Source organism: Bombina bombina, chromosome 6 (assembly GCF_027579735.1).
Source record: "Bombina bombina isolate aBomBom1 chromosome 6, aBomBom1.pri, whole genome shotgun sequence".
In the NCBI taxonomy this organism is placed as follows: domain Eukaryota; kingdom Metazoa; phylum Chordata; class Amphibia; order Anura; family Bombinatoridae; genus Bombina; species Bombina bombina.
Genome location: NC_069504.1, coordinates 862,964,220 through 863,108,398, shown reverse-complemented (window position 1 = coordinate 863,108,398; position 144,179 = coordinate 862,964,220). Strand labels below are relative to the sequence as shown.

The window sequence follows — 144,179 nt, the reverse complement described above, 5'->3', positions numbered from 1 at the left end:
TGTACTGAAAGGGCTTTACAATGTAAAAGGCATATTTTAGATAAAGTAAGTGTGCCTAGGGATGATTCTCAGTCTGAAGAGAATCAGGATATGCCATCCAATTCTCCCCAAGTGTCACAACCTTTTATGCCCACACAAGCGATGCCTAGTACTTCTAGTGCGTCTAATTCCTTTACTCTGCAGGAGATGGCTGCAGTTATGTCAACTACCCTTACAGAGGTATTGTCTAAATTACCAGTGTTGCAGGGTAAACGCAGTAGGTTAAGTATTAATGTAAATACTGAATCCTCTGATGCTTTATTAGCTATTTCCGATGTTCCCTCACAGTGCTCTGAGTTGGGGATCAGGGAATTACTGTCTGAGAAAGAAATTTCTGATTCAGGGAATGTTTTGCCTCAGACAGATTCGGATGCTATGTCATTTAAAATTTAAGCTTGAACACCTCCGCCTGTTGCTTAGGGAGGTTTTAGCGATTGTGATCCTATTGTAATTCCTCCAGAGAAATTGTGTAAAATGGATAAATATTTGGAAGTTCCTACTTACACTGATGTTTTTCCGGTTCCTAAGAGAATTTCGGAAATTATTAGTAAGGAATGGGATAGACCAGGTATACCGTTTTCTCCCTCTCCTAATTTTAAGAAAATGTTTCCTATATCAGATACCATTCGGGACTCATGGCAAATGGTCCCTAAGGTAGAGGGAGCTATATCTTCCCTAGCTAAGCGTACTACTATACCCATTGAAGATAGTTGTGCTTTCAAGGATCCTATGGATAAGAAATTAGAGGGTCTACTTAAGAAATTATTTGTTAATCAGGGATTTCTTTTACAACCTACGGCTTGCATTGTTCCAGTAACTACTGCAGCAGCTTTTTGGTTTGAGGCTCTAGAAGAGTCTCTTAAGGTTGAGACTCCATTAGATTACATTCTAGATAGAATTAAGGCTCTTAAGCTAGCTAGTTCTTTTATTACTGATGCCGCTTTTCAAATTGTTAAATTAGCGGCAAAAAATGCAGGATTTGCTATTTTAGCACATAGAGCATTCTGGCTCAAATCTTGGTCTGCTGATGTGTCATCAAAACATAAGCTTTTAGCTATTCCCTTTAAAGGTAAGACCCTTTTTGGACCAGAATTGAAGGAGATCATTTCTGATATTACAGGAGTTAAGGGCCATGCCCTACCTCAGGATAGGTCTGTTAAAATGAGGGGTAAACAGAATAATTTTCATTTCTTTCGGAACTTTAAAGGAGGACCCCCGCTTCTTCTTCTTCCACAAAGCAGCATGAAGGGGTGGCCCCCGATCCGGGACCGGATCTAGTAGGGGGCAGACTTTCTTTCTTTGCTCAGGCTTGGGCAAGAGATGTTCAGGATTCCTGGGCACTAGAAATAGTGACCCACGGTTATCAATTGGAGTTCATGGATTTTCTCCCAAGAGGGAGATTTCATCTTTCAAAATTATCTGCAAACCAGATAAAGAGAGAGGCGTTCTTACGCTGTGTAAAAGACCTTTTTACTATGGAAGTAATCTGTCCTGTTCCAAAATTGCAACAGGGACAGGGGTTTTACTCAAACCTATTTGTGGTCCCCAAAAAAGAGGGAACGTTTAGACCCATTTTTGACCTCAAGTGTCTAAACAAATTTCTAAGAGTTCCATCATTCAAGATGGAGACAATTCAAACAATTTTGACAATGATCCAGGAGGGTCAATATATGACTACCGTGGAGTTGAAGGATGCTTACCTTCATATTCCAATCCACGAAGATCATCATCGGTTTCTAAGGTTTGCCTTCTTGGACAAACATTATCAGTTCGTGGCTCTTCCTTTCGGGTTGGCCACAGCACCCAGAATCTTCACAAAGGTTCTAGGGTCTCTTTTGGCGGTTCTCAGACCGCAAGGGATAGCGGTGGCGCCTTATCTGGATGATATTCTGATTCAGGCGTCAACATATCATCTGACAAAATCTCACACGGACACAGTGTTGTCTTTTCTGAGAACTCACGACTGGAAGGTGAACATAGAGAAGAGTTCACTTTTTCCACAGACAAGGGTTCCTTTCTTGGGAACTCTGATAGACTCGGTAGCCATGAAAGTATTTCTGATGGAGGTCAGAAAATCAAAGATTTTGAATGCTTGCTGAGCACTTCTGTCCATTCCTCGGCCATCAGTGGCTCAGTGTATGGAGGTAATTGGATTAATGGTAGCGGCAATGGACATTGTACCGTTTGCCTGCATTCATCTCAGACCACTGCAACTGTGCATGCTCGGTCAGTGGAATGGGGATTATGCAGATTTATCTCCAAAGATAATTCTGGATCAAGAGACCAGAAACTCTCTTCTTTGGTGGCTGTCGCCAGATAATCTGTCCCAGGGGACTTGTTTCCGCAAACCCTTGTGGGTGATAGTGACAACCAGGCTCATGGTGTTTGGACTCAGGTGGAGTCTCTACTTCCAATCAATATTCTGGAAATGAGAGCAATATTCAATGCGCTTCAGGCGTAATTTGTCCAGTTCCAAGATTGGAACAGGGACCGGGGTTCTACTCAAATCTATTTGTGGTTCCCAAAAAAGAGGGAACTTTCAGACCCATCTTAGACCTCAAGTGTCTAAACAAGTTTCTCAGAGTTCCATCATTCAAGATGGAGACTATACGAACAATTTTACCAATGATCCAGGAGGGTCAATATATGACTACCGTGGACTTGAAGGATGCTTACCTTCACATTCCTATCCACAAAGATCATCATCAGTTTCTAAGGTTTGCCTTCTTGGACAAACATTATCAGTTTGTGGCTCTTCCCTTTGGATTAGCCACAGCACCCAGAATCTTCACAAAGGTTTTAGGGTCTCTTTTTGGCAGTTCTCAGACCATGAGGCATAGCCGTGGTGCCTTATCTGGATGATATTCTGATCCAGGCATCAACATATCATCTGACAAAATCTCACACGGACACAGTGTTGTCTTTTCTGAGAACTCACGGTTGGAAGGTGAACATAGAGAAAAGTTCACTTGTTCCACAGACAAGGGTTCTTTTCTTGGGAACTATGATAGACTCAGTAGCCATGAAAATATTTCTGATGGACGTCAGAAAATCAAAGATTTTAAATACTTGCCGAGCACTTCAGTCCATTCCTCGGCCATCAGTGGCTCAGTGTATGGAGGTCATTGGATTAATGGTAGCGGCAATGTACATCATTCCGTTTGCTCGCTGTCATCTCAGACCGCTGCAGCTGTGCATGCTCGGACAGTGGAATGGGGATTATGCGGATTTATCTCCTCAGATAAATCTAGATCAAGAAACCAGAGACTCTCTTCTTTGGTGGTTGTTGCTGGATCATCTGTCCCAGGGGACTTGTTTCCGCAGACCCTCGTGGGTAATAGTGACAACGAACGCCAGCCTTCTGGGCTGGGGTGCAGTCTGGAATTCCCTTAAGGCTCAGGGTGTTTGGACTCAGGTGGAGTCTCTACTTCCAATCAATATTCTGGAACTGAGAGCAATATTCACTGCGCTTCAGGCTTGGCCTCAGTTGGCTTCGGCCAAATTCATCAGACTCCAGTCGGACAACATCATGACTGTGGCCTATATCAATAATCAGGGGGGTACAAGGAGTTCCTTAGCGATGAGAGAGGTATCCAAGATAATCCATTGGGTGGAGGACCTCTCTTGTCATCTGTCAGCAATCTATATCCCAGGAGTAGAGAACTGGGAAGCGGATTTTCTAAGCCGATAGACCTTTCATCCGGTGGAGTGGGAACTCCACCAGGAGGTATTTGCCTCATTGATTCTCCAATGGGGCAAACCGGAATTGGATCTGATGGCATCTCGACAGAATGCCAAGCTTCCAAGATACGGATCCAGGTCGAGGGATCCCCAGGCCGAACTGATAGATGCCTTGGCAGTGCCTTGGTCGTTCAGCCTAGCTTATGTGTTTCCACCGTTTCCTCTCCTCCCACGCGTGATTGCTCGAATCAAACAGGAGAGAGCTTCAGTGATCCTGATAGCGCCTGCGTGGCCATACAGGACTTGGTATGCGGATCTAGTGGACATGTCCTCTCTACCACCGTGGAAACTTCCTTTGAGACAGGACCTTCTCATTCAAGGTCCTTTCCAACATCCAAATTTCTCTGCAGCTGACTGTGTGGAGATTGAACGCTTGATTTTATCGAAGCGAGGATTTTCTGATTCGGTTATCAGTACTTTGATACAGGCTAGAAAGCCTGTCACTAGAAAGATCTATCAAAAGATATGGCGTAAATATATTTATTGGTGTGAATCCAAGGGCTACTCAAGGAGTAAAGTTAGGATTCCTAGGATTCTGTCCTTTCTCCAAGAAGGACAAATTTTTGCGTTGTCAATTTTGTTTCACAAACGTTTGGCAGATGTACCAGATGTTCAGTCTTTTTGTCAGGCTCTAACCAGAATTAAGCCTGTATTTAGACCAATTATTCCTCCCTGGAGTTTGAATTTAGTTCTTCCAGTTCTTCAAGGGGTTCCGTTTGAACCTATGCATTCCATAGATATTAAATTCTGTTTTTGGTTGCTATTTCTTCTGCTCGAATAGTTTCTGAGCTTTCAGAGTTACAGTGTGATTCGCCTTATCTCATATTTCATTCTGATAAGGTGGTTTTACGTACCAAACCTGGTTTTCTTCCTAAGGTTGTTTCGAATAAGAATATTAATCAGGAAATTATTGTTCCTTCATTGTGTCCTAATCCTTCTAAGAAGGAGTGTCTGTTACATAACCTGGACGTGGTCCGTGCCTTAAAGTTTTACTTACAGGCAACTAAGGATTTCCGTCAATCATCTTTATTGTTCATTTTTTATTCTGGAAAGCGTAGGGGTCAGAAAGCTACAGCTACCTCTCTTTCTTTTTGGCTGAGAAGTATCATCTGCCTGGCATATGAGACTGCTGGACAGCAGCCTCCTGAAAGAATTACGTCTCATTCTACTAGGGCTGTGGCTTCCACATGGGCATTTAAAAAACGATGCATCTGGGGGGGCGGAGCTAGCCACGCAGGATGATGGCTGCCTTTTGAAAGAGCTCTCATCTCCAACTCCAGCTTAAAGCTCTCTAACAGCATGCAAACCCCCTCACACCCCTTCTAAACCCTATAGGGAACATCATGAAAGATCCTTTTTTATACCCAGCATAGTTTCAAGGAGGCACAGGACCTACAATCTAACTCCCTCAGCCCTGCAACTCGCAAACGCATCTCTTATAAATATACTGTGGAGGCCTCATCCCTGGTCCCCCACAGCACTTGCCTGCCCACCAGCGGACCCAAAGCCCAGCCTGCATCCGACACCGGTCATCTACTGAGAGAGGTGCGTACCGGACTCACCCGCTATCGCTCACACTGCCGCTCCTCTGCTCGCCATCTTCCCACCACGTGGCCTACTGCATTTCTCCTACGGAGGCCTGGGACAGTTTGTCTACAACACTACAGCAGCGGCGGCGGCCTCAAGGACTCCTCTCGCAGTGAGTAGCGGTCTGTACACACTCCTGACACGCACCCTCTCCTAGAATCCGCACACAGGAGGCAAAATAAGGCTCTCATCGGAGTGCAGTGCTGACAGGGGCACTTCTCCTCAGAGGTTCATAGGCACGAACTGGGGTACTTATATAATAGTATTAGATTAGCGCCCTCCACAGACTTTTACTGCAGGGAATAAAAACTGACTGTTTTCTCCTCCTTACAACCTGCTTGGCCTACCACTGAAATATCTCTCTGCGGCACAGGCTCTGATCCCTGCAGCAGACAGGGCTGGTTGACATCTGGTTGGTTCATCCTTATTTACTGTTTATTTTAGTTTAACCACATACAGCTACATCATTGGCCATTTATGTAATGCCTTGCAAAAGTCAGGCCAAGTCTGAAAAAATGAATTCCACTAAAACCCTCAGCCATTACCTTAAACCCTCAGGGGCCTCAACACCCATTTGCTCAGAGGATGATTTAACCTCTTCAACACCTACTTCAGGCACCCCCCTACCTGCAGAAACACCTTCTAGCATGTTTGTCACTAAAACTGACATTCTACATCTTTCTTCTAAGGAAGATATTAAAGAAATCCTGCAGGAAATGAGAAATCTTTTTGGCGACTTGCGTAAAGACATGGGGGAGCTCGACCAGAGAGTGATAACCCTAGAGGAGAGACAAGAGTCCATAGAAAGTACATTCCAACAGACTTCAATTCATATTTCAGAACAGGACCGCAAGATTAATGCCATGGCCGACAAACTTGAAGACCTTGAAAATAGGTGTCGACGCAATAATCTGAGAATCCGGGGTGTATCAGAGACAGTCATAGAGGGATATTTACAAGCTCTTTTCAAAGTTATAAGAGACAATCCAACTGCAGAGAATATGCCTATTGAAAGAGCACACAGGGCAGTAAGACCCAAACCTCCTTCCAAAGCCCCACCCAGGGACATTATAGTTAAATTTTCAAGGTATAAAGATAAAGAAGAGCTCCTCCGGTGCGCAAGATCAAAGCACCCTATTTTTCATACTGGCGAGGAAATCTCTCTGTTTTCTGACCTATCTCAGGCAACCCTCCAGAAACGGCGAGAACTCGCACCTATTACAGCGGCCCTGAGAGATCGCAAAATACAGTACAGATGGGGGTTTCCAGTATCCTTGATAGTTTTAAATAACAACAAAACACTGATTTACAGACCTGGAGACGACATTCAATCTTTCTACAATGAACTCTCCATACCACACATCGAGACAGCAGCCGCTGGCGCCATTCATCTCCCCTCGGGATCTTCATCGGCTTTGAGGCCTCCTACTGCAAGTGATGACCCTCACTAAAGCGGCCTTTCATCTACTCCTACACGAATCCTGACCCCTGGATCTATTCATACAGGAGCGACATTGCCTTGAAAAAACCCCAGACAGGGGGATAACCCTACAGAAATAAGGGACTCATTGACTCCCTCCACAATGGGGGCTGTATCCTTTTGAAAATGTTTGTAACTGTTGGTTTATTATGTTGCATGAGTACTGTTTGCCAATGTTTTAGAACATATAAGCATAAATGTGTTAATGTTCAGGCTTGTTCACTTTGCCTGTTGTTCGATTTTGTTTCTTTCCTAGGTTCAGAATACCGAACAATATCTTGTTTTACTATTGTGTATGTTCCAATGTATAAATATGCAACAGGATTGAGTAAAGGTTGTTGATATTCTTTAAACCCCACTAACCACTATGATTCACTTTCCTATTTGAAATTAAAAAATTTAGGAACAAACCAATTTCCCTAGCACCACCAATATAGTACGCACCTCCCAACATGGGAGATGTACCTAGCTCTTACGGCTTCACATACAACCAGATTCCACTAAACTCCTCTAGGAACAAAGTTCTGGAACACGTTTGAAAGAGATATTACAGAATACTTCTCACTAAACAGTAACTCCACTACATCTCTCCAATGCGAGTGGGAGGCACATAAAACTGTAATGCGGGGTATGTTTATTAAACAAAAAGCCAAGATCCTCAGACAGTCCAGAGAGAACCACTCACAACTCCTAGATAGAATCAGCACACTAGAAAGGGCACACAAGCAGGACATAACCAATGATGGTCTCAAGCACGACCTCCTTCAAGCTAGATCAGACCTCAAAACCCACCTGACAACTATATACCAGCATAACGCCCTCTGCTTGAGACAACACTTTTATGGCGGCGACAAACCAGGTAAACTCCTGGCTAGGTGCTTACGAAGGAGGCAACTGGCCTCCTACATTCATACTTTACAATCCCCAGATGGTTCTACAATCAAATGCAACAAACAGATCGCATCCACTTTCAGACAATATTACAATTCGTTATACAATATTCCAAACATAGATATCTCTCAGCCAGCAGATAAGCCCCATATAGCATTCAGGGAACATCTTGACACTTATTTCCAAGGCCTAGGTTTACCTACATTAGATGAGGCAGGCAGGGACCACCTTACCCTGCCCATTACACTAGAAGAAATCCACCAACCTATCAAGGACTCCCCAGCGGGAAAGAGTCCTGGGCCGGATGGCTACTCGATGGGGTACTATAAGAAATTCTCGGAAGTATTAGCCCCTCATCTCCTAACACTATTTAATGACCTGCGAAATGACCCCACTCTATCTAGAGGCCTCCTAGAGACACACATAACTGTGATCCCTAAACAAGGTAAACCCCCTACATCCCCTGCAAACTTTAGACCCATCTCTTTAATAAACACAGGCATGAAAATCCTTGCTAAAGTGCTTGCTAACAGGTTAAATAAATATCTCCCCAGCCTGATATCCTGCGACCAAGCCGGGTTTATACCCGGCCGAGAAGCTCGTGATAATGTTATCAAAACTATTCAACTAATAAACTATGCCAAGGCGTCAAACAAGCCCCTGGTCCTCCTCTCAACCGACGCGGAGAAGGCCTTCGACCGTGTTCGTTGGCCTTTCCTGCGGAGGTCTATGAGTTAAATGGGAATCCCTGAATCCTTTCTGAATATGACCTTTGCCTTATATTCCAATCCTAACGCTAAGATCAGGGTGAATAATACCTTATCAGAGTCCTTTTCCATCAATAATGGTACCAGACAGGGCTGCCCGCTGTCCCCTCTTCTCTTTGCCATCTCTATCGAAGTCTTAGCACAAAAGGTCAGAAATAACACCATTAAAGGACTCAAGATAGGTCAACTTGAACATAAACAGGCGCTCTACGCCGACGATATCCTTTTTTCCCTAACAGAAGCAGAAAATTCTATCCCAGAACTGTTGTCAGAGTTGGACGCATATGGCAAGGTTTCTAACTTTAAACTGAATATATCGAAGTCCGAAATCCTAAACATCAACGCCCCCCCTCAAATACTACATCACATTTGAGATACATATGGAGTTCCCCTGGCCCGACACAAATTAAAATACCTTGGGATACAATTGACTACACTAACTCATGATCTAATCAAATATAACTATAGCTCTTTAAAAGCTGACATTGCGTGAGACTTATCCTCTTGGCGCAATAAACCCATCTCCTGGCTGGGTAGGATTAGAGTGGTGAAAATGAATGTTCTCCCTCTGATCCTCTACCTGATGCAAGCCCTTCCTATTCCTCTCCATGATAGCTACATTACACAACTACAAAGGGTTATGGAACAATTTATATGGGCAGGCACGAAACCAAGAGTCCAAAAGAAAACACAATATTTACCAAGAGATAGTGGTGGGCTGGGGATTCCTAACCTCATGGCCTACAAATACGCAATTGCACTTAGACATGTGGTGGAATGGGCACACAACACTGACAATAAGATGTGGATCTGACTTGACAGAGACTCCTCTCGCAGTGAGTAGCGGTCTGTACACACTCCTGACACGCACCCTCTCCTAGAATCCGCACACAGGAGGCAAAATAAGGCTCTCATCGGAGTGCAGTGCTGACAGGGGCACTTCTCCTCAGAGGTTCATAGGCACGAACTGGGGTACTTATATAATAGTATTAGATTAGCGCCCTCCACAGACTTTTACTGCAGGGAATAAAAACGGACTGTTTTCTCCTCCTTACAACCTGCTTGGCCTACCACTGAAATATCTCTCTGCGGCACAGGCTCTGATCCCTGCAGCAGACAGGGCTGGTTGACATCTGGTTGGTTCATCCTTATTTACTGTTTATTTTAGTTTAACCACATACAGCTACATCATTGGCCATTTATGTAATGCCTTGCAAAAGTCAGGCCAAGTCTGAAAAAATGAATTCCACTAAAACCCTCAGCCATTACCTTAAACCCTCAGGGGCCTCAACACCCATTTGCTCAGAGGATGATTTAACCTCTTCAACACCTACTTCAGGCACCCCCCTACCTGCAGAAACACCTTCTAGCATGTTTGTCACTAAAACTGACATTCTACATCTTTCTTCTAAGGAAGATATTAAAGAAATCCTGCAGGAAATGAGAAATCTTTTTGGCGACTTGCGTAAAGACATGGGGGAGCTCGACCAGAGAGTGATAACCCTAGAGGAGAGACAAGAGTCCATAGAAAGTACATTCCAACAGACTTCAATTCATATTTCAGAACAGGACCGCAAGATTAATGCCATGGCCGACAAACTTGAAGACCTTGAAAATAGGTGTCGACGCAATAATCTGAGAATCCGGGGTGTATCAGAGACAGTCATAGAGGGATATTTACAAGCTCTTTTCAAAGTTATAAGAGACAATCCAACTGCAGAGAATATGCCTATTGAAAGAGCACACAGGGCAGTAAGACCCAAACCTCCTTCCAAAGCCCCACCCAGGGACATTATAGTTAAATTTTCAAGGTATAAAGATAAAGAAGAGCTCCTCCGGTGCGCAAGATCAAAGCACCCTATTTTTCATACTGGCGAGGAAATCTCTCTGTTTTCTGACCTATCTCAGGCAACCCTCCAGAAACGGCGAGAACTCGCACCTATTACAGCGGCCCTGAGAGATCGCAAAATACAGTACAGATGGGGGTTTCCAGTATCCTTGATAGTTTTAAATAACAACAAAACACTGATTTACAGACCTGGAGACGACATTCAATCTTTCTACAATGAACTCTCCATACCACACATCGAGACAGCAGCCGCTGGCGCCATTCATCTCCCCTCGGGATCTTCATCGGCTTTGAGGCCTCCTACTGCAAGTGATGACCCTCACTAAAGCGGCCTTTCATCTACTCCTACACGAATCCTGACCCCTGGATCTATTCATACAGGAGCGACATTGCCTTGAAAAAACCCCAGACAGGGGGATAACCCTACAGAAATAAGGGACTCATTGACTCCCTCCACAATGGGGGCTGTATCCTTTTGAAAATGTTTGTAACTGTTGGTTTATTATGTTGCATGAGTACTGTTTGCCAATGTTTTAGAACATATAAGCATAAATGTGTTAATGTTCAGGCTTGTTCACTTTGCCTGTTGTTCGATTTTGTTTCTTTCCTAGGTTCAGAATACCGAACAATATCTTGTTTTACTATTGTGTATGTTCCAATGTATAAATATGCAACAGGATTGAGTAAAGGTTGTTGATATTCTTTAAACCCCACTAACCACTATGATTCACTTTCCTATTTGAAATTAAAAAATTTAGGAACAAACCAATTTCCCTAGCACCACCAATATAGTACGCACCTCCCAACATGGGAGATGTACCTAGCTCTTACGGCTTCACATACAACCAGATTCCACTAAACTCCTCTAGGAACAAAGTTCTGGAACACGTTTGAAAGAGATATTACAGAATACTTCTCACTAAACAGTAACTCCACTACATCTCTCCAATGCGAGTGGGAGGCACATAAAACTGTAATGCGGGGTATGTTTATTAAACAAAAAGCCAAGATCCTCAGACAGTCCAGAGAGAACCACTCACAACTCCTAGATAGAATCAGCACACTAGAAAGGGCACACAAGCAGGACATAACCAATGATGGTCTCAAGCACGACCTCCTTCAAGCTAGATCAGACCTCAAAACCCACCTGACAACTATATACCAGCATAACGCCCTCTGCTTGAGACAACACTTTTATGGCGGCGACAAACCAGGTAAACTCCTGGCTAGGTGCTTACGAAGGAGGCAACTGGCCTCCTACATTCATACTTTACAATCCCCAGATGGTTCTACAATCAAATGCAACAAACAGATCGCATCCACTTTCAGACAATATTACAATTCGTTATACAATATTCCAAACATAGATATCTCTCAGCCAGCAGATAAGCCCCATATAGCATTCAGGGAACATCTTGACACTTATTTCCAAGGCCTAGGTTTACCTACATTAGATGAGGCAGGCAGGGACCACCTTACCCTGCCCATTACACTAGAAGAAATCCACCAACCTATCAAGGACTCCCCAGCGGGAAAGAGTCCTGGGCCGGATGGCTACTCGATGGGGTACTATAAGAAATTCTCGGAAGTATTAGCCCCTCATCTCCTAACACTATTTAATGACCTGCGAAATGACCTAACTCTATCTAGAGGCCTCCTAGAGACACACATAACTGTGATCCCTAAACAAGGTAAACCCCCTACATCCCCTGCAAACTTTAGACCCATCTCTTTAATAAACACAGGCATGAAAATCCTTGCTAAAGTGCTTGCTAACAGGTTAAATAAATATCTCCCCAGCCTGATATCCTGCGACCAAGCTGGGTTTATACCCGGCCGAGAAGCTCGTGATAATGTTATCAAAACTATTCAACTAATAAACTATGCCAAGGCGTCAAACAAGCCCCTGGTCCTCCTCTCAACCGACGCGGAGAAGGCCTTCGACCGTGTTCGTTGGCCTTTCCTGCGGAGGTCTATGAGTGAAATGGGAATCCCTGAATCCTTTCTGAATATGACCTTTGCCTTATATTCCAATCCTAACGCTAAGATCAGGGTGAATAATACCTTATCAGAGTCCTTTTCCATCAATAATGGTACCAGACAGGGCTGCCCGCTGTCCGCTCTTCTCTTTGCCATCTCTATCGAAGTCTTAGCACAAAAGGTCAGAAATAACACCATTAAAGGACTCAAGATAGGTCAACTTGAACATAAACAGGCGCTCTACGCCGACGATATCCTTTTTTCCCTAACAGAAGCAGAAAATTCTATCCCAGAACTGTTGTCAGAGTTGGACGCATATGGCAAGGTTTCTAACTTTAAACTGAATATATCGAAGTCCGAAATCCTAAACATCAACGCCCCCCCTCAAATACTACATCACATTTGAGATACATATGGAGTTCCCCTGGCCCGACACAAATTAAAATACCTTGGGATACAATTGACTACACTAACTCATGATCTAATCAAATATAACTATAGCTCTTTAAAAGCTGACATTGCGTGAGACTTATCCTCTTGGCGCAATAAACCCATCTCCTGGCTGGGTAGGATTAGAGTGGTGAAAATGAATGTTCTCCCTCTGATCCTCTACCTGATGCAAGCCCTTCCTATTCCTCTCCATGATAGCTACATTACACAACTACAAAGGGTTATGGAACAATTTATATGGGCAGGCACGAAACCAAGAGTCCCAAAGAAAACACAATATTTACCAAGAGATAGTGGTGGGCTGGGGATTCCTAACCTCATGGCCTACAAATACGCAATTGCACTTAGACATGTGGTGGAATGGGCACACAACACTGACAATAAGATGTGGATCTGACTTGACAGAGATATCTTTAAACTGAGAAATATATCAACACTCGCCTGGACACCTCAACCACAGAGGCCTAGAAACATACAACATTATCTCATCACAGCAAACATATTATCTGAATGGGACAGACTTCTGGCCACCAGTACTCATATATCCTCTAGATTAGCCCCACTTTCCCCGCTCCTAGAGAATGTGGATATTCCCTACCACACGCTCAGAAATAGAATTCCTCTCCCTTACCCTCTTAGAACAGGCTCTATCCATTTTGTCTCAGACGGAGGTAGGTTGAAATCTCAGACAACCCTAGCGGAATCCCATGGGGAGATCTTCTCATGGCTCCATAATAACCAACTGTTGCACTTTATCTCTCACCATAAACACAGACAAGACTTGGGCCGAGAACTTACATACTTTGAAAACCTGTGTATACAACCTAATTACCCTGAACATTTGATCTCTAAGCTATACAAAATAACGGTTAAGAATTCCAATACCTCACTTCCTTCTTATACGATCGCTTGGCAGAGGGAATTAGACCGAGAAATTGATGCAGAGGCATGGTTGAAAACATTCCAGTTAATCAAACACTCTTCGGTCTCCGCAAAAATACAGGAAATCCAATTAAAGTTCATTAGCCGCTGGTACCTTACACCAGCACGGCTTTGTAAAATGTATCCCAGACTGACGAACACCTGTTGAAGAGGTTGTGGAGGAGAGGGCACCCTCCTCCACATTTGGTGGGGATGCCCGCACTTATCGGATTTCTGGACAGCAGTATTTCAGGCAATGAAAGAAATCTTAGGCACGTCAATCCCCTTTGTCCCAGAGGTACTATTGTTTTGCTCCCTGCCCAGACTTGTGGGTCGAGGCAAACAAGCACTTCTGCTGTTAATGCTGACAGCGGCCAAAAAACTAATTCCAAAATACTGGAAAACCCAAATAGTCCCTTCTGTTCAGGAATGGAGAGGTCATGTTTGGGATCTATTGCTGTTAGAAAGATACCACTACCTAAAAACCCACAAACTAGACCTACACGAGCTGATAGTGGCATACTGGAAAGGCACAATATAACGAGTCTACTCTCAGCCTGCCCTCCGCTAGCGGCTATGGCCAACTCTGACCCGCTCACTTTACTTTGCCCCTACCCCCCCCCCCCCCCTTAGGGTTTTTTTTTTTTTCTTCTTCTTTCTCTCCCTCTTTCTCCCTCTCTTCTCCTCCCCTCTCTTTCCAGCTACTTTCTGTTCTTTCTCTCTATAGTATTCTTCCTCCAGATTCCTCTGGAGCAAAAACTTTGTCTTCTCATGTATATAGTAAAATGGTTATTTCTGAGTTTAAAATTTAAAAAAAAGAAGAAGCTTCGGCAGACGTCTGAGGATATGATGTGATTTTTATTTTGATATTGGACTTATGACAACACAGACTGCAGATTGATACCTTGTTGTTCACATTGTTTTGCACATATGTTATCTGCTACTGTATAACTCTGGACTTTCCGGCCTGTTAGGCTAATATTGTTCATGAGCACCTCATTCTTGTATAATGTTTATCTTGTCGTATCCTCTTGGAAATATATCTCAATAAAATATTGTTAAAAAAAAAATGCACTCACAAGATCAGAGCTCTTAAAAGGGATATGAGGCCCAAATTGTTTCTTTCATGATTCTACATTTAGCCACCAATCAGCAAGTGCTACCCAGGTGCTGAACCTAAATTGGGCCAGCTTACATTCCTGCTTTACAAATAAAGATACCAAGAGAGCGAGAAAAATGTGATAAGAGGAGTAAATTATAAAGTTCCTTAAAATTGCATGCTTTATCTGAATAATGAGGGAAAGAAGATTAGTTTCATGTCCCTTTAATAGGGCTTATCAGGCAGTCTGGGAGAATCTGCAACTTACAAGCTCACTGTTGCTTTAAGATAAACTCTCCAAATTCCAGATTCAGAAGTAAAAAAGGAAATATTTAAGTGAGTTGTATAAAAAGTACCCACAAGGTTTTTCATTATTAAAGCACAATAATAATAATGCAGCAACGCGTTTCTCCTCTACTAGAGATGTTTCTTCAGTCTGTCGGTATTTAGTTAATAGTTATGTTATTTGCTTAATACTGAACACTGGTATTTTTTTATTCATTATTTATTAGCGTGTTTTACACAAAGTTTTCTGTTTACTGTTATTTTCTATACGTATTTTTACCTAAGCTCAGACTGTCTAATGTGCTGTGAAATTTTCAGTTTCAATAATATGTAACATTTGACATTAAAAGATAAATTAAAAAAAAAAAAAAAAAGATGCATCTGTTGAACATATTTGTAAGACTGCGACTTGGTCGTCCATTCATACTTTTTCTGAGGCTGTTTTTGGGAGAAAAGTTCTTCAAGCAGTGGTGCCTTCCGTTTAGGTCTCTGTCTTGTCCCTCCCTTTCATCCAAGTCCTGATGCTTTGGTATTGTATCCCACAAGTAAGGATGAAATCCGTGGACTCGTCGTATCTTGTAGAAGAAAAGGAAATTTATGCTTACCTGATAAATTGATTTCTTCTACGATACGACGAGTCCACGGACCTCCCTGTCAATTTAAGACAGATTATATTTTTATTATTTATAACTTCAGTCACCTTTAGCTTTTCCTTTCTCTTCCTATAACCTTCGGTCGAATGACTGGAGGTGGAGGGGAAGGGAGGAGCTATATATACAGCTCTGCTGTGGTGCTCTTTGCCACTTCCTGTTAGCAGGAGGATAATATCCCACAAGTAAGGATGAAATCCGTGGACTCGTCGTATCGTAGAAGAAATCAATTTATCAGGTAAGCATAAATATCCTTTCTTCAGCAAAGGATACCAAGAAAATAAAGCAAATTAGATTATAGAAGTAACCTGGAAAGTTGTTTAAAATTGTATTCTCTATCTGAATCATGGAAGAAACTGTCATGAGATGCAGGACATATGCAGGACACAGCAATGATGGTACAACTCTATTTTATTACAGAGCATAGCAATACACATCCAGACAGGTTGATTGTACTAAACTAACTGCGACACAGACACCGGACCTAAGCCCCGCCCACATGCTAGTGACATCACATCCTGCTATCATCACATCTTCCCCTTTTTCAAAGGCAAAGCATACATTCGCATATATTAAATAACAAGGTACACCAACAGGGTATACAACAACATTTTGTTTTAGAACATTATAAAAACAGATAAATTAGAAAACATGAACAAATAAATTACATCCTGACTTGGACATCGGGGTAGACTACCCTAGTCCACAGTGACCATGGGATTATTCTGCCCATACTTCCGGTCACTGTTCTAGCTAAAGTCAGTCCCTGTATCGGGCCGGAAGCCTCACCACTCTTCCGCTTGATGTAACTTTGCATGAACTGTCCTCTGATACAGAAGATGGTGAACAAGAGTCTGCTGGAGGCAAAGATATATCCCCGCTATGATCTTGCTGAGGGGAAGGCACCTCCCTTAGAACAGGGGATCCCACCGGCGGTGGTACTGAGGTATCCGGTTCCAGACTCTCAGGTACAGGCTGAAGATGTCTTCGGTTACGGCGTGTAACCGTCCCTCCCTCTGTAAGGACTGTGTAAGACCTTGGTTCTGGAGAGCGGCCCACTACCGTAGCAGGCGTCTTCCATTTCTTCTCATCATCCAGTTTAATTCTGACACTTTGGCCCGCTTTCAGTTCCTGTAAAGGCCTGACAGAATGTCTCCTGTCGTAGAAGAAACGATAACCCTTTTTGGCCTCTTCATCCCTCCTAAGGACTTCGTCCCGAGGAACAGGGCCAGGCGGCTTGAAGACACCCACTGAGGGTAAAGTGGTGCGAATCTGGCGTCCTAGCATCAGCTGTGCCGGGCTAAACCCGGTGGCTTGAATGGGCGTCGCCCTGTATGACAAGAGGGCTAGGTACGGTTCAGATTGCTTTAGAATGAATTTTGTTGTTTGAACTGCCCTTTCAGCCATTCCGTTGGCCTGCGGATAATGTGGACTTGACGTGGAATGTACAAAATCATATTCCCTGCTGAAAGCACTGAACTCTGTAGAAGCGAACTGCATGCCATTATCACTCACCAGCTCCATTGGAATGCCCCAGCGGGCGAACAAGCTCTTCAGGCGAATGATAACGGCCTGACTTGTGATATCATTCAGGGGTGCTATTTCCAAATACCTGGAATAGTAGTCGATAACAACAAGAAACTTTTTCCCGTGCAGTTCGCACAAATCAGCAGCTATTTTCTGCCACGGCCCCGCAGGCAGCGGAGTAGACATTAAGGGCTCCCTTCTCTGAGTAGGCCGGCGTTCTCGGCAAAAGGCACATTTAGACACGTGATTTGCAATGTCGGAGCTGATCCCAGGCCACCACACAGCTGTAGCTGCCCTTTCTCTGCACTTTGTGATGCCTAAGTGCCCATCGTGTATCCTGTTCAACATCTCCTTCCTCATGCTGACAGGAATTACAATACGGTCTTGGAACAGCACCAACCCCTCCAGCTCCGTGAGCTGCGACCTCTCTGGCTGGTAAGCATTTAAAGACATCCAGGCTGCCCGGCTCTCGGGCCAGCCATCTCTTATGTACCTTATAACTTCTTGCAGATCTGTGTCCAAATATGTCTCTTTCTTTATCTCTTCCAGTTTCCTTGAAGAAATGGACTTAGAGGCCAGAACTGAATCAACATACACATTTACATCCGACTCTGTGGAGGATTCTTCAGCAGCAGCCAGCGGGAGCCTGGACAGTGTATCCGCCACAACCAGCTGCTTCCCCGGCACATGCACTGCCTGAACATTGAACCTGAGCAGTCTCATTAAAAGTCTCTGGCATCTCAAGGGTGTTTTGTCGATGTCATAAGAATTGATAAGAGGGACTAGCGGTTTGTGGTCAGTTTCCAGACTAAATTTCTCCAAACCCACTAGATAACGCTGAAAGCGCTCACAGGCCCAAACTGCAGCCAGGCACTCTTTCTCAATTTGAGCGTATTTTGACTCCGCAGCCGTCAGTGTGCGGGAACAGTAGGCGATGGGCTGTAGTTTGTTGTCATTCAGCTGCAGGAGTGCAGCCCCCAACCCATAACTGCTTGCATCAGCACTAACCACAGTCTTTTTTGAAGGGTCGTAGAACCCCAGCACTGGGGCAGACCCCAGCAGGGACTTAGCATGCAGGAACGCTTTTTCTTGTGAGGGTCCCCAGACCCAGGCAACATCTTTCTTAAGCAACTCTGTGATAGGGTGCAAAACTGTAGATAAATCTGGAAGAAACTTGCCCACGTAATTTACAAGGCCCAATATCTGTCTCAGCTCATGTACATCAGAAGGGCTTTTCATCTGTTCGATAGCCTGAATTTTCTCGGGGTCCGGCTTGATGCCATCCCCGTTGATGACATGCCCAAAGTAGCATAATTCAGTTTTCCTAAAATGACATTTTTCTTTATTCAGCTTCAGCCCAGACTCTTTGATAGCCTGCAGCACACAACTCAAACGCTGATCATGCTCCTCCACTGTAGACCCATACACTAGAATGTCGTCCATGACGACTGCTGTGCCCACGTGGCAACTCAGGAGAGAACTCATTTCCCTTTGAAAGATCTCAGGAGCGGAGGATATCCCAAAGGGAAGTCTGCAGAAGCAGAACCGACCTACCGGAGTGATAAAGGTAGTCAGTTTGCGGCACTTTGGATCCAGGGGGATCTGCCAAAAGCCGCTAGAAGCGTCTAATGTGGAAAAGAACTTCGCCCCAGCCAACTTCGGGGCTATATCTTCCAATGTCGGCAGCACAAATCTCTCCCTCTTCACTGCCTCATTCAACCTTTTCAGGTCCACACAGATGCGCACCTTTCCGTTTTTCTTTGCAACTGGAACAATGGGGGCACACCAATCAGTTGCTTCAACAACCTCTTCAATAACCCCCATAGACTTCATGCGCATGAGCTCTTTCTCCACTTGAGGCATGAGCGGGAACGGAATTCTACGAGGAGTAGAAATACTGTACGGGACTGCGTCACTTTTAAGTGCTATACGGACAGGTTTGCAGCTCAGTAGGCCCAACTCGCCAAACATATCTTCAGAGATCTCATTCACTCTGGCCACGAGGCCCAAGTCACAGGCTGCTTTTCTGCTCAATAAACTGTTAACACACTGACCTCGGATCACATGCACCCACATGGTGAACTTCCTTTGTTTGTACTCACAGCTGGCAAGAAATTTCCCCACACAATCAATGCGGCCACCAGGACTATGAACATTTGTAGTAACCTTCGCCAGCTGGGGCTGTCGAGGCAGTTTCATAAATTCAGCAAAAGACATTACAGTGATATCTGCTCCTGTGTCAATCTTAAAATCAACTTTGGCTCCCATTACAGTAAAAGTAACTTTCCAATCTTCCTCTGAGCTTGTCCGTTCCACAACAGACCCCACAAAAGACACTTCCTGACCCTCCTGGTCACTGTCCACCTGCATCTCCTTAATGTATTCAGTTTTACACACCACTTCAAAATGGCCTATTCTGTTACATTTTCTGCATCTTTTATCTCTGGCCGGGCATATTGCACTCTGATCATGAGCCCGGTAGCACCGTGTGCATCGGCCATGTTGCGCCCATCCACTTCTAGGCCTTTCCAGTACTTTAGATCTACCGCTCACACCGTGCCTTTCACTAGTAATTTTCCTAGACTGTTGCACTTCATCCACAATACTCTCAGACCTCAGATCAGCACTTTGCTTTTTCACCAGTTCACTCTGGCGGGCCATCCTAATAGCCCCGTCTAACGTTAAATCAGGCTCTAACTGCAGCTTCAGGGAGACTTCAGCATCTGCAATTCCAATAACTATTCTGTCTCTGATTTGCTCTTCTTTAGCAACACCAAACTCACAGAATTCAGCTAATTCATACAGGCTGCGCACAAATGACTCCACAGATTCTCCCACACGCTGATTACGTTTGTGAAAACAAGCTCTCTCATGAATCACATTTCTTTTGGGCACAAAGTGGGCACTGAGTTTATCCATAACTATATCAAAGTTAACTTCGTCCCCTTCTTGGAAAGTAAAAGCATTGAACACTGGCTCTACATCTTTCCCCATAGAATATAAAAGAGAATTAACTTGTACTTCACCACTCTCCTTGTTCAGTTTGGATGCAATCCTGAAGCGCTGAAACCGCTGACGCCATGTGGGCCAAGCTGCAGGCTGAGAAAAGTCAAAAGGCTCAGGTGGGGTAAACTTTGACATCGTCATCATCAGAAACAGAAGCGTAGTCCAGAACTTCTGACACCATGTCATGAGATGCAGGACATATGCAGGACACAGCAATGATGGTACAACTCTATTTTATTACAGAGCATAGCAATACACATCCAGACAGGTTGATTGTACTAAACTAACTGCGACACAGACACCGGACCTAAGCCCCGCCCACATGCTAGTGACATCACATCCTGCTATCATCACAGAAACATTTTGAGTTTTATGTCCCTTTAAGCTGCATTCACAACTCTTAAGACTTTGTGGAGCAGCAACCGCAAACTAAGGAAGCAGAAACTGCTTCTTTTGATTGTCCGCCACCTTAGAAGTGGCGAGATCAATCACCTCGATAATCACCTGTTCTCGGTGATTAACATGCCCTGTACTTGTGCAATTCGATGCACTCGCATGATTGGAATTGCACAAGATGGCACTTGGGCAATGCTAAATATCACCACATGTTACAGCATCATAAGTGGTGAGGGCTGTCTGCAATTATGAAAAGTTTTCCCCAGCGTTCTATAGGGAGTAGTGGAAAAATTACATTTTCTAAATCAATCTTTCTTTCTTTCTCTCTCTCTCTCTCGCTCTCTCTTTCTCTTTCTCTCTCTCTTTCTTTCTCTTTCTCTCTTTCTTTCTCTCTTTCTCTCTCTTTCTTTCTCTTTCTCTCTCTCTTTCTCGCTTTCTCTCTCTCTTTCTCGCTTTCTCTCTCTCTTTCTCTCTTTCTCGCTTTCTCTCTCTCTTTCTCTCTTTCTCTCTCTTTCTCTCTCGTATAAAGATCACCAATATACAGACTTTGCAATGTGTCTGTAGTTTTTAAGCCTCTTATGTCTACTTGTGCATGTACATGTGATCTAAACTCAGTTTTGTGAAGACACCTTGCAGGTATGTATTGTTACACTGCTGCAAATTGGGGGCTTTAGCTTACTTTAATGAGACTCTGTCATAGGGTATGTACTGCACGTCAAGTCTACTGAAGTGGGCGGTCTAGTAAAGTGCTCCTGTTGTTTTCTATACCGCCATCTGAATATCTGATTCCAGGGTACATTTGGAAGCCTGTATTTTAGTATGAACTAACTGCCAGGTTTTGCTGATTGAACAAGTTATTTCTGTGAAATCAGTATTCATTTAAAAATGTTTAGCAAATTATTCATAGTATTATTGTGCTTAAAATAATGCAACCTACAGGTACATTTTAAAGGAACACAGTATTCTAAAACTTTCATGATTAAGATAGAGCGTTCAATTTAAAAAAAAAAAAAGCTCCTTTCCACAACAGCATACTGAGGTAGGCTCAAGAGGGTGCATGTGTCTTTAATAAAAGTAGGGTAGAAGTTGCATAAAAGTGTTTTTGTGCAATGTTAAATACAGTAGAAATTGCATAATCATCTAATCCATAATAAATATACAATGTAAATGCACTTACTTTTAAAATGAGCAGATTTCTTTCTGAGAAATTTCCATCCATTTCCCTGCCCCCTGCATCATGTGACAGCCAACAGCAAATCACAGACACACACTGTGAACTCTTACACATGCTTATAGGAGTTGGCGCCGCAGAAAGTACCCATTGAAAAACAGGGCACAATTTGATAATTGAAGTAAATTGGATCTGAATCATGAAATTGGATATGAATCATGGCACTGAGTGTGTGCTGACAGGTTCCCTGCCTGGGAACGTTCCTCAGTCTATCTAGATATGCTCCCAGGGAAAGGAGCTGAGCTTATACCAAGAAAAATAGGCACATTTGACAAAACAAGTCAATTGTAAAGTGTTTTTTTTTAAATTGTTTACTCTACCTGAATCTTAAAAATTAAATTTTTATGTCTACATACACCCCTTTAATTCCAACAAGTAGGCTATATTATGAGATCAGAATTATAAAGCTCAGATCTCTCTAATTTGAGACTTGTATATTGTGCCGAAATAGAGGTTACAAAATAATGAGAAGATCAAACATGAATGTACATGTGTCTCAAAGATTTCCCAAGGATTTTCAATATTCTAAATATATACCGTACAGATTCAATTACACTAAAAGCTATTAGAATAAGAGCACACCTACACATAGCAGATATTACTCAAGCATAAAAATGAGAAATTATATCTCTGCCCACAGATAAATGTTCAGGTTCAGAGTAACAACATTTAAGGCGCATAATTACTAAAAGGATATTATATTAATGCCTGTTTAACCCTTCCACTTGAAGCCAAGCTGTAGGTAACCCAAAGGATCAAAAGAGGAACGAGGCAATAGTGAAACAGAGAGATTTATTAAGTTGTACTTTTTTGTTATGTCTGTACATGGAATAATTAATTACTGATGGTAGAAAATAAAGTATAAATCACAATGATGGGTGCATCAATATAAATATAATGCTGTTACTTATATTGATCAGTTTTTTAATATATATATTTTTTCATAATGTATTTTTTATTGAGTGTGTGCATAGTGTTTAGTGAATGTTTGAAGTGGTCACACGGGTTTGTGTAGTCTGGTTTAAATATAAATATATATTATATAAATATACTGTATATATGCTACAGGGAACTGCTCTAACTGCTGTGTAAGTTGTAGCAAACTAACTATCTGGGACTACAACTTCCACACACCTCTGCTGCCAAATCACTATTGAGTATGTCTTAAGGGCTTAGCTCCTACTTTGCATTTCAACCTAACATAACTATAATTAATTAATTAATTAATTAAACCTAGAAATAAACACTGACACACAGAGAGCTGGGTTAAAGGCCAAGCCTGGCCGCATTTATTTATTATTATAATTAAATGAATAACTTGTCAACAAGTAACATAGGTGGCGGCATACAAGGCTAACTAAACCCCATATGACCAGAGGTCATGACCCAGGTTTTTGAGCGTGGGCATATCCTGCGGAATATCGCCCCTATCAGGTGGTACCAGGCGCCCTAGAGGATCTCCTGCCAGCAGGCCCGCAGGGCGGGTACTCCCAGGACACGGCCTGGGGCATCACCCCGCCCATTAGCCCGACTGTCACCCCTGCGGACCCCGTACTGAAATTTGGGCCATGACCTCTCGCCATGACGAGATATGCGTTGTTCCAGACTACTCCAACCAATAAGGCGCCTGTGTACAAAGCCATACAGCAATATATCTCCAGGGGAGAGTCCAAATATTAGCTAAGTGGGAAGGACTTACCTAAGATTAGGTCAACTAACCCCCAAATCAGCCTCCTAACCCCCAAATCAGCAACCTCAAGGAAGCCATCACCCTCGATTATGCCACCACCTCTTAACCTAATGTTCAGCAGTGTGAACTCACTGATAACTTTTTTACCATCCATTCTTTCCCGTCTTTTTTTTTTTTTTTAAAGGGGGACGGGAGGGAGGGACAAGATTAACCAAGGTCTCCAGGAAGAAGAAAGAGGCCGGACTGTATCTTCCTCTCCCTTAAGTAAGGTAAGATTGACTCCTCCCCTCACCTGCAACATAGTTGCAAAAACCCTACTCCTCCTAGGCTTACATGGCTGCAGAGGAGCATGCCCTTAAAGGGACATTATACACTCATTTTTTCTTTGCATAAATGTTTTGTAGATAATCTATTTATATAGCCCATAAAGTTTTTTTTTTTTAAATTAATGTATAGTTTTGCTTATTTTTAAATAACATTGCTCTGATTTTCAGACTCCTAACCAAGCCCCAAAGTTTTATGTGAATACGCTCGACTACCTACTCCAGCTTGCTCCTGTTTGTGTAAAGGGTCTTTTCATATGCAAAAGAAGGGGAAGTGGGGGAGTGTCTTATTTGTCACTTGCAGTGGGCTTTCCAGCTACCTTTTCAACAGAGCCAAACTGACAGCTTCTAAGTAAGTTTTAAAACAGTTTTATACTGGATTTTTATATCAGTATCTGTGCATATTATTCTTTATAGTAGTGTCTATTACATGCAGTTATATGAAAATGAGTGTATACTGTCCCTTTAAATCCGTTACTGGATACAGGCTCTCTGCACTCCCATTACTTATTTTTCCAACTGTTTGCTACTGAAAATGCAATGAGGTACTTTAAACCTTTATGTCTCAGCAACCAATAATTGTTCTGCAAAAAGCAAACTACTAGATAATAAAATCTGTATGCCAAATTTTAATTAGTAGTTTCATATAATAATTTTCAATAAAGTAAAGAGACAGAGATAAAAAGATAGGGAAAAGTATGTATATATATATAAATAAATACCTACATACATAATTATACAAAGACAGAGATTTATAAAGAAATTTTAGCATTTGTTCATGAACATTGCATGTTCTATTATAAATAAAGATATATATGTGGGCTTGTATATTTAGAATTATATGTATTTGTTTCAATGAGAAAATTCCTTCTGTTGCCTATGACGTCTCTGTATATAAAATATGTTGTAATAGTGCTATTAAGAGAGGTTATTTAGTCTATCACTTTTCCTTTCTTGTCCTGTTCACGCTTGTTATCCCCCTCCCTTTCATACTCATGCCTGCCCAGCCTCCCTTCAGTTGCTCAGATACACTCTGTAAACAGTGATTCATTTTGTAGCTCTTTTTCCTCTGTGCGTGCTGCTGACTGTGGCTGCAAAGAATATTCTCACCTCCACTTTTCCTTCAGGAAATGTCTTACGCACTCTCCCCCACTTCGCGCTCATCCCCTCAAAGTTTACATACAGAGAAGTTGTCTTCGAAACCCTCACATTTCTCTGAGTTCAAAGAGCAGGGTAATGATTTGTACCGTGTGCTATTCCCTTTTTATGTTTTGTATATTTTTATTAATGTATAGCTGCAATAGTAACGGCCTTCACAGTATAGTTGTTGTTTGCAAGTTTACCTTTTTAAGAAAAGCTTTAAAAGGGCATTGTACAATGTATTATATTGGGTTTTTTGTGCTAAAAAAAGTATTCAAAATCATTTTAAAGCGACATGAAAGTCAGAATTAAAGGGACATAAAACCCAATTTGTATTTCATGATTCACATAGAGAATACAATTTTAAACAACTTTCCAATTTACTTCTAATATCTCATTTGCATCATTCTCTTGGTATTCTTTGTTGAACCCGTTGTGTGTGCGCTAGTCTGGAGAACTAGATGGCAACAGTAAATTTGATAATAGAGCATACCATTTTTTAAATTTTACTTCTATCTGAAATGATGAAAGAAAAAATTGTAGTTTTGTATCCCTTTATCCCCTTGATACTAAATACGACCTTAAAAAAAAAAAGGGTAGACTTTTCTGCAAAATGTAGGTTTCTCACTGAAATTATTTGCACACAACTACTGCAGTCATATGATCAATGGTTGTAAAAGCTTATCTGGGATCCTTTTTGTTCAGGAATAGCAGACATGCATGGTTTTGTCATTGTTTTTTGGCCATTAGAATTGCAGTTAGCTTGCAAGGTTAAAGGGACACTGAACCCAAATTTTTTCTTTCATGATTCAGATAGAACATGCAATTTTAAGCAACTTTCTAATTTACTCCTATTATCAATTTTTATTCGTTCTCTTGCTATCTTTATTTGAAAAAGAAGGCATCTAAGCTATTTGTTTGGATCGGGACCCTGGAAAGCACTTGTTCATTGGTGGATGAATTTATCCACCAATCAGCAAGAACAACCCAGGTTGTTCACCAAAAATGGGCTGGCATCTAAACTTACATTATTGAATTTCAAATAAGGATACCAAGAGAATAAAAAAAATGATAATAGGAGTAAATTAGAAACTTGCTTAAAATTGCATGCTCTTTTTAAAATCAAAAATCAAAAAATTGGGTTCAGTGTCCCTTTAATATTTGCTTTAGTGTAGAGATTACCCTCTCTTCCCTTTCCCCCCAGGATACTTAGGTACTGGCAGACAGTCAACCAGTATGCAGTATAGGGATTTTATTTATTTATTTAGTAATGATTTTAATTTAATTTCTGTAGAGTAGGGAACCCTCCTCACCTACCCACTTCCCTGATCCCCCTAAACAGCTCTCTAACCCTTTCCCACTACTCCTCACCGTCTTTGTTACTGGCAGCTAGTCTGCTATTAACAAATTATACTTATTTTTATTTTATATTTATTAATTTTTCTGTAGTGTAGGGAACCCCCTCACCCTCCAAGATCACTTTTTATTTCTGCAGTGTCGGGTCCCCCCTCCATCCGTTCTTTCTCTGTAGAGTGGGGCTCCATCTCTCCCTCCCACCGCTCCCACTCAGCACCAATGTTGATCGTTACATAGAGTGACAGTGTCTCTCTTTGTCACAATCAGCAATCTACCTTCATATAGTAAGGGAGCATGATCAGTGTATGACGTAGTACCTACGTCCATATGGAGAAAGGGGTTAAACATCTCTTGCTTTTGTGTAAAATGTGTGTTTATCCCAGCAAAATCAAATAGCAGGTTTAGGCAATTTGCAGCATTTTGAAAACCTAGGTAATAGATTTTGCTTTTTGACCTCTCTAGGGAGTGTGGGACAAAGCACAATTTTTACACAAAAGCAAGAGGTGTGTACTAGCCCATTGAAAACAGAAACTTTCCAGCTCTTTGTGTTTAAGTGAGAATTTTAAATTTTGCATACACGAACATTCTAAAAATTTGTGTTTGTGTGTGTGGACCTATGTGCACATGTACGTGTGTCTAAGAGCTACCAGTTACCTGCTTTTTTCTTCCTTCTACTTCTTACACACTATTTATGTCCTTATTTCCCTAAAAGAAATTGGGGATGCCCAAATCCACCCAGGAACCCTAGAGTGCTCAGTCATGACCAGACTCCATCCTCTTGATATCCCATTCCTGTTCTCTGATCACAAGAGCCATCTTCTGAACTTCAAGACTCCAAGCCCAAGCCTTGGACCAGTACCTCAGAACTTTTTAGTGTTGTGTCCCATGGGCCTCTGTTGTCTTCAGATATGTGTTCAGCTGTCCCTTCTTTCTTTCTGTCTCTTTTTTTTTAGCTATGCTGGGCAGCACTGTTGAGCGGCCACAGCCCATGGGGAGCTGTGGAAGGTGTTCCAGACTGAAGGAAACTATCTGCCATTTGGAGCAAGAAAAAGAGGAAGCTCTGAAGGATTTGAGAGAAGTACATAGGGTTCTTTTTGTTTTGTTTTTGATGTGTCAGATTGTCTTCCCATTACCAGACTCTGCCATATTCTGTATTGGAAGCATGGGACTGAATGGTCTTAGTGCCAGCAAACCTTTTTTGTTATAAGATTTGGAGGTTTGCCTTGAATGCACAGTAAACCCCCAAAATATTATTGTTTAAAAAGATAGATAATCCCTTTATTTACCATCCCCCAGTTTTGCATAACCAACACTGTTATATGAATATACTTTTTGCCTCTGTAATTACATTGTATCTAAGCTTCTGCTGACTGCCTCCTTATCTCAGATCTTTTGACAGACTTGCATTTCAGGCAAATAGTGTAGACTCTTAAATAACTCCACGGGTGTGAGCACAATGCTATCTATATGGCATACATGAACTAACACCCTCTAGCTGTTCGAAACTGTCAAATGCATTCCAATAAGAGTCGGCCAAGTTGTTTAAAATTACATTCCTTATCTGAATCACGAAAGTTAAGCAATTCCAACACTAGTGATGCCAGATTGTGTTTTCTAGTCTTTTCAAAGGCAGTTGGCTGAAACTGCTCTGAACAGGAGACACCTGGAGGAGGAACGCATGGCACAATTACGCAGGACATTGGAGCGTCAGACAGAGCAGGAATTACAAAGGCTGCATCAGACCTGGGAGGCAAAATCTCTGGCTGCAGTTGGGGCAGCTTGTCAGGAGACTAGGAAGGAGATAGAAAGAGACAGAGAGCAGGAAATGCAGAAGATGAAGGAAGCAGCACAGGTAAAAATGACACCCATGGGAATCTGTTGATGGGGAAAGAGGGAGCAATTACCCCCAAATAAGTTTGCTCTTTAAATCCAAGCATAAAAACCTACTTGGCTTACTTTTTTATTCCAGTGAAGCACCATTGTTTAGGGCAGGGGTTGACAAATCGTTTTAAAATTAAGGAGCCAATAAGAATATTTAGGAGTCAGATATACATTTAGGAGCCAGATAGTGGTATTTGCACACAGATATATGGAGAATAATCCAAAGAGTTAGGAGCCAGGGGTAAAATTCTATGAGCCAGTGGCGGCTCCCTGGCTCCTGGGTTTGTCGAGCCCTAGTTTAGGGAAATTCATTTTTTTGCCCTCTCCTCCCAGAAAAGTGTGTGCGAATGTGCCCATAATCACACTGGACTGTTCCACGTCTGCACACCATACTTTCACAGCTGCTCACACGCAAGTCAACAAAATATTTTCAAATTAAACTAGACATTTTACAGATTAAATAGAATCATAACAAAAAAATCATACTACTTCAATTAGACACTCTGCTCTAGGATTGCCAGGTGTCCGGTATTTAACTGGACAGCCCAGTATTTTAGTAGCCTGTCCAGTAAAATATTCACAAAAATACTGGACACTGAAATGTCCAGTTTTTAAAGCCATCTGAGTGTCAGCTAAATATAAAAGGCCTCCTATGCCTAAATGCATTACACATATAGAGCAGAACTGTTACTGGCAGCCAAAGACGTAAAATGATTGACTTGTTTTACCAAGATAATTGGAATACAATTACATGGTGGAATCAAGCATGGGTGCTAAGGTAGAGCTTTTAGGAGAGCATTGTGTGACCCCCCCCTACAATCCGAGAGCCTTTAGGGATCAGCTCACAGATTATGTAATGCTCAATGTTCAGATCTTGTTTTTCATTGTATTCCATGTTGACTGCTTCTGTAACATTGCTTAAAAAGTTGTATACTTTAACAAGAAGCTGATAAGAGTTTGTTGCATTCAAAGCAGATGCAGGAACACCCTTTCAAATGGGCTATTTCCTGCCGTCACTGTCAGGTTTATTTCTACTACTGCTTCTTGTTAAATAGCTTTCTATAGCCAATACTGCAGCACTGAAAGTTTCAGTATAGGTGGGATTTTCAACAAATTAATATACTCCAGTAGGCATTTTAATGCATCTGGACAGGTGAGAATGAATGAAGATGGTGGAACAAACAACTCAGAGAATGGAGGCTGAAATAAATGTCCTGCAAAAAACTATATAGAATGAATACATGAATTATTATCTAATTATTTTCATTCCATACCCAGGCTGTTACCAACCGGTATCAGTTATAGAGCAGTTATAGAATATCTATGAGGCACAGGCACTGTAAAAGATTATAGGGATGTCATAAAACCCTGACTCAAAAATACATTTTAAAAAAAATATAGTGAATAGACCCTAATGTATAGCTTAGCTCCCCCTACAAAAAAAGGATTATCCCAAGCCTTTTTAAACAGAAAGTGCAAACAAAAGAGAGGGTGCGCCTGCAAGAGTCTGCTATACCTATCACACAACAATGCTCATACAATGTGTCTTATTGCACAAGAACTGCTTGTGCAATGTTAAATGCTTCAGCGGATCATGTCCGCCAGACATTGATAAATCGGCCCCAGCAAGGGGTTTACTAACTCTTTAGTTTACAGTAAAGTAAGCACAAAATAATAAAATATATTACCATTGTTTTACTACATATGATTACAATTTCAGTAAATGTTATTATAAAGGGATATGAAAACCAAAAAATGTTCTTTTGTGATTCAGACAGAGCATAGCATTTGTAAAAAAGTTACCAATTCACAACTATTATTAAATTTGCTTTGATCTCATGGTATTCTTTGTTAAAGAGATACCTAGGTAGGCATCTGGAGCACTACATGGTAGGAATGTTCTCCGAATCTGATTTTGTGTGTTTATATATGGGGGTTAGGAGAGTGTCTGTTCTGCATTATATGTGTGTATAGAGAGCCAAGTGTGTATATTATATATTGTGTGTGAGCATGAAAACCTGAACTGGATCTGCTCTGGAATGTGTGCTTGTAATAAAAAGATCAGTAGTGTGCTTGATCTGCATTATATGTGTGTATAGAAAGGTAAGTATGATTTATATATATTGTGTGTGAGCATGAAAACCTGAACTGGATCTGCTCTGGAATGTGTGCTTGTAATAAAAAGATCAGTAGTGTGCTTGATCTGCATTATATGTGTGTATAGAAAGGTAAGTATGATTTATATATATTGTGTGTGAGCATGAAAACCTGAACTGGATCTGCCCTGGAATGTGTGCTTGTATTAAAAAGATCAGAAGCGTGCTTGATCTGCATTATATGTGTGTATAGAAAGGTAAGTATGATTTATATATATTGTGTGTGAGCATGAAAACCTGAACTGGATCTGCCCTGGAATGTGTGCTTGTATTAAAAAGACCAGGAGCGTGCTTGTTATGCATTATATGTGTGTATAGGGAGCCAAGTGTGTATATTCTATATTGTGTGTGAGCATGAAAACCTGAACTGGATCTGCCCTGGAATGTGTGCTTGTATTAAAAAGACCAGGAGCGTGCTTGTTATGCATTATATGTGTGTATAGGGAGCCAAGTGTGTATATTCTATATTGTGTGTGAGCATGAAAACCTGAACTGGATCTGCCCTGGAATGTGTGCTTGTATTAAAAAGAGCAGGAGGCGTGCTTGTTATGCATTATATGTGTGTATAGGGAGCCAAGTGTGTATATTATGTATTGTGTGTGAGCATGAAAACCTGAACTGGATCTGCCCTGGAATGTGTGCTTGTATTAAAAAGACCAGAAGCATGCTTGTTCTGCATTATATATGTGTGTATAGAAAGGCAAGTGTGATTTATATATATTGTGTGTGAGCATGAAAACCTGAACTGGATCTGCTCTGGAATGTGTGCTTGTATTAAAAAGACCAGAAGCCTGCTTGATCTGCATTATATATGTGTGTATAGAAAGGGTAGTGTGATTTATATATATTGTGTGTGAGCATGAAAACCTGAACTGGATCTGCTCTGGAATGTGTGCTTGTATTGAAAATACCAGAAGCCTGCTTGTTCTGCATTATATGTGTGTATAGAAAGGTAAGTGTGATTTATATATATTGTGTGTGAGCAGAAAAACCCAAACTGGATCTGCTCTGGAATGTGTGCTTGTATTAAAAAGACCAGAAGCCTGCTTGTTCTGCATTATATGTGTGTATAGAAAGGCAAGTGTGATTTATATATATTGTGTGTGAGAATGAAAACCTGAACTGGATCTGCTCTGGAATGTGTGCTTGTATTGAAAATACCAGAAGCCTGCTTGTTCTGCATTATATGTGTGTATAGAAAGGTAAGTGTGATTTATATATATTGTGTGTGAGCAGAAAAACCCAAACTGGATCTGCTCTGGAATGTTTGCTTGTTTTGAAATTGAAAAGACCATGAGCGTGTTTGTTCAGCATTATATATGTGTGTCTAAAGAGACAAGTTCATATATTATATATATTGTCTGGAAGGCAGGAAAACCAGACCTGGATCCACTCTGGAATGTGTGGTTTTTATTAAAAAGACCAGGAATGTGCTAGTTCTGCAATATATATCAGATAACGAGAGATCAGGATTGTGTCTGTTCTATTGTATATCTTTCTGTAGAGCCCAGAAGTTTTTATTAAAAGACACTTCACATATATATTTCACAGTTTCTTTAGTGAACGTTCCTGCTCGAAACATCCATAGTTGCTGGAGGTGCCCAAACACAAACCACTAGCAGCGCTTAAAGACAAAAATAATTCAGAAAGACACTTGGAAAAAAAGTTTATGCAAATGTTTTTTATTGTAATATATTTGCATGTTTGTATAATTATGGTAAAGTAGTCTTGCTGGATAGAATAAAGGTGTCTTGGGGATCTTGCAGATGCCAACGAGAGGATGACCATAGACATTGCACAATTTTCTAGAATCTTAGTCAGGATTTTTCACCTAAACTACAGCCCAGCATGCAGAATTCATATAGTATCTTGTTTCGCGGTCGTGTCTCGCTATTTCAAAGATGACAAGGTTGAATCGTTTTTATTTTGCCTTTTTATTAGTTTATTCTGTAATGTTTGAAGGCATTATTGTGATATCAATATTATTCACAATGGAAACCATTCTATGGCCCAGATAGGTAAACAGCTATAGGATAAATGGTGATCCATTGGTTACAATGAAGAGTGACTCACGACTTGTAGACAAAGGGTGGGCACAATTTTTTTTTAATTCTGAATTTTTGAGTGCAATGCTGTGGTCATTTATTTTTATTGAAATATTAGTTTCATGGATGGGTTTTATTGTATCAAGGACCATGCATCTACAGCGATCATTGCGTTTATAGAGAGAGCAATAGAGCCGGCATTTATCATTGCACAAGCATTTCTGGTGAAATGCTTGTGCAGTGCCGACCCCTGCTCAATGGCGGACAATCGGCCGCTAGCAGGGGCCGTCAATCATCCCAATCGGATTGGGATGATTTCAGTTCGCCACCTAAAAGGTGGTGCAGAAGTTAAGGAGCAGTCATCTTACGACCGCTGCTTCTTAACTTCTGTTTCAGACGGACCTGAAACAATGGGGCATCGATGCAGTATCTGCTGGTTAATAAATTTACCCCTATGTGTATATTGCCCTCATTCCAGTGCAACAGAAGAATCGTGGGGGATCTCTTTACATAGCTTTTGATGGCTTTTCAAATTCATATCCATTTCAGTCCATTTGACAATTTGGTTCTCATGCAGTTTTCAAGTGTATTTGCACTTTTTCAATACAAGGGAACAATTTGACAGCAGTATTTTAATCTATCCTAATGTTAAGCAGGTACTTGCAGGTGAATAGGGATGCATATTACTACTTTGACCACTTGAAGACATTTTGGTATCTTGACTCTTTGACCTGATCTTTTTTTCAATGTTAAAGTTTTTGTATATGCTCTGTTAAAAACTCAGTATTGGCTGTTCATTCTTTTTTTTCATTCTGATGTAATGTTATGCATGCACTGTTCTGTTGCAATTTACTTTGCAGCCATTTATTGTTCTTAAGATGACATATTATAAAGGTTTAAACAAACACTTTATGTTTCATAACTAAACAATAAAACAATTAGAAATAAATACTGTTAACATATCCAAAATGCTTAGATTAGGGTGAAACTTCCAGGCAACATCTGTGTTTAGTGGCAATAAATTATAATGTGAGCTGCTTCATAATTTAGATACATCTGTGTAAAATTCTGAGATTTTATGTGATATCTATTATTAAGACCCATGTATACAGTGTCAGTGTCAGTTTTTGCACAGTTTGAACTATCCATTGTCTCTGCTGGCGACTTCAGTATTATAGAGCATCTGTTCATGAGGCTGCAGCCTCCAACACCACCCTCCGGTAAGGTACCTCTGGGTCAATGCAGTATAATAGTACCTACGGCATATTGTCCCATTACTCTAACCCACGGGTCCCATAATAGGCTAGAGGAGTACTTGAGGACTAGAGTTAAGAAACACTGCTCTAAGCTGCTAACTACAGGTTCCAGCTACTTGTTACTATCTTAGTGGATTGACCCTAATTAATATTAAGACCTATTGTTTCCCTGTAGCTCTAAAGAAATTATTAGGAAGTGAGCAGAGGAACAATTCCTTAATGACCTGAAAGCACTGTTATATAATTACCTTACTGACCTGGATGAGAATTACTTGGCTATTAATAGTGATGCTTGGACAGAAGAAACTCAAAATTCCAGTTCTACTAGTCCTCTGGGGGGATCATCCATTGTGACGGACACTGCTTCTGGTGCACAGATATCCCTGAGGATAGTGGTGAGTGTTGTGAAGAGTAAGCAGTGCAACAGGCTGCTTTTCAAGTCCTGGTGCAGAGTGGTCTTGCTGGTGGTTTAGAGCGTGGAGATGTCCTTTTGGAGCTGACTCCCCTCTGCTGCTTTCTTGCCTCAATAGTTTTTGGTACTGGCCTTGGTGAACTTCTCTTTGTAGAGCAAAGGTTGGCCTCAATTCTGAGTGGTGACATCCTGGTGGGTCTGTGGAAAAGGCCTGGAAGGTATCCTTGTCTATGCCAGAGATGGGACTGAAACTGCTTTATTTTATCAACCTTTAGCCATTGGTGTTCTTCTCATTTGCAGTGATCAATGTTTGCAGCAGGACTCCAATGGTCATTGGTGAGGTTTCGCAGACAGAATCTTAGATTCCATTAAACCGGACTGGAATAGGTTAAAAACTGTTTCTATGTTTCAGGGTCTCACTGGATTATGATTACTATGGTTTGATGTTTCCTATTCGCTGAAGTTGCAACATGTTACTCCCAATTTGTACTCTTCCAATACTGAGATAATAAATCACTGTTCATTTTATGTGCATAGGTTTTCTGGTACAGTGCTGTTACTAGATCTTCTTCTACTGCCTGTATGAATAAGAATGCCTATTTACCTTTATCTGACCCCTTCCTAACAAGCCAATATTGCTCATAGGAGATACATCTATCAAAGATAGAAGAATTAGTGAATCAGATGTTTTCTTCCCTCCCAATTTCTCATTCTCATTTTTTTTGCTATGTTACTTAGAAAAACACTGCTAGTGGCCCTGGTCATAGCAGCTTCATATCTTCTCTACAATTTTGCTGAACTGTGACAAAAATGTGCTTGCTACTGCTTGTTAGCACATTAAAGGAACAGTAAAGTCAAAATTAAACGTTCATGAATTAGATAGAGCATGTAATTTTAAAGGGATACTAAACCCAATTTTTTTCTTTCATGATTTGGATAGAGCATGTCATTTTAAGCAACTTTCCAATTTACTCCTATTATCAATTTTTCTTTGTTCTCTTGGTATCTTTATTTGAAAAGCAGGAATGAAAGCTTAGGATCCGGCCCATTTAATGTTCAGCACCTGGGGAGTGCTTGCTGATTGGTGGCTAAATATAGCCACCAATCAGCAAGCGCTATCCAGGGTGCTAAACCAAAAATGGTCCGGCTTCTAAGCTTTGATTCCTGCTTTTTAAAATAAAGATACCAAGAGAATGAAGGAAAATTGATAATAGGAGTAAATTAGAAAGTTGCTTAAAATTGCATGCTCTATCTGAAACATAAAAGATAAAATGTGGGTTTAGTATCTCTTTAATTTTCATTGTACTGTCCCTTTATATACTGAGATTGGCCATATTGTTGTTTTTATACATATTAGTTTATGTCTGAAGTAAGAACTCTGTATACTCACTATAGAAGTTCTAGTTTATTCTCATTAGGAGAAAATGTATCTTTAACCCCTTAAGGAACATTGTTGGTCATTTGTGTATTTAGGAATGTAATAGTGCAAGTCTTGCTGTCAGCGATGCTTATGAATCCCTTCCCCAGGAGGTCAGAGAGTTTCCGAGCATAATATGAGTAACAATAGATTGCCATTCAGAGAAAAACAGTTTATTTGCAAATGATTTAACTTTGTTGTTAAAGGGATATTACACAGTCAGTTTCATTGTTGTATTGAAAAAAGCACTAAGCAGCTGGTTATACTTAAAGGGACTTAAAACCCAACATTTTTTTAATGATTCGTATAGAGAATACAATTTTAAATAACATTCCAATTTACTTCTATTATCTAATTTGCCTCATTCTTTACATATCCTATGTTGAAGAAATAACAATGCACATGAATGAGCCAATCACATGAGTCATCTATGTGCAGCCACCAATCAGCAGCTACTGAGCCTATTTAGATATGCTTTTCCCCAAAGTATGTCACGAGAATTAAAGGGACATGAAACCCAAATTTATTCTTTCATCATTTAAATAGAGCATGCAATTTTAAACAACTTTCTAATTTACTTCTATTATCTAATTGCTTTATTCTTTGATATCCTGGCTGGTTATTTATCATGCGCCCCTAAACTCACAAAAAGATTACTTCTTGCTGTGTAAGCACCACTGTTTCTTACTTATTGTAATGAGAAGTTCTCTACTCCAATCCCTAGTGTAAGAGGGAGGCATAGGGACTAATGCTTTGGGTAATTTCATTTAGAGTATATTTTTGATAAAACATCTTTTGACAGTTTAGGGTTAGTGCGAAGTTGCTCAAACCCTGTAAGATATCTAAACAAACTTTTTTTAAATTTATGCATAAAGATGAAATAGTGTATTTGGTGGTATCTAAACCATTTATTGTTTATAAATTCCTGACCTGGGTCTGGCATCTAATTAAAATGTTTAGGTCTACCTGGGTGAATCATAAGATAAATGGAAGTAGATTATTAAAGGAAGTAATATTGGTAAAGAACAATGTAATCCCTTATAGAAATTTTGGTTGTGAATGATAAAATTAGTGGATAGGCCCTAGAGGATATTTCCCTGAACTAGATTGTGATAATTTCAGCCAAATGTTGAAAGTTTCAGCTACTATAGGTAATATGCGAGAGATTGGTAGTTTCGTAGCTTCAGGTAGCCATTATTCCCCCCAATTTGGGATGATTGAACACATCATGTTCTATAATCATCCAGCTTTTTTGATTTGTAGGACCCAAGTGACACCAGTCCACCAACCGCGGTAGAAATATTGCGTTTCTATATAGTAACAAATTGGGCAAACCCAAACCTCCCATCTTAATTGGTGTGGTTAACATACTTTTATTTCACTTGGGAGGCTTACGTTTCCAGACATAAGCATTAAATATGTTCTGAATTCGTACAATATGGGGTTAGGAATAGGCGTAGACTGCATGGTGTATAGTACTTTTGGGAGAAGCATCATTTTTATGGTGTTTATTATGCCAATCCATGAGCCAGGTTGAGGTTAATTGAGATATTTCGGAAACCAATTTCCCATAAGAGATTTTTAGTGTCTTTGGTTAAGTGAGCACCAACATATTTTAAGCTATTATACTGAATTTTAAAAGGGCAATGTTTCTGTATATGTATATGATCTGATTGTTGTAGAATAATAGGAGCGATTTGAAATTGTGATGTTCACAAGAAATTTGGAGACTTTGCCATTGTAGAAAGTTCCTCTAGTACTGCAGAGAGAGCCTTGGGAGTTTTATACTTTTTTTTTATGAAAGAAATATTATGCAGCAACTTATTATGGATAATCCCTCATTTTAGGAATCTTCTCCTATTTATCTTTAATAACGCTATTTAAACAAGCAATGTACTCAACTTGTCCTTTATATTAGACATTATTAATTATAGAAACTTTGCACCTCTCTAAAAATAATGAGAATTAGCAATAGACAGAATGACAAAGTGTTAACTAAGTTATTTATACTCCTACATCTCTAAGTATGGATGTAAAATAACAGATGAGATTGATTCATAAAGCTTTTTTTATCAGCCTACTTATTATGTAAATAGGATGTAACTATATAAAATAAATGCATGAAATGTAGTTACTGTAATCCAGATATTTATAAATTCTTTTGGTTATTTCCTAAAATTATACTGACTATAAAATTGGGGGCGTGTCTAGGCAGTGGCCATGTTAGGTCGCAATATCTGTGGCCCTCCGGTTACCGAGCCCATCCTGCTAGCTACTTAAAAATAACCTTCAGACTTACTAGCTCAAGGAGTGCTGAGTTGAATTATATAAAACTTGCAGGATTTATGAATACCGGACCCAGATCTGGACCATTGAGATCTCAGGCGGCGACCTCGCCACGAGGATCCAACACCACCACCCTGTTACATGGGGTACAGAAGTCGTGTTTAGACTGCCCTTTCTTAACCCTAAGGAGGAACCTTCAATCATAATAAGGTGCTAACTCAAAAGGCAAACTTATTGCAGTAACTACACCCAATTCATAGAGAGCAAATGGAGGTGGTTATTAGATGGAAAGCACAGTTGCAGCGGCTCATACGGGATCACTTACAAAGATTGGAGAGAGACCTATGTGGCGTAACGGGCGGCCTCAGATCGAGTTACACCAGACACCACCTGAATACACTGGCTCGGTCGGGAGGGCATGTTGGGGGGTTGCCCCCATGGCAATAGCAAAGACCCCAGTAAAAACGGATTGTGGACAGACTTTGTCTAGCTGCGTTCCTGCATTGGTAGGTCCTGAGATCCCTAGAGACCTAATCTACAACACAGAGCTGCTTAAGTCTCTAGCTCAGGTTAAGCCTGCTCCGAGAAAGTATGAGGAAGTCACTACAAACAAAACAGAGGTATGTGCTCCCATATGCGGCGATGGGGCGACAGATAGATCCATTGAAGGGAAGCAGGACCAGACATTGTTCATCATATCCAATGACTTTGCCCTAAGATCTTTTGACCCGTATTACGTTATAAATGGCCGACACCACTGATCCCTGCTTCCTAATTATAACATGTACAAGGCAATGGCATGTGAAGCATACAGGCCAACTTACACTCCGCAGGCTAAGCTGGACTCCCAGCGGCCTGCGGTCTCCAGGCCACGGACAGAGCAATTTCCTTCCACAGAATTCAGTGGGATAAGAGCCGATCGAAATGGTGTGGGTTAATTATGATAAGAGTAGTTTAAAAATCCTATAAGCCAAACTTCTTTGTAAATTTATATACATATTGCATTTGTTGGTTATTAAGTTAACTCCACTTAGGGCTAGAATCTTATTATCCAGCAGGTTACATTATACTTATGTTAGTTTAGAATATAGTTAGTTTATACCTACTACTGATATGTTGATATAATATATCTAAGTTACTAACCACATGCTTAATGTTTTCACCTAGGGCTCTTGTTACCCCGCTATTTAATATCTCCATCTGAGTTACCTATTTCCCAGAAGGCTTCATAATGCCTAAGATAGCTTGAAATATAACCTATACTGACGACTGCTATGGGGACATAATATTCTCAAGTTATTATCCACATGCTTCAAATTTGTAAATGTACTGATATTACACGTAGATAGTGTCTTACTTAGGTTTCTAGAAGCGGTAGGTCTTAATGAGTATCAGAATTGCTAACATATATAAACTGTTAGGCCAAAGAGTAGACACAAAATAAACATGCTATCAACCTACCAATATATTAATACAAATGGTAAGCCTACATCATGTTAGCGGAGAATACAGCCAGCTCCCAGAAGTGGTAGATAGTTGTCGGCCACAGTGGTAGCCCACAAGAGCTGAAATATACTCAAGGTCCTAACTACACATAGAAGCAAAGCTCAGTGTACCAGCTATGGACTCATGTGCACAATATTTCCAATTTAAGAGAGTTGCATCAGTCAACAATAATCTATATTTATAAGTATTACTTATTGCTGATGTGCTACTTGTGGCAGAGGTGGCACGTCCTTAGTCTTTATATCCAGAGAAAACCTGTACTACGGACTATAAGTAGTTACCTATAGACTGACATATGCACAGAGTTCTTTATTGTTACAATCACCTAGAGCTTGAATGTACAGATTCAGAGTTATAGCAGTCACATGTCTTACTATACATATCTAAATACCTGATTATTTGGTAGATATTTTTACATGCCCTTTACGGTACATTACTCCTTCTTTAAGAGTCACTTTTACATTATATAGCACCCAATGCGACTAGGTTGATTACCAAGGTTCCCCTTAGCAATGTATATACTAGCAATAACCAGATGTTATATTGTACTCTAGTGGAAGGCTCCTTCTTTGTTGTTTTCCCTATGTTTATATTTAAATAATGCTTATATTACAGTATAGACAGAAAATGAGGTTATTCAGTTGAGATCCAAAAATGGTCTCCTTAGTTGGTACTTACCTCCAATAACCTGTTCACCTAGATTGTAGGTCCAAAAGTGGCCTTGTTTAACATGTTGGAGGTATATAGCATATTTGGTATACTATCTACATATTGTGCCCTTTTCTTTTTACCTCTTTCTGGAATGCATATCACTAACCTACCATATTATGTCTTATATTGTCTGTATTCCAATATTCTTATTGTGTTGCTTTATTATATATTCCATGTATGCCTTATTTTAAACCTCAAATAAAAATTATTAAAACAAAAACAAAAATACTGACTATAAAATTATACTGACACTGACTAAATTAAATCGATTGGAACTATTCCTATCTATTTTCTATCATCTATCTATCTATCTATCATCTATCTATCTCTCTATCTATTTCTATCTTATTTAAAAATACCTTCTCCTGTAGTGCAAAAGAAAATTCTATATTTTCTATGATGGTCAAGTATATGCAAGAGATGAAAACTAGAGGGGACTGGATATATATTTGGGGGTAAAATAATTGTATTAGTATGGAATAGAAAAATGTTTATTATTTTATTTTTATTTTAGGGAATTAACAAATGTACTGGATTCAGGAATAAAATACAGGAGCATAGGCTAATCAAATATATTGGAATGGCTTAGAAAATTTTGCCAAAGTACTCACCAAAGTTGCATATAATCTTTTTTTTTAAATGGGTTAGAATTGAAGCCTATTTAAGCTGATGTCATCATGCCAGATTTGTGTCAGTTCTGTAGTATTTCCTTCTCAAGGTGGTCCATGAGAAATTACTCTTGGGAATTCATCTCCTGGCCATCAGGAGGAGGCAAAGACACCCTACACCAGCGCTTGAAGTATCTCTCCTACTTCCCTTTCACCCCAGTAGTTCTTTGCCTCTTCAAGGAGAAGGCAAGGATAGAGGTGCTCAGGATTTATTGAAGATTTATCCCAGATTTTCCCTCAATGTATAGTCCCTGGAAGAGAGGGATTTGGGAGAGTACTGGCTGTGCAATGTAAATCTCCTTGCAGGAGTTATGGTAGCAACCTGGCCATGGGTTCGCTGAGACAGTTCCTTTAGCCTCCTCCTGCTGAGCCATGTATTTCCTCAGTATATCCGCTACTGTTAGTAACAGTAAAGGATGGGTTCTCCACTTTATCATAAGGATTAACAGTTGGGTAAGATCAGTGGAAGGGACATTATATTGGTAAGAGTTGCTTGTCTCACATAGCCCACAAGCTTAAAGAAGCTACATACAGTAATGAACTTTAGAGCCAGTTTACATCAGTATTTCTTAGATGGTTTCCTACAGACATAACCAAACCAACTTAGTACTTTGGAAGATATGCATAGGTGGAGGTTTGAGTACACATATATGGAGGTTTGTGCACACTTGCCCACTTGGTTAAACTTTGTGGGGACAATACAAGTCTTGATCAATTATGGGGACAATACATATAATGGCAGGAATATGGGAAACCGTTTTTTTATAATTATTTTTATTTCTGTATGTGTACCTTATAAAGTTGCTTCTCCTCTAAATGCACACCACTCAGCACCAGCATGGTTAGCGCTCCTCTATCTGGTAAGGGACTGTACTCCGGAAGCATAGCAAGGTGCATTGGAGCAATTGAAGGAGTTACTGCTTTCCCTGCCAAGCGCAGCATTGTGGCATGCTACCCACCTCTTCCTGTCCTTTCTTATAGTGGCCATAGTGTGCAGCAGGAACTCTCCTTCCATATTACTTCAGGTACCAGAGGGCATCCTATACCATGAGATGGTAAGTTGGCATTGTGATGCTGCTGCTGTGCATGGCCCCTTGATGGCAGATCTAATAGTTACGGTCTGTCCACCAGTGCAACTCTGCAGCACTTGCCTAAGTTCTGTTCTACAATCTCAATTAGTTAATCCCAATGCGACCACTGCAGTTTGCCCGCCATCTGTGTATATTACTCAAAGTGGCATTATTGATTTTTCTCCAGATTTTAAGTAATTTAAAGTCAGCTACTTCTGAGGTTATGGTCATTATGCCACCTCCAAGTAAGCACAAGTGTAAGACTATTTCTGCAGGCTCTTCTACAGGTGGTGATATACTTACTGGTTCTTCAATTTTTAAAAAAGCTCAGTTTTCAGATTCTGATGAATCATCATTTCCAGGGAATGGGAAAAGCCTGGAGTTTTGTTTATTCCTTTCCCTACTTTCCAAAAGGTGTTTCCTATCCCATCTGGAACTTTGGCAGACCATTCTGAAGGTGGAGGGTGCTCTATCTGCTTTAGCCAGAAGAACTACAATTACTCTGGAGGACAGCACTTCTTTCAAAGAGCATATGGACAGGAAACTAGAGGGTTTTCTTTGGAAGGCTTTCTTCCAGGCGGGAACTGGCAGTGGGTATAGCTGCTGTTGCAGGAGCTGCATCTCTCAGGTTGACCTACTTTCACAGAAATCACCCATAGAGGATATTTAGGAGCGCATCAATTGCTTAAAACTGGTGAATTCCTTAATTTGTGACACCATTATTCATATAATTCGCATTAATGTAAGAAATATGGGTTTAGCTGTTCTCACCAGGTGGGTTCTTTGGTTGAAGTCGTCAAGACTTTTAACTTTGGCCTTCAAGGGGAAAAACTTGTTCGGCCCTTGCTTGGATTCTATTATTTCCACAGTGACGGGTGGCAAAGGAGCCTTTTTGCCCCAGGATAAAGTTCCATTCGCCAGTCAAGGACCCAGAAAAAAAAAATCTTTCTCTCAGATGACTGATTCTCTCAAGTCCACCTGAAAACCAATTCCAGTCTGGAATAATTCCAAACACAAAAAGAAACTTTCTTCCAATAACAAGTCTACATGAAGGTGCGACCTCCAATCCGAACTCTTCACCAGTAGGGGGCAGATTAAGCCTTTTTCAGAAGGTCTAGTCTCCATCTGTTCAGGATCTTTGGGTTATGGATATTGTATCCCAGGGATACAGAATAGGTTTTCAGTTGTGGCCTCCCCAGGAGAGCTTTATTCTGTCTCACATCTCAAAGAGATCAGAAAAAAAGCAGCCTTCTTTCATTGTGTGAAGGATTTGTAGGACATGAGAGTTATTGTCCAAGTTCCAGCAGCAGATCAGGGGAAGGTTTTCTATTCCAATTTGGTCATTGTACCAAAGAAGGAGGGCACGTTTAGGCCCATTCTAGATCTAACAAGTTTTTGAGAGTCACTTCATTCAAGATGGAAACCATCAGATCTATTCTGCGCTAGTCCTTCAAGGTCATTTCATAACAACCGTGGATTTCAAGGATGCTTATCTGCATTTACCAAAAAAGGAAGATCACTGATTTTTTAGTTTTGCCTTCCTAGACACACTATCAATTTGTAGCTCTTCCCTTTGGTCTTGCCACAGCTCCCAGGTTATTTATAAAGTTTCTGGGGCTCTTCTCTCAGTTGTCAGGGTTCGGGGGATAGCTGTAGCTCCATACCTGGCAATATTTTGGTTCAAGCTCCATCTTTCCCTTTAGCGACTGCTCACACAAAGAAACTACTATGGTTTCTTTGCAGTCATGGCTGGTCGGTCTAAATGGCCAAGATTGTCTTTTCTGGAAGTTATCATAGACTCAGCCACCATGAGGCTATTTTTTTACAGACCAACGCAAGCTCAAGCTACAGTCGACCTGCCTGAATCTACAGTCTCTATGTTTCTCGTATCCTAAATTGGGCAGAGGTTCACCAGTGTACCAGCTCAGCCATTCACATCCCAGGGGTCGACCATTGGGAAGTGGATTATCTGAGTTGTCAGGCTTTACACTCAGGGGAATGGTCTCTCAACCAGAAGATTTTTAATCAGTTGGTATGTTGTTGGGGTCTTCCAGACATAGACCTAATGGCATCTCGTCTGAAACACAAACTTCCCAGATATGGGTTGAGATTGAGGGATCCTCAGGCGGAATTGATAGACGCCTTAGCTGTGCCTTGGTCTTATCATCTATTTTCCCCTTTTCCTCCAATTGTCCTACTACGAAAAGTGTTTGTCTGAATCAAACAGGAACCCATTTCTGCAATATTAATAGCCTTGCAGGACATAGTATGCAGAGCTAGTTTGGATGTCTAGTTCTCCTCCGTGTTGTCTGCCACAACGTATGGATCTTCTTTCTCAAGGGCCATTCTTTTATCAAAAACTCCAGTCACTAAGTTTAACTGCTTAGAGATTGAACTCTTAGTTCTTTTCTCAAAGAGGTTTTTCTGACTCTGTGATAGAGACCTTGATTCAGGCTCGTAAGCCTGTCACTAGAAGAATTTACCACAAAGTGTGGAAAGCATATCTTTCTTGGTGTTCAGATTGCAGATATACATGGCATTCTGTTAAAATTCCTTGTATCTTACAATTCCTTCAGGATGGCCTAGAAAATGGTTTATCGGCGAGTACTCTTAAGGGTCATATTTCTACTCTTTCTGTTTTGTTGCAAAGGAAACTAGGTTGTCTTCCTAATATTCATACATTTGTTCAGGCCTTGGTTAGAATCAGACAGTTTATTAAACCTATTTCTCCTCCATGGAGTCTAAACTTGGTGCTTAGAGTTTTGCAATCTCCTCCCTTTGAACCTAAGCATTCCTTGGATATTCAGTTGTTGTCTTGGAAAGTTTGTCTTTGCTAGCTATTCCCTCAGCTAGAAGGGTTTCCAAACTATCAGATCTTTCTTGTGACCCTCCATATTTGGTCTTTCATCTGGACCAAGCAGTGTTACGTTCCTGGTATATCTTTTTGCCTAAAATGGTTTCTTCTGAGAATATTAACCAAGAGATTGTTATTCTTTTATTATACCCTAATCAAAAATCCTCAAGGGAGAGACTATTGCATAACGTGGATGTGTTCAGGGCATTGAAGTTTTATTTACAGACTACTAAGGACTTACGTCAGTCCTCCAGTTTTGTTTGTTCTGTTTTCAGGTAAAAATAAGGACCAAAATGCTACTTCTGTTTCTTTAGCTTCATGGTTAAAGAGTTTAATTCACAGAGCCAACATGGAGGTGGGACAGCAGCCGCCCTTAAAAGTTTTAGCTCATTCTGTTTATACTTCTTGGGTTTCAAGAATGAGGCTTTCGTAGAACAAATTTGCAAGGCTGCAACCTGGTCTTCTTTACATACTTTCACCAAATTTTTATCATTTTGATGTTTTTGCCTTGGCAGAGGAATTTTTTGGAAGGAAGGTCCTTCAGGCGGTAGTTCTTGGTAAAAAGGTGCGTTCCTTTGCTTTTTGTCCCACCCATTTTTTCTGTGGACTCCACAGATTGGTTATTGGGTCCCAAGAGTAAGGTCTCGTGGACTCTCGCCACCATAAGAAAGGTAAATAATTTATTCTTACCTGATAAATTCCTTTCTTTCTTGGTGGTGCGAGTCCACAAACCCGCCCAAATTTTCTGAAGGCAACAGTTCTAGTTTGCACCTCTTTACCCTACTATCTTTCTTCCTCCTATCCTTCCTCGTACTACTGGGAGGGGATGGGAAGTAGAAGGGATACTTAAAGCTCTGGTGTAGGGTGTCTTTGCCTCCTCCTGGTGGCCAGGAGATGACTTCCCAAGAGTAAGGTCTTGCGGGCTCTCACCACCAAGAAATAAAGGAAGTTATCAGGAATGAATAAATGATGAGGGTTTTTTTTGTACAGAGCAAGCAGAAGTGTGGTCGGATGAATTTGGAGAAGTGAGTAAAATGTATAATAGTCATGTTTATAAAGTTGCAGATGGTTTAGTAAATAGTGGTACAAGCAGCAAAGAAATGATGTGCACATACCACTGCACGTAACCACCGTTCAGCATTACATTTACATGTGTTAGTACTGAAGCCTATATAAGGTGATGACAGAATTGTGTCAGCTCTGTAGTATTTTTATGCACAAAGCAGGCAGAAGTATGTTCTGATGAATCTAGAAAACTGAGCAAGAATTATGATATTTATGTTGATAAAGTTGTAGTTGGTTTAGTGAATATTGGCGCAAGCATCAAAGAAATGGCAGAAGGCACACAGTTACCATAGCACTATATGTAAGCACTGGCTATTGGTTTTTCATACAACCTCACACACCTGGCATGTTGACACAGCATTGCTGCTGCACAGCTCCTCACACTCGCGCACTGTTTTGCAGGAAGAATTTAAACAGCAGCTACAGGATGCTCTGTCAAAGCTTATGCTGGAGGAAAAAAGACACATGGAAGAACAGAAAGAAGTGATTGAGCAAAAACATACTGAAGAACTGCAGCTTTTACAAAAAAAGTAAGAATTGTTACTCTGATCTGTCATCTTACACATAGAACCAATCATGCAAAATACACACAATGAATAAGGAGCTATTCCCATCCAAAATAGCCTCAGGATCCGTGCTAGTGATGGTCATACATATCTCTCTACTTGTGCACATAGCGCCAGATTGGCACAGAGCCATGTGGTAATGGTGAGATCATGTTCACTGAGCGTCTCTTCTCCTAACTTTATATATAGTTTGTGGGCGTTTCTGCCATTAATATCTATTGTTGTGTTAAAGGGACAGTAAACACATTGAGATGTCTATATAACATATTTAGTTTTGTATAATGAAAAAACTTTGCAATATACTTTCATTATTTATTATGCCTCCTCTTTGTGTAATTTAGCTCTGAAAATGTAGGATTGTCTAATTTTTAAATCTTAAATGGACTCTGCTGACCTCTCAAGGCCAAACCTGCTACATATATTTTCCTAATTGACTTTATCAGATAACAACTGCTTTTTATACTAACATTATGACAGTGCCTTGCCTTGTTGTCTGCAGAATAAAGCCCTGATTGGCTCCTCCAAATAAGGAAAATGGTAGGTGGAGTTTGGCTATTGATAAACAACTGCAGTAGATATGTTATTCTATAGTAACGCAACAAAAACGTCTTGTAATTAGTAGGTGTTTACTATCCCTTTAAGTTCTCTCTACTCGAAATAAGAATATATTGCTCAGCGGTTAGAAAAAATTGCAATCACAACAGCTTTAGTAACATGCTTAAAATAGGGTAAATATAAATGTCTGTAAGAATAGAATATCTTCTTGTCTGTTATCAAACTATAGTCTCACTGGATAGAATAAAAGACAGCTCAGAGGCCTTGCAAACAGAACAAGGGCCTGACCGTGAGCTTGATCAGGATTTTTCACCAAAATTTTGCCCAAAAATTCAGAATTTTTTGGGGGGGTCTTTTTACTTTTTCAAAGTTTTTTTTGTGTGCATAGGCTTAAGGGTGCCGTTTGTAGAGGGTATATTTTTTCCCCACATGTTTTTTCCCATTGTAATTAGTTTGTTTTGTAACATATTGAAGTTTTTTTTGATGCCAGCATCCTTGACAGTGGCACATGTTCTATGCAGTGAGAAGTGAAGAATTTTTTAAAAAAATACGCTCCATTGATTATAATAAAACTGAACTTGCAACTTGTGGCTTTAATGAGGGGCAAGTTTTTTTTCCACAAGATATTCATTTTAAAATGAAAACTATAAATTTGAAAACTAAGCTATGTGTACACACATGCCGTGTACCAAATTCAAATATATACATGCACCTTATCCTCTCCCAATACCTCCTGTGAAAAAACAAGCTATGCACATACTGAGCTTCCTATGCTAAATCCAACATTGTGCAGACATACGTATGAAAAACCTGAAGAGCTATATTTTATACTGGCTCACTTTATGCTACTGTATCACAAATAAGCCAGAGGTTTATAGTGACAGCTTGGTAGATATACTGATGATAAGAATAACGTCTGCCTCTGATAACCCTAAAAAGGGACTGGAAGGAGCTGCTATTAATAACAGCAAATTTGGTTGGTAGTTTTACCACAACAACATATAGTCAATTACTGTAATTCAAGAGCCTTTGAAATTCATTGGAAAAATAAATTAAAAATTAAAGGTTTTTTTTTTCTATTTACAATAATTTCAGATAGTGCATGCTATTTTAAACAACGTTACAATTTACTTTTATCATCAAATTTGCTTTGTTCTCTTGGTATTCTTTGTTGATAGCTAAACCTAGGTAAACTCATATTGCTAATTTCTAAGCCCTTGAAGACAACCTCTTATCTCAGTGCATTTTGACAGTTTTTCACAGTTAGACAGTGCTAATTCATGTGTGCCATATAGATAACATTTTACTCAGTCCCATGGAGTTATTTACGAGTCAGCGCTGATTGGCTTAAATGCAAGTGTGTCAAAAGAACTGTCACACAGTAACTGGCAACTGATTTTGCTATGCTGCTAACACAATGAAGAAAGTTTTAAACAAACAACTTGCATTGTACCTCAGGCCAATAAGATAAATAGCGTACTATACTATAGTATACTTTATTTAAGTCCAATAAGTAAACTTTTTTTAAAAACATTAACAGTTTAACTATTTACCTGCTAAAATGAATATAACCACAAACCACAACAATGCTCTAGAGAACTAGATGAATATATGTTAGGCTTTTACAGTACATTTCTGGAAAAACTTGAGGAACACATTCCCTACAGTGATTTCTTCCAAACCCAAGAGATTTATCTCCCAAAGATGGTTAAGTACAGTACATAAACCCTTTTACTATCCCCCTTGTTGACATTATACAAATAAGTGCTAGGTTGTCTGGTTAGTATTGCCGTTTTTAACACTTAGGGTTTGTTGATTTTTTTTTTTTATTCTCTTGCTAAATTAACCTCCACTTAGACTGGAAAATAGTTCAATTTATTGCCATTGTTCTATATCTACCGTTTGCCAACGTTTTCATTTTCTTATGCATATGCCACTTACTCTGAGTGTAGTCACCCTAAAAAGAATGAGAAACAGGCATCTCCTCCTTGGTCACATGCCTAGTGGGATGCAAATGAGTCTTGTTGAAGTCTGTTTTCTGTTGCTTAGAGCAGATCTGCCTGGTGTTTTGGTCCTGGACTGTCCTGGGAACTATTCCATTGACCAAGTACAGATTTTTGCAATATTCAATTAATAACCTTTTGTTTTGTTCTTCTTAAAAAAATATACTTTAATTTAGGGCTTTTTAAAACTTAAGTATTTTAGAAATTGTTGTACCATATTACGTTTTCCTTCTCAAGACCTTTAATTACAAGATTTTATAACAGTCTTGTAATATTCTTACATAGTGGGTGAGTTTGAAAATATTTTGAATGCTTTATTACCTTGTTTGCTGTAATTGTTTTTCAAAGGCCAAACTCAACCCACCACCTGCCTTATTTTCTAGTCTGGACTAGTTATTGAAGTATATAAGGCTAGCCATGGTCTATACAGCTGTTAATAGTTCCTTATCGGATAAACTCCACTTATGTCATTTAGGGATAGATATGTGTGAGGCTTAGGCTTGTGAAATCTGCCTTATGGTCTTCCATTATTATTATTTTTCTTTTAAACTTTTTCCTTCTGGTTTCATTCTTACATTGATCAGGAATATTAATTTTTAATATAATCAACAATGTTAATAGTTAGCAGTGTACTCTCTACCAAACAGCCACTAGCTTGACCCATGTAATTGTGCTTTTCACAGAGGAAAACTTTCTTGAAGTATTTCAGTCTGATCTTGCCTAGCAAGGTCAGTCCAGTCCTGAAGTAACAGGCAATTCTCCTCTGAACAAGGGAAATGGCAACCCTAGACGATCGCTTGGCCTCCTTTGGGCCTCATCAGTGAGGTGCTTCTCTTTCTGTTTGTATTTGTATTATGACCCTGGGGAAAGTCTCCCTATGGGTGATGGGGAAACCAGAAATCGACTATTTTCCCAATGTGCTATATTTGTATTATGACCCTGGGAAAAGTCTCCCTAAAGGTGATGGGGGGGAAAAAGACGTCAACTCCTTGCCCAATGTGCTTAGATGGATATGGCTGCACCTCACTGATGAGGCTCAAATGATCCTCTGGGGTTGCCATTTCTCTTGTTCAGATGAGAATTGCCTGGTATTTCAGGGCTGGACTGACCTTGTTATGCGGTATCAGACTGATATACTTCAGGAATGTTTTCCTCTGTGAAAAGCGCAATTGGGCTAAAAGAAGCTACTCCCAGGTGGTAACCAGGCCATACAAGCAACTGAGCTGTTGTTCATTCCTGGCAGACTGTTTCTCTTTCTGTTTGTCCAAAGAGACTAGACACATAATATGTAAAAAAAAAAAAACATGTTATAAACTTAATATCAATTTAGGTGGATGCTACTACAGATTCTCACATATCAGATCGATCACCATATATTCCTTGTATCTTACTTTCCCCATTGCTATGAGGAGATGCAGCAATAGTTCACAATATAGTTTGGAGAGATGTACATGGAAACCTGACTGATCATTGCATATCTGTTACATAAATATGGATTTTTCTCTTTAATTTGATATATAATGTATATGTATTTATACGTAATGCGGAACAATAAGCAAAGTACCGCATGACGTATATATAGGTCCTTTTGGCTTAAAGGGTTAAAAGACAGGGACAGGAAGCCAAAAAACATGACTGTCCTGAGAAAAACGTGACAGTTGGTAACTATGCAAACCTTTAATTTATGGCTCGAGACCAGTATCCACTGAGCCGATCAGCAGAGACAGTCACAAGGCTGGGTTGTGCAACTACTGCTGCTGATTTGCTCACCGGCTGTATCCTCTCAGGACCAGCAGTACTCTGAGGCTCCTGAAAGGTACTTCAACTATGTGTTAAAGCTGTATCTGTGCAGTGGTTAAACTCATAACTTTGCAGAATTGCTAGTAGGCCTGTGTATTCAGAACATTCGTTATGATCCTATTGTGGAAGAAAGCGGAAACTTAGATCTGGATTTGCACAGATCTTAGTGTGTTTCACTTTCACAAGAATAAATGCAGCTCTGAAAAAAGCTGAATGCTGCCCGTAGTCACCTTCGGATCATTATGTGCAGATCTAGTTGCTAGTGCTAAAACTAACAAATTAGAGCAAGTCCTTGTTGCACCATAATGTCCATTTAACTATATTTTTAAGGATTTTTAAACATATTTTTCCTACTATAAATTCACCTACATCTAGATTACGAGTTTTGCGTTCATGTTTTAACGCTGAAAAAATGGCCATTTCAGTGTTAAAACAGTAACGCAGTCATGTTGGTATAGCTGTCCTGCAAGCCTTTTAGCCTGTAACGCAACATCAGTCCCGCACTCAAAAAAATGACGTGTTTTCATGGGATTCCCATAGCGCTGCCATTACAAGTTGTGAGGTTAAAAAACTTGCGTTACAGCCTATACCGACACGATCGATACCGCCATCTGAGAGCAGTTTAAATGAGTTTTACGCAACAAAACTGTTACATATAACTCATAACTAAAGTGTTACAAAGTACACTAAACACCCATAAACTACTTATTAACCCCTAAACGGAGGCCCTCCCGCATCGAAAACACTATTTTAAAGTTATTAACCCCTAATCTGCCGCTCCCGACATCGCCACCACTAATAAATTTATTAACTCCTATTCCGCCGCTCCCCGACATTGCCGCCACTAAATAAAGTTATTAACCCCTAAACCTCTGGCCTCTCACATCACTACCACTAAATAAACATATTAACCCCTAAACCAACAGCCCCCCACATCACCAAAAACTAAATTAAACTATTAACCCCTAAACCTAACAAGTTTAAATTAAAATTACAAGATCCCTATCTTAAAATAAATAAAAACTTACCTTTGAAATTAAAAAAACCTGTTTAAACTATAAATTAAACTAACATTACTATTAGACTAAAATTAAAATAACTATCAATTAAATAAATTAAATTACTCATTAAAAAAACCTAACCCTACTAAAAAAAAATAATCTACAAAAAAAACCAAAAAAACAAATTACAAAAAAAATACTAAATTACAAAAAATAACAAAAATACTAAATTACAAAAAATAACAAATGAAATTATCCAAAAAAAACAAAAACAATTACACCTAATCTAACAGCCCTATCAAAATAAAAAGCCCCCCCCCAAAATGAAAAAAACCCTAGCCTACAATAGACTACCAATAGCCTTTAAAATGGCCTTTTGTAGGGCATTGCCCTAAAGAAATCAGATCTTTTCCCTGTAAAAAAAATACAAAGACCTCCCAACTGTAAAACCCACCACCCAACCAACCCCCCAAAATAAAAAACCTAACTCTAAAAAAAAACAAATCTACCCATTGCCCTGAAAAGGGCATTTGTATGGGCATTTCCCCTAAAAGGGCATTCAGCTCTGTTTCTTGCCTTTAAAAGGGCATTTAGCTCTTTTAGAATTGCCCAAACAATAATCTAAAAAAAACACGCAAAAAAACACGCAAAAAAAAACACAAAACCCTCTTTAAGTACTCACAGTTGCTATAGCAATAAAATCTTTCATTGCTGCAGAAATGCCCTCTGCATTAGACTGGGAATTATTAACAGTCATAAAATACCTATTAACCCCTAAACCGAGGCCCGTCCGCATTGCAAACACTATTTTAAAGTTATTAACCCCTAATCTGATTTGAATCAGCCAATAGGAATGAGAGCTGCTTAAATCCTATTGACTGATTTGAACAGCCAATAGGATTTTAGCAGCCCTAATTCCTATTGGCTAATTTAAATGTTTCAGCCAATAGGAATGCAATGGTACCCCCAGTATAAAAGGGGTACCTTGCTTTTGAATCCTCAGTGTGCGGCAGATGATCGCATAAAGAGAACCTCCACGTCAGATCGATGGACCTCTGCCTTTGACCTCCGCCTGGACCTCTGCCTTTGACCTCCGCCTGGACCTCCACCTCCGCGCATCGACCCTCGATGGATGAAGATGGAGCCGCTGGGATGAAGATCAAAGCCGGACTACTGTGAGTACCTAAAGAGGGGTTAGTGTTAGGTTATTTTAAGTTTTTTTGGGTAGGGTTTTTTTTAGATTAGGGTTTGGGCTTTCTTAAAAGTGCAAGAAAAAGAGCTAAATGCCCTTTTAAGGGCAATGCCCATACAAATGCCCTTTTCAGGGCAATGGGTAGATTATTTTTTTTTAGTTAGGTTTTTTATTTTGTGGGTTTGGGGGGTGGGGTTTGTAATGTTAGGGGGTGTTTGTTTTTATTTTGTAGAAAAAGAGCTGATTTATTTAGGGCAATGTTTATTATAGATTAGGGTTCTTTTATTTTGGGGAGTTTTTTTTAAACAGGGTATTAGAATAGGGATAATTTTTATTATTTTGTAATAATTTGTTTGTTATTTTGTGTAATGATTTTTTTTTTTTTTTTTTTTTTTTTTTAGAATAGCCCTTTTATTTTTAATGGGCAGCAAAAGAGCTGAATGCCCATACAAATGCTCTTTTCAGGGCAATGGGTAGATTAGGTTTTTTTATTTTAGTGTTTTTTATTTTTTGTAATGTTAGTTGTTTTTTTTTGTAATATTAGGTTTTAGTGTTAGGTTTTATTTCACAGGTAACATTGTATTTATTTTAGCTAGGTAGCTAGTAATTAGTTAATAACTATTTACTAACTAGTCTACCTAGTTAAAAAAATACAAACTTACCTGTTAAATAAAAATAAAACCTAAGCTAGCTACAATATAACTATTAGTTATATTGTAGCTAGCTTAGGTTTTATTTTTATTTCACAGGTAAGTTTGTATTTAGTTTTAAAAAGGTATTATTTAGTTAATAATTGTAACTTTAATTTAGGTCTATTTTAATTATGTTAAAGTTAGGGGGTGTTAGGTTTAGGATTAGGGTTACAGTTAGGGTTAGGTTTTGGGTTAGGTTTAGGGGTTAATATAGTTTAATTTAGGTTGCTGTGATGTGGGGGGCTGGTGGTTTAGGGGTTAAAAGGTTTATTTAGCGGTAGTGATGTGGGAGGCCAGAGGTTTAGGGGTTAATAACTTTATTTAGTGGCGGCGATGTCTGGGAGCGGCGGAATAGGGGTTAATATCTTTATTATAGTGTGGGCAATGTTGGGGTGCGGAGGAATAGGGGTAATAACTTTATTTAGGTGGCGGCGATGTCGGGGGCGGCAGATTAGGGGTGTTTATATGTGGGGTGTTAGGTTTAAACGTAACCTTTTTTTCCCCATAGACATCAATGGGTTGCGTTACGGAGCTTTTCATTCCGCGATCACAGGTGTTGGTTTCTCCCCATTGATGTCTATGGGGAAAGCGTGCACGAGCACGTCAAAGCAGCGGTTGTATGTTGTGCGGTATGGAGCTCAACGCAACCATATCGCAAGCACAAGGAGGCTTTTTAAAAACTTGTAATGGCAGCGCTATGGAGGGTGAAATAACGGAACTTTTGTTGCATTCGTTTTGCACCCTCTATAGCGCAAAACTTGTAATCTAGGTGAATGTCTTTTATTCTTTGTTGGAACTCCCATCTTAAAAAAATATGCCTTTTCACAGTTTCTACAGACAGTAAAATAGTCTCTGCGCAATCATTGGTATTTACGGTTTCAGTTATTTTTATGCTTTTTTTTCTCATAAAGATCAACACCCTCCCTTTTTCCTATTCTGTTTTCTTGCAAATAGACTATAATGGTGTATAACTATATTCCAGTGATATTATTCATTGTAGCAAGACTCATTTATAGCCTTGAAATTCAAATTATCCTTAGTCATTATAGAAATTAGTTCAGGTAGCTTTTGTACAATACCAGCATTTGTAGAAATATCTTGGGTATTCTCCTTACTCCAGGTCAATTAATTCTACATTAGCTTTACAGATATCATTTAGGTTTCAGAATTCAAATGATATGAGTGATTTATTAATAGTTTCACAAAGACCTGCTGTATAAGTGGAAAGGCCATAAAAATGCCAGTAAAAGCATAATTAAGTAGCTTGTCCGATTATAAAAAAAAATACATTTCATTCTGCGTAGGAAGAAATATTCAGAATTAGGATTTTTTTTTATAGCAACCAAAAAGCGAAACCTAACTCTAAAACTTACTAACGTCTGTTTTATATTATATAAAGGGCATTTCTGTGGTGAATTCTCTTAACAACACGTCAATAAAATTGATAAGGAATACGTTCTCAGAGAACTAATAAAAACCCTTACACTTTATAGGACTAATCGTATCACTAATATAACCTTGAATTTACCATAAAACCCAAACATTATCTTTCAAGATTCAGATATAGCGTGTGATTTTAAACAACTTTTCTATTTATTTGTGTTATCTAATTTGCTTTGTTTTCTTGGTAGCCTTTGTTGAAAAGTATACCTAGGTAGGCTCAGGAGCAGCAATGCATTACTGGGAGCTAGCTGCTGATTGGTGACTGCACAATAAGCCTCTTGTGATTGGTTCACCTGGCGTGTTCAGGTAGGTCACCAGATAAGTTCAGATAGCTACCTATAATGCATTGCTGCTAAACCTTTGCAGGGGTTAAACACAGTTATATTTAAGCAATAGTGCAATAATAAAATGCTCCAAAAATTATATTTTTCCAGGGAGGTATTCGATCGGGTTGAATTTCCGGTGATTCCTGTCCGCCTGCTCAGAGCAGGCAGATTGATAAATGGGCCCCATATTATCAAATTGGCTTTGTTTTCTTGATATTATTTGTTGAAGAGTAAAGTTAAGTAGGCTGATAGTTGTCAGGCATTTAATGGGCCCGTCCCCAGGTCCTGTGCTTTTTTGGGGGCCCTGCTCACAGATGCTGTGCGTTCAGGTTCAGGGTAGATTAAAAAGTAGATCAGCACCACCCCATTGGACAGCAGCACAGCAATAATAAGCAGAACAAGCAGGAAGCAACCTAGGTTTCCCAAAAGCTCCATTGCTGGAGCCTTCTGAGTTAAATGGACACTAAACCCAATGTTTTTCTTTCATGATTTAGATAGAGCAAGCGATTTTAAGCAACTTTCTAATTTACTCCTAGTATCAATTTGTCTTCGTTTTTTGCTATCTTTATTTGAAAAGCAAGACTGTAAGCTTAGGAGCCTGTCCATTTTTGGTTCAGAACCTGAGTTGCGCTTGCTGATTGGTGGCTAAATGTTCCCACCAATCAGCAAGTGCTATCCAGGGTGCTGAACCAAAAATGGTCCGGCTCCTTCTCTTAGATTCCAGATTTTTCAAATAAAGAACAAAGAACAATTGATAATAGGAGTAAATTAGAAAGTTGCTTAAAATGACATGCTCTATCTGAATCACGGAAGACAAATATTGGGTTTAGTGTCCCTTTAAGCTGCATTCTCCGAACCAAGACTTGATGCCCTGTAGCCTCCCACTAGCCAGCATCCATTGCCTGGGTATATTCTTCATGTCCCTGTCACCCCTGTCAAAAAGCCTGGCAGCCAGGGCCGCCATCAGGGGGTGACAGGGGTGACTCCTGTCAGGGGCCCAATGAGCCAGGGGGGCCCCATGAGGCAAGAACTAAAAAAAAAAAATTTTTTTTTTTTTTTTTTTTTTTTAAATTTTGGCAGCCACCAGTGGGTACTACAGCAGAGTGCTAATTGATCATGGGAAATGTTATTACAAGTAGTAAAGTATTAGCATTTGAGAGGATTTCTTAGTTTGCACTAAACCACTATGCTCAGTGTGAGACAGACTTGGCACTTTGTACAGTGTGTGCCTGAGTCAGACGGCAGATCACTTTCATTTGAAGAGGAGGTAGGACTTACTTAGCAAATGTTTTTTATTTCTTTGTGTAATTTTGGATTGTAACTTCAGTGTGGTAGTAGTTGTATGGTGGGGCCAGGGGTCCATAAAAACATTTATTTTTTTTAACAGCAGTGTATTTATGATTATTTGACAATGCTGTAGAAATTCTATATTTAAAACCATGCAGAAATGTTTCCTCCTCAATACACAAATGGTGGATGCCCTTTTGGCAGATATGCATTTTATATATATATATAACATTCCAGTTTACTGCCCCTTTATGCAAGGACTTTCCAGATGCAAGGAGGCATTTTATCTAAGATTTTTACATCTGCATAAAATTTTATACTCTCAGACTAAGATTGCTCAGTGTTTGAAATGAGACAGGTTAACTTTAAATTGTTCAGTTTACACTACAGCTGACTTAGTTTTGAAATACATACCAACAAGCCTAAATCCTGCATTTAACCAGATCTAATGGTATGAGTACCACAGCTTATGGTCCCACCAAGACCATATAGAGTACAGCATTTTCAAAATCCATAAGTACAGCTGACAGATGGGAAAATTTGTACACTATATTTGAAGTGGTGCTCTTGGTTGGGGAAAATGGGAAAAAAACAAACAAACACATGTCAACCTTTTAAAGGTACTTTTCTTCATCTAGCCATCTACCCAGCTCATGTACAATTTTGAATTCACAGAATTATTTTTGTTTGCACATTTACAAATATGATTCTTTAAAAAGTGATCTCTTAATTTCTGCATTTTTTTTTATCATGCATGTCACACACTGTTGATTTAGGGGATGCAAGGTGCATAAATGTTTCCTCCTGTGAGTGTTTCTGTGGGTGTATGTGTTTATGTCTTTGTGCTTTGGTTTGTGTCTCTATGTGTATGTATTTGTGCATTTTCTGTGGATGTCTGTGAGGGTGTGTGCATATGTCTGAGCTTTTTCTATGGGTGTTTCTGTGAGGGTGTTTGTGTGTATGTATGTATGTCTGTGTTTTCTGTGGATGTCTCAGTGAGGGTGTGTGTATGTATGTCTTTCTGTGTGTGTGTGTGTGTATGTCTTTGTGTGTTTTCTGTGGGTGTCTCTGTGTGTGTATGTGTGCATATGTCTTTGTGTGTTTTCTGAGGCTGTCTCTGACAGTGTTTCCTTGGGTGTATGTGCAAGTTTGAGTTTGTGTGTGTGTGTCCATTGTCTGTTCCTTTTTAGGACATTTTGACCTTACTACTAATTATTCACATCTTTCTACAGACTTTGAGACTAACAAGACCTTTCCGGAAGTAACCACTCCACCATTTAACCTTTAAATTATTGTTTTGGCAGTTCAGGGACCTTCCTTTCAGCCACTGCATGCTGTTGTCATAATTTAGTTGTCATCTTCCTTTACAAAAAGATAATCAGAACTCCATATTTTGTTTTCTAAATCTCCTTTTTTTTTTACAAAACTGTAGTTTACCTCATTACTTGTCAGTTCAATGTAAACAAGTGCTAAGTGTCTGTTTGGGTTTCTTTGCGTGTCTGCTAGAGTGTCTATATGTGAATCCTTATGTGTGAGTGTGTTTGTGTGTTTCAGTGTATGAGTGTGTCTGTGTGTGTGTATGTTACTACCTTTACAACATTTCCAAGTTTAAATAGACAATTAAGAATAAAGTGCATATGCGTTTTAGTCACTTGGTCAAAAATTGCACATGTCAAAGGAGGGGGGGGGGGGGCCCTGATCAATGGTTGAGTCAGGGGCCCCAAAATTTCTAGTGGCGGCCCTGCTGGCAGCACCTCAGTAGGTGACACTTGTGAAGACACCCCTGGGCTCGGTAAGGGGTAAAGGTGATGCCCCTTTTTTTGTTCTAAGTTTCATTTCTATTGAATTCTCTGAGGATCAGACATTGGTCTTATTGAGAAAAAAAGGAAATCTTAGTAAAAAATGCTGCCCAGTGAATGAATGGCTAGAGGACGGTTTAGGGCGATAAAGAACTGTTCCCTGTGTGAGAATCAAGCTACATTATTGCCACAGCAACAATGTGTTAACCACCTCTCAGGACTAGCAGGAACCAGACCCAGATACCCTAAACTCTCAAGGACCTGATGCTCATTACTGACATTACCTATTAAAGGGACATTGAACCCAAAATATTTATTTCATGATTCAAATAGAGAATACAATTTTAAACAACATCCCAATTTACTTCTATTATCTAATTTGCTTCATACTTTAGATATCCTTTGTTGAAGAAATAGCAATACACATTGTTGAGCCAATCACACGAGGCATCTATGTGCAGCCACCAATCAGTAGCTACTTAGTCTATCTAGATATGATTTTCAGCAAAGGATTATCAAGAGAATTAAGCAAATTAGATAATAGAAGTAAATTAGAAAGTTGTTTAGAATTGCATGCTCTTTCTAAATCACGAAATAATTTTTTTTGGTTTCATGTCCATTTAATACCCTAAATATAGCTGTGTTAAGTTGCTCTGTAGCAGTTCACTGATTGTGATTATTAGGTAATAGCTTTTATGTAATGATGACTTTAAATCTGAATATTTCTGTTTCTAATATCAGTTTTCTAATTTGATGTTTTGTTTTAATTTATATTAATACATGTATTTTTATAGTTATTTATTTATAAACAATTATTATTTACTAGTCCTAAAGCCTGTGTACACGGGCCATTTTTTGCAGTACAGCGGTCCCACCCCTTGCTCTCTCTCTATCCCCCCTCTCTTTTGCTCTCTCTTTCTCCCCTCTCTTTTACTCTCTCTCCCCCCTTTCTTTTGCTCTCTCTCTCCCCCCTCTCTTTTGCTCTCTCTCTCCCCCCTCTATTTTGCTCTCGCTCTCCCCCCTCTTTTTTTTGCTCTCGCTCTCCCCCTCTCTTTTGCTCTCTCTTCCCCCTCTCTTTTGCTCTCTCTCTCCCTCTCTCTTTTGCTCTCTCTCTCCCCCCTCTCTTTTGCTCTCTCTCCCCCTCTTTTGCTGTCTCTCCCTCTCTTTTGCTGTCTCTCCCTCTCTTTTGCTCTCTCTCCCCTCTCATTTGCTGTCTCTCCTCTAATTTGCTCTCTCTCTCCTCTCGTTTGCTCTCTCTCTCTCTTCTCTTTTGCTGTCTCTCCACCTCTCTTTTGCTCTCTCTCCCCCTCTCTTTTGCACTCTCTCCCCCTCTCTTTTGCGCTCTCTCCCCCTCTCTTTTGCCCTCTCTCCCCCCTCTCTTTTGCCCTCTCTCCCCTCTCTCTTTTGCCCTAGCTCCCCCTCTCTTTTGCACTCTCTCCCCCCTCTCTTTTGTGCTCTCTCCCCCTCTCTTTTGTGCTCTCTCCCCCTCTGTTTTGTGCTCTCTCCCCCTCTCTTTTGCGCTCTCTCCCACTCTCTTTTGCGCTCTCCCCCTCTCTTTTGCGCTCTCTCCCCCCTCTCTTTTGCGCTCTCTCCCCCTCTCTTTTGCGCTCTCTGCCCCTCTCTTTTGCGCTCTCTGCCCCTCTCTTTTGCGCTCTCTCCCCCCTCTCTTTTGCGCTCTCTCCCCCCTCTCTTTTGCGCTCTCTCTCCCCCCTCTCTTTTGCACTCTCTCCCCCCTCTCTTTTGCGCTCTCTCCCCCTCTCTTTTGTGCTCTCTCTCCCCCCTCTCTTTTGCGCTCTCTCCCCCCTCTCTTTTGCGCTCTCTCCTCCCTCTCTTTTGCGCACTCTCCCCCCTCTCTTTTGTGCACTCTCCCCCCTCTCTTTTGTGCACTCTCCTCCCTCTCTTTTGCTGTCTCTCTCCTCCCTCTCTTTTGCTGTCTCTCTCCTCTCTCTCTTTTGCTGTCTCTCTCCCCCCTCTATTTTGCGCTCTCTCCCCCCTCTTTTGCGCTCTCTCCCCCCCTCTCTTTTGCACTCTCTCCCCCCTCTCTTTTGCGCTCTCTCCCCCCTCTGTTTTGTGCACTCTACCCCCTCTCTTTTGTGCACTCTCCCCCTCTCTTTTGTGCACTCTCCCCCCTCTCTTTTGCTGTCTCTCTCCCCCCTCTCTTTTGCTGTCTCTCTCCCCCCTCTATTTTGCTGTCTCTCTCCACCTCTCTTTTGCTGTCTCTCTCCCCCCTCTCTTTTGCTGTCTCTCTCCCCCCTATCTTTTGCTGTCTCTCTCTCCCTCTCTCTATCCCCCCTCTTCTGCTCTCTCTATCCACCCTCTTCTGCTCTCTCTATCCACCCTCTTTAGAGCTCTCTGTCTCTCTGCACTTCTGCAGCCGCCAGATGCCGGGTCCCGTCTGGACACGCCCGACCACGCCCATGTTACACCCGGTCATGCCCACTCTGCATCCTTCCGGCCACGCCCACACCACCACACAATGCCAGGTCAGTTGGAAGGCCAGGTGTGTTTATCCTCGCGAGCAGTCTCTACTGCACATGACAGCTTCAGACAAACACACTTGGCCTTTTATTATATAGGATATTATAATTATAATAATATGAATTAATAAATAAAATGTATATATTTTTGAGTATTGGTAATTAATAAGTATCTCTTAAATTGTTTTAAGGTATTATCGAGTATCATTATAGTATTGTATTATTGTTAACAACACCTATTACAAAATGTAGATTATAAATATTTTTTACCAACAGGAAAGCTTAAGAAGAAACAAAAACATATAACTGTTAAAGGGACACTAAATCCAAAATTTTTCTTTCATGATTCAGATAGAGCATGCAATTTTAAGCAACTTTCTAATTTACTCCTATTATCTTTATTTAAAAATAAGGAATGTAAAGGTTTGGAGCCAGACGATTTTTGGTTCAGAACCTGGGTTACACTTGCTTATTGGTTGGCTGAATGTAGTCACCAATAAGCAAACGCTATCCAGGGTGCTGAACCTAAAATGGGTTGGCTCCTTAGCTTTACATTCTTGCTTTTTAAATAAAGATAGCAAGAGAAGAAAGAAAATTTGTTGCTTAAAATTGCATGCTCTATCTGAATCATGAAGCAAACATGTGGGTTTAGTGTCCCTTTAAATAGGCCATTTTATTTAAAAATATGATGTATCAAAAGAAGACCTCCACCTAGGAATATTATCATAGGGCGGGCCATACAGTGGGCGGGACATACAGGGGTGGGGCTAACAGGTGTGAGGAATAAGGGGGCTGGACTGGGGGACCCCACAAATTTGTCTTGCCCAGGGCCCTTGCAAATGCTAAGGGTGACCCTTATAGTAGCTCAGGAGTGTGCACGTCTTTAGCAGTAAATGGCAGCAGTATTGATAACTATGTATAACATTGAATCACAAGTCATAAAGCACACAGAGAATAGCTGTACTCCTCAAAGGCTCATATAAAATGACAAAATGTATTTATAAACATTAAAGCAAACACGGGTGGTGTGAAATAAATGGCATCAGATGGTGCAATAGTTTTACCAGAAAAATGCAAGGCAGCCTTTTTTAGCACACCCTATACTTTCAGTAAATAGCACAGGGCATGCTAAAATTGCTAATATTACAAGCGGTAAGTTTGTATGTGTGTATGTGAGAAATACACTTAATTTACTGTGTAAATGAGTATGCATATAGATTATGTACAAGATTTAATCCATTTTCAGATTTACAAAATTCACAATATATGTTATGTAAACATCTTCTCTCGTCTGTACAAGGGTAAGCTCTTATTTTTAGAACATTTCACCTGGCGAGTGTTTCAGAAATGAACGCAGTGATTATTTTTTTTACCCTTAGAGAGAACATGACAAAAATTTAAAAAAAAACTTTAAATGTACTTCTATCATCAATTTAACTTTTTTCTCTTGGTATCCTTTGTTCAACATCTGCTCCCCATGAGAGGATAGAAGCATAAAAACAATCGGCTAGATTACGAGTCTTGCGTTAGGCTTAAAAAGCAGCGTTGGCCGGTCCCAACGCTGCTTTTTAAGGCCCGCTGGCATTACGAGTCTTGCAGGTACAGGTGTACAGGTACAGGTGTACCGCTCACTTTTTTGGCCAGACTCGGAAATACCGCAAATCCACTTACGTCAATTGCGTATCCTATATTTTCAATGGGACTTGCATAGCGCCGGTATTACGAGTCTGACAAAAAGTGAGCGGTACACCCTCTCCTGTCAAGACTGGTACCGCATTTAAAAGTCAGTAGTTAAGAGTTTTACACTACAACGCTATAGCATAAAACTCTTAACTAAAGTGCTAAAAAGTACACTAACACCCATAAACTACCTATTAACCCCTAAACCGAGGCCCTCCCGCATCGCAAACCCTAAAATAATATTTTAACCCCTAATCTGCCGAACCGGACATCGCCGACACTATAATAAACATATTAACCCCTAAACCACCACACTCCCACATCATAAACACTAGTTAAATATTATTAACCCCTAATCTGCCGGCCCTAACATTGCCGCCACCTACCTACATTTGCTCCCAACGTCGCCGCCACTGTAATAAAGTTATTAACCACTAAACCTAAGTCTAACCCTAACCCAAACCCCACCTAACTTAAATATAATTTAAATAAATCTAAATAACATTACTACAATTAACTAAATAATTCCTATTTAAAACTAAATACTTACCTATAAAATAAACCCTAAGCTAGCTACAATATAACTAATAGTTACATTGTAGCTAGCTTAGGGTTTATTTTTATTTTACAGGCAACTTTGTATTTATTTTAACTAGGTACAATAGTTATTAAATAGTTATTAACTATTTAATAACTACCTAGTTAAAATAAAGACAAATTTACCTGTAAAATAAAACCTAACCTAAATTACAATTACACCTAACACTACAGTACAATTAAATTAATTATCTAAATTAAATACAATTAAAGGAACACTGAACCCAAATTTTTTATTTCAAAATTCAGATAAAGCATGATATTTTAATCAACTTTCTAATTTACTCCTATTATCAAATTTTCTTCATTCTCTTGGTATATTTATTTGAAATGCAAGAATGTAAAGTTTAGATGCCGGCCCATTTTTGGTGAACAACCTGGGTTGTCCTTGCTGATTGGTGGATAAATTAATCCACCAATAAAAAATTGCTGTACAGAGTTCTAAAACCCCAAAAAAGCTTAGATGCCTTCTTTTCACATAAAGATAGCAAGAGAACAAAGAACAATTGATAATAGAAGTAAATTAGAAAGTTGCTTAAAATTGCATGCTCTATCTGAATTGCGAAAGACAAAATTTGGGTTCAGTGTCCCTTTAAATAAAATTATCTAAAGTACAAAAACAAACAAACACTAAATTACAGAAAATAATAAACAGATTACAAGATTTTTAAACTAATTACACCTAATCTAATCCCCCTAACAAAATAAAAAAAAGCCCCCTAACAAAATAAAAAAAGCCCTACCCTACACTAAATTACAAATAGCCCTTAAAAGGGCCTTTTGCGGGGCATTGCCCCAAAGTAATCAGCTCTTTTACCTGAAAAAGATTCTATCAGCCAATTGGAATTAAGGTAGAAAAAATCCTATTGGCTGATGCAATCAGACAATAGGATTGAAGTTCAATCCTATTGGCTGATCCAATCAGCCAATAGGATTGAGCTAGCATTCTATTTGCTGTTCCAATCAGCCAATAGAATGCCAGTTCAATCCTATTGGCTGATTGCATCAGCCAATAGGATTTTTTTCTACCTTAATTCTATCAGCCAATCGGAATTGAAGGGACGCCATCTTGAATGACGTCATTTAAAGGAACCTTCATTCTGTGTTTAGCCGTTGGAAGAAGAGGATGCTCCGCGTCGGATGTCTTGAAGATGGACCCGCTCCGCGCCGGATGTATGAAGATAGAAGATGCCGTCTGGATGAAGACTTCTGCCCGTCTGGAGGACCACTTCGCCCGGCTTGGATGAAGACTTCTCCCGGCTTCGTTGAGGACTTCGGCCCGGTTGGGTGAAGACGTCTCCCGGTAAGGTGATCTTCAGGGAGTTAGTGTTATGTTTTTTAAGGGGGGATTGGGTGGGTTTTAGAGTAGGGTTGGTTGTGTGCGGGATGGGTTTTAATGTTGGGGGGGATTTTAATTTTTTTTTCAGGTAAAAGAGCTGATTACTTTGGGGCAATGCCCTGCAAAAGGCCCTTTTAAGGGCTATTTGTAATTTAGTGTAGGGTAGGGCTTTTGTTTATTTTGGGGGGGCTTTTTTTATTTTTTTAGGGGGATTAGATTAGGTGTAATTAGTTTAAAAATCTTGTAATTTGTTTATTATTTTCTGTAATTTAGTGGGGGGGGGGTTGTACTTTTGATAATTGTATTTAATTGTAATTGATTGTATTTAATTTAGGTTATTAATTTAATTGTAGTGTAGTGTTAGGTGTAATTGTAACTTAGGTTAGGTTTTATTTTACAGGTAAATTTGTCTTTATTTTAACTAGGGAGTTATTAAATAGTTAATAACTATTTAATAACTATGGTACCTAGTTAAAATAAATACAAAGTTGTCTGTAAAATAAAAATAAACCCTAAGCTAGCTACAATGTAACTATTAGTTATATTGTAACTAGCTTAGGGTTTATTTTATAGGTAAGTACAGTGAAAACTGTCCAAGACGGACTCTGTATAACACAGAAACCTGTCCATGTCGGAAATATCCATTTGTCCTGGCGCTTAGTGTATACTTTCATTGTTTTACTACCTGGATAAGCTGGAAACTGTCCAACTCGGAAACGGAACGTGGTCACAGTGTTAATTGCGTATACATTTGGTTCACTTACCTGGATAAGCCGGAAAATGTACGCAGAAGGGTGTGGCAACCCTGGAATGGAAGTGAGGTGGGAACAAGACGACGGAACAGACGCTGACACGGAAGTGACGCAGAAAGGTTAGTGGTGTGGGAAGGAAGCGGAAGGGGTGTTGTAAGGATGCTGAAATGGAAATGGTGTGGGAAGGAAGCGGAAGGGGTGTTGGAAGGACGCTGAAACGGAAGGGATGTTGGGACGGATGCTGAAACTTAAGAGGTGTGGGACACAGAATGGCTCCTAGAAAGTGCATCACTCTTACTCTCGCTGCAAAAGTTAAAGTGATTGAGGCCTACACAAAAGATAAGTTGTCTGTAAAACAATGGATAGAGAAATTTAAGTGTGGCAAAACGCAAATTTATGAAGCTATCAAAAATAAAGAGAAAATCATGGAAGAATGGTTAGCTGGCAATGGCGAAGTGAAGAGGAAAGCAAAGGCAACTGGAAATGAAGATTTAAACAAGCTCCTGTGGGAATGGTTTGTAGCTGCACACTCTAAAAATGTACCAATTTCTGGTCCTATACTACAAACACAACCCCTCGAACTAGCCAAAGAATAAGGCAAAACAGATTTTAAGGCATCTAATGGCTGGTTGGAAAGTTTTAAAAGGAGGCATTGCATTGTATGGAGTGAAATATGTGGAGAAGCAAAGGATGTAGATCAAGCAACTGTTAGCCAATGGGAAGAAAAGCTCAAAATGCTTAAGGAACCATACGCTACAAAAGATATCTACAATGGCGATGAAATTGGCCTATTCTTTAGGTTGCTACCTTCAAAAACTCTGGCTGTCAAATGTGAAAAATGCACAGTAGGAAAGTTATCCAAGGAAAGATTGACAGTGTTCCTCTGTGGAAACATGGATGGGAGATTGGAGAAGCCTCTTGTGATTGGTAAGGCAGCAAAGCCACGTTGCTTCAAAAACATAGACACTACACAGCTTCCCGTTATTTGGCGTGCAAATAAAAAAGCCTGGATGACAGCAGAACTAATGTCTTAATGGCTCAAGATTTTTGACAGAAGAATGAAGAGAGAAGGTCATAAAGTCATCCTGTTTTTGGATAACGCTACCTGCCATCCGCATCTGAAACTTAGCAATGTAAAATTAGCCTGGTTCCCTGCAAACACAACCAGATCGTTCTGTATCCAGACCTTCAAGCAAGACCTCTCCAACAACAGTACAGTACAAACATTTTAAAATACAGTATTGAACTTGATTAAACAAGTAATCTATGTAAACACTGTCTACATCTGCAGCTACAAACATTTTAAAGTACAGTACTGGATTGGATACAAAAAACATAACACACACTATACCGTATTGTACTTTAAAATGTTTACTGTATTACAGTAATTGTGAACAAAGTTGATGCAACAATTTATCTTTTACACTTAAAGGGCCATAATACCCAAATGTTTAAACACTTGAAAGTGATGCAGCATAGCTGTAAAAAGCTGACTAGAAAAATATCACCTGAACTTCTCTATGTAAAAAAGAAAGATATTTTACCTCAAAAGTTTCTTAGTAGCCACATCCCATTGTAAAGGACTTCTAAGCAGCAAATCAGTATGTCTGTCCCGGTACAGCTGAAGGGACGAGCTTACGTGCACTCTCATTTTATTTCCCTATTCAGTTTAAAGGAAGTTTGCTAAGAAATCTCATGAGAGTTAAGTGAACTGCTGATGCTGATTGGCTGCTGTTCATTTCTTCATTTATTTTTTTTACCTGCAGCTGGGCAGCAGCTGAGTATAACTTTTTACATAGAACTTACTCTGCTGAGCTGAGGAGATTGTGAGGTAAAATATCTTCCTTTTTTACATAGAGATGCTTTTCCTGTAAGCTTTTTACAGTTATACTGCATCAGTTTCAAGTGATTTAGCATATGACTATTATGTCCCTTTAATAATGTTCAGTACTGTATTTGTATAGAATACAGTTGATGTCTTCATAGCCATTTTCTGTTAGAATGAAAAAGTACTGTAGTAAAGTACTGTAAAAATAAATCCAGATACTGTACTGTACAGGTGTACACTAAAAATGTTAAAGTACGTACAGGTAGAGTACAGTACCTGTGTTTTTATTTACAGAATTTTATTTTCAGTAGTTGTACACTATTTTAAGTACATTATTTTATTTACAGTAATTGTACTGTATTTTTATTTACAGTACTGTACTTTAAAATGTTTGCGTAAGATGTGATTATTAGTGGGCATTGCGCTCAATAGATACTGTACCTGTAATTGTACTGTGCAGTACAGTATTTAGAAGAGTTGAAGTTTGTGTATTACAGTACAGTAATTATGCACAAAGTTGATGCAACAAATAATCTTTTAATAATGTTCAGTACTGTACCATTTTCTGTTAGAATAAAAAAGTACTGAAGTACAGTACTGTACTGTAGAAATAAATCCAGATACTGTAATGTACTGTATAAAACAGGTGTACACTAAAAAAATGAAAAGTATGTACAGGTAGAGTACAGTACCTGTATTTTTATTTACAGTACTGTACTGTATTTTATTAACAGTACTTGCACAGGTATTTTTTATTTTCAATATTTTACTGTATTTACAGTACTGTAGTTAAAAATGTTTGCATATTACTGTATGTGATTACTGTATTAGTGGGCATTGCGCACAATAGATACTGTAGCTGTAATTGTACTGTATTTAAAAGAGTTTAAGTTTGTGTACTGTATTACTGTAATTGTGAACCAAGTTGATGCAACAATTACAGTTAATCTTTTACCTGTAATAATGTTCAGTACTGTTCCATAGTGATGTCGCAAACCTAAAAATTTGCGTTCGCAAACGGCGAACACGAACTTCCGCAACTGTTCGCGAACGGGCGAACCAGGCGAACCGCCATTGACTTCAATAGGCAGGCGAATTTTAAAACCCACAGGGACTCTTTCTGGCCACAATAGTGATGGAAAAGTTGTTTCAAGGGGACTAACATCTGGACTGTGGCATGCCGGAGGGGGATCCATGGCAAAACTCCCATGGAAAATTACATAGTTGATGCAGAGTCTGTTTTTAAGACATAAAGGGCATAAATCACCTAACATTGCTAAATTGTTTGGAATAACGTGCTTTAAAACATCAGGTATGATGTTGTATCAATAAGGTAGTGTAAGGGTTACGCCCGCTTCTCAGTGACAGACCAAACTCCCCGTTTAAAGGGACAGTCTACACCAGAATTTTTATTGTTTTAAGATAGATAATCCCTTTATTACCCATTTCCCAGTTTTGCAAAACTAACACATTTATAATAATATACTTTTAACCTTTAAGTATACGCTGTGAGCCTGGCACACACGCTGGCAGGCAGGCAACTGCAATTAGATTACACTAGCAGACTGATGTTTCAGTCAAAAAAGTTTTTTTTTAAATTTACACTACTGTTACAACAGATATGAGTGGTGGCACTGGGCAAGTGGGCCTGGCACACACACTGGCAGGCAGGCAGGCAACTGCAATTAGATTACACTAGCAGACTGATGTTTCACAGTCAACAAAGTTTTTTTTAAATTTACACTACTGTTACACCAGATATGAGTGGTGGCACTGGGCAAGTGGGCCTGGCACACACGCTGGCAGGCAGGCAACTGCAATTAGATTACACTAGCAGACTGATGTTTCACAGTCAAAAAAGTTTTTGTTTTTTTAAATTTACACTACTGTTACAACAGATATGAGTGGTGGCACTGGGCAAGTGGGCCTGGCAGGCAACTGCAATTAGATTACACAGGAAAAAAAAAAAAAAACAGACTGATGTTCTAGCCCTAAAAAGGGCTTTTTGGGGTGCTGTCCTTACAGCAGAGATCAGATAAGTCCTTCAGGACTGTGAATACACTAGCCTAGCTATCAATTTCCATATTAAATCAGCAGCAGGGTCTGGGAGGGAGGGTCTGCTGCTGATTAGCTGGAATGTGTCTGCAGACTGTGAGATACAGGGTCAAAGTTTACTCAATGATGACGAATAGGGGGCGGATCGAACATCGCATATGTTCACCCGCCGTTGCGAACGCGAACAAGCTATGTTTGCCAGGAACTATTCGCCGGCGAACAATTCGAGACATCACTACTATTTTTATTTTTACAGTATTTTACTGTACATTTTATTTAAAATGTTTGCATAAGGTGTGATTACTGTACCTGTATTTGGTGGAATTGTGCACAATAGATACTGCACCTGTAGATTAGATGTCTTTGTACTGCATACTGTACAGTTTAGAAGACTTAAAGTTTGTGTATTACTGAACAGTAATTGATGCAACAAATAATCTTTTAATACAGTACTGTACTGTGTTTGTATACAATTTATGTTTTCTCACCCATTTTCTGTGTTAGAGAAAAAAAGGTAATTCAGATAAAAAATAAATAAAAGACTGTAATGATTAAGCAGACAAATTGTACTGTCTTTGTTACTTGCATGCAAGAAAAACAAGAAATTGATTCTGATTAGGGATGCACTGATATTGGTACTTTATGGTATGCTGCTGATCCTGAGCATTTGCGCCAAAATGCTCTGATACCAGAACTGACGGTCAGAGGGAGACCTGCAATGCCGCAAGGGAACATGGAAACGGCTTCCCAGCCAATCAGGAAGCTGGACAGCAGGTCATTACCTGCCGCCCAACTTCCTGATTGGTCAGGAATCCAGTCCTATGCTAACTTGCAGCACGGCAGGTCAGACTGGCTTCATGACCAATACAGTAACATTATTCTGCCATTTTTTATTTTGCGCATGTCAAAAGATGCTCCATCAGTTACTAACTGTATAAGACGGAAACCTGTCCAATGCTATTCCGTCTTAAGCAGGTTTCACTGTATTTAGTTTTAAATAGGAATTATTTAGTTAATTTTAGTAATTTTATTTAGATTTATTTAAATTATATTTAAGTTAGGGGGGGTTAGGGTTAGACTTAGGTTTAGGGGTTAATATGTTGATTATAGTGGTGGCGACGTTGGGGCGGCATATTAGGGGTTAATAAATGTAGTAAGTTTGCGGCGACATTGGGGGCGGCATATTAGGGGTTAATAAATATAATGTAGGTGTTGGCGATGTTGGGGGCAGCAGATAAGGGGTTCATAAGTATAATGTAGGTGGCAGCGGTGTCCGGAGTGGCAGATTGGAGTTAATAATATAATGTAGGTGTTGGCGATGTCGGGGGCGGCAGATTAGGGGTTAATAAGTGTACGATTAGGGGTGTTTAGACTCTGGGTTCATGTTAGGGTGTTAGGTGTACTAGAGGTGTGTAAGGTGATACTAATACCAGCCTCAACTGTGCTTCCCCTGAATCTGATATACTCCCAAGATCAGAAAATTGTGAAAAACAAACAAGAGGGGGTGGGGTGCACGCAAAAGAGAGATGTGAGTTGGACTATCTATAAGGTTAAAGCAAGAGCAATTCCAATGATTGTTCAATATTAGAACTATTCTATCTTGAAGTGACTACTCATATAGGAATAGAGTGTTGATGTGAGATATAATGGTTACACGCAAACCATTATCGTGTTTATTTTAGTGTTTTATTGTTGGATATCAGAATCACATGTGTATTTATAATCACATATATGTTGATGTAATATTCCTAAGTGGTGTATACTAAATTAATATAAAATATTTTTGTGTGATCTGTTGGATAAATGTGAGAAAAAAAACTACTCGTGTAATGGTGATTTTTCTATATTTAGTATTGGAATGGTGATCGTAGCAATATTTGTATGTCGTATACTCTATGATATGATATATTCATCCAATATAATGAAAACAAAAGCAAATTGAATATATATTAATTTTACTATAAAATGTGCATTAAAATGGTGGTTTATCGAAACAATTGTACTATACTTATAGTTAGTTCCAATTCATACATAAACACGAAGTTGCAACAATTCATACATAGACACAAAATAGTAACAGATAGCAGCTGGTAAAAACAATTGTTAAATAAGGATTACTATTGACCGCAAAAAATGTGAGCGTAGCGCAAAATTTAGCTCCACATCTCACCTCAATACCAGCGCTGCTTACGTTAGCGGTGAGCTGATAAAACATGCTCGATCACACAAAAGAATCACTCCCCACACGACCCGGCTATCCGATTGGACCTCCGAGGACCACGTGTATCAAACTACACACACGCCAGGGTAGGAAGGATTTGCCGGGAAGCTCAAACGGCGAGACGCCTACTGGAGAGGTGAACTACATCCCGCTACAACAGATCACAGAGGCAGCCTTCCAGAGGAGGTAAGGGATATCGGTAGTCCGGTAAGGGGGAGCACCGCTTCGTCTTTGTTTCACAGATGAAGTTGAAATCGCTCTGTCAAATTGAGCATTTTTAAACCGCTCTGTCTAATTGAGAATTTTTAACAGCAGCACATATCCTTTTGGGAAAATTATAAATAGTTGTGGCCACAACTTCGTTTATAAGGGTGTTAGGTGTAGACATAAATGTATTTTCCCCATAGGAGTCAATGGGGCTGCGTTAGGAGCTTTACGCTGCTTTTTTTGCAGGTGTTAGGTTTTTTTTCAGCCGGCTCTCCCCGTTGATTCCTATGGGGAAATCGTGCACGAGCACGTTTTACCAGCTCACCGCTAACGTAAGCAGCGCTGGTATTGAGGTGAGATGTGGAGCTAAATTTTGCTCTACGCTCACTTTTTTGGGGTTAGCGCTGGGTTTGTTAAAACCAGTAATACCAGTGCTGTCTGTAAGTGAGTGGTGAGCATAAACTGCTCGTTAGCACCGGACCCCTGTTAACGCAAAACTCGTAATCAAGGCCATTGATTTTTAGCAGCAGATAACTACAGGCTCATTACAAGTCTGCCCATATTTACTATAAAGTGTAAGCTAAAAAGGACACTGAACACATATCACCCAAGTCTAAATATGTTTAAACAAATAAACACCTTGTTTGCTGTAACTGTTTTTCAACAGCCATGGTCATTATGTTTGCAAAATATGCACTTTTTGCAGTTTGTAATCTGCCAGAGCCAATTGGGGAAATATATGTAGTAAAGTTAGACTTGAGTCCGCAGTGTACATTTTCAGTTCAGAGAATTAGAAAATCCACAATTTTCAGAGCTAAATTACACGAAAATGAGCAAAATAAATAGTGAAAATGTATTGCAAAATTGTTTTACTATGCATAGCTAAATATTTTTTATTAAAATGTTAAGGTGTTCACTGTCTCTTTAATAACAAGTAAAAACCCGGAAATCTGGAATTCCAAAATCCAAACTTATTCTGAAATCCAAACGTTTTAATTCATATATATTTATTTGTTCTAAAATGCAAATAATAGTTTATATTTATTAAAAACAAATATTCTGCTTTCTGATTTCACTACTGTACTATCTTTCTGAGGGTACTACATATACAAATGTATTAAAAATACTATAAAACTACCTTTAGGTTACATGTATAAGCTGCATTATGACACGTAAATATTGCCTTAAAGGGACAGTCAACACCAGAATTTTTGTTGTTTAAAAAGAAAGATAATCCCTTTATTACCCATTCCCCAGTTTTGCATAACCAACACAGTTATAATAATACACATTTTACCTCTGTAATTATCTTGTATTTAAGCTTCTGCTGACTGCCCCCTTATTTCAGTTCTTTTGACAGACATGCAGATTAGCCAATCAGTGCTCAGTCCTAGGTCACTTTACGTGCATGAGCTCAATGTTATCTATATGAAACATGTGAACTAATGCCCTCTAGTGGTCAAAATGTATTCAGATTAGAGGCAGTCTTCAAGGTCTAACAAATTAGCATATGAACCTCCTAGTTTTAGCTTTCAACTAAGAATACCAAGCGAACAAAGCAAAATTGGTGATAAAAGTAAATTGGGAAGTTGTTTAAAATTGCATGCCCTATTTAAAACATGAAAGTTTTTTTTGGACTTGACTGTCCCTTTAATGACAGAATATATTTTTTGTTTACACTTGGTTCCGTCCCCTCTCCAAACTGTCCCATTTAAAAGATTCAAATATCCCAAAATCTAAACTATTACAAAAAATTTTTCGGTCCCAAGCAGTTTAGATAAAGGGTTTCTACCTATATATACAATAGCCTTAAAGGGCAATTTTAAGCAGCTTTCTAATTTACTTTTATTATCAATTTTCTTTGTTCTTTTGGTATCTTTGTTTGAAAAGCAGGAACATAAACTTAGGCGCCTGCTAGGGTGATGAACAAAAAATGGGCCGGCTCCTAAGCTTACATCCCTGCTTTTCAAATAAAAATACCAAGAGAACAAATTAAAAATGATAATTGGTGTAAATCTCTCTATCTGAATCTTGAAAGAAAAAAATTATGTTTCATATCCCTTTAAAGGGACACTAAACACAAAAATGTTCTTTCATGATTCAGGTAGAGAATACAATTTTAAACAACATTCCAATTTACTTCTATTATCTAATTTGCTTCATTTTTTAGATATACTTTGTTAAAGAAATAGGAATGCACATGGGGCAGCCAATCACATAAGGCATCTATGTGCAGCCACCAATCAGCAGCTACTGAGCCTATCTAGATATGCTTTTCAGCAAAGAATATCAACAGAATAAAGCAAATTAGATAACAGAAGTAAATTAGAAAGTCGTTTACAATTGCATACTCTTTCTTAATCATGAAAGAAAAAATTTGGGTTTCATGTCCCTTTAAGCATATCCCAGACATTCTTGATGTCCCTCGCAGTGTTTGTGCTTCTAATGGAAGTGTATTTCATGATTTTTTTCCACCCTTTATATAAAGAAGTGCTTTTGCAATTACTTCTAAATATAGCATAGCAACTTTACTAGAAGAAATACACAGCACCCCTGAAAGAGTATTGAAAACATCAATTAAATTAAATTGTTACTTTATCTTCAAAAGAGCCCCTCAGCTCCTGGTGCCGGCCACTGCCCTGTAAAGATTTTTTTATTTAAGTAACCAAGAAACAGGGCTGCCAATTACACAGAGAATTGATTGCTGCAAATTATCTCTCATCAGTGCACTCACAGTCTGACAGAAGTTACTGTGCAGGTGTTTGAGTATATATGCATGCGCAGTAGCATCTCTCAAACTGCGAGCGCACTGTAGAGGGAAAACATGCAACTACCAGTTGCCTTGGGATTGACAGAACCGTTTGTTGCTAGCTGGTAAATGGTGGCAACAAACATATTCCTCTTGTCATTGGCTCACAAGATGTGTCCAGCTAGTGCATTGCTGCTCTAGAGCTGACTTTAACTAATGTGTTTGCATGGTTTAAACACAAGCAGCAAGCAACACTAAAATGCTCTAACACAATTTCATGTTGCACTATTGTGTTCCTTTTAAAGGGACAGAAAACCCCAACATTTTCTTTCATGATTTGGATAGAACATACAGTTTTAAACAACTTTTCAATTTTTTGATATTATCAAATTTGCTTCATTATCTTGTTATACTTTACTGAAGGAATATCACTGCACTACTGTTCCTAGTTAGCCAATCACAAGAGACAAATGTGTGCAGGCACTGATCAGCAGCTAGCTCCCACTAGTGTAGGATATGTGGATATTATTTTTCAACAAGGAAAGCCAATAGAACACAGCACATTTAAAGATAGAAGTTAATTTAAAAGTGTTTTAAAATGACATGTAATATCTGAATAATGCAAGTTTAATTTTGAGTTTCCTATCCCTTTAAGTTCACAATGGCCGGAACGCTTGCTAGTATTTAAATTATTCATATTAAAATAAAAGCTGCTATTTATGAGTCATTTTTGTTATCATGTGACTAATTGCTTGAGCTATGACAATGACACCATTTTGTTATGCTTTTCCAGAGTAACAAAGTATGAATATACATGTTAATTCATTACACCCTAGGGATACATTTTCATTTATGGAGAGTAAACATAAATTGAATGTTTGAATGATTGCATACACAATATTAAAGTGATTATAAATGTAAATTTGCTGCAAAGCAGATTTAACTTCTTTGCATACAGTTGATCTGATTGTTTGTTTGTTTTTTTAATATGCAATGAAAGTATTATTTTGTTTTTTAACATAAGGAATCACATTGCTGCTTGCCCCCTGCCAAACCATTTTTTTTAATCCATATGCCAATGTGAACCCATACAGCTGAGCCTATTAGTAATAATGGACGCATGCGCAGCTCCTCTATATTTAGAGAAGATACCAGGTATAGCTCATGTATATGGCAGAAAGGAATGGAAGGGACAGGAGGAGCATATATAAACAGTAGAACACATACATTTACGTTTTAAAATTCGCTTTGGAGCAGCTTGATGTTTTTATACAAAAGTGTTTATTTACAATTTAACGATACTCTTGAGACTTCAATCTCATGAAAACAGTCAAGAAAAATAAACTTAGACCATCAAATGAGCATAGGATGAAGTTTCTTGTCATTGATTTCAAATAATTAATAGGACAATCTCATTAAGAGAACTACTTACAGACACATACACACAGAGTTGCCTGATACCTTCATATAATGAGGTTTTTATATTAAATGCAGTGATAAAGGATGTTGCCGTGGACCAAAACAACTTCTACAATGCTAAGAAGAAGAAAGAGGCCTCATTTTGTTTCTATTTTCAGCATGAAATACTGGAAAATAAACTTATTATAAACACTGATCTTTAACTCTTTCGCTGCTAAGCCTTTTTTCACCCCAGTGCTGAGCCAATTTTGAGCTTTTTATGCTACCTACATTTAAACCCTATTGTAAATCAAATTTCTGTGAGTTGACCCACACAAATTATATATTGTTTCTTACATCAGGCCCAGCAGATTCACAGTATGCTAATATTTGGTAAGATTACAAGTGGAGTTCTAATTAAGGCTCCCGCTCAAGCTTTAATTGCAATAGAAGTAAGTTTTTTGCGCTCGTCGGTTTGTGCTCATATTATTAGTTGAAAGTAAACTGTTTTTGCTTGTGCGCTAACCCAAGAAGCATAAAAAAGCTGTATTTAAAATCTCACATGCGTGTTCATGTATTCCCCCAGAGAAGTCAGTGGGGGAAAAAACACCCCAATCTTGCACAAACCCGATTGCATATTCTCAAGTGCGCTAACCCGACATGAAAATATGAATATTTCATATTCCAATGTTCTTCAAATAGAACAATATGTTCTATTTATTCATAAATAAATATTTCTACATATCTGATGTTTTTTGGTACAATATATATCTATACTTATATCTATATTATTAATATTTTTATTATTATCAGTTATTCATAAAGCGCAGATTATGCAGCGCTATACAAAGATTGAAACATTACTGGGATCCATCACATACACAAACAAGTACAGTAGGGGTACATTACACTTGTAGGTGCAATAATTGAGTTATACAAAAGGAGAGCAATGCACTACCCTTGAGCATAATCAGTAGTAGTTCACTTAAAGGGACAGTCAACACCCAACACATGATTCCATATTTTTAAAACTCAAACGAAGATCCGCCTGCACTCCCTCCCTTCTCTATTACCTCTATCCTTCTTCAAGTAATCCTTCACAATACATGCATTAATCTGCTCGAAATATGGCCGCCTAACTCCCCCCACAATTACGTATCTCCCTTCTCTTTCAAGCCATCCGCCAATCATAATTCAATCCTGGGTCAGCATCTTCAAGCTCGTTAACAGAGTTTCGCGCATGCGCGATGCGATAGGAACCAGAGAAGCAGAACTTTATTCTGCACAATTGTTGCTGACACCAAACAAATGAATTAGCTGCTGCAAGTCCGATTTTGGAGTACGATCTGAATTATTTACAAATGCGCATGTGCAATGACGTATAAAGTGTGTCATCAATACCTACATGGACGAGCCTGAAATGACATAGAGATGGGGAAGAAGGATGAGGGGGAGGAGTTTGGTGGCCATATTTAGCGTAGATTAAACAATGTATCGTGAATGATTACTAGGACAAGGATATAGGTAATACAGAAGGGAGGCGGTGTAGGCGGATCTTCGTTTGGGTTTTTAAAATATAGAATCATGTTGTGTCGGGTGTTGACTGTCCCTTTCAATACAAAGTGGCATGATTATATATAAGTATAGATATATACAGATATATATGGAATATCTATTTAGAAATACAGAGAACATATTCTGCTATGTACAGAACATTGAAATGTGAAATATTTACAGCTAATACATAGTTAACACCTTTATTAAATATGAATATTGCATAAATATGCTTTTACATGTTTTCGTCTACTTTATAGGTATAAATATATATTTGTGCAAAATACCATCAGATATATGTAAAAATATTTATTTATGAATAAATAGAAGATATTCTTCTATGTGCAGAACATTGGAATGTGAAATATTCATATTTTCATGTCAGGTTAACGCACAAGAGAATATGGAATCAGGTTTGCGCGTGAGTTGTGTGCTAGGTTTTTTTACACTTTTTTTGCTCCATTGACTTCTATGGGGGAATATGTGGACGTGCATGCAATATTGTAAATTCGGCTTTTTGCACTCATCGGCTTAGCGTGTAAGGAAAACAGTTTACTTTCAACTCATAATACAAGCGCAACCCGACACGTGCAAAAAGCCAAACCTCTTGTGCAGTTATGCTCGAGCGGGAGCATTAAATAGCGCTCCATTCATAATCTGGCACAAAATATCTTAATTATGCATAATGCACTTTCATTATTTATTTCCATCCCCCGGAGGGGCTGCAGTGCATTATATGGAATGAAAATACTGACATGTTTACATGCTGAACAGTCATTGGTTGATATTACAGCTGAAGATCACAGTTGCAGCAAGCTTTAATGAACATAGGTCACTGTCACAATTACGATGGCTTACGCTGAAGTATAATATCCTATAAGATGATCATATTTTTCAACATTATGTGAAACAATTAACAAAAGTGCTATAAACAACAATTCTTAATGGTTTTATGGAAGAGAACAATTTCACATCTTTTGTGCAATTTCTTGAACTATGTTTCTCTGTGTGCCACTATGTAATACATTTTACTGGTTTTATGTAATATATAATTAGTGCTATTGTTTGACTTATCTCTTGCAGGATAATTTTAGAAGCCTTAAGATTTGCATATAAATTTACTGCTAACAAACACATACACTCTACAACACACACACACACATATATATATATATTCTATGCACTGGGAAACAATAAAATAATGTGACTCACTTTATTGCTATATTCGCTTTATTGTGGTGGTCTGGAACCGAACCTGCATTATCTCTGAGGTATGCCTGTATATGTATGTATATATATATATATATATATATATATATATATACATACATACATACATACAATAGTCCAGGAGAACCCAGCACATTCATAACCTTCCAACTCCCAGGGTGCCCACCAACTCCGTATACAGAAAAAAGTTTCACAAAGGCAAGCACTCGCTAGCGTTTTATCAAAAAACTGTTTTTACTGTGCAACAAGAAATTAGTGAACGTTTTCGGGCATCCGCCCGTCCTCAGACATGCAGTGTACATTTACTTACCACCCTTATAAGTGCAACCATACTGATCCCCAAGTGAACCGCTCTGCCGCATCCGGGACTACGCAGAGCACAAACGGCGTAACTGCGCATGCGCCGACTGAACTACGGAGCGCCATCTGGGCCAACATAAAAACAAAACATTAAAATCAATTTCAAATGACAATACAGCACAATGAGTTGGTACTGAGCACAATAGATAACATTCAATGGCACGGACTGACAGGTTATATTAGCCATACCTAAAGAATAGTATGTGCACTAGAGGATATAACATATTGCAAGATAGATTAAACCTTAGATAACAGGGCATAGGACATATGCAATGTCTATGATGTAGTAACTCAAGACAACCTAACTAAAATACTATTATGTATCCTCAAGTATAGGTGCAATTTATTAATACGGGTACACACATAGGGTAGTACCCATAAGTACCAAAATACTTTAATCATTATCAGTTACACTTGGTATATGTAAATATTTAATGGGTAGAAAAATTCACAAATCCATAATAAAAAAAATTAATTAATTAAATGGGCACACTAACTAACCAGGAGTATGACTTCCCAGAAAAATAGTGGCTGTTATATTAGAAACCACTCAACCTGTCACCGAAAGGGGCACACTAACTGTCAAACTTTATAACAACCTGCAAAAAATTTTTTTACAGAAAACAATGTAAATCAAAGTTAGTATTAAGGCCCCTAGGGACCAGTGCATTTTAGCTCTATTGCCACCTCTAACAGGTGCTGGGATGTGGTCAATAATTATGTATCTGAGATCTGATACATTGTGGCTATGCATCAAAAAATGCCTAGCTACCGGTTGCTCAGAGCTTCCAACGCGGAGTGCTGTACGTATGGCCGACCGATGGTTTGCCATACGTATCCGCAAGTCATCCTGGGTTTTCCCTATGTAGAACTTCCCACAGCGACAGTGGAGCATGTACACTATGTGTGTAGTGGTTCATGTGACTCTGTAATTAATCGTGTAACGTTTATTTCTCCACGGGTGTAAAAAGTATTTACTTTGAGATAGAACGTTACAAGTCACACACCCACTACACCTGTAGCATCCATTCCTTTCTGAGCCCAACCATGTTTTGTTTGTATAACTGGGTCTATTGTCAGTACGTAATAACTGGTCACAAAGTGATCTGCCTTTATTATACCCAACCATAGGACCTTCAAAGTTGTTGAATGGTAGTGATACGTCAGATTTAATAATATCCCAATTTTTCTTAAGGATATTAGGAATGTCCATTTTATCAGGGGTAACCTCTGTCGAGAATATTAGTCTCTTGTTGGTAGAGTCCTCTGTTTTCTTCATTAATGCCTGCTCTTGGGTCATAGATAATGACTCCTCCAATGGCACTTGTAGATATTTGTTACCATATCCCCTGTTCTGAAATTTATGGTGCATCTCCTTCAGTTGTATTGCCTTCTTACTTGGATCAATATTGTTCCTCACAACCCTCTTAAACTGTGATTTAGGCAATGCCTTCTTCAGGCTTGGATGGTGATAACTTGTGGCCTCCAGTAGAGAGTTGCGGTCAGTTGGTTTATGGAACAGAGTAGTAGTCAACTTATTGTCTGTGAGAAAAAAAGGGAAAAGTCAACAGCACTAATCCCATAGGGGGCGCTTCCTATAAACAATTCTTAATATAGAATATTACTATAACACATAAAATATATACAGCACATTAGTAAACACTAATGTGCTTAATATTCGACAACCAACAGGAGGCAGCACTCTGTCGAAAGGATGGTCAATCCCTGGTGATGATTAATCTGGAAAAAAGGAGACACAGAGGCGCCAATATGGCCTAATAACGTTTGCACATGAGTAGAACAATGTGAAGTGGAGTGGTACTCACAAAAGTGGAGCACCCAAAGGTGCAAGTGGCGCAGGCTGGATCAATTAGCAGCTCACTGTATATCCACAATGGAAACACTCGGGTAGATAACAACAGGACAGCATCCCAAACGTCTATTCCTGTGGGTGAAAGACAACACCCATAGACCTGGAGGTGCGCTTCTCACTGTAAGTTTGACCAGTAATTGCGGATTTATTTATATTCAAACTGTACTGGGCTATGGGTGTTGTCTTTCACCCACAGGAATAGACGTTTGGGATGCTGTCCTGTTGTTATCTACCCGAGTGTTTCCATTGTGGATATACAGTGAGCTGGACCACTGCTAATTGACCCAGCCTGCGCCACTTGCACCTTTGGGTGCTCCACTTTTGTGAGTACCACTCCACTTCACATTGTTCTACTCATGTGCAAACGTTATTAGGCCATATTGGCGCCTCTGTGTCTCCTTTTCTCCAACTTATTTTCTGTTTTTATTATCCTTAAATCCAGGAAGTCTATCGTGATTTTTTCACAATTCATTTTAAATACTAGATTGTGGTTTTGTTGATTTAGTATCCTAAGCCATTCCTCAAGGTCCTGTTTCGATCCTCTCCATAGTAGTATGAGGTCATCAATGTATCTTTTAAATAATATCACCCTGAAATCTTTAAATGCCATAGTATCCTCTTCTTCAAAACATGTACATATACACACATACACACACATATATATATATATATATATATATATATATATATATATATATATATATATATATTCTATGCACTGGGAAACAATAAAATAATGTCACTCACTTTATTGCTATATTCGCTTTATTGTGGTGGTCTGGAACCGAACCTGCATTATCTCTGAGGTATGCCTGTATATATATATATATATATATATATATACACACACATTATATATATATACACACACACACACATATATATATATATATATATATATATATAAGGATGATAGCTTCCTGGCAGAGAGTGAAATATTAACCAAGAGGCTGTTGGACCGTGGATATGACACCAAGGTGGTGCACCAAGCACTAGATGATGTCAAGCATCTCAATAGGAATTCCCTCCTTGAGACTAGAACAGTAACAAAGGAAGCAAGACAGAAGCCTACCTTTGTGACTACCAATAGTCCCCAATACTACTCTATCTGCAAAATATTGCGCAAAAATTTGCCAATTTTGCTGGCAGATGATCTTCTTAAAGAGGACATCAAGAATGGTTGTTTTTGCGTAGCAAGATGAAACACAACCATCAGTAATCAAATCTCGCCATCAATGCTCACTAAACCGAGACCACAAAGCAGTTGGTTGTCACAGAAGGGGCACTATAAATGTGGAAACAGTACCTGCAAGGCTTGCGGGCATGTCGCCACTGGTAAATTTTTCCAATCCTTGGCTACACAAAAAGTGTACTCATTATCACAATTTACAAATTGTAGAATGACTTTTGTAATCTATATGATTACATGCAGCCTATGTCAGAAGCAATACGTAGGGTGCACCTCCCGTGAAGCCAGGGAGAGGATTCAAGCTCATCTAAATGACATCGAAAGGGGCATCACACCTACTGGAGCCTCAAAACACTTTGTGGAAGAGCACAACAAAGATATAAGTGGATTCACCTGGACGGTGATTGATCAGATAAGAAGAAAGCCAAGAGGTGGAGATAGATTGAAGGACCTCCTTGCCAAGGAGGTGTTTTGGATCTTTACCCTAGGCAGTCGGCAACCATCCGGTCTTAATATTGAGACAGATCTGATCAACCACTGGTAAAGGATCGTTCCTTCCTCATCTTCTAACACATTCTCCAAATAAGTAATTGAGCGAAGTCACTATCTGTATTAATATACAAATGTAAATACACGTATTCTTTAGCGCATCCATTTAGTTTAGTTTATTTAAATTAGGGACCTGAGTTGATCAATTGGAGGGCATAACAACAATTTGTCATTATATAATTTAGACTTCCCAAGATAAAGCAAGTACAGCTAAAAGGATAGCATCCTATAATATAATTGTCATTGTGATCGGTTATATGCCCTCCCATATACCAACAAAGGACCACATTAAGGTTACTGAAATGTGTATCAAGCACTTAGAAAAATACCCATTGTTCACTAACTCAGAATTAGCGTGAGTTGACAGTAGTACAATAAGATATAGTTGCAATTATCTACAATGAGCAGTAAAAAAGTATGATTATTAACCAGGTTCTGTAAATATATATCATACAAATTGATCAGATTAGTAGCAACTATCAAATCACAAGAATGTAGATGTTTAACCATCTACATATCTTTATCTTCCACTCAGTTATCTATCAGTTTATGGTGAATAGGGTACTAGCAGAGTTAAATACACCCAAAAAAACAAACAAATTAGAAATCTACTATCTTGTAGCATAAGTCATTTAATTCACACAGGTAGTTTTCTAATGCAAGAACACGCCCACCAGTAACACAGGCAGGTCAGGTTAACCAATAGCAAGTTAGCATAGTCTATATCAGCTAGAATAGGGCATTAGGGCAGTATTCTGTCTATGATTAAGGCTCCCAAGGAGCTGAAACGCGTCAGACGCCCACCAAAGCCCCTTCTCTGCTGTTCATCATAGCCATTTGCCTAGCAATAATAATCTTAGAAGCTTTTATATCACATTGTAAATAAACACTCACTTTTGCTTTGAGCTCCCTGTCTGGACCTTTCTTCGTTTTATATATATATATATATATATATATATATATATATATATATATATATATATATATATATATATATACTGTATATATATATATATATATATATATATATATATATATATCCCTGATGTATATGATTTTCTAGATCAATATTTTAAATTATTATTGTGCAATAGTATTGCAATAGTATTGCACATATACAGAATCTTAGCCATTAAAATAATTGTATTAATTTACCATATATTTTTTACACCAATAGTATAATGTATTTCATTTTTGTCTGAGTACGTATTAGTTATTGTGTTATTGTCTATATGTATTGCATATTGTTGTGCAGCTCCTGAAGATGAGATTATGAGCCTACTAAATCCTTGAGCACATTGTCTCCTAAGTGAACATAACTATGCACTTTAATGCACTGTTTGTTATTAGCGTATTTTATCCCCCATTTTTTTCTTCATCCTCTTCATTTTTTTCTTCCTGTATTTCTGTATTTGACCTACGTACCAAATATATGCACTGTATTAAACACATTATATAGGTTCCATTAGCTCTATAGCAATTTAACCCCTTAAGGCCTGGGAATTTTAGAGAAAAACTCACCCAAAGTACCAGAAAACTTTTAGTACTTTTTCTAGCACTCCATTTAAACAGAAATAGAGCCTTGTTTTTTTATTTACCTATTAAAACTATATATTTTTAGTAGAAACAAATTTCTGTAGTGTAGCAATCCCCTTCCCCCCCCCCACAATGATTGCCCCCCCCTTACCAAAATTTTTTTTCTGTAGGTAGGGAACCCTCCCCTTCCCCCCTTCTCTCCCCCCCCCTCCTGTGATGCGCTGCTCATCCACCTTTTTCCTTCCCTACCACGGCATCACTCCAAGCCTATGAAGACAGTGACACAGAGTCAGCCTTCATATGGTAAAGGGAGGACGAACAGCACTCCCTTACCATATGAAGGTAAATGCGTTCTGCCTCTGGCTGCAGTCTTAGCTGTCAAACCTGACAGCAAGGACTGCAGAAGGAGGCTGTTAGGTGTCCCCTTCAGGGGGTGTCAGTGCAGGCCAAAGCCTGGGGCCTAGTGTACCACCTGAGGCATATGTAGATTACCTGATAAGGGCCCCTTAGAATGACTCAGACCACGCAGCATTATGATCGAAAGCCAATTCTGTTTATTGCACAGTGCAAGCCTTTCTTATAGTAACATACAGGGTTAAGGGAATGACACGTTAGGACCACGTCATCTCGTACCATATTTCATGAACAAAAGAAGCTTACAAAAATACATGAGAAAAAGAGGAGTATGAAGGAGTGTTTCTTATGACAGTAGCAAAAATATATCTGTGCGCATATTTCAGCCTAAAGCAAGGTCGTTTGGCCATCTTACCTAGATAACAGACTTCCAGGCGCCTTGCCAGGAACCTTCTACAAGGCCAGTAATACTAATACAATTTTACTAACATCAGCATATTTTCTCACTACATAATAACTGCTATAATAAATTCTAATTATTACAAAATGGATGCTAATCATCACAAGATGGCTGCGGGGAACAAGATGGCTGCAGTCAGGTTCATATTACCCCTAACATACCATCCTTTTATTCTAACAGAATAACATAAAAAATAGACAGGAATAGAAAATTAGTAAAGCCTTATATTATGGTAACAGAACTCTGTGAGAATACTAAAGAGAAAAATATTTGCATGTCGTGATATACTTTTATAGGCTAATTGTCACTGCATATAGGTACAGTCCCTCCAATACTTTCCATCTATCTTCCAGCCTTCCCAAAACTACCGGTCTACCAGCACAGAGACCCAACCAGCCCCCATCTACCCCCAAACAACGCTGCATCTTCTATCTCTCCACCTGCATTGCTAGCACCCCCCCAATATGTCCAACAGTTCCTTTTCCACAGTAAAGCATGACATAGCAACAGCACAACTGTCTCTAGGTGGCCTCTGAATACTTTAAGAACAGTCTTTGTCCATTTGAGAGCGCTGCACCTTGACACTTTGCTATAATACAGTTCTCCAACAGTTCATTTGCAGTAGGGGTGCTTATCCACGGTTCTTCCGCAGGGAGATACTGGAAATCTGATGGTTTGTTCATGGGGTAGACAAGGCAACCAGTGGATACCCATGGCAAGCAGACACTCGAGTCACAGGGAGTCTAGGAAGCAAACAGAAACAGTACAGGATGAGTACACACCGCAATACAATCACAATTATGTCCAAATAAAACGTCACTTTTATCCTATGTCATTAAAAATCAAACAAAACATTGTTGATATATAATACAACTTAAATACATTGACATTTCTCAGAGAATAATTTACAACTTCTCTATATCACTTTGAACTTCTAAAAAATAAAAGAACCTTGTGTTGCTTTATTCTGGATGGCTGCTATCTATAATGCTTATAATTCTCCAACCTAAATTCTCTCACACTCCTATATGAGGAAAGCATACAAACAGAACATCATTTAAAACTACAAGCTCTTTTAAAGGTAAACACATCTTTATGGTAAGAATTACTCTCTTTGACAAACATCAGGAATGACCAAATTCACTTTGCAGATACCATACTAATTAATAAAATGGGAAAAACACCTTTGCTTTCATAAACTATAATTATGCTATTCCCTGAAACATTTCTCTGTATATTTACTATAAACTTCTAGCTTAGACGTGTCCTTCTTAGACCAAATATGATCAATAAAAATAAAACAAATACAAGAAAATACAAAACAAGCAATATAAGGAATGGAGTTAAAACAATACTCCCCTAATTTAATTGGTTGATCCTGTAACAGCATAACAGGACTTCCATATCGAGCGGAAAGGCACAGTCCAGAGAAGGATAGTCTTTATGTCCTGAAGACACACATCAGAGAAAACAGTCATGGATTACCCAGAGTCCAGTTCTGGGGCTGGTACCAGCATGCAAAGCAAAGAATGGATCCAAAGATAATTCAGTAACTTTTTTTTTTTACTGCAGTATGATGGTTAAAACAAGCTTGACAAAAGGTCTTTCATCTTTATCTTTTCTTTCTTTAAAGGTTTACTTGCTTTCAATCTTTAATCTTTTGAAGAGTGCACTTATGGAATTTTGCCTGTACAGATTTTACCTAAATATGGAAACTCAAAAATAATTCAGTTAGTGTGTTTCAATCTCTGAAGACAGCATACTCTCATCCTGCAAATACAAATATAGTGTTAAGAACCACATAGAAAAATAAAACATTTTAGGCATCTGAAATTAACACAATAACATTGTACGAGGAGATTCAAAACGTTATAGGTTCACCTCCTAAAAATAATCTCCTCCATTACATAAAGATATTCATCAATACTCATCAATACTTCCCCCATGTTTGCGTGAAACATCTCATGTGACACGCAAACACAAGATAACAAGAAACTAAACGATAACTCATGCACTCCACTCATGCAGAGACAATTCTCAATAGCAAGCAAAATGAAATACACTTCACAATTCAATATGCTGTCCACAAAAGAGAAAAACATAACAAACAATGAAAACCAATCGTTCTTGTCTTACACAAAACGAAACATTAGCTGCTGACACAAATTTCAAACAACCACAATTAACTTAGAATGCAACACATATTCTGACATTCGCTGAAATGCAACACACTCAGAACATGACAAACAATTAAAAACATCCACTATGTACAAAACGTTAATATCACACAAAGAAAGCAATCACAGCAGATGCCCAAGAAACTTAAGTTACAGATTGCACAAATAAAATTGCGCTTATTTGGGACAGATCAGATAACCACAGTAGCCACTGTTAAAGGGACATTCTAGGATAAATGAAAATTCATTATTCAGATAGGACTTTTAATTTTAACCAACCTTCCTAGATTAAACCAAACATAGGTAGGCTTATATGCTAATTTTTTTTAAACCTTTGAGGACTGCCTCTTATCACAGGCTGTATAAATCTCATTACAACACCAAGAGACAGAATACACGTAAGCCATATAAAAACAGATAAATTAGCAAGTTATATAAATGCAGTAGAATCAGATAAACTGTGCATCATTTGTTTTAGGGGTGTTTATTTCTAGACACCTTATAGACCACGGCTTAGCTGTTAAGCAGCAGTCAAAGTCATTGCAATAATAGTGGTAAACTAGTTAATAACAAAATAACTATATATATTTTTAAAGTGTCACTGAAATCACTTCATTAAATAATATCTCATTTATTTATTGAACGCAGTGGGGGTTATTTTAAATAACAAAGAGTTATATCTGTGAGATACAGTTTGACAGCCACAGAAATAAAATTATCATTTTTTATAACATAGAACACCAGTACTGCCGCTTTAAATGTACAGTGCAAATTGTTCCAAACAGAGAAACTTTTTTTTTTTTTTTTAAAGAAAAGCAAAACATGCACAGTGTTATCATTCTTCTCAAGGATAGTGAGGCAAGCTCAAAGTTTCATTTCTACTTAAAGGAGAAACACTGTTTACTGCTTAAAAATATAAAATTCACACTAAAACGTGATAAAAGCTAATTAGTTTAACCACAACAAAATTATTGGATTTAACGTTGTATATAATTTGATATTCCCCATTCTGCAGCTCTCCAGCCAAATATAACAACCGCATATAACACAAAAAATAAGCTTTCTACAAAAGAATACTAATACAATTTCCCCTTTAAATTAATCCCAATGATCCTTATAATAAAAAAAATGTATACTGACGTTCATTAAATAGCCTAAACAAGCATAAGCAGCATAAGAACGCACTCACAGTGGGATGCAGGCTAATTAAAGGGACATTTTAACCAAACTAAAAATAATCTTTAATTGAAACTGCTAACACAGTGAAATATACTAGTGTTAGGCTTACAGTAAACCTCATCGTCTTTTATGTAAATATTCCCTTAAATTCTCAGATGTTATACCAGTTTTCCTGTATCCCTTTAAATATTTTCTCTCCTGTTTTTTTTCTGGTTTTTTTTTTTTTTTTTTTTTTCTGTCCTCTAGTCTCACGGATCCCTACACTAAAATTGTAGACAACTTATCACTTCAGTTTGCATTACAGAGAGAATTAAGTTATGCTGCAAAAAAAATATCTGCTATCTGAACAGCAAATTTAAAATAAATATATACAAAGAAAGGTCTCTAAAAATATATTTAGCAAAATACTAATACAGGGTTATTGCACTGGTTCTTTAAATAAGAAAATGACAATTTTTTATTGCTCCGTCTACGCACTGAGCTCTGATTTTCCAGACAAATATAAGATAATATGCCGCTTGTATAACAAGTCATGGACAATACATTAATAGCAACACCTTGTTACAGTGAACCGTCCCTTTAAGGACTAACCATTCATCACGCAAATTACATATGTATATCCTAACCATAATTTAGGCTGCTTGTATGATTTACCACACCAATTTCACCTCTGTACTGTAGCATGACCTGCAGATTAATTTACTTGCAACAAAAACGGACGCCCTTTTAGAAAAACTTTCAATTACAGCCTATAAATATATTTCATTGTGTGCACCCACGCCGTGCACAGACCTTACAAATACAACATACGTTAACCCATTAATCATACCAGAAACAATTTCATATTTACCAGAGCGTGACAAAAAATCACACACCATCGCACTTTCAAAGCCACTTTCAAAGCCGTTACTTCACTTGCAAAAACAATATCATATCTTTACATGCCGAACAACAATTATCACTTAAAACTAAAACTGCATATGAATACCACATACTTAAAACATGCTGGTGACTTTAAAATACAGGTATATAAAATAACATGACCAAATATCTTCTAAAAAACATCTGATTTCCCAGCAGAGAAACAGAAGGAAACATTATTACGATACAGACACACAAGTTCATTTCATCTCGCATACCAGAGATTCACTCCCTTTTTTCCTTTCTCAGAAAAACATCTATTTCATAGCGTACGACATACATATATATATATATATATATATATATATATATATATATATATATATAAAACACTAGATTAACTTTTCACCATTTCCACAATGCATTTTTTTTTCCGATTCCACGCAAAATGGCCATTTTTTGCGTGGAGTGGGATAATCATTTTCAAATAATACATTCTGTTTTTTTGGTTTAAAGCAAATCTGTCACACGCATACCACAGTGAGAACCTACAGACCATCACACATTATGCATCTCAATATACAAAATTTCAGTTTTGTTACTGCAAGCAAACAAAAAAAATCTTACAAACGAAGCTGCTGTAACAGGTTTAAAGGTTTCTTTTCTTTTTTTTTTTTTTCCTTCTGATCTATGTGCGCGCTCAGTGGTGGACCCCCTTCTTTGCCTGCTACATTCTTTAACACAGAGATTTCTCTATTTATCAAACAGCAGTACTTACTGACCGTGTTTTTAAAAAAATATTTCTGTCTTTTGCAGAAACTATTAACTCTTCTTTACTTTTACCTTATACATGTAATTTTCTCTGTGCATTCTTATCTATGAGCAGTTCCCCTTTCTCAATACAATAATAACATGCACAGCCACTTAATATTTTCTACGCACAGCATAAAAAAAAACACAAACAAAGCAAAGCAAGCATCAGATATCAACATGAGCTTCAGGTGGGTAGCAAAACTCTATTATGGGAATGAATATGGGAAACTTCAACACACGTGAGACTTACTCACTTCACTGCCAAGTTCGCCCGGGGGACCTTATCTTAAAAGAACCTCCCGTCGACTGGCATACATATATTACTTGCGCGCTTATCACCGACAGGACTCACAATACCTGTCGTGTCCCAGCACAGGACTGATTACCTGTCTGGAGGGGTATCACAACTGCCGGCAGGACTTTAACCTCCGCAAACCTGTGCTTCAACCACAGGAACCCCTTTAACCTTATATCATTATCATCAACACCTATTACCAGACTAAATTTAGGTTCAAATTCACAGAAAGAAAGCATGGTAAAAGCACTCATAGTTACTCCCTGCGAATCCCACTGTCCTGACGCCAAAACTGTTAGGTGTCCCCTTCAGGGGGTGTCAGTGCAGGCCAAAGCCTGGGGCCTAGTGTACCACCTGAGGCATATGTAGATTACCTGATAAGGGCCCCTTAGAATGACTCAGACCACGCAGCATTATGATCGAAAGCCAATTCTGTTTATTGCACAGTGCAAGCCTTTCTTATAGTAACATACAGGGTTAAGGGAATGACACGTTAGGACCACGTCATCTCGTACCATATTTCATGAACAAAAGAAGCTTACAAAAATACATGAGAAAAAGAGGAGTATGAAGGAGTGTTTCTTATGACAGTAGCAAAAATATATCTGTGCGCATATTTCAGCCTAAAGCAAGGTCGTTTGGCCATCTTACCTAGATAACAGACTTCCAGGCGCCTTGCCAGGAACCTTCTACAAGGCCAGTAATACTAATACAATTTTACTAACATCAGCATATTTTCTCACTACATAATAACTGCTATAATAAATTCTAATTATTACAAAATGGATGCTAATCATCACAAGATGGCTGCGGGGAACAAGATGGCTGCAGTCAGGTTCATATTACCCCTAACAGAGGCAGAAGGTTTGACGTAGGTACTTTGGCAACAGGGTATGCTGAGTTAATAAACAAATTTGTTTTCCTTGGTGTAGATCTTGTAACTCTTGAATTTCAATGGTTCTTTAAAAGAATATTAAATCATTTTTAAGAATTTGTAAAACATACTGTATTAACAATTCAGCGATTTTACTTGTGACGGAGCTCACAGAGTCAGGCAGGTTGAAGGCCGGCTCCCTAACTGAGCGTTTCTACCAAGCCGCAGTGCCATTATCCTAGCCGGTAAGGTGGACCACTACCGAGCAGATACTTGAGCTGGGATCCGGCTCTAAGGCACAGAAGTCCTCGAGCGGCGTGAGGCCGATTTGCCACTTCCACAGCTTGAGTGCTGGAGACCTTCGGGTCCAACGGATACACTCCGACGAAGGATCCACTGCGTCTAAAGACACCGGATAGACGCTACTCTGAAGCGAGCCTTACCATTACAGCATCGGAGAATGGTACTCCCTACAGAGCTAAGATAAGTACTCACAATTAAGTGGACTGTAGAGTGGAAGCGGCCGCAGGGCTGTCAGAGCTGCAGGCGCTGTGTGTTCTGGCTGGGACTGCTGGGCCGTCGGAGTCTCTCTGTCCTGCGGGTGTAGAGCTGGAAGGTACCCTGCCAAGCTGCCCTCTAGAGAAAGAGGAAATTGGGTCATATTTGGTACAATGCAGTACAAATAATGGTCAGGAGAGACGGCTGGCTTGCCAAGGCTGCGTCTATCATCTATCCCCGCTATATCGGAAAAGACCGCTGAAAAAAATCTTCCTAGAGGCGGCAGGATCGATTCTACTACTCTCTCTACCTAATGGAAAAGGAATCTACTTACCAGCAGATACACATTCAAGCGTCAAAAGTTTTCACTTCTTGAATATATCAGCTTACGGAACTTACGGAAGCTGCTATTCGTCTGGTCTTTGCAACGTGTGAAGAATCCCTAAAAGAAGGCCATAATCCTCTGTTATCATTCGGTTCTCTTTGGTCCGGTTTGAAGCAGTGGTAGCCTTGTCTCTTTCCAACCGGCTAGCTGTACATGAGCACAGGGTATCTAGCTGGCCTTTTATGATCTTTCCGAGTGGGCTCAATCTACCCCCTAAAGAAGGTGTCTCTGCATCCATCCTGGGCCACGCAAGTATACGGGCCAGCTTGGCCTTTTATTTTCCTGTGGATTTTCTGCCGGCTACTAACTTTGCATACTCAGCATAAATTGAACTGACTGCAGTTTTTGTTTTTCTCCCCTTTCCATTGGGACTATATTTTTCTATGTTCTTATTGCGGTGCTCTGTTTTGATGTGCCTGAGTTAAAGTGTTTTTGAAATTATGCATATAATCTCATTGCTCTTATAGGGGTCTATACTATTGTAAATAGGGCCTATTTGCTACTCAAAAATAACCTGTTTTGAATATTTCTAGGTATATAGCAATCTTGGTTGGTAAACCTATTTTTGCTAAAATTTAAGCTGAAGGTGTTAGATCCTAGCTCCCCCTGTCCGGCTATTGCATTTATGATTTGAATTTTTGCTTGTGTATTTTAATTACAGGTATAACAGATATTGCTAAGAATCTATCTAAGATCTATTGTCAACTGTATTAAATATCTTTTTTTCAACTCTATCAGACATATTAATGTTTCCTGTTAGGTATCATCTGTATTTGCTATAACCAAAGGTATAAGCAGGTTCAAAATCACCTGTGTTCCTGGTGATCTCTACACTGTTAATAAGCCTATATATATGCCCTAAACTCAGCAAACTATATAACAAAAAGTTATTTTACTTAACAGCCAAACCAGTACATATACAGCTACAGTGAGCCCCCTTTTTTTCTTTCTTTCTTTCTATTTTGTATATATGGTTCGCCTTAATTAATTTTAAAATTAATTGAATTGAATTGAGATCTGTTGACTTAAGGATGTAACTATGTATGGTATGTCAGGATAGTTTGTTACATCTTGATTAGGCCAAGTTAACACGCTGTTCCTCTGTTCTAATATTCAATGATTTAAGCAGGCTCTAGATACACTTGGTTTGCCTAAAAAAAAAAAAAAAAAAAACACGTTCACCTATATTTTTTATTTTTTCTGATATTGTCTCTCTCTCACAGGGTCCTGCACGACTCTTTGTTTTTCGCACAATAATTGTCATCACAACATTTTGAATTATTTACAATCTTGTATCTTGATAGCTATTCTCACTTAATGGAAAGATTTGTCACTCAGGTGAAACAAAACTCACCCATAATGCCTGCTAAAACCAAAGAGAAAAAAAGTAAATCAATTGAGGCTAGTTCAGATTCTATATTAGAAGCCCATGCCAATCCCCCTGACATACAACTATTAATAACGCAGCTAAGCCAATTATTCATACCCCAATTTGATTCCATTAAAAAAGATTTATCAAATATTACATCTAGGCTAGACCTAATTTCATCAGAGGTTAAACAGTTTGCTACAAGAATTTCGGATGCAGAATCTAGAATTTCAGATCTAGTCAACACACAAGAAAATACCTTGCAAAAACAAGGGGACAAAATCTGTAATTTACAAAATCGCCTAGAGGATCTATAAGATCGCTCCAGGCGCAACAACATTAGAATTGTTGGCCTGCCGATACCCCAGAATTTGATGATTTATTACATGATTTTACATCAACCGTCCTCCCACAAGCATTAGGGTTTCCTTCCCACCTACTCCCTCTGTCAATAGAAAGAGCCCATCGAATAGGCCCTAGGAGGTTTAATCAAGACGGTACAGTTAGAAATAGAATTTGTATATTTAAAACTCTTAGATTCCAAGACAAAGTTCAAATGCTCAAACTCTTTAAGAAAATAGAAACCTTTACTATAGCGAGTAAGAAAATCCTGTTATTTCAGGATTTCTCAAACTAAACTGCCCTTAAAAGAAAAAACATGGCCCCTTTCTGTACTCAATTGATTAATAAAGGGCAATATGCCCGCATGCGCTATCCTGCAAGAATTATAATAATGAAGGAAGGCAACAGGATATCCCTTAGCTCTGTAGAAGAAGCTCAGAAATATTTATCTGATGGCTCCTAATGTTATTTTTAAGTCTATCATTGTGTGTTTTCTTTTTGTTTTTTTTGTTTTTTTCCCTCTCCCTTCTCCTCTCTCCTCTTGTCCCCGGGTGTCGGTGATCGAGCTCATTCTATCAATTATTAAAATGTATGTTGATACCTAAATATCTCTATCTTAGATAGTTAATCCTATAGGATTAAATTTAGCTGAAGAGTTTAAACTCCTTTCCTGGAATGTAGGAGGGATAACCTCACCAATAAAACGTAAATCTGTTATCCAAAGATTGGGGAAATTAAACCCAACCATCGCTTTTCTCCAAGAAACCCATCTTAAAGATACTGAAATAACCAAACTTCAGTCTAAATGGGTAGGAGAAGTTATAGCTACCCCTTGTACTACCAGAAAAAGCGGAGTTGCAATTCTAATCAATAAAAATCTTACATATAAGATTTTAAATATAGAGAAGGACCCGGAAGCCAGATTTATATTATTGCAAATTCAAATCCAAGACGCTAAATTGTTTTTATGTAATATATATGCCCCTAATAAGTTTTCACTCAAGTTTTGGAAGATAATCCAGTCTAAATTATTTCCCTATATTAACCAGAACGTTATAGTTGGGGGTGATTTTAATATGTCTTTATGTACAGAACTCGACAGATTCTATACTAGAAATAAAAAAGAATATGATCGACAAGCTAAGCATTTCAGATCTTTTTGTTATAAGATGAAACTTATTGACATTTGGAGAATTAAGAATCCTGATTCTCGGATTTTTACGTGTGAATCCAAAACATATAAAACATTTTCTAGAATCAATTATATTCTAATATCGGAATCACTATCTATCCTTAAGCTAGTCCCTCAGGTGAATGACATTGTTCTATCAGACCATGCTAGTATCTCAATTTTGTTTCCCTCTCTGACTCGAAATAAGAGTAATAACCAAATATTCTATTTTCCCAGATATCTTTACAATAATTCTAGATTTTCTTTATGGTTGAGGCAAACTTGGAGAGACTATTGTGTCAATAATATATCCTATTACAACAAAATAGAGATATTTTGGGAAACTGCAAAGGCAGTCTTAAGAGGAGAGATAAAGGCCTATATGTGTATCATAAAAAAAGAAAGCTGCCGCCCAAGAAATTCTTTTAGCCAACCAAGTCAAAATTGCATATAAAAGATATAATAATCTGCGTATTGACCAAAATTGGAAAAAATACATAAAAGCTAGTCAGGAAAGAGATGTTTCAATAAAGCAAAAAATTCAAGAGGAAGAAATACAAAATAATCTCTATTACAAAAGCTTCCACAGCTGTTCTGCTAAATTCTTAGCTAAGTTAACTAGAAATAGGAAGAATTTTTTTTTATATATTGTCCATAAGAGAAGGTAATAAAAGATATTTAGATCCTCAAGAAATTAGTAATTTCTTCTACTCATATTATCAGCAATTGTATACTGGAACAGAAACAGATACATTACAGGAAGAAATGTTTTGGTCAAAGATCAATCCGCCGAAAATGTTAGATACAGATCTATCTATACTGAATGCTCCTATAACTCAAGATGAAATAAGGAAAGCTATAGTAAAAACTAAACTAAATAAGGCAGCCGGTCCTGATGGCCTTCCAGCCGAATTTTTCAAGATCTTATAGGAAGAGATTGTAGAGACTTTAGAAAAACTCTTTAATAATTATTTTACTAATGATCAACAAATCTCGTAAAATTTTACCGCAGCAAATATCTCTTTAATTCTTAAAAAAGATAAAGACCCGGAAGATCCTGCGTCCTATTGACCCATATCTGTCCTCAATACAGATTATAAGATCTTAACCTCAATTATAGCATCTAGGCTTTCGATCTCCTTCGATAAGATAATCCACCCCGATCAAACGGGCTTTATGAGTACTAGGAATTCTTCAAAAAATATATGCAAAGTCTTAACATGCATAGATTATATATATAACACTGATCAAGCCCAACAGATTCAATCAAAGCAAGATACAGCTCTAATTAGTCTCGATGCCGAAAAAGCGTTTGACGCAATCACGTGGAACCATTTATTTAGAGCGCTTGAGCAATTTGGCTTTAGAAATCAATTTATTCGATTCATACATAACATTTATAGGAATCCTATTTCATATTTGTTAGTTAATTCTAATGTCTCTCCACCCTTGACATTAGGCTGAGGTACTAGACAAAGCTGCCCATTGTCGCCTTTTCTATTCAATATTGCTTTAGAACCGCTAGCAATTTGGCTTAGGGATACAATTAATGGTATCAGATTTGGTTCGCAAAATCTAAAACTCCTTATCTATGCGGATGATTTATTGATATTTTTAGGAAATCCTGTTCAGGAAATCCCTATGGTCTTAAATAGTCTTAATACTTTTAGCTCTTTTTCCGGCTACAAAATTAATTCAAAGAAAAGTGAGTTAATGTGGATTAAAAAGGATAGCCATACAAAGTTCAATTTTCCTTTTAAAATATTGGAAACATTTAAATATCTAGGTATCCATATTGACGCTAATCCTAAGTTATGGTACAAGCTAAATATTCCTCCTCTTATTCAGAAAATTGAAATTGATCTAGAAAATTGGATTTCATTACCCATTTCATTATCAGCCCGTGTCAGTGTTATCAAGACAATTTTTTGTTCCACGTCTATTATATCCCTTACAGAATCTACCATTATTTATCTCTATGATGGATCAACGTAAATTATATTCTATTTTTTCCAGATTTATCTTTAAAAACAAAAAACCCCGCATTGCGCTTAGAAAATTAATGCATTCTTGCGATTCAGCTGGACTTACGCTACTGAATATCCAACTTTATAACATTGCTTGCTTAGCCAAAATTGCCATAGACTGGTTAGCTGACACAAACATTCTTTCTTGCTCGATTATGGAAAACTATATGCTATCCCCCTTTTCTATTAAAGCCAGTTTACACTATGCATCTATGGATTTACCTTATAACGTCAAGGGACTGATAACTATAAAAAATATTATTAAAGCCTGGCAAAAATTTTGCACTCTTATAGGAGTTGATTACTCTTTCTCTGAATTTCTCCCAATAATTGGCATGATAGATTTCTCTCCAGGTTATTCTCAGGCAGTATTTAAGAAATGGGCCGATAAAGGACTCATTAATATGTATCAAATCTTTCACGAAGATGGCTACATTCGCTCATTTGAGTCTCTTGTTACACAATTTGGTCTCCCTAGACAGGACATGTTCGCTTATTTCCAGTTAAGGCATTATTTCAGTAGTCATACCTGGGAGCTTAATCATTGTCTAGCATGGTCGGATATCAAAAAATGTATTTTGAAATTCAGAGCAGGGCTATCCTCAATCTCTCTCATGTATGATATTATGCTCAATAAACAGAACCTACTCTGCCTCAATAACATTTTTATTTCATGGTTGCGGGATTGCCCAAATTTGGAAGATGGAGAAATAAAAGCTAGTTGAATTCTAGTAAATAAATGCCGAATTCCATCGAGTTGGAAAGAATCACATTTCAAAATTATAAATAGGTCTTATATAACGCCTTTAAGATTGTCAAAGATGTATATCTCACAATCTTCTAATTGCCCTCGTTCATACCCCAAAGCCGATATATTACATATGTTTTATTATTGCCCTAGATTAAGACAACTATGGAATAAACTATCCTTCTGGTTAAAAAAGTTTTATGGTATTGATATATTATTCAGCCCAGAAAATATTCTTTTTTTTAATATTCACATTACTGATTCCTCTTTTAGACTGAAAACTCTGGTATCTATTATTCTGTCAATCAGACATCTTATAGCAAAAAATTGGAAATCAAAATCTGTTCCCTCCTCTAAGGTTATTCAGGAAATTCAAAATCAAATAATTTTTTAATCTTTTCATCTCAAATCTGCTAAAGAAAAAAAAAGAAAAAAATTTATTTCAGATTGGCTACCTATAATCAAGTCTTATACGCCTCATATTCAAAAACGTATCTTGTCTCCATTTCTAAGTTAGATAGTTTTGCAGAATTTGTACTATATAATGAATTCCCAGCATCTAGGGAATAGGAGCTCTATGAATATAGGTTAGGATTACTGGTCATGATAGGGGTAGGGGAGTGGAGATAAGGATGAGGGTTTTTTCCCTTTTTTCTTTTTTTTTTTTTTGTTGGTTTTTTATCGTTTAGTTGGGAAAATTAGAGGAGAGTAAAAGGAAAAATTAAGTCAACCGTATGTTTAAGATACTAACCAAGTATGGTTGAAAGATTTAAGTCTGTTAAGTTAAGGCTGGTATCTATGTACCATAAATGATTATTTTAAGTCAACTTCATGTTTAAGATACTAACTACTTATGCATATAAGATTTAAGTTTGTTAAGTTAAGATTGATATCTATGTGTTATATATGCTTATGTTGATCAAATCTGTCATTTTGCCCTGCGTGGCATATATTATTTGAGTTGTGATTTTTATGTTTGTTGACTTATTCAAACTTTATGTTTAAGATACTAACTAAGTACGGTTGAAAGATTTAAGTCTGTAAAGTTAAGGCTGATATCTATGTACCATAAATGATTATTTCAAGTCAACTTCATGTTTAAGATACTAACTACTTATGCATATAAGACTTAAGTTTGTTAAGTTAAGATTGGTATCTGTGTTATATATGCTTATTTTGATCAAATCTGTCATTTTGCCCTGCGTGGCATATATTATTTGAGCTGTGATTCTTATGTTTGTTGACTTATTCAAATAAAAAAAACGAAAAAAAAAGAAAACAATTCAGCATTGTTTTCAAAATAATCAGCATAAAAATAAATATTGTATAAGCATTTAAATCTTCAAGGTATTGCTGTTTTAGCGAATTCTGGGGATACTCCACTTGAAAAGCCATCTAAATATGTGTTTATTTTGTATACCTTGCTGTGGCCAATCAGATGCCACATGTAAATTATCTCCTGCACTGATCTAAACATCTACCACATAATATTGTGTAAACTACAGCATACTTATGTATGCAATGTGCACTCCAGCTTCTCTAGGGCGAATGGAAAAGATTATTTGCAGAGGTAAAGAAAACAGGAAAGGAATGTAAAATAAATAATAATTGTAAGCAGAATTGAATGTTTGCTCTTATATAAGGATAACGTTACTTATCTTACCCCCATACTGGCCCTTTTAATAACACAGATCTAGGTTTGTGGTCATTCGTAAGAAAATATGCATTGTCCCGTCCTATGATCCCTAGAAAGGCCAAAAAAGCTAAATCATAAACATCATAAAAACATCTTTAAAACGTTACAGAATAAACATATTAAAAAAAATATATAGTACACTTTAACATATACACAAAATAAATTTTCAAACAAGTAAAGATAAAGTAAAGTAAAATGAGACAACCTTGTCACTTTTACAATAGCAAGACAGGACCGGAAGATAAGATGCTTCACATGAGGCAATAGTTTTATGATTTCTGCATTCTGGGCCTAAGTGTAGGCGAACAATCCCAACCATAAATCTAGAAACCCCCAGAATTCCTTTTGCCTGATGCCTAATGAATTTCAAACATCTCGCCTCAACAACAAGGTCCCTCAGAAATTTCAAAAGTATATACGAATCTAGGCCAATGGCAGCATCAGAGAAGAAATAGTTAATATAACCATTTTAGCATATCATTGCACCCACAGAGAAAAATACAGAAAAAATGTATGAAGCTGCAGGTGGACAAGTTCTCGAGCAGAGAACCTGTCCACTTGCAATTGTCACTTGTGATGCAGATCACATGGCAATATTTAACATTGCACAAGATCTCTAGTGCAATATGACTCTCTGTTCTTGTGCAACCAATTGTGTGGGAGCAGGGTCTGTCAATCATCCTGAACGTGCATGTTTGGGGTGATTTATACACTAATGAAATACATTTTGGAAATTGCCTTTATTTCTAGCAAAAAAAATGTACTATTTGTGTAGTTGTAGCACTCTGATCACCCACATTTAGAAATTTAAGACATGATAAAATAAGTATTGTGTAAGAGCCATAGAAATAACAGATGGTGCTATCTATAAAAATGTAAGAATTAAGAAGGGATTTATTATTTTTGAGTTCTAAGATACAGAATGTGGTTGATCCCTAAAAACATACAAATTCCTGAGATTTTAGGTGCTTTATCTTATGATTCTGCACAGCGGTGCAGTTAAAACAGGGTATCCTTCATTCTCATTCCGTCTGTTGTCTCTTCTAAATATTCAGCATTTAGCCATTTTGACCTGTATTTTTAGATCCCTGTACAGATTATTTTGTGCTGTGTTATTATCAGCCACACATTTTCTTGCAAAGCTTCTTCAATCTTTGGGAAATGATAACCAGTCTAGCTATCTCCAACTGGGACAGCAAGATTGTCTTGTTCTCTCATTCACTGTTGAATAACTAACTTTTCTTATTTACAGGACTGCTTACACTGCAAGTTCATCTGAATGTAGGAACATCAGGAGGCCAGATTTTAAGCATAAGGAATGTCTCCTTGTAAGAAAATATGTATTTTTATAGGAGCTGAGTCAAAGCCAACATGGTGCTGTATAGGTGAAGTTTGGAATCATACTGAGGCAAGAATAGATGTTTATTTAAAGGGTCATAAAAGTACCTTTTTCATTGCTGCACCCATTAAAATGTATTACAGTTTCATTTATATAAATATATATATATATACACACACACAAAGAAATATGAAACTAATACATTTTAATGGGTGCAGGAATGAAAAAGGTACTTTTAGATTATGCAAATTTACTGTATTTGGTCCTTTAAGCAGCTGTTGAGATTATATTTTGGGCAAGTTCTTCTCTGAAAGTCCCGGTAGCGAAGGGGTCAAAATTAAACTTTCATGATTCAGATAGGGCATGCAATGTTAAACAGCTTTCCAATTTTCTTTTATCATTAAATTTATACTGTTTTCTTTTGGTGTTCTTTGTCGAAAGCTAAACCTGGGTGTGCTCATGCCAATTTCTAAGCCGTTGAAGGCCTCCTCTTTTCTCATTGCATTTGGACAATTTTCACAGCTACACAGTGCTAGTTCATGTTTGCCATACAGATAACGTTGTGCTCACTCCTGTGGATTTACCTAGGAGTCAGCACTGATTGGCTAAAATGCCAAAATAACTGAAATAAGGGGGCAGTCTGCAGAGGCTTAGCTACAAGATAATCACAGAGGTAAAAAGTATAATAATATAACCGTGTTGGTTATGCAAAACTGTGGAATGGGTAAAAAAAGGATTTTTTATCTTTTTAAACAATAAAAAATCTGGAATAGACTGTCCCTTTATGTATAAACCACTGTTAAATGTTTTTTTTATTACAACAATGAAACTGTTTTATATCCCTTTAAATTGTAGCCGGTACTGCAGCCCACCAGGGAATATCCTGACATCTTGGTAGGTCAATCTGGCTTTGCTTACATTTTTTAAATTGAGCCTACAAATTTGAGAGAGGACTTTTTAAAATGTGTTTATGTTTTGTAAAATGGAGGTTTCAGTATTAAGAAAACAACCTTTTTGTGTTTTTATGCTTATGAGGCATGTCACTGTCGCACCAGTGGGAGTTCTGCTTATCAGCCAGTGAGCAGTCAGTCCTTAAGGTCCAGATGCTCTTTCTGTGAACTTCAAGATTAAAACAAACAAATTCAAAAACATTTTTTTTATGAAAAAAAATAATGTTTAAAAATAGTACTTTTTTGTATGCATGATTAACATTATTAGAATTTACTATCCCATTTGAGGTAAAACCTTTTGGGTGTGTTAGGTAGTGGGTTTATTTCTGAAGGGGGTTAGGTGTTGGGCAGTAAGTGACAGACGGTGTTCAGATTGAGGGGATCATATGAAAGTAGAGAGAGGGCTTTTGCATTAAGGGGGTTTCCAGCGGATGGGATAATATTTGAATTTTTTAAATGTGGTATTTTGAGATGGACGGATAATGAGAATTAAGCATTATGTTTTGGGGGTATTTAGGTGCTGGGGGTGTTACCAAGGTGGGTGGATACTGGATAGTGTCTGTGTTTAAAGTCATGTGGTGGGTAAATCACAAAGTGACCAGACATAAGAATCTATCACTTTAATGTTATAGTGGCAAACTATAAAAAGTAGTAGCTGTTGTTTTGTTTCTTGGGACTTGTTACAATATGAAAGCTGCAGCAGATTTGTGCAATTGGTACCTGAGATCAGCTTGTGTTGCCATGTAGTTACTCTGATGCTATCAATAGCGGCAACTGCAAGTGTAGGATCTTTTCCTACATTTTTCTATATCATTAATCATCACGTCTGAGTAGAAAGCAGCAAAGTTCCTATCTATCTATCTATCTATATCTATTTATATATACAGTGCCCTCCACTAATATTGACACCCTCAGTAAATATGAGCAAAGAATGCTATTGAAAATTGTGTTCAAAAAGTACACAAAAATACTCTGCTCTCATGGATATCAAACAATTGCAAACACAACACAGGTTTATAAAAAAAAACAAAAAAACAATTAAGTTAAATATATGTGTACCACAATTATTGTCATCCTTTTAGTCAATACTTTGTGCTACCTCCCTTTGCAAAGATAACAGCTCTGAGTCTTCTCTTACAATGCCTGGTGAGGTTGGAGAATGCATGGCAAGGGATCTGAGAACATTCCTCCATACAGAATCTCTCCAGATCCTTCAAATTTCGAGGTTGATGCTGGTGGACTCTCCTCATCAGTTCACCCAAAAGGTTTTATATGGTGTTCAAGTCAGGGGACTGGGATGGCCATAGCAGGACCATAATTTGGTGGTCAGTAAACCATTTGTGCGTTGATTTTAATGTATATTTTGGATCATTGTCCGATCCAACCACGGCCCATTTTAAGCTTTCTGGCAAAGGCATTCAGGTGTTCATTTAATATCTGTTGATATTTGATAGAGTCCATGATACCATGTATCCTAACAAAATTTCCAGGTCCTCTGGCAGAAAAACTGCCCCAAAACATTAAAGAACCACCAACATATTTAACCATGGGCATGATGTACTTTTCCATATGACTACCTCTCTGTGTACGCCAAACCCACCTCTGGTGTTTATTGCCAAAAAGCTCTACTTAGGTTTCATCTGACTATAGAACCCGATCCAATTTGAAGTTCCAATAGTGTCTGACAAACTGAAGATGCTTGAGTTTGTTTTTGGATGAGAGTAAAGGCTTTTTTCTTGAAACCCTTCCAAACAACTTGTAGTGATGTAGGTAGCGTTGGATTGTAGTTTTGGAGACTTTCTGACCCCAAGACCCAACTAAATTCCCCAGCTGTGATCCTTGGAGATATTTTGGCCACTCAAACCATCCTCTTCACAGTGCGTTGAGACGATATAGACACGTTCTCTTCCAGGTTAATTCATAATGTTTCCAGTTGACTAGAACTTCTTAATTATTGCCATGATGGTGGAAATTTTCATTTTTTTTGCTATTTTCTTATAGCCACTTCCCATTTTGTGAAGCTCAACAACCTTTTGCCGCACATCACAGCTATATTCCTTGGTCTTACCCATTGTGAAGGGAATTTGGCCTATATGTTACCTTATATTTATATCCCTGTGAAACAGGAAGTCATGGTTGAACAATTTCCTGTTCCTAGTCACCCAGGTGTACTAAAAATGTAAAATATCAATTGAAATATACTGTACATCAAATATATTTTTATCATATGAATTTATAGGGGTTTCAATAATTGTGCCACACATATTATTAAAAATAAACCTGTGTTGTGTTTGCAATTGTTTGATATCCATGATAGCAGGGTATTTTTGTATTCTTGAACAAAAGATCAAAAGGTTAAACAATAAAGACAATTTTTCCCAGGCATCACATTGAATACAATTATTTAAACATTTTGTCAGAGTACAAATAATAATTTTTTAAAGTTGTAACTAGTGTCTCCAAAAGAAAGTCTGTAATCAAAAGTGATCAGTTCTTTAAGGAAGAAGGGTACGAGACACTTTAGGTTATGAGATATTGAGCTCTCTATTGAGTGTCAATTCAGACCCCTTTTCTATATTAATCTCAAAATATTGGTGAGTTGCAAAGTCACCAAGGCCGGTTAGCTTTAGTTTCACAGACTGGCAGATTTTATTGTATCTAGCCCACTATGTAATACCCCATTTGCTGCACTTGTATTATTATCATTATCATCATCATCATTTATTTGCATAGCACTACAAATTTCCGTAGTGCTGGGTACAAAGAGAGGCATACAATGACAAAGATTTGTAATAAGATACAAATACATAACAAACATAACAAATTTAGTACAGGAGGAAGAGGGTCCTACTCCGAATAACCTACAGTCTACAGGTAAAATCACAATAACAATCTTCCTTTCTTGCATTAAAAAGGATGTATTTTAAAGAAAGGGAATTTTGTTTTAAGCAGTAAATGGAAATGATTAATTACATTCAATGCAGCTCTTCCATTTCCATTATAATGCATTGTACAATCAGTAAATACTTGTTGCTGCTTATCTTGATTGGTTTAATTAATTAATCTTTCTTCTGTAGCTGGCTCTGGGCCAGACCCATGCTGTTTATTTATTTATTTGTTTCATAGTGTATTTATAACTCAGAGGTGCACACAAGCAAGTGCCCTTCCTGCTGTGCTGACCTGGAACCCAATACTGCCCTTAACCCTATCCTTGCTGACCAGGTTCCCAGACCACAATTAACCTTAACCGCACTGATCCAGGCCACTATACTCCAATTAACCCTAACTGCAACCTTCTCATCACAAACCACCCCCCCCCCCCCGCCAGTCACCATTTAGGGAGGCACATGGTAAGCAAAAATACTCTGTGGCATTTGAATGATGTTCAACTGGTATTAATGAGCTTAATGCGTGCCAAGAAAATATTCCCCACACTATTGCACCTCCATCACCAGCCTTAACTGTTGACACAATTCAATATGGATCCATTTATTCATCTTGTTTATGACAAAAATTAAACCCATCTGCATGTCACACTCTCCAGTTTTGGTAAACCCTGTGCCCATTGTAATGTGAGTTTTCTGTTGTTAGCTAACAGGATTGGAACCCAATGTGGTCCTCTTCTTCAAGGACTGATGTGTTGTGTTTTCAGGGTTGCTTTTCCTGCATAACACTGTTGTAACATGCGGTTATTTCAGTTGCTATTGCTTTCCTGTCATCCTTAACCACGGCTTTCTACCCACAGTACATTCACTGTTTTGTTTTTTTCTCTCCATTATCTATAGCTGTTGTACGTGAAAATCTTAGGATATCAGTAGTTCCTGAGATACTTAAACCACCCATCTGTCACCAGCAATTATCTATTTATTGACAAAATTATATTGCTTCCCCATTCTGATGATTGGGTTGAACAGGAACTAAACCTATTGACTATTCTTTTGAGTTGCTGCCACGTAATTGGCTGATTACATATTTGCATTAATGTGCAAGTGTCCCTAATTATGCCACTGATGGTATATTCATATATTTTATAGCTGCCAGATAGTGCAGCTATAGTTTGTTTTCCACACTATTCAATGTTAAATATATATAAGAGAGTGAAAGAGTGTGTGAGAGTGTGTGAGAGTGAGATTGAAATTTAAAATGAAAGTGAGATTGACAGAGGGAGAGAGTGAAAGTGAGTGTGAGATACAGTAAGAGTGTATGTATAAATTTTAAAAATGAATAGTCCCAATAAAAAATATATAAATATATATTAATAGCCGTGTACATAAAATGAAATATATGTATAAGTATAATATAGTGTGACATCTCGAGGGCACCTCCAGAAGAAAGGGTGCCTGCACCCCCTTGGATTTGCACTTACTTCCAATAACCTCAATCGATATGAGGTAAGTAGATGGTATTTGATTGATGGCCTCCCAGAGTATGGATTCAAAACTGGTAATATATTACCCCTCAGGTGTAGCTGTAGAAACTTCGAAAGGCTCTCAGATATGGTTATCCTCAAACTTCCAGACGTTGGTGGGCTCAATATGTAATGAAATGAAACACAAAGCCAACAAGGGGCTAATAGTGTTATATCATTTTTATTATAATTTAAAAAACAATCACATCAAAAAAATGCCCACTCACAGATTTCAACCTCAGTGATATGAGGTATTAAAACAGCACACACTCTTAGAACCCAGTCCAGAATTCTGATAGCGATATACAAATGCAAATATTTGTTACCAGTCCTGCTTGGATCTGTAACATCCAGCGAGGATTTTTTCCGCCTCAGAAATAAACCTATATACTATACCTATACTGTATATATAGGGCTAGATTTATTAAGCCCCTACGGCAGCAAGTTCTCTAAAGAACTTGCTTGCCGTCATTTATCAAGCAGCGGTCACCAGACCGCTGCTTCCTGAGCCTCTTCGCCACCTTTAATCTTGCGAAATTCAATCTCCTCGGTCTAGTCAGACCAAGGAGATTGACAGCTCCTGCACGCGCGTGATTGGCTGTGCGCGGGCAGGGGGCGGGATTGCACGCGAGCGCAAAATTGCACTCGTGTGCAATGCCGAATACCTGCGGGTATTTTCGCCCCGCCACAGGCGAGCTGAGGCGTACAGGGGCGCGTATACGTGCCCCTGTACGCCTCAGCTTTAATAAATCTAGCCCTTAGTGTGTAGTTCTGTGTTCCAAGCACTCACTGTAGTCGTGAACTGCCTGGGTGCTCTCTATGGTGTATAGGTAGAAACTTCAAAGAAAGAAGAGGCACTCACAGGACTTAATAGTTTCACAAAATATTGAACTTTATTTTTATTAATATTTCATCATAGAAGGTTCAGTCAACGTTTTGGTCCTCACAGGGACCTTTGTCAAGACTGTTTCATTATTTGTATATGCTGTATGTGTTCAGAGGTCTATATTTTGTGAAACTATTAAGTCCTGTGAGTGCCTCTTCTTTCTTTGAAGTTTATATATATACATATATATATATATATATATATATATATATATATATATATATATATATATATATATATATATGTGTGTGTGTGTGTGTGTGTGTGTGTGTGCGAGTGCGTGTGCATGTGTGCGCGGAAGTCTGGCTGCAAATACTACACACATATTAAATACACAGCAACAACAAAAAATGTACACACTACACAAACACTATGCATACAAACTAGGTGGCAGTGGCCAGTTTTAGAATTCAGAGTGTTTAACCTTCATTTTAGATCTAGAGAGGTGTGGTGCAGTGACAGTGGTAGACCTAATAAACAAAGAGCCTTGGTAGAAGAATTCCACCCCAAGGTATTTTAAATGTAATCAAGTTGGTCTCACAAGATGCATGTCATTTTTCAAGAGTCTTCAAATCAACATCAGCTCTCCAATTAAAATAATAATAAACTTAACTGTAACTTTAGTTTTTTTTAGCTTGATTCTCCATAGAACAATATATAATAAATGATAGAAAATATTTGAACACCAATCCAGGGTTCATTATTTTGTAGGATAAAACAGGCAACATCTGGGCACTTTACATATACATCTAAATAAAAGATATCCCAACTTACAGACATCTTTTTCTCTTACTGATTCCAAGCAATCAGCCTAGGCCCAGCCAGTCAAGTCTCTGCAACCAAGTGACACAGGGGTGGACTGTCACCTGCTCCTGCTTCCCTACAAACAGTCACAAAGCTTTACCTAATGCTTACTCGTCTATCAGCCTTTCTTATTTGAACTCCCCCACCTCTGAATGGTGTATACAGCACTATTGGTTGCGCAGTTAATAAATAAAAATAACATACAAATAAATGTTTATTTTATCAGCCGGCTCTGCTCCCCCTGCTGCTATGAACCCCTGTCCCAGCAGTCTGACCCCACTGCAATTGCACCGGCTATACTTGCAGTAGTTTCGTACCCTGCACAGTGATCACATGATGGTGTGGGACAGGACCAGCTCTGTAATTGGATCAGATGGGACCATAGGTAACTAGGGCAGCTATGAACCTTTTATGTAACAGGGATATTCTGGAGAGCCAGTATTGTATCTACATGTCTTGATAACAAGTTTTGATGATCATAATACATTTTTGAGCATGTATGAAAGTTTTACTGTGAGAATAAAGAGTGTTCCTGCAGCAAACAACCTCTTCAAACCGAGTATTTGGTTAAACAAAGAACTCTGCCATGCCTTGTAGTTACAGAGGAAAACATTATGAGCCAGATTACAAGTGGCACGTCAATGATAGCTTGGGTTGCAATATCGCTAGACTACGCTAACATTAGCACGTGACTTGATATTACAAGTCCATAGTAAAACTGATTTACAAGAGATGGGTTAGCGCGCCAGACATTACTCTAACGCAACCTATATGTTCAATAAAGATCACAAGCACGCTACCTTGCACTCGTATTACTACTTGAAAGTTACCGTTTGTGCTCAAGAGCAAAATTTGAAACTGTGCAAGAATATTTAGAGCGACTTTAGACCTGAAATAAAGTGTAAAGGACAAGGTTAAAAAAATCAAGTTACACAAAACACATCAAAAACATAATATTACACTCATATATACACTTTTTATTAAAAAAAAAACATTTTGTAATATTGATAAAAAAAGTTTTAAAAAGGGATATGGTTTATGGTAAAATGTTTTACTGGAAAGGGTTCCAATGTGTGTGTGTATATATATAATATATACACACACACATATAAATATGTGTGTGTGTGTACATGTGTATTTATGTGTTTATAGGTTTAAATATGTATGTGCAAACATACTGTATATACATATATACACACATATATATATATATATATATATATATATATATATATATATACAGTCAAATACCTTGAAACAAACATGCAATATCATTTTTTTAAAATTTTAACATGTTTTTTAATTGTTTTAAATAGAAATATTTGTGTATATATACAATATCTATCGATATATATATCTATATATATATATATATATATATATATATATATATACATATATCTTACAAAAAATATACAAGTATATTCCCATCCTGTGTAGTCACTGTAACATATGCAGCACCTGAGGTTCAAGTAAAGAAGCACTCATATCAAGTCATAAAACATAGCGTTTATTATTCACATCTTTAAAATATTGTCCACATAACATTTCGGTGGCATCTGGCATCTTTGTCAAATGTACCAGCAATGTAAAGTATGGTCTGCTATCACTTTTTATAGTGTGTATGACCACAAGGATACGCCCCCCATAACGGTCACCAGCCCACACATCATTTTAACACCACCCATACCGTATCACGTGATCACTGCAAAAAATGCTGTTCATTGCTGTGCATCAATTTATTTCACCAATTGTAGTAAACAAAAGACAATTTGGGACAGTGATCTTACACAATACATAATTATAGCAACAAAGGTGTGCAATTGTGTTAAAAACCTTTACTTTAACCTAAACCGGTCAGGTTACAATTTTATAAGTAACTACCTATTTAAATTGTATTAAAATATTTACAAATCCCGTCACAACACCTGTAGTATGGTAGAAACAAATGATGAGGAATAAATATTCGTACAGGTAATGTCCAAATTCAACTTTCTTGTGAATTACTATTCAGTTGCCCGTATTGCATCTTTCAGTCTCTATCTTTATATCACAAGCACAAAGTTCAGCAACAGATCCATATTCCAATACACTTATAGGAACACACCATAATCCATCATAGTGTTCAACTCCTTGTGGGTCAATGTGTGCAATGTATAAATCCAATGTCACTCCACTCTAAGCAACTTCTTGCCCTTTTCACCCCCCCCCCCTGTTTAAGTGAGGCATATGATCAATAAGCGTTGTTCAAATGCTAGCGACACTGTTTCATTTGTGCAAAATTGCAGCCCACCAGTTGGTCAGAGTTGCCATTTTTATGGCCTTCTTGATCGCAAATCGGTAGTTTGCCATTCATTTGCGGAAGGTAATAGTCAAAAGTTAGTAGTGAACACAAGTAAGTATGTAAGTTACATGGTCACTCGTACATTGCCAGTAATCATACTGTTAAACAGGTTAAACAATGAAAACACTTAAAACAACCAGGTTTTTATTATTAACATTACACTGAGTCACTGTGGTCTCTCAAGTTTGGTGCCCATTTGTACACAATTTGTGGAGCATTGATATTTACAAAGGGAAGTGTTCTATCAGTTTTAACAATATCACAATGTTGTTGCATCAAATCCTTAACACATTGATGGATAAGCATGTATGTTGTTACAAAGTTAATGTTCTGTTGTTCTAGGTTCTTGATCCGACTCCTTATTAACAAAAGAGATTGTTGTTCCTCCCACTGTAATGGGATGAATTAATGTATTTCTCAGTGTAACCTCTTTGTAATAGTTTATCCTTCATTTCGTTAAGCTGACTACTCATAACTGGATATTCAGTGTTGTTACGGATAGTGATGTCGCGAATTGTTCGCCGGCGAATAGTTCCCGGCAAACATAGCATGTTCGCGTTCGCCGCGGCGGGCGAACATATGCGATGTTCGATCCGCCCCCTATTCGTCATCATTGAGTAATACTTTGAACCTGTACCTCACAGTCAGCAGGCATATACCAGCCAATCAGCAGCAGACCCTCCTTCCCAGACCCTCCTACCTCCTGGACAGCATCCATTTTAGATTAATTCGGAAGCTGCATTGTTAGTGAGAGGAGGGACAGTGTAGCTGCTGCTGATTTAGTAGGGAAATCTATAGCTAGGCTAGTGTATTCAGTGTCCACTACAGTCCTGAAGGATTCATCTGATCTCTGCTGTAAGGACAGCACCCCAAAAAGCCCTTTTTAGGGCTGCTTTTTTTTTTTCCTGTGTAATCTAATTGCAGTTACCTGCCTGCCAGCGTGTGTGTCAGGCTTACAGCGTTTACTGTGCCCACTTGCCCAGTGCCACCACTCATATCTGGTGTAACAGTAGTGTAGATTTAAAAAAAACAACACTTTTTTGACTGTGTTAAATAATAGCAGTCAGTTTCCTTCACACGTGTGCGTTTAAGTGCCCGCCTGCCAGGGCACAGTGTCACCCCAGTGCAACTCATATGTGGTGTAACAGTAGTGTAGATTTAAAAAAAAACCAACACTTTTTTGACTGTGTTAAATAATAGCAGTCAGTTTCCTTCACACGTGTGCGTTTAAGTGCCTGCCTGCCAGGGCACAGTGTCACCCCAGTGCAGCTCATATCTGGTGTAACAGTAGTGTAGATTTAAAAAAAAAAACACTTTTTTGACTGTGTTAAATAAAAGCAGTCAGTTTCCTTCACACGTGTGCTTTTAAGTGCCTGCCTGCCAGGGCACAGTGTCACCCCAGTGCAACTCATATCTGGTGTAACAGTAGTGTAGATTTAAAAAAAACAACACTTTTTTGACTGTGTTAAATAATAGCAGTCAGTTTCCTTCACACGTGTGCGTTTAAGTGCCCGCCTGCCAGGGCACAGTGTCACCCCAGTGCAACTCATATGTGGTGTAACAGTAGTGTAGATTTAAAAAAAAAACAACACTTTTTTGACTGTGTTAAATAATAGCAGTCAGTTTCCTTCACACGTGTGCTTTTAAGTGCCTGCCTGCCAGGGCACAGTGTCACCCCAGTGCAACTCATATCTGGTGTAACAGTAGTGTAGATTTAAAAAAAAAAACACTTTTTTGACTGTGTTAAATAATAGCAGTCAGTTTCCTTCACACGTGTGCGTTTCAGTGCCTGCCTGCCAGGGCACAGTGTCACCCCAGTGCAACTCATATCTGGTGTAACAGTAGTGTACATACCTGATGTTTTAAAGCACGTTATTCCAAACAATTTAGGAATGTTAGGTGATTTATGCCCTTTATGGATTAAAACCAGACTCTGCATCAACTATGTAATTTTCCATGGGTGTTTTGCCATGGATCCCCCTCCGGCATGCCACAGTCCAGGTGTTAGTACCCTTGAAACAACTTTTTCATCACTATTGTGGTTAGAAAGAGTCCCTGTGGGTTTTAAAATTCACCTGCCTATTGAAGTCTATGGCGGTTCGCCCGGTTCGCCCGTTCGCGAACAGTTGTGGAAGTTCGCGTTCGCCGTTTGCGAACGCAAAATTTTAGGTTTGCGACATCACTAGTTACGGATAACCCTGGTGAGCTAAAAGTAAAAAGTTCAGATTGGTCAGCTTAGTGAACAATTAAGTACTAAACCTACAATCATAGCTCTCTTTGACCTTGAAACTGTTCAAATCAAGGAAATGTATTAAATCCTTATAACATTCAAATTTGAACAGAATAGGTGATGCAACCTGATCAAGTGTAAAAATCCATGATTACAAGGCTTCCCATTGAGTCTCACCACACTAGAAGAATATCATCAATATATTCGGTGCAATATTTGATATGTCTGTAATTGCATGATATACATTTGCATATGTAGGGGTCATATTTGAACACATTGAAGTACCCGCTAGCTGCAAACTTGAAATAATTATTTTCCAAGCATAATTGTAATATCTCGAGCAGGTACTCAATGGGTGGTTCCACATATGCATCAGAGGAGTATACATGGACCTAACAGCGTACAACTGCTCCATGTGGTAATTTACAGTATCCAAACTGTCAACGTCCCCGGGTCACAAGGATATCATCTTTGTCCAACCAATCAATACTTAGTAAAGAACTTATAAAGGAGGTAGAATCCTGAAGACGAGAATATGAGTTCTTAAACACTGTTTTGGAATTTCTATGTTCTTCACCTAGAAAAAAATGTTCTCTCTTTCCTAAAATAGGGAGAGTCCACAACATCATTCCAATTACTAGTGGGAATATCACTCCTGGCCAGCAGGAGGAGGAGGCAAAGAGCACCACAGTAAAACTGTTAAGTGTCACACCCCTACCCATAATCCCCAGCAGGCCCGCCACTAGAAATTTTGGGGCCCCTGACTTAACCATTGATCAGGGCCCCCCCCCTCCTTTGACATGTGCAATTTTTGACCAAGTGACTAAAACATATATGCACTTTATTCTTAAGTGTCTATTTAAACTTGGAAATGTTGTAAAGGTAGTAACATACACTGAAACACACACACTCACACATAAGGATTCACATATAGACACTCTAGCAGACACGCAAAGAAACTCAGACACAGACACCCAAACAGACACTTAGCACTTATTTACATTGACCTGACAAGTAATGAGGTAAACTACAGTTTTGTAAAAAAAGGAGATTTAGAAAACAAAATATGGAGTTCTGATTATCTTTTTGTAAAGGAAGATGCCAACTAAATGATGACAACAGCATGCAGTGGCTGAAAGGAAGGGCCCTGAACTGCCTAAACAATCATTTAAAGGTTAAATGGTAGATTGGTGACTTCCGGAAAGGTCTCATTAGTCTCAAAGTCTGTAGAAAGATGTGAATAATCAGTAGTAAGGTCAAAATGTCCTAAAAAGGAACAGATAATGGACACACACACACACAAACTCAAACTTGCACATACACCCAAGGAAACACCAACAGAGACAGCCTCAGAAAACACACAAAGACATACACACACACACACACACACACAGAGACACCCACAGAAAACATATAAAGACATACATACACACCCTCACTGAGACATCCACAGAAAACACACAAAGACATACACACACCCTCACAGAGACACCCACAGAAAATACACACCCTCACAGAGACATCCACAGAAAACACAGACATACATACACACACACACACCCTCACAGAGACATCCACAGAAAACACAGACATACACACCCACCCTCACAGAGGCATCCAGAGAAAATACACAAAGACAAACACACGCCCACCCTCACAGAGACACCCATAGAAAAAGCTCAAAGACATACACACCCACCCTCACAGAGATACCAACAGAAAAAAAAATACATACACACTCATAGAGACACAAACCAAAGCACAAATACATAAACACAGACACCCACAGAAACACTCACAGGAGGAAACATTTATGCACCTTGCATCCCCTAAATCAACAGTGTGTGACATGCATGATAAAACAAAATGCATAAATTAATAGATCCCTTTTTAAAGAATCATATTTGTAAATGTGCAAACAAAAATAATTCTGTAAATTCAAAATTGTACACTAATGATCTGGGTAGATACCTAGATGAAGAAAAGTACTTTTAAAAGGTTGACATATGTTTGTTTGATATTTTCCCCATTTTCCCCAACCAAGAGCACCACTTCAAATATAGTGTACAAATGTTCCCATCTGTCAGCTGTACTTGTGGATTTTGAAAATGCTGTACATTATATGGTCTTGGTGGAACCATAAGCTGTGGTACTCATACCATTAGATCTGGTTAAATGTAGGATTTAAGCTTGTTGGTATGCATTTCAAAATTAAGTCAGCTGTAGAGTAAACTGAACAGTTTTAAGTTAACCTGTCTCATTTCCAATATTGAGCAATCTTAGTCTGAGAGTATAACATGTTATGCAGATGTAAAAATCTTAGATAAAATGCCTCCTTGTATCTGGAAAGTCCTTGCATAAAGGGGCAGTAAACTGGAATGTAATATATATAATTTTTGTATTGAGGAGGAAACATTTCTGCATGGTTTTAAATATAGAATTTCTACAGCATTGTCAAATAATCATAAATACACTGCTGCTAAAAAAAATGTGTTTTTATGGACCCCTGGCCCCACCATACAACTACTACCACACTGAAGTTACAATCTTAAATTGCACAAAGAAATAAAAAACATTTGCTAAGTAATTCCTACCTCCTCTGCAAATGAAAGTGATCAGCAGTCTGACTCTACAAAGTGCCAAGTCTGTCTCACACTGTGCATAGTGGTTTAGTGCACACTCAGAAATGCTCTCAAATGCTAATACTTTACTCCTTGTAATAACATTTCCCATGCTCAATTAGCACTCTGCTGTAGTACCCACTGGTGGCTGCCAACATTTAAAAAAAAAATAATAATAATTTTTTTTTTTTTTTTTTTTTTTTTTAGTTCTGGCCTCATGGGGCCCCCCTAGCCCATTGGGCCCCTGACAGAAGTCACCCCTGTCACCCCCTGATGGCGGCCCTGATCCCCAGTCATTTTCTTTGCCTCTGTCAATGGAGGAGGTGAAGTTTGGTGTCTGAAGAAAAATTTGATTCCTTTTCGTTACAAGCAAGTTTTTGGGTCTAGCTGTAGTCCACGTTAATCTCTAAAGTAGAGTAGTGGTGGTTTTAAAGCAGTTAGAAAGTTGTGAGGTAGTCCTTCCTTGGTTTTCTAACATGTTTGCTGCCCATGGTAGAAAGCAAGAGTTAGTTACTCTGTTCTTTCTTTTTCTACAGGTCTCTGTGAGGAGTATATGTCCTCTCACACCTTGTAAGCTGTCTACCTGCTGGACAGCTAGATTTGCAGGTAACTGCTTTTGTCTTCTAGGTTATGGAGACTTGCACTATGAAGATTTTTCCTGCAGTTTTTATTGGGACAAATTAATCCTTTAGGAATGATTTTATTTGACAGTGGTAGCCACTTAATATATGTGTGAGACTTAAGGGGTTCATTTCTTTATATAAAGGAATTGTCCCCAGAGGCTGTTTGTTATAGTTATATTCAATAGCAAGCACTTTCAGTTCACTCGAGGAGTTTATACATGTATGTGTAAATTCTTATTGGGTCATCATCATTATTTATCAGTGAATAGGCTCTAACTTTTTGCTAATTGTACTCAGCAATTGTGAGAATGAAGCGCGCTGTTAGTTTCTCTGCGCACTTCGTTACTTTGCCGATCACGTGACTCCTTCCCCTTCTCCGGCTGAGTACGAGTGGCGCCATTTTAAGCTGTCTCTGAGTGTGAAGAGACTTTGAAATATAACGGATTGTTTATCGTCTAAGTGTGCAGCAATTTTTATTCTCCTAAAATCAAAGGGTCAGGTAGGGCACCTCTGTAATACAGAGGTGTAGAGGTACCTTTATTTGGTGTTTAATTTAGCGAGTAATTTGTTAAAGCGATCTTATCATAATTTTAAAGTGAAAGTGAATATTTATTTTGGAAACGACTTTAATAAATTGGGGCATTTTTATCATGGACATGGATGAGGGGTCTCCTCCTATGAATAAATGCTTATTGTGTCTTGAGGCCCAAATTGTTTTACCTGTGCAATTCTGTTCCTCATGTTTAAAAAAGACTTTAAAAAATAAAGATAAACTTTTTGTTTCTGAGCCTCATGTCTCTCAGGATGATGCTGTTCAGGCATTTCCACAGCTTTCTCCTCAAACGTCCCAAGCCTCAATGGTTACACATATAGTGCCCTGCAATTCCTCAGCCTCCAGGAGGAGTTTATTTGCCTGCAGATTTTGCTGCACAGGTATCTTCTGCGGTATCTGCGGCATTATCTGCTTTTCTTATGCTGGGAAAACGCAAATTAGAAAATTCAGATAGTAAGGTTTCTGTTCCATCTACTGCTACGCAGGTTGCCCTCCCTCATAAGTCTGATGAGGATGAAATCTCAGATTCGGACAGTATAATTCCTTTATCTGATAATGAAGAGGTAAACTTCAGATTTAAGCTTGAACACCTTTGTGTACTGTTAAAGAAGGTATTGGCTACTTTGGATGACTCCGATACTTCTGTCGTTGTCAACCCTTCCTCTGTGGAAGTGTTTCCTGCTCCAGACTGTGTGACGGAGATTATTTCACAGGAATGGGAGAAGCCAGGGATATCTTTCTCCCCATCTCCCATCTTTAAGAAGATGTTTCCTGTTGCAGACTCCATTAAAGATTCATGGCGCACAGTGCCTAAAGTAGAAGGAGCCATTTCTACTCTGGCTAAGAGAACTATGATCCCTCTAGAGGATAGCTGCTCATTTAAGGATCCCATGGACAAAAAGCTGGAAGCTTAATTGAAGAAGATGTATGTTAATCAAGGTCTTCAATGGCAACCTGCAGTTTGTATTGCCACAGTAGCAAGTGCGGCATCTTATTGGTGCTACACCTTGTCTGAATCAATTTAGTAGAGACTCCATTGGAGGAGATACAAGATAGGATTAAGGCTCTCAAACTAGCCAATTCCTTTATTTCTGATGCTAACATGCAAGTTATTAGACTGGGAACCAAGATGTCTGGCTTTACTGTCCTAGCCCGCAGTGCATTGTGGCTAAAATCTTGGTCAGCTGATGTTTCCTCTAAGTCCAAGCTTCTGGCGCTTCCTTACAAGTGTAAGACCTTGTTCGGACCTGGTCTGGCAGAAATCATTTCTGATATTACAGATAGAAAAGGGTATTTTCTACCACAAGACAAGAAGAACCAATTCAAAGGACGTCAAAGTAATTTTTGTTCCTTTCGTAACTTCAAAAGGTCAAAAGTCTTCCTCTCCCTCTTCTAAGAAGGAGCAGTCCAAGTCTTCTTGGAAGCCCAATCAGTCTTGGAATAAGGGGAAGCAATCAAAGACACCCTCAGCTGAGTCTAAGGGACTGATTTATCAAGCTCCGTATGGAGCTTGATGCCCCTTGTTTCCGACGAGCCTTCAGGCTTGCCGGAGACAGAAGTTATGAAGCAGTGATCTAAAGACAGCTGCTCCATAACTTGTCCGCCTGCTCTGAGGCCGCGGACAGAAATCAACCTGATCGAATATGATCGGGTTGATTGACACCCCCTGCTAGTGGCCGATTGGCCGCGAATCTGCAGGGGGCAGCATTGCACCAGCAGTTCACCAGAATCGATGTGCGGCGGACATGATGAGCTACATCGTATCATGCATGCTCGCACATTAATAAATATACCCCTAAGTCAGCATGAAGGGTCGGCCCTGGTCCGGATCGGATCAAGTGGGGGGCAGACTTTACCTGTTTTGTCAAGCATGGAGACGAGATGTCCCAGATCTTTGGGCTGTGGACTTAGTATCTCAGGGTTACAAAATAGAATTCAAAACCTTCCCTACCAGGGGCAGATTCCTCCTCTCAAGATTATCTGCAGACCAGGTAAAAAGAGAGGCATTCTTGAACTGTGTTCCGGACCTTTCCTCACTGGGAGTTATTGTTCCAGTTCCAGTAAAGGAACAGTGTCTAGGATTCTATTCAAATCTGTATGTGGTTCCCAAAAAAGACCCATTAGACCTAAAGTGCCTCAACAAGTTTCTCAGGGTACCGTCTTTCAAAATGGAAACCATTCGTTCCATTCTTTCTTTGGTCCAAGAGGGTCAGTTCATGACGACCATAGATTCCTGAGATTCACCTTTCTAGACAAACACTTTCAGTTTGTGGCTCTTCCATTTGGCCTTGCCACAGCTCCCAGAATTTTCTCAAAATGATTAGGTCTGGGGGAATTGCAGTGGCGCCATACCTGGATGACATATTGGTTCAGGCGAAAACTTTTCAACAAGCAAACTCTCATACAGAGATCTTTTTGTCTTTTCTACGTTCCCATGGTTGGAAAGTGAATCTGGAAAAGAGTTCCCTTGTTCCAGCTACAAGAGTGGTTTTCTTAGGGACCATAATAGATTCCCTATTCTGACGGAGGCCAGAAAATCCAAAATTCTCTCCACTTGCCTCTTTCTACAGTCTACTGTTTGGCCATCAGTGGCTCAATGTATGGAGGTAATTGGTCTGATGGTCGCTTTCATGGACATCATTCCCTTTGCTCAATTCCATTTGAGAGCTCTACAATTATGCATGCTCAGACAATGGAACGAAGACCATTTGGATCTGTCTCAGAGGATAAATCTATACCAGTTCACAAGAGATTCTCTCCCGTGGTAGCTTTCTCAGGACCATCTGTCTCAGGGCACATGCTTCCGGAGACCTTCCTGGGTGATTGTGACCACAGACGCTAAACCTGCTAGGCTGGGGAGCAGTCTGGGACTCATTAAAGGTTCAGGGACTTTGGACTCGGGAGGAGTCTTTTCTCCCCATAAACATCTTGGAGTTGAGAGTGATTTACAATGCTCTTATGGTTTGACCTCTACTGTCCTTAGCCCGGTTTATCAGGTTCTAGTCGGACAACATCACCTCAGTGGCTTACATCAAGCTCCAGGGAGGAACTTGGAGTTCCTTAGCCATGAAGGAGGTGGCATGGATTATTCAGTGGGCAGAAGCTCCCAATTGTTGTCTATCTGCCATCCACATTCCTGGAGTGGACAACTGGGAAGCGGATTTCCTGAGCAGACAGACATTTCATCCCGTGGAGTGGACTCTCCATCCGGAGGTGTTCCAGGTTAACCCTCAAATGGGGGGTGCCGGAGTTGGATCTGATGGCGTCTTGGCAGATTGCCAAGCTTCCAAGGTACGGTTCAAGGTCAAGAGATCCTCAGGCTCTGATAGATGCTCTGAGAGTTCCTTAGGATTTCGGTCTAGCATACCTGTTTCCTCCGTTTGCGCTCCTTCCATGAGTTATTGCTCGTATCAAACAGGAGAGAGCATCAGTAATTCTAATAGCCCCTGCATGGCCTCGCAGGATCTGGTATGCAGACCTAGTGAAGATGTCATCTCGGCCACCTTGGACGTTATCTCTGAGGAAGGACCTTCTAACTCAGGATCCATTCCTCCATCCAAATCTCGTTTCTCTGAAGCTGACTGCTTGGAGATTGAATGCTTAGTCGGTCATTGAGACCATGATCCAGGCTCGCAAGTCTGTTACTCAAAATTTTTTACCATAAAGGTATGGCGTAAATACATTTATTGGTGTGAATCTAAGGGCTACTCTTGGAGTAGGGTCAGGATTCCTAGAATTTTGTCTTTTCTCCAGGAAGGTCTGGAGAAAGGGTTGTCAGTCAGTTCTCTGAAAGGTCAGATTTCTGCATTATCTATTTTGTTACATAAGCATCTGGCGGATGTGCCAAATGTTCAATCTGTTTGTCAGGCCCTGGTCAGAATCAGGCCTGTGTTTAAACCTGTTGCTCCTCCTTGGAGCCTTAATCTTGTTCTTAAGGTTTTGCAGCAGGCTCCGTTTGCGCCAATGCATTCCATAGATATTAAGTTGTTATCTTGGAATGTTTTGTTTCTTATTGCTATATCTTCTGCTTGGAGAGTTTCGGAACTCTTGGCTTTGCAGTGTGATTCACCTTACCTTATCTTTCATGCGGATAAGGCGGTTCTTCATACTAAATTGGGGTTTCTTCCTAAAGTGGTTTCGGATAGAAATATTAATCAGGAAATTGTTGTTCCTTCTCTCTGTCCCAATCCTTCTTCTCATAAAGAACGTCTGTTGCACAACTTGGATGTTGTGTGTGCTCTAAAATTCTACCTTCAGGCGACTAAGGATTTTTACCAGTCTTCTGCTCTTTTTTTTTGTTTCTCAGGAAAGCGTAAGGGTCAGAAGGCTACTGCTACTTCTCTTTCCCTTTGGTTGAGAAGTATGATTCTTTTTGCTTATGAGACTGCTGGACAGCAGCCCCCTGAGAGAATTACAGCTCATTCCACTAGGGCTGTCTCCTCTTCTTCGGCTTTCAAAAATTAAGCTTCTGTGGAAGACATTTGCAAGGCTGCAACTTGGTCCTCTCTACATACTTTTTCCAAATTTTCCAAATTTGATACTTTTGCCTCGGCTGAGGCCTCTATTGGGAGAAAGGTTCTTCAAGCAGTGGTGCCTTCTATTTAGGTCTGCCTGTCTTTTTCTCCCATCCTAGCTTGGGTATTGGTTCCCACTAGTAATTGGAATGACGTTGTGGACTCTCCATATCTTAGGAAAGAAAACAAAATTTATGCTTACCTGATAAATTTCTTTATTTATTAAGACAGTTATTTTTTTACTAAACCTCAGGCACCTCTACACTTTTGTGTTATTCCTTTTCCATTTCCCTTTGGTCGAATGACTGGGGATTATGGGTAGGGGAGTGACACTTAACAGCTTTGCTGTGGTGCTCTTTGCCTCCTCATGCTGGCCATGAGTGATATTCCCATTAGTAATTGGAATTATGTCGTGGACTCTCCATATCCGGAAAGAAATGCATTTATCAGTTAAGCATAAATTCAGTTTTTTATAAATATGTGTATATATACAATATATATCTATATGTCTATATAGCTATATATCTATATAGATATAGGTATAGATATATATTTTACAAATTATAATCAAAGTGGAAAAAAAAAAATTGTGCGCCATTTGTAATCTAGCCCCATGTTCACTAAAGAATATTTATTTAGCATAAGAGAAACACAGGAAAGCGTCAATACATAACACACACACTAAACAAACAATAAAAACTTACTGCCAAAAATCGACAGAACCATATGTTTGGAAGTTAGATGAAACTCTTCTGAACGACTCTAAGCATGTCAATAAACTCTCAACACTCATATCTGAATATTTTACACTTAACGTCAACTCTATAGCAGATAACTACAAGATCTGGGAAGCGCATAAATGCGTAATCCGGGGGGAATTAATAAAATTGAAAGCCCAAATCCGGCGGTATGCCCGACAACAATATAAAGATCTCTCTGAAACTTTTTCACGATTAGACCAATTAGATTAAAACTGAATCCGACTGATTCTACCATAGAACAAGAATATAAATCGGCACGAGCAGCTCTAGGTAAATTTTTAGACATAGAGTACCAAACACTTCATAGAAAAACTAATAGCTAATTTTATTATGAAAACAATAGGGCAGGTAAACTTTTGGCCCATGCGTTAAAAAAGAAACGGTTCAAGTCATTTATTTATGAAATCCAACATCCACACCGTAAATCAACAGCAGTCACAACAAAAGATATATTACATACTTTTCATGAATATTATTCCGAACTCTATAATATATCAAAAGCACCCCCCTCTGAGGAACACCTCTTGAATCTTTCCTCTTACATTACAGCTTGCAAGGTCCCTACAATCACACAACACCAATTAAAAGACTTAAAACAACCAATTTCAATACAAGAACTACAGTCAGCTATAACCTCTTTGCCCTATGGGAAAAACCCTGGACCTGATGGTATATCAGCTAAATACTATAAAACCTTCTCCACAATCCTAACCCCGCACCTTACCTCTCTTTTCAATGAAGTCTCTGAAACTAATCCATTCCCTCCCTCAATGTTAGAAGCCCAGGTCTCTATACTCCCCAAACCAGGTAAACCACCAACTACACTGGCAAACTTTAGGCCGATTTCTCTACTCAATGTAGACATCAAGTTGTATGCCAAAATGATTGCGACCAGAATCAATAAACTCCTCCCCTCTATAGTTCACATAAACCAGGCAGGTTTCATACCTACACGAGAGACTAGTGATAACACCTCCAAAATATTAACCCTTATGGAATATGCACATCAACAGAATGTTCCCTTCGCATTCATATCAATGGATGCGGAGAAGGCCTTTGATAGGCTAGATTGGCTCTTTTTAAAACATACCCTACTTAAATTTGGCTTTGATCACGACCTGATAGGGAAGATTTTTGCACTTTATAACAAACCACAAGCTAGAATTAAACTGAACGACTCTATCTCAGACACATTCCAAATCTCAAATGGGACCAGGCAGGGCTGCCCACTCTCACCACTGCTTTTTGCTCTATCAATGGAAATATTTGCTTCATATGTTAGAAACAACGTAGACATTACAGGCCACAAAATAGGCACAGTCGAATATAAAATAACACTTTATGCGGATGACATATTAGTTACCCTTACAAATCCTGATCTGTCAATCCCCACGTTGATGCAACTACTACAAACATATGGGCTCTATTCGAACTTTAAAATAAATGTTGCAAAATCAGAATTATTGAACATATACCTAACACCCATGACTATAAGAACATACATCAACGGTTTAATTTCAGAAGTCAAGAGAAAGCGATCAAATATCTAGGAGTATATATATCCCCGATCACCCAAGAAATGTTATAAAGCCCTTTTAATACAGATTAATTCATTACTTAGGGACTGGAATGACACATTTTTATCCTGGCTTGGCAAACTAAACGCAATTAAAATGATAATCTTACCCAAAATATTGTACCTTTTACAGACCTTACCGATACCTCTTCCGGACCGGATGACATTTCACCTTCAAAAATTTTTGAATTCTTTCATATGGTCACACAAACGCCTGCGCAATGCCACAGCCACATTATATCGCCCTAAAGAATTAGGAGGCCTAGGAGGCCCAAATTTACAGTATTACAGACAAGCGACTCTTTTAACCAAGGTGGTGGACTGGTGCAAACATGCTACCAACAAAGAATGGGTCCAGTTAGAACACCATTTAACTAATGACACCACCCTAAGCGGGCAATGTTGGCTTCCACCTAATCGAAGGACCCTATTGCACACAACCCCTACCATCACGAGAGAAACTTACAAAGTGTGGGATAAGATTACAAAAAAGTACACACATATATCCATAATATATTCGCCCCTAACCCCATTGATAGGGAACCCTTCCTGTCCACTACAACTCAAACCACACAGCACCACTAATGCAGGAATTAGAGAGGCCCTACCCGTCTGCAACTTTTGTCAAGAGGGGAAAGTTAAAACTCAGATAGACATTATCTCCAGTTGTGGAGATACATTTAAAAACTGGTTAACATATTCACAGTTAATACACTTCCTTACAACACACCCTTTTAAGACGCATTTGATGCGTACCCCCACTCCTTTTGAAAACCTGTGCATGACAACATTGCCCAGCAGAGGCATTCTCTTTCTTACATACAAGCAGATAGCAACAGCCTACTCTAACACCATGCCTTCCTATGTTGCCAGATGGGAGGAAGAGGTAAAAGATACCCTACCCACACAAACATGGCTAGATATATTCCTACATTAGAAATGAATATGAAACTGATAAGCAGATGGTATTACACCCCTGTGAGGCTACACCAACTCTTTCCTAACACCACAGCAACATGCTGGAGAGGCTGCAAAGAGACAGGTACTATGTTCCATATATGGTGGCAATTCCCAATAGCAATGAAATACTGGGAATCCATTAGAAAGGAAATCGAACAAATACTAAAAATCCCCTTACCCTATACTATCTGGACATATCTGTTCAACTATTTCCCTAAAATTAAATGTAAGCTCAGACTAGCATTGCTGACATTAATGGTTAATTCCGCTAAAAAACTAATACCGCTAAACTGGAAAAAAGCAGACCTCCCAACAGTTAGAAAAATATCATTATGGACATACTAACCGACAGGACGATTATCACTCCATTAGATTTCTGTGGGAAGAATATTTAAATACTGAACTGACATAGCCATGGGCAGTACAAGAAGAAAGACAAGGTCGAAACAACACCTCTAGGCCCTCCCCTAACTTAGGCCAAAGGGTCCAGTGGGTTCTCCTACTTCTTAGATTACTTAAACCTCAAAAAGGAGTGCTTTAAATCAAATCAAGGTAACCATTCTTTTAGAACGGCTGGTACACTGGTACAGTAATAATTTACTTATTTAATTATTCCATTATTTAATAGTTTAATTGTTTAACTGTTTAGTCACTCACTTATTTGACTGCCTAATTGTTTAATTACTAAATTGTCTAGTTACTTTAAGATTTAATTTGTATCCTGCAGATAAGGACATTCTCTAGTTGTGAAACTGTTTTACAAAAGCTTTAACTATTGTTATGTATCTTGATACAATATCTAAGTCATGTATAATTATAAAAATGATAAAGCCGATGTATGCCTTTTGAAATCCTAAATAAAAATAATAAAAGTTAAAAAAAATAAAAAAAAACAATAAAATCGCTCTCTATTTAAATATGATATCACCTATCTAAATCAAGTGTTTAATCATGGAAGGTGTTTTGTCATAAATGCACAGCAGATATCTTCAATTAATGCACTGTATTGCTAAAAAAAATTCATAAAAATGCTATATTTTGAAAAGCATTTGTTAGCTCAAAAGCAGTCAGAGAATAAACCTTTTGAGAGAAAAAAAAAACTTACTGGCAAAAATTAAATCCCAGGCTGGTATAGAGTAGAGGAGGCATCTGCTCCCAGCGGTTTACACCTCGAAGACATTCCCTGGATACCTGATTATTGAATACCAGAGATGCATATATGTAATAAGATAATCCTTGGTGATTGTAAAATTTGGTATTCACTTAGACACCCTAAAGGTTTTGCTTACCCATCCCCAGTTCACAGTCTTAAAGGCTTATTTAGGGGTATTACCAACATGCATGAATCGTCTTGGAGTTCTTGAGATTCTATCTGTGCAGCAACTAAGATTTGTATCGCCAGAAATTGTAAATGTCCTGGTTCTCTTACTTTTCCTCAAGTTAAAAGTATGCACAGGTCAGGATAGATAGCTACTGGGAGATATGGGACCCTTGGGTCAATATAATGTATGAAGGACGGAGAGAAGAGCCATTGGTTGGTCAGAAGTCTGTTCTGGTTTATTTCCCCCTCTTCTTTCACTCTTCTTCCGCCCCCTCACATATTTACATGGCCTGTTCCCTAATACATAATGGGAGAATCTACTTGAGGTTCTTTTGGCTGTGTCCCATATTTTTCCCTCTCCATATACTGTGAACCACACAGGTAGTCATGTTTATTAGTTTTATAAGGTTAGATGAATCATTATAAGGTCTGTTGCATATATTATGTTCACATGTTTTATTTTTACTTTTCAACTGCCAATATTTACCATCCTTTTTGAGAACTGAGACTTTGTGAGAGATGGACAATGCTGACTTAATCTTCATACTTCAACTTATGCAACCGTTTAGGGAATGGACTTTTTATACCATATGGACCTATACACATAGTACAATGTTTGACTGATCTCTATGTACTTATGACATCATGATTGTATCTCTATACTGTGTTAATAAAACAACATTAACGTCAGGATTTTAGCTCCCTATCAAACCCACATAAATTAATAATAGAGTAGAATAGAAAATATGATACCATATATGATATTTGATGGGAGGTTTCATTTCTCAATGTCCGTGCTTTTTAATGTTTAATTATGAACTTATAGCATTTAAGACATGTCTTGCCACTGAATATACAACACCCACACATATATCTTGATCTAGTTTGCACTAGGAACAGTTTTTGATAACTATAAATACTTTTTCACCAACTTCCTTGTGGCAGGCTGTTAGGGGCTGTCACTTTTGGGGGTGTTTCTTTTATTATCTTCTGTGAGTGGAGTATTCTTATTGAGAAGACTAAATACCCCAGACAGGCCAAGAGCAAATATCAATTCAGATTCTGTTCTGACCCCCATCCATCAAAATGTTATTTTATCTTCATATTATCCATGTTGTGTTTATATCCCAGCTAATGTAATTTAATGCATTTCTATAATACTCTTGTTTCAGGATCTGCGATTTACAGGAGCAACTAGAGGGTGTTGTTAAAGAAAAGATGGAATTTGAGTGTCATTTTAAGGTATGAAATATTGACTTTGTCCATCATATTTAAACATCCTGTCTAAACTCATCACAACTTTTATTTTGTTGCAAATCCTACATATATTTTAGTTTTTCCTTTTTTTGTCCACTTAAAGTATGTTTTTAGATTTAATTGGACAAAAAAAGTGCAAAAAGAAAATGCTTTACAGCACTTTTTATTACATTTTTGCTTGCATGTAACTGTGTGTTTAACCCTTACAAAGGAGTTAAAACATAGTTAAAATCAGCTCCAGAGCAGCAATGCACTACTGGGAGCTAGCTGAACACATATGTTGAGCCAATGACAAGAGGCATATATGTTTAGCAACCAGTCACCAGCTAGCTCCAAGTAGTGAATTGCTGTTCCTGAGCCTATCTATGTATGCTTTTCAACAAGGGATACAGGAAGAACAAAGTAAATTTGAGAACAGAAGTAAATTGTAAAGCCTCCACACACACGCCTTGGCTCCAAGTAGCTACAAGACTTACGATACTCCCCTGTACCTTCTCCTGGCCCCCGGAGTGCCTGTAGAGTGATGGATCCAATCTCCTCAATGCTCAGTAGCACACAAAAAAAAAAGTACGGCACTGTAAGGTGTAATAAAGTTTAAAAAAAACATTTATTGACACAGTTTTAAAAAATATGTTGCAAAGCAGACATGGATGGCTTCCAAGTGCGGGTCTGCCTGATGCGTTTCATGCCCCCTGAGGCTCTTAGTCATAGACTCAATATCATTTGTATGCAGACGATACCCAAATCTACCTCTCTGCACCAGACCTATCTCCTTCCTTGCTAACCCGTGTCACTAACTGTCTTTCTCACATCTCTTCCTGGATGTCCTCTCACTACCTTAAGCTAAATCGCTCCAAAACTGAGCTCCTTATTTTCCCTCCTTCCTCTAAAATCTCCACCCCCCATCTCTCTATAACTGTCGATAACTCCATCATTACCCCTACCCCGCATGCATGATGTCTTGGGGTCACATTTGACTTAGATCCTTCTTTCACTCCTCACATTCAGTCCTTGGCTAAATCCTGCTGCTTCCTCCTTAAAAACATCTCTTAAAATTAGACATTTCCTTACACAAGACACAACTAAGATTTTAATCCACTCTCTCATCCTTTCCCGCCTCGGCTACTGCAACTCCGTCCTCTCTGGTCTCCCTAGCTGCCGCCTAGCTCCTTTACTATCCATAATGAATGCCTTTGCCAGGCTCATCTTCCTTACACGTCGCTCTTCATCTGCTGCACCTCTCTGCCAATCCTTCACTGGCTTTCTCTTGCCCCCAGCATTAAACACAAAATTCTGACTCTAACATACAAGGCCCTCAACTGCACTGCTCCCTCCTATATCTCAGACCTTGTCTCCAGATACTATCCCTCCTGTACCCTTGGCTCTGGTCATGACCTCCTACTCTTCTCCTCTCTCATCCTTTCCCGCCTCGACTACTGCAACTCCGTCCTCTCTGGTCTCCCTAGCTGCCGCCTAGCTCCTTTACTATCCATAATGAATGCCTTTGCCAGGCTCAACTTCCTTACACGTCGCTCTTCATCTGCTGCACCTCTCTGCCAATCCTTCACTGGTTTTCTCTTGCCCCCAGCATTAAACACAAAATTCTGACTCTAACATACAAGGCCCTCAACTGCACTGCTCCCCCCTATATCTCAGACCTTGTCTCCAGATACTATCCCTCCCGTACCCTTGGCTCTGGTCATGACCTCCTACTCTTCTCCTCCTCAAATTCCCGTTTACAAGACTTCTCCAGACTGGCTCACATCTTGTGGACCTCTCTGCCTCGCTCCACAAGACTCTCCCCTAGCTTTGAAAGCTTCAATCGCTCCCTAAAGACTCTATTGTTCAGGGATGCATATAACCTACACTAACCTTTCCTAATACCAGTTCCTCTTCTCCATTACTATCCGCCATGAACCCCCCTTAGCATGTAAGCCTAAGAGCCCAACTGTTTACAGATCACCTTCATAAGAGCTGACTACAACGGTGCAACTCTCAGTGGGGCCCTCTACCAATTTAATCCCTATGTTTATAGCGCTGCAGAATCTGTTGCCGCTCTACAAATAAACGATAATAATAATAAGCGCCTCTAGGGAGCGCAAAACGCATCAGACAGACCCGCACTTGGAAGCCATCCATGTTTGCTTTGCAACGTGTTTTTTAGAAGTGCATCAATAAATGTTTTTTTTAACATTTATTACACCTTGCAGTGCTGTATTTGTTTTGTGTGCTACTGTAAATTGTAAAGTCTGTTAGGGCCAGATGATCTAAAGGTCTCTGGGCTGGTGAGATTATCTTGTCAGTACTTCTATTTCCCTGGTGGAATTATATAAAGCCACGTTTTAGTCTAAAAACAGGGTGTCTCGCTAAAGGGAGTATACTGCATTTTCGTACGGGGAGAAGATGTGGACATTACAATAGTACACAATAACAATCGTAAATAAAAAATCATACTAAATGAATAATTGAACCATTCACACCAAAATATACAGTGTTACAGTTATCACTAGGGACTTAGAGGTCAACTTCTTGGATGGACAGCAGTTCTCCCTGGTATTCAATAGCTTAACAGGAGTAAAACAAAAGTTTGCCTTCAAACATCACTGCAGCTGGCACAATTGTATTTTGGAGTTACTACAATATTGGATAGGGGCTAGGTTTGCCATCTGCCCTCTACAAAATACTAGAAACCCAGTATAGGGAAGTAACACACACATTGACCATTACCAAAACACACCCTAAGGCCTACCCTATATATTTTTACAACTGACCAGTGATTTTATCTCCTTGACCAGTAGTAGGCCAAGCAGTGATTTGACCAACCCCTTAACAGTGATTTTACCCCTGGTCACTACCATTAACACATAAAATATTTGCTGCCAGTAGCATACAAGGTAGCATACAACATAAAGATTTTTTTTTCCCTCCTTGGGTGTCAATAAATCATAAAGCAGTGATTTAACAATTTACGTCAGTAACACATACAGAATAGAAATGCAATTCCTTTTATGCTCAGTCACTATAAATAAGTGGATCTTCTTAAGAGCCTCACCTAGAGTGCATGTCTTTCAAAATTCAGACTCTAAGACTACTTATATTAAAGGGACAGTAAAGTAAAAAAAAATCTTTCATGGATTTAACCTTTTAAAGCCGTTATGCCGTTCTATTCCGTCATAATTAGACTGGGCTTTAAAGCCGTTATGACGGAATAGAAGGTCATAGCTAACGGCTGTCCTGAAGCCTTCTGTGCTGTTAGGATTTGATCGTGGTCTGGAGGGCGTTCCTAGGGTTGTAGGGACGCCCCCAAGACGCAATCCAATAATTGAAATCTCGCAATTGTGTGCACGATCGTGTGGTTTCAATTTGTCTACATCAGAACAGTTGTTCCAATGTAGGCACTTTAGCCCTGACACAAAAGGGTTAAATAGGGCATGTAATTTTAAACAACTTTCCAATTTAATTTATTACCAATTTTGCTTTGTTCTCTTGGTATTCTTAGTTGAAAGTTAAATCTAGGAGGTTCATGTGCTAATTTCTTAGACCTTGAAGACTGCCTCTAATCTGAAAGCATTTTGACAGTTTTTCACCACTAGAGAGCGTTAGTTCATGTGTTTCATATAGATAACATTGAGCTCAGGCACGTGAAGCTCCTAGGAGTATGCACTGATTGGCTAAAAATGCAAGTCTGTCAAAAGAACTGAAATAAGGGGGAAGTTTGCAGAGGCATAGATATAAAGTAATCACAGAGGTAAAAAGTATATTATTATAACTGTGTTCGTTATGCAAAATTGGGGAATGGGTAATAAAGGGATTATCTACCTTTTTAAACAACAACAATTCTGGTGTTTACTGTCCCTTTAAAGCACTGTTCAGTGCATGAAATGTATTCTAATGTCTATGTTTCTTTAAGAATTCATGAGTATCTTTACATTACATATAGGTTCACTTGAGCACATGATCTCTGCAAACCATGATCCTCCTGCTACTGGAAACTAATTGTCCCTCAAAACATTATGACTAGGGATGGGCGAATGTTTCTAAAAATTGGAAATTTAAAACGAATTTTGATACATTCGTTCGTTCGAATCGAATTTCAAATGTTTATATAACATTCTAACATTCTATTTTCGAATTTTCGTTTTTGAATTTTTCAATAAAATTAGAAAATATTTGTTCGAATAATAGAATGTTTAGCTTTGTATTCATTCAATTTCAAAATGTAATATTCGAATTTGAATGTGACATTCGAATTCGAATGTGACATTCAAATTTGAAATAGTATTTCTAGTCTACAACTGTGTTTAATAAATGTAATATTCGAATTTGAATGCTACATTCGAATTCGAATGTCACATTCGAATTTGAAATGGTATTTCTAGTCTAATACTGTGTTTTAAATGTGATATTCGATTCAAATGTGATATTCGATTCAAATGTGACATTCAAATTCAAAATAGTATTTCTAGTCTAATACTTTGTTTTATAAATGTAATATTCGAATTCGATTGTGATATTCGAATTTAACATTCGAATGTAACATTCGAATTTGAATGTGACATTCGAATTCGAATGTGACATTCGAAAACTGTAAATAACATTCGAAAATCGAATTTTTAAGAATATTCGTTTTTATCAACATTCTATTATGTAAATCGAATTTCTACAATAACATTCATTCTAACATTCGAATTCGGATATAAACACATTCGCCCATCCCTAATTATGACGTACATATGAGTTTTTCAAACTGATGGAGGTTCTGATAGTTTCCTAGGCCTTAGTTCACTCTTTATTGTTACTAGGTCCCCTCTAGCTTCTCCATCTGCCACATGCCTTGTTTTTATGCTGACCCATACGTCTTTCCCTTTAGGAGCTACAGCTGAATTACAAGAGGTTTATAGATCTCACAGAGTCTTCTCTCCATTCTGATTACCTGCTACGCCTGATTCGCCTGGGGGAACCGCCTGGCTATGCACACCATGCAGTCCAGACTGATGATGAACTCATTTTCCCCCCTTTGGAGAGCAATAAAATATAAGATTGCTTAAGTCTTTTACTATAATATGCAACCTTTTAACCCCATATTTCTTATCTATGTTAAACTGTTTATCCAAAAAAAATGTTGATAATATGAGTACTTGCTGAGAAAAAATGTGGCTTTTTTCCTTAACACTTAGTTACCCAAGACATCCTGAAAATGACCATGGGTAGCAGCATTCTGCTCATTTTCAGAGCAGGATTTATTCATGTAATAGTGCAACACACACAGATCTGTGCAAATAAGTGTGTTGCACTATTACACAAATAAATCTGGCTCCAAAAAAAGCTTAATGCCACTTCCCATGATCACATTCAGCATCATCATTATACAAATGACTGCAGAATGCACCTCCCTATTGAGTAGGTTAGTAACTTGCTTTTCCGCTCTTTATACAACAAAGTAATGGACTGCACTCACATACTCACCTGGGTACAAATGCCATGGCCCACTGAAAATAAACTGGGTGCATATCTCTTGACAAAGGCAGAAGCAGCAAAATGCAAAACTAGCCACAAATATAAAACAAAAGAAATTAGCTGTCACCCCCCCCCCCCAACAAAACTAAAACACATAGAATAAAGGATTGAGGTACATTTATTGGCTAAAAGATTCAAAGACCAAATGCCCAAGAAATGAATTGCCAGTATTGGGGCCCTACCTCAGCTTTCCTTGCTGGTCTCTAACACTGCTTGCAAATTGTGCCTATGAGAGTGTGCTCAGAGTTTCTCAATTCCAGTCCTTAAGACCCCTATCTTTCCAAATTTTCATAATATCTGAACTAGAGAGGTGATATATTCAGCTGATGGGTGAGAGCAGGTTAGTAACCATGGTTACTGATCAGCTGATTGTTTAACCTGTGCTCTAGTTCAGATATTATGAAAATCTGACATGTTCGAGGTCCCGAAACACTGCTCTAGTTAAATACAGTCTTCCTAGAAAACTAAGCAGTGGTTCTGTGTATAGATGAGATGGGTTCAAGTATCTGTATTTACTTTAAAGGGACATTAAACCCCCAAAAAATATTTTGTGTTTGAGATAGAAACTACAATTTTAAACAACATTCCGTTTACTTCTATTATCTAATTTGCTTCATTCTTTAGATATAATTTGTTTAGAAAATAGCAATGTACATGGGTGAGCCAATCACATGAGGCATCTATGTGCAGCCACCAATCAGCAGCTACTTAGCCTATCTAGATATACTTTTCAGCAAAGAATACCAAGAGAATGAAGCAAATTAGATAACAGAAGTAAATTAGAACGTTGTTTAAAATTGTATTCTCTATCTGAATCATGAAACAATTTTTTGGGGTTTACTATCCCTTTAACTTCATTTGATAAAAATCTTTGTACTATTGTTTGTAACTTTTTAAAATAGTAAAATAAAAAAGTAGTCATATTACTGTCTTTGTTGCACAATTGATAAAACCACAAAACTAACAGCTAGATTACGAGTTTTGAGCGCTGTAGGAAAATTAATGACCGCAACATTTTCGGCGTTATTTCATCTCCCTATAGCGCTGCTATTACAGGTTTTAAAAAAGCAGGCTTGTGCGGGCGAAATGGTTGCGTTGAGCTCCATACCGCACCAAAATCAAGCACTGCTTTGACGTGCTTGTGCACAATTTCCCCATAGACATCAATGGGGAGAGCTGGCAAAAAAAAGTCTAACACCTGAGATCGCAGAAACAAAAGCTCCGTAACACAGCCCCATTGATGTCTATGGGGAAAGAAAAAGTTATGTTTAAGCCTAACATAAAAAACAGGTCTAAACACCCCTAATCTGCCGCCCCAACATGGCCGCAACCTACATAATGTTATTAACCCCTAATCTGCCGCCCCCAATGTCGCCGCCACTATACTAAAGTTATTAACCCCTAAACCTCTGGCCTCCAACATCACTAACACTAAATAAATATATTAACCCCTAACGTAACCCTAAGCATAACCCTAACGTAACCCTAAGCCTAAGTCTAACCCTAACACCCCCCTACTTAAATATAATTAAAATAAAGCTAAATAAGCCTTACAATTATTACCTAAATGATTCCTATTTAAAACAAAATACAAACTTACCTGTAAAATAAAAACTAAGCTAGCTATCAAATAACTAATAGTTATATTGTAACTATCTAAGGTTTTATTTTTTATTTCACAGCTTGAGCTTTCATTCTATTGGCTGACTGGAACTGCTAATAGAATGAGAGCTCCATCCTATTGGCTGATTGGATCAGCCAATAGAATGAAAGCTCAATCCTATTGGCTGATTGCAACAGCCAATAGGATTTTTCACCTTTAATTCCTATTGGCTGATAGAAATCTTTCAGCCAATAGGAATGTAAGGGACGCCATCTTGGATGACGTCACTTAAAGGGAAACTTCATTTTGCAGCGACCATCGTAAGAAGAGGATGCTCCGCGTCGGATGTCTTGAAGATGGACCCGCTCCGCCCCAGATGGATGAAGATAGAAGATGCCGTCTGGATGAGACTTCTTGCCATCTGGATGAGGACTTCGCCGGCTGAATGAAGATGGAAGAGGCTGCCCGGATGAAGACTTCTTGCCGCCTGGATGATGACTTCACCGGCTGGATGAGGATGGATATCCGAACTTCGAAAACTGTAAGTGGATCGTCGGGGGTTAGTGTTAGGTTTTTTTTAAGTTTTTTTTTTAGCTTAGGGTTTGGGCAATGTAAAATAGCTAAATGCCCTTTTAAGGGCAATGCCCATCCAAATGCCCTTTTCAGGGCAATGGTTAGCTTAGGTTTATTTAATTAGGGTTTTATTTGGGGAGGTTGGTTGGGTGGGGGGTGGGTTTTACTGTTGGGGGGTGTTTATATTTTTTACAGGTAAAAGAGCTGATTTCTTTGGGGCAATGCCCCACAAAAGGCCCTTTTAAGGGCCGTTTGCAGTTTAGTGTAGGCTAGGGTTTTTTTATTTTGGGGGGGCTTTTTTATTTTGATAGGGCTATTAGATTAGGAGTAATTTGTTTTTATTTTTGATAATGTGTTTTTTTATTTTTGTTATTTAGTGTTTAATTTTTTTGGTTTAATAGAGTATTTCCCTTGTAAGGCAAAAGCTTGGCCTTAGAAGAAACATCAGCAGACCAAGATTTTAACCACAAAGCCCTGTGAGCTAGAACTGTGAAGCTAGTCATCTTTGCTCCCAGACAAATTATCTGCATATTAGCACAGATAAAAGTGTTGGCCAGTTTAAGAGCTTTGATCCTATCCTGGATCTCCTCTACTGTAGTTTCCTCTAAAATAAGATAAGATCATACATCGCACCAATAAGATGCGGCACCTGCAACCATAGCAATACTCGCTGCTGGTTGCTACTTATCCTTGATGGACATACATATTTTTTAAATAAGCCTCTAGTTTTTTGTCCATTGGATCCTTAAAAGAGCAACTATCTTCTATAGGAATGATAGTTCTCTTAGCAAGAGTAGAAATAGCTCCTTCTACTTTAGGAACAGTGCGCCATGAGTCACAAATAGAGTCAGCCACAGGAAACATTTTCTTAAAAATAGGTGAAGGGGAAAAAGGAACCCCTGGTTTGTCCCATTCCTGAGCAATAATTTCAGACATCTTTCTTGGTACTGGAAAAACCTCCTTGAGAAGATGGTGAATCATAGACTCTATCCAATTTTGAGGACTTTGTGGGGTTGATAACAACCACCGGTTCAGAGTCGTCCAAAGTAGCTAGAACCTCCTTCAAAAGTAATTGGAGGTACTCAAGCTTAAATCTAAAATTAATTTCTTCAGATTCTAAAGATTTTTCTGCTAAGGTGTCAGAGTCTGAAATCTCACCTTCAGAAGCTACTGAAGTATTCTCATCATCAGACATCTGAGCAAGAGTGGCTAATGCAGTTCTAGAATCAGAAACCTTAGCATTAGGCAAGTGTTTAGATTTTCTCTAATGCTTACCCAATGAAGGGAAAACTGACAAAGCCACTGTTACTGCAGAAAAAACCTGAGCGGCAAAATCCCTAGGTAAATAAGAACCCCCAGGTGAATGAGAGGACACAGAAGGAACAGTATGAGAAACAACTAAGGCTTGGGACGTTTGAGGAGAAAGCTGAGGCATGTCATGCACAGCATTATCCTGAGAGACATGAGGCTCAGAAGGGAGTAATTTGTCTTTAAATTTTAAAGTCTTAGATAAACAAGAAGAACAAAATTGCATAGGCAAAACAATTTGGGCTTCTAAACAAAGTAAACACTTATCTATGGAGCTGGACTGATTCTGTTCTAAGTCCATAGCTTAAAATTTTATTAAATACCTCAGATTGCTTAACGTAAAAATATTATGCTTTAAATTTTAATAAGGATTAAAAATTTTCAAACCAAAAAACACCTCAGATTGTCTGAGGTTCCTACCGGCAAGAAAATACCCCACTAGTAAGAGGAATGGAAATGGATCTGCTGGCAATACAATCCAATGAGGACACCAAGAATAGCTTTCACTTGAAGAGCTGTTCAACTATATCAGTCCGGTCACAACGGCACGGCTCCGTAAAACTGGAAGTTTGGGTGTCAAGTGCCTGGACTTAAAAAGAAAGTGTGCAACAATTTCTCAGAAGAGAAATAAAAAGGTGCCAGTTTAAATCTATTTTAAATACGGCATAAACGTTTAATACACAACCGCAAGTGAAAAACACTGCAGACTCAATAGACTAAACTCCCAAGCCTTACACGTTTCAATAATAAAATAACAAAAGACATCCTAGCCCATTGAGAGAATCCTCATACCTACAAATTAGGAAAAACATATTCCATAATAAAAAATGCCAATAAAAATTGTGCCCATATGAATCCTTAAATTATTCAAGGATTATTATCTTGTGAACTGTAATTTAACAAAGGGGATCTAATTTAGGAGAATTAACTCCAAAGTGCTGCTGTCCTTCATTACCTAGAAGGCAAAGGCACTTACCTTCCTAATCCATAATGCATAAGAGATGCAGATCCTAAAGGTGTGGCAGGCACTACGTTCCCTGTCATAGACCTGTAGGAAAAGAAAGAACAGAGTATCTAACGCTTTCCACAAAGGGGTAGCAAAGTGTTAAAAGTAAAGCAAAAGACTTCCTCGCCGCCTTTTAACTGCTAAAATCCACAACTACTCTTACTCAAGAGATTGACGTGGACACAGCTAAACCCCAATCCTTGCTTGCAGGGAAAAGTACCCATAAAAGGATTTAAATATCTTCAGACACTAACTCCGCACAACCTCCATTGACAGAGGCAAAGAGAATGACTGGGGGTTATGGGTAAGGCAGTTACACTTAACAGCTTTGTTGGGGTGCTCTTTGCCTCCTCCTGCTGGCCAAGAGTTGAATATCCCACTAGTAATTGGAATGACGTTGTGGACTCTCCGTGTCATAGGAAAGAAATATACTTTGGGGGCAATTGGGGAACTTTTAGAAAATGAACCAGAGATCTGATCTCTGGTTAAATTTCTGAGCGCTGGTTATTTATTGCGCACCTGTAAACGGGTGAATTTGCCCATTTACGAGCGTGCAATAAATTAGCGCTCCATTTGTAATCTGGCCTTAGCAGGGAGAGAGAAAAGAGCACTAATTGCAGAAGGGAATTGGGAATCTTATTATGTTGATTAAGCTTTATTAGTTGGTACAGTAACATGCTTAATCTCTTTTCTTCTCTTCATCTTTTACCTTGATTGTATTTCTTTTCTCTGATCATGAGGTTTCTCTTTCATTTGTTGGGCTGGGTGCAGTTATAGCTTTCACCACTTGAGGTCCCCAATTCTCTCTTATAACACGACTCACTACCATATTGTCACTTCCTCTCCCTTTATTCATTCTACAGTTTTGTTTTCTTCATATTGTTATTTTCATATTGATATCAATTTTTATTTTATTTTTTATAACTCTACTTCATCTTTTTCTCTCACTTACTGTTGCCTTTTGGCTTTATCATGTGTCACCTTTCTCATACCTCCTTTTTTGTTCTATAGCTTCTCTTATTTGTGTTCGTCATATCCCACTTCTCATTTCCCATATAACACCTTTCTCATATGTACCACTTCATTTACTGTTTTCTCATCTGTCTGGTTCTCTTCTTCCCCCTATTTCTTTTCTCCCTATTCCTTTTCTTTGTGTATTTTTTTATCTCATGCTTTAGTCTGCTCTTGCTGCTTATTTCTCCCTTGTTTTGCAATGCATTGTATCTCTCTCTTGCATCCAGAGTTCTGTTAACGCTTGAATTAGTGTCTATCTCTATTGCCATATTTCTAACACTAAGCATAGCCATGCTAACCTAAACCCTATCCCTGGTGCTAACTCTAAGCCGAATGTTAATGCTAACCCTGTATCTAATGCTAAGATCCTAATGCCAACCCTATGCCTAATGCTAAAACTCTAATGCCAACCCTATGACCTTTGTTGAAACCCTAATGCTAACACTATGACTAATGCCAAAAGCACAATGTTAAACCTGTGTCTAATGGTAAGATCCTAATGGCAACCCTAAGCCTAATGCTACAACCAAATGCTAATGCTTTGTCTGATGCAAAAACCACAATGCTAAGCCTATGTCCAGTGGTAAAACCCTAATGCTAACACTATGTCTAATGCTGACCCTAAACCAATATTAATGCTAACCCTATGACTAATGATTAAACCACAGTGCTAAGCCTATGTTGAATGGTAAGACCCTAATGTAAACCCTATTCCTAATGCTAACCCTAAGTGAAATGGGGACATTGAATAGCTGAACCAAAATAGCTAAACATTAATTATTTTGTTAAAATACAAAAACAATAGAACAAGCAAATAGCTACATATTTATAATGATTATTAATATATATATATGTATATGTACCTGAATAGCTAATGATCAATTGTATGCCTCAATAATATAGCAAATGTGATTACTATGCAATATCAAAATGGTGAATTTTCCCTGATAAATAATTAATCCTATGATTAATGCTAATTCCCCAATGCAAGCCCTATGGGGTAAATGTATTAATGTGCGAGCGGACATCATATTATAAGATGTAGCGTATCATGTCCGCCGCACATCGATAAATGCCGACAGCAAACACTATCGGCATTTATCATTGCACCAGCAGTTCTTGTGAACTGCTGGTGCAATGCCGTCCCCTGCAGATTCATGGCCAATCGACCGCTAGCAGGGGATGTCAATCAACCCGATCGTATTCAATCGGGTTGATTTCTGTCTGCGGCCTCCGAGCAGGCGGACAGGTTATGGAGCAGCGGTCTTTAGACTGCTGCTTCATAACTTCTGTTTCCGGCGAGCCTGCAGGGGCTCCATACGAAGCTTGATAAATCAGCCCCTCTGCCTAATGTTAAAACCGTAATGCTAACCCTATGCCTTATGCAAAAACCCTAATGCTAAACATATTTCTATTACTAAACCCTAATGTTACCCTATGCCTAATGCTACTACCCTAATGCTGACTCTATGTCTAATTCTAAACCCTAATGCTAACCCTATGAGGTTGATTTATTAACCCTTCAATGCATCTGTTTCCGTGCAAGCCTTCAGGCTCGCCGGCAACAGGAGTTAAGAGGCAGTGGTCTTAAGACTGCTGCTCCTTTATTCGTCCGCCACCTCTGAGGCAACGGACAGCAATTAGCCTGATCGGATACGATCGGGTTGATTGACACCCCCTGCTAGCGGCCGACTGGCTGCGAATGTGCAGGGGGCGGCATTGCACAAGCATTTCACTAGAAATGCTTGTGCAATGATAAATGCCATTAGAGTATGCTGTCGGCATTTATCGATGTGTGGCAGACATGATTTGCTACAGCAGATCATGTCCTCCCGCACATTAGTAAATCGGCCCCCATGTCTAATGCTAAACCCTAATGCTAACCCTGTCCCTAATTCTAATACCCTAATGCTGACCCTATGTCTAATTCTAAACCCTAATCCTAAACCTATGTCTAATGTGAAACCCTAATGCTAACCCTATGTCCAATGCTAAACCATAATGCTAACCCTATGCTTAATTCTAATACCCTAATGCTGACCCTATGTCTAATGCTAAACCCTAATGCTGACCCTATGTCTAATGCTAAACCCTAATGCTAAACCTATGTATAATGCTAAACCCTAATGCTAAACCTATGTCCAATGCTAAACCATAATGCTAACCCTATGCCTAATTCTAATACCCTAATGCTGACCCTATGTCTAATGCTAAACCTATGTCTAATGCTAAACCCTAATGCTAAACCTATGTCTAGTGATGTCGCAAAAATAAAATTTTGCGTTCGCGAACGGCGAACGCGAACTTTCGCAACTGTTCGCGAAGGGGCGAACCGGGCGAACCGCCATAGACTTCAATATGCAGGTGAATTTTAAAACCCACAGGGACTCTTTATGGCCACAATAGTGATGGAAAAGTTGTTTCAAGGGTACTAACACCTGGACTGTGGCATGCCGGAGGGGGATCCATGGCATTTTAATCCATAAAGGGCATAAATCACCTAACATTGCTAAATTGTTTGGAATAACGTGCTTTAAAACATCAGGTATGATGTTGTATCGATCAGGTAGTGTAAGGGTTACGCCCGCTTCACAGTGACAGACCAAACTCCCCGTTTAAAGGGACAGTCTACACCAGAATTTTTATTGTTTTAAAAGATAGATAATCCCTTTATTACCCATTTCCCAGTTTTGCATAACTAACACATTTATAATAATATACTTTTAACCTCTGTGATTATCTTGTATCTAAGCCTCTGCAAACTGCCCCTTTTTTCAGTTCTTTTGACAGACTTGCAGTCTAGCCAATCAGTGCCTGCTCCCAGATAACTTCTCGTGCACGAGCACAGTGTTATCTATATGAAATACGTGAACTAACACCCTCTAGTGGTGAAAAACTGTTAAAATGCAATCTGAAAGAGGTGGGCTTCAAGGTCTAAGAAATTAGCATATGAACCTCCTAGGTTAAGCTTTCAACTAAGAATACCAAGAGAACAAAGCAAAATTGGTGATAAAAGTAAATTGGAAAATTGTTTAAAATTACATGCTCTATCTGAATCATGAAAGTTTATTTTGGCCTAGACTGTCCCTTTAACGCACAGCAAACAACCGCAAACAGTCCATTTGCACAACCGCAAACTCCCCATTTGCACAAGGTTGGATACCAAGGTAGCCATGTCCGGTTTCTTTTCCTCACTGATGTCATTGAAGGTCTCTTCCTCCACCCAGCCACGTACAACACCAAGGGTCCCCAAAAGGTGACAACAAGCCCCCTGGGACGCCTGCTGTGTTTGGTCTTCCACCTCCTCAAAGCCACCTTCCTCCTCTGACTCCTCTTCTTTAGACTCCTCTCTCTGCGTTGCCTCTCTCTGCGTTATTATAAGTTGTGTTAAATATACTATTCCTATCAGTTTAATCCCTGTTACGTCCAATATCAGGGGACGTGTATATGGCATCGATTTTAGGAACCGGGAGATGGAAAAAGATGCTTGGTCAGTCCTCCTACTTCAAATTTGGGGCACTGCGCGTGCAATCTAATGTGCCACCAGATAGGAGTGGTGTCTTAAGTAGTACTATTCTTATCAGTTTAATCCCTGTTACGTCCCCTATCAGGGGATGTGTATATGGCATCGATTTTAGGAACCGGGAGATGGAATAAGATGCTTGGTCGGTCCTCCTACTTCAAATTTGGGGCACTGTGCGTGCAATCTAATGTGCCACCAGATAGGAGTGTGTGTTAAGTAGTACTATTCTTATCAGTTTAATCCGTGTTACGTCCCCTATCAGGGGATGTGTATATGGCATCGATTTTAGGAACCAGGAGATGGAAAAAGATGATTGGTCGGTCCTCCTACTTCAAATTTGGGGCACTGCGCATGCAATCTAATGTGCCACCAGATAGGAGTGGTGTGTTAAGTAGTTCTATTCTTATCAGTTTAATCCCTGTTACATCCCCTATCAGGGGACGTGTATATGGCATTGATTTTAGGAACCGGGAGATGGAAAAAGATGCTTGGTCGGACCTCCTACTTCAAATTTGGGGCACTGTGCATGCAATCTAATGTGCCACCAGATAGGAGTGGTGTGTTAAGAAGTACTATTCCTATCAGTTTAATCCCTGTTATGTGCCTTTTTTTTGGTTTGGTTTTTGAAGCCACAGTGCAGCACCAGAGGCCAGAAAAATTAGGCATGTACACATGCTGTAGCAGCGGCCAGAAAAATTGATGTTTGTTTCCCAGGCAGAAAGTGCCCTAAAACATTGCGGCTTGAACCCTAGTTGGTGGCGGATAAGTCATGCAAGTCATCCGGCATTCAGAGATAAAATACAGCAGCGTGTGGACCATTTTTAGCCCAAGGCAGCTCATCTCATCAGGCCTTTTTTAGTTGAATGTATCGCCTACTGTCAGTCCCTTCGGGATCCATCCCTCATTCATCTTTATAAAGGTGAGGTAATCTAGACTTTTTTGACCTAGGCGACTTCTCTTCTCAGTGACAATACCTCCTGCTGCACTGAAGGTCCTTTCTGACAGGACACTTGAAGCGGGGCAGGCCAGAAGTTCTATCGCAAATTGGGATAGCTCAGGTCACTGGTCAAGCCTGCACACCCAGTAGTCAAGGGGTTCATAGCTCCTCAGAGTGTCGATATCTGCAGTTAAGGCGAGGTAGTCTGCTACCTGTCGGTCGAGTCGTTCTCTGAGGGTGGACCCCGAAGGGCTGTGGCGATTAGTAGGACTTAAAAAGCTCCGCATGACCTCCATCAACAACATGTCTGTAAAGCGTCCTGTCCTTGCCGGCGTGGTCGTGGGAGGAGGAGGATTACTTTCACCTCTTCCCCTGTTAGATTCCCGTTGTGCTGTGACATCACCCTTATACGCTGTGTAAAGCATACTTTTTAATTTATTTTGGAACTGCTGCATCCTTTCCGACTTGCGATAATTCGGTAACATTTCAGGCACTTTATGCTTATACCGGTGGTCTAGTAGCGTGGACACCCAGTACAGGTCGTTCTCCTTCAGCCTTTTTATACGAGGGTCCCTCAACAGGCACGACAGCATGAAAGACCCCATTTGCACAAAGTTGGATGCTGAGCTACTCATGTCCCGTTCCTCGTCCTCAGTGATCTCACTGAAGGTATGTTCTTCCCCCCAGCCACGTACAACACCACGGGTACCAGATAGGTGACAACGAGCACCCTGGGATGCCTGTTGTGGTTTGTCTTCCTCCTCCTCCTCAAAGCCACATTCCTCCTCTGACTCCTCTTCCTCACAATCCTCTTCCAGCGTTGCCGCAGGTCCAGCAAGCGATGCTGATAAGGCTGTTTCTGGTGGTGATGGTGACCACAACTCTTCCTCTTCACGCTCATCTACGGCCTGATCCAGCACTCTTCACAGGGCACGCTCCAGGAAGAAAACAAATGGTATGATGTCGCTGATGGTGCCTGCGGTGCGACTGACTAGGTTTGTCACCTCCTCAAAAGGACGCATGAGCCTACAGGCATTGCGCATGAGCATCCAGTAACATGGCAAAAAAATTCCCAGCTCCGCATAGGCTGTCCTAGCACCCCAGTCATACAAATAGTTGTTAACGGCTTTTTCTTGTTGGATCAGGCAGTCGAACATTAGGAGTGTTGAATTCCAATGTTTCGGGCTGTCGCAAATCAAGCGCCTCACTGGCATGTTGTTTCGCCGCTGCATATCTAAAAAGTGCGCCATGGCCATGTAGGAACGCCTGAAATGGCCACACACCTTCCTGGCCTGCTTCAGGATGTCCTGTAAGCCTGGGTACTTATGCACAAAGCGTTGTACGGTCAGATTACACACATGTGCCATGCACGGCACATGTGTCAACTTGCCCAAATTCCATGCCGCCACCAAATTTCTTCCGTTGTCACTAACCACTTTGCCGATCTCCAGTTGGTGCGGAGTTAGCCACTGATCCACCTGTGCGTTCAGGGCGGACAGGAGTGCTGGTCCGGTGTGACTCTCTGCTTTCAAGCAAGTCAACCCCAAGACGGCGTGACACTGCCGTATCCGGGATGTGGAATAGTACCTGGGGAGCTGGGGGGGTGCCGTTGATGTGGAGCAAGATGCAGCAGCAGAAGAAGACTCAGCCGAGGAGGTTATGGAAGAGGATGGAATAGGAGGAGTAGAGGAGGTGGCAGCAGGCCTGCCTGCAAGTCGTGGCGGTGTCACCAACTCCTCTGCAGAGCCACGCATTCCATGCTTGGCAGCCGTCAGCAGGTTTACCCAATGCGCAGTGTAGGTGATATACCTGCGCTGACCATGCTTTGCAGACCAGGTATCAGTGGTCATATGGACCCTTGCCCCAACACTGTGTGCCAGACATGCCATTACTTTCTTTTGCACAATCGAGTACAGGTTGGGGATTGCCTTTTGTGCAAAGAAATTTCGGCCGGGTACCTTCCACTGCGGTGTTCCCATAGCTATAAATTTTTTTAACGCCTCAGACTCCACCAGCTTGTATGGTAAAAGCTGGCGGGCTAAGAGTTCAGTCAAGCCAGCTGTCAGATGCCGGGCAAGGGGGTGACTTTGTGACATTGGCTTCTTACGCTCAAACATGTCCTTGACAGACACCTGACTGTGAGCAGATGAGCAGGGACTGCTCAAGGCGAGACACGGAGTGGCGGATGGTTGAGAGGGGGCAAGGAGGACAGCAGTGGTTGACGTGGCTGAAGATGCTGGACCAGGAGGAGGATGGCGGCTTTGAGTTTGTGTGCTGCTTGTACTCATGTGTTGATCCCATAGGCGTTT

At 39.0% G+C, this 144,179-nt stretch overlaps 1 protein-coding gene across 1 annotated transcript; it reads left to right on the top strand.

Moving 5' to 3' along the window:
* Positions 1-24,998: 24,998 nt before the first annotated feature.
* On the top strand, positions 24,999-131,427 carry LOC128664701 (ski oncogene-like). The gene is made up of 6 exons (XM_053719510.1): positions 24,999-25,145; positions 27,362-27,486; positions 28,027-28,260; positions 46,138-46,265; positions 126,305-126,374; positions 131,260-131,427. Exons 1-6 carry the CDS (start codon positions 25,043-25,045, stop codon positions 131,425-131,427), a joined length of 828 nt encoding a protein of 275 aa, XP_053575485.1. The 5' UTR covers positions 24,999-25,042.
* Positions 131,428-144,179: the final 12,752 nt, after the last annotated feature.

Bases quoted from the DNA above. Each gene is read 5' to 3' on its own strand.
- LOC128664701 (XM_053719510.1), top strand. From the start codon at position 25,043: ATGTCTTACGCACTCTCCCCCACTTCGCGCTCATCCCCTCAAAGTTTA. The intron at 28,261-46,137 runs GTAAAAATGACA...ACTGTTTTGCAG, and splicing joins AGATGAAGGAAGCAGCACAG to GAAGAATTTAAACAGCAGCT. The intron at 46,266-126,304 runs GTAAGAATTGTT...CTCTTGTTTCAG, and splicing joins CTGCAGCTTTTACAAAAAAA to GATCTGCGATTTACAGGAGC.